The 144,179-nt window shown below is 44.1% G+C and overlaps 3 protein-coding genes across 4 annotated transcripts in view; all 3 read left to right on the top strand.

Annotated features, from left to right (window-relative positions):
* Window positions 1-12,330, top strand: part of gbe1a (glucan (1,4-alpha-), branching enzyme 1a) — a 308,612-nt gene extending 296,282 nt beyond the window's left edge. Inside the window, exon 16 of the mRNA XM_083635195.1 lies at window positions 12,121-12,330. Within this exon, the coding sequence (XP_083491321.1) occupies window positions 12,121-12,189 (69 nt within the window). The 3' untranslated portion in view covers window positions 12,190-12,330. The remainder of the gene's footprint in view (window positions 1-12,120) is intronic.
* Window positions 12,331-19,418: 7,088 nt separating this feature from the next.
* paxbp1 (PAX3 and PAX7 binding protein 1) lies at window positions 19,419-59,875 on the top strand. 2 transcript variants are annotated; one of them, XM_083641019.1, is made up of 18 exons: window positions 19,419-19,809; window positions 20,522-20,647; window positions 21,040-21,240; window positions 26,848-27,072; window positions 27,189-27,289; window positions 33,204-33,430; window positions 34,852-35,041; window positions 42,509-42,632; window positions 43,340-43,442; window positions 45,784-45,899; window positions 46,561-46,760; window positions 48,172-48,319; window positions 48,432-48,553; window positions 49,242-49,318; window positions 49,966-50,032; window positions 50,547-50,693; window positions 53,671-53,825; window positions 59,061-59,875. In XM_083641019.1, exons 1-18 carry the CDS (start codon window positions 19,506-19,508, stop codon window positions 59,176-59,178), a joined length of 2,751 nt encoding a protein of 916 aa, XP_083497145.1. In that variant the 5' UTR covers window positions 19,419-19,505; the 3' UTR covers window positions 59,179-59,875. The 2 variants fall into 2 exon arrangements, with proteins under 2 accessions (XP_083497145.1, XP_083497144.1); XM_083641018.1 differs by having other exon boundaries at window positions 20,519-20,647.
* A 22,190-nt stretch (window positions 59,876-82,065) lies between these two features.
* Window positions 82,066-140,499, top strand: slc7a1a (solute carrier family 7 member 1a; the record flags this gene model as incomplete). The annotated part of the gene is made up of 12 exons (XM_083657242.1): window positions 82,066-82,252; window positions 88,244-88,426; window positions 90,636-90,794; window positions 105,146-105,320; window positions 106,503-106,636; window positions 111,438-111,660; window positions 116,772-116,908; window positions 121,472-121,574; window positions 129,625-129,818; window positions 137,618-137,769; window positions 137,870-137,978; window positions 140,309-140,499. 12 exons carry the CDS (start codon window positions 82,066-82,068, stop codon window positions 140,497-140,499), a joined length of 1,947 nt encoding a protein of 648 aa, XP_083513368.1.
* Window positions 140,500-144,179: the final 3,680 nt, after the last annotated feature.

Below are 144,179 nucleotides of genomic sequence, written 5' to 3'. Positions count from 1 at the left end.
GTGTGTATATACCGTATTTCCCCAAATAGTAGCCCGGGCGTTTAATACGCAAAATCGATTTGGACCCCAGGCGTTTAAAAGAACCAGGCGGGTATTTGCTGCAGGCGTTTATTTATTTTTGCACCGACCTGCACCAGGCCATTATTCGGTGACAGTTCCTGTCCAACATGTTTTTTAGTGCAAAGGTCCTCACTCTCATCAACTGCCACCGTCAGCCCACACACCTTGGAGGATACCAAAAATCAGCAATCAGCCGTGGCTACCTACCGTGTAGCCCACACACACACACACACAAACACACACACACACACACACACACACACACACACACACGTCGTCTTCTACTTCTCTCGCACCCGAATAATAGATGCCATGGTTACACTAAATGGGGCATTTGGCACTTCAACAATGCACTTGCAAATACTGTAAGATGACGTTGACCGACGCAATTCTATCAACACCAGCAAATAGGCTACGACCAGTCTGAACATAGCCACATCCCAAACACAACACTACAACAACTTGCAAAAACACTACACACACCACGGCGGGTGCTGATTAAACATAGTCACACACAATCATTAGGCACGTAATCGGTATAAATATAACACAATCTCAGTCTTACCATTGACGAGTCTATTTCCAATAGCGCCTATCTCTTGAACTCATCTGGGACTTCAGTTCAAGTGAAGACCACGGTAGCCGTTGTCAACAGAACTCTTTACATAATCCAAACATCGTGGAAATGCTTCCATGCCATCGATTTCCCTGCATTGCTTTTGGTAGCGTAAGTTGAGCTCCCTCGATTTGCGTTTTCTTTTCACGTGTTTCTTCCTGCTGTTTCATGTATTGCGCGACACTGGTGTTGCCTTCAAGTGCTGTCAGCAACGTAGTAATTTTGGGGTTACCTTAAGAAAATGCAAATAATGGCCCCGGCGTTTACTCGGACCGGCGTTTAATACGCAAAATGGGGTCAGACCCCCGGCGGCTATTAGGGGCCTGGCGCGTATTTGCTGCCGGGCTATTATTTGGGGAAATACGGTATATAAGATGGCTTTCCACAGCAACGGTCAATAGTGGGATTGCGATGGGCGGCCCTTAGCGGCAGTGCCCTTGGAAAATAGTTTCCAACAATCCAACTTGCTGTTTTCAGCGTGTAGCAACAAGCTAGCGTGTAGGTTTCTGACGTTAGCTTGCTAGCTATTTAGCGTTGTTGTTTTCACTGAGGCAGCAGGGCACTATTTACAGCGACACATGGGGAGGAGGGAGCGGAAGCCGCTCTGATTGACATGGTCGGAGCCAATGACAGAGTTTGTAGCCGGAAGCGGACATCCGGCTGCCACCGAAACAGTCGCTCCAATGGGAGAGCAGCTGTAGAGCAGGGGAGGGCTTATCCCAGTTATGGAGACCTGCGGCGCCAGACTCCTCGGACGGAAGGGAGAGGAGGCTGGCCAGCGAGACTACTGTGCATATGAAAATATTCCATACTTCATGCGAATGTCCAGATGATCATTTTACTCTACACACATGTTGTGTGGGAGCTAGAGCTTGGTCATCTTGTGTGGGAGCTAGACCTTGGTCAAATAGTATTTTACACATATTTTTTCTTCTTCTTTTTGGGTTGTTCTCCCATTTTCTTCCAATTGTACTTGGCCAATTACCCCTGCTGTCCCAGTCGTTGCTCCACCCCCTCTGCCGATCTGGGGAGAGTTGTAGACTAGCACCATGCTTCCTCTGATACATGTGCAGTCGCCAGCCGCTTCTTTTCACCTGACGGCAAGAAGTTTCACCGGCAGGACATAGCACGTCGTGCTACGTTTACCTCTACACTACCCAGACACCCCAGATAATGGATTATTTTAATTTGAAGATGTATGTAGTACTAAATCAATCTGATTGCCTGCATACGAATGTCAGATAAGTCTTTACTTTTCTGTAACTGTCCGAACTTCATCATTTGTATTGCATTTTGTTCTATTTAGCCCTCTCTGAATTAGCTCCCCTGTCGTCATCTTTTAAACATCCCCATTGAAAATTCTCTTTTTTCAGTGTTCTCCACAGTAATTCTCCCAAACACACCGTCTCCTCAGCCTTCCCTCTCTGCCAAACGAGGAGTTTAGTGAACACATCCGACACTAACCTCAGCACCATGATGATCATGGAAGGGATGAGAGCATAGCAAAGGGAGGAGATGAGAAGCAGGGAAGGCTTGTCTCTTCCTCCCTGCTCGGCTGTCCGCTGATGTGTGGCTTTGGAGAGTGTTTGCATTGATCATTAGGAGATCCTCGACTCTCCTCCTCCTCAGACGTTTGTTAGCATCGTCTCTCCGCATCGTGAGCCCGGCACACGCAACACCTTTCCCATTCACTGTGCGTCTTTCACACACACACACACACACACACACACACAGACACACACGCACACACGTACACACAGACACACACACGCACACACGTACACACACGTACGTGCGAATATGACAGGAAATGAATATTTCAGTAGTGAGCCGCAGGTGTACGAGCAGCAGCAGCCATCTCTTCTTCTCCAGACTTCTTCTTGAGCACATCATTTATTTAGTGGTTCCAGGCTTCAAAGTGGGTTTAAACATGGTCGTTTTTCTCCCTGTGTTCTTCTTAATCAGCCACATTGTCTCCTCCACCTCCGTTCTCAGCCTTCGTTTCCATCTCCGTCGCTCGCAGGTGGCTTTGGGGAAGCTCTCGTCGAGAGGGGGGGGGGGGGGGGGGGGTGTGTGAAAGTGTGTTTCATCTCTTGACGGGGTTATGGATCAGGATCAGGGCATATTCGTTTTTTTTCTAAATCCTTAATATGAGTCCAATACCCTAAGAGCAGTGTTGGGCAAGTTACTTATAAAATGTAATATACGTACATATTACTAGTTACTTTCATTTGAAAGTAATAAGTTACTTTACAATATGACTGTCTGTGTAGAGTAACTTGTTACTTATTACACTACTTTTGCATTACTTTCACCAAAACAACAGCAGCAGCAGAATGACATCGCTGCCCCGGAACCATCCCAAAAAATAATTTCAACCGCCTTCAAGTCACAGTGTAAACAATCCAAAAATCTAAATGTTATCCTTTTCCTTTGTTATTGTCATCTATAGTGGTTATTTGCATAAAAACACACAGTTTGATTAGGAAATGATTGTATCTTTTTTAAATATGTGCTTTGATTTAATAAAATGTAACTCAATTTGTAACTTGAGTTACTTGACAAAGTAACTGGTATAATATTACTGAAATCCTATAAGTAATAAGTTATATTACTGAGTTACTACTAAAAGTAAGATATTACATGTAATATGTTACTTTTGTAACAAGTTACCCCCAACACTGCCCAAGAGGGAGTTCAGTACACACACACACACATTTTAATACCTTTATTTGTGTTCACATTTAGACAAAAAATCCTTGAACACAAACAATAATAGATGCACAATCAATGGGAAATCTTATAGTGACAGATGTATCTAGTCTGAATCTATGGATAAAGGAAACAGCGCCTCCTCCAAATGTGGCGACCGCCAATTATTGCAGAAATAGAGGAGAATTTGGCCAGAGCCTTGGCTCTCAGGCCACTTACGACCAGCCTATGGACATTACCAAGGCTTCCACACACACACACACACACACACACACACACACACACACACACACACACACACACACACACAGACAATGGAAGAGAGAAAGTGTCAGAAGAGGGACAGTCTGTGAGATGCATGCATGCAAAGAGTGTGTGTGTGTGTGTGTGCGTGTGCGTGTGCGTGTGTGCGTGTGTGTGCGTGCGCGCGTATGTGTGTGTGTGTGCGCGTGTGTGCATGCGTGTGTGCGTTGCGTGCGTGTGTGTGGGTGTTGGCAGTCCTTATAGAGTCTCCTTGCCTGGGCAGGTTGTCTAACTATGGTGAAGTCTCCCAGTGATTAGGCTTTGATGCCACCTTGAGTGATAGATGAGAGAGGAGGAGGAGGAGGATGGTTAGAGGAGAGGAAAGTTGATGTTGCTGACACAGTAGTTGGGAGAGAACTTTCTACCTCTTACTTAAATAGAAAAAAATTCTTTGCCACTTTTCCATCTGCTGCACTCCTAAAACTCTGCACACAAAAACCAGAAGAGAGGGAGAGTGTAGAAGACGAGAAGGGGCACAAGCCGCAGGGAAGCAGTTGAGTCTGTGGAACGACGGGTAATGGCAAATTTTATTCTAATGCGTGAAGGAGGCAGTTGGAGGTCAGTGCCAGTTTAGTATTCACCAACAAGAGATGAGGGGAGTTGGCAACACACACAGAGACACACACACACACACACACACACACACACACACAGAGACACACACACAATATTCAACCCTCAGATCATGGCTGGATGAGCACTGCCATGTGACACAAGCAGAGAAGAGATGCACAGATACTCTCTCATTCACACACACACACACACACACACACACACACACACACACACACACACACACACACACACACACACACACACACACAGGCACACACACACACACACACACACACACACACACACACACACACACACAGGCACACACACACACACACACACACACACACACACACAGCACATTAATTAGAAATGCAGCAAGAGAAAGTAATACGTTTACAGCACTGTGGCTCCTGCCTTACATTGCTGGCTTGCTGGGGAAGCTAAGCAGCCGCTGTGATCAGTTCTTGGACGGGAGACCATTGGTGCTGGAAGTGGTGCTGGAGGGCCAGTAGGAGGTGCTGCTCCTCCCTCTGGTCTTCTTGAATAATATCCCCATCCCCCAAAGCCAGGGCAGAGACAGGGACTCTCTGCCCTGTCAGTGAGTGAGTGTAACGGTGTTGTTGATAGTCGTTGCAGCAGCCCATGTTAAGGGCTTAATGCCCGGGGGTGGATTTGAGCCGCCGACCTCCTGCTTCCAAAGCGCACGCACACACTAACCACTACAACAAGAGAGCTAGCTCCCTTGGCGGAGCTGATTAGCCGGCCTTTATACTGGGAGTAGGGCTGGGTTAAAAAAATCGATTCTCCGATTTTTTATCGATTTTTATTTTAATCCTTTGATATCGATTCATATGTCCAGAGATCGATTATTTTTTATTAAAAAACAAAAACAAAAAAAACATAGGCTATACTATTATAGGCTGTGTGTGGTAGTTGAAACAGTTTAAAGTTGACGTTTATGTTTGTAGTTGAAACAAAAACATAAATACTGTAGGCTACATAAATGGAAATGTTTGATCATTAATATCTACTTTTAGAAATTATATAGGCTGAAATCAAATCACTGTGCATAATTGTGAAAGTGTCTTTATTGACAGATGAAAAGGCTGTTATTTACCCTTTGTCACCACCTGTAGCCTGTACTACGAATGTTGGATAAGAAGATCCAGGATCTGTCCCTTGATCTGGTTTGTCTAAACCAGATCAGCCAATTGTAGTTAACTCGTACTACGAACGTCGATTGGCACTCGTTAACGCGAACCAGGTTTTTCTAATCTAGCTGACAGCTCGTGCACATGAAAATGCCCGTGCACTGGAGCTCGTGCCCGCAAAAGAGGCGTGGTTTTTAACAACTGCCAATCAGAGTGCAATATGGACTGCTCCAACTCCTACAGCGCCAGACACGCCTATTTCCTCATTGAATGAAACCGCAAATGCAAATCTGCGTTGGATATTATTACTGTTCCCGAATGACTGTCTAAAGTGACCACTTTTATCCACACCAGTCATTTCTTTGAAGAGCGGTTTCGTAGGCTATCTACAGCTCTCTATCTACAGTCTTTTGTGGAAGCAATGTGTAATCTATCTCAGTCCAAAATCCGTATGTAGCTATGGACCATTTAGGCTCAATGAATAATAATGATCCGTGTCTGTACTTTGTTCAGTATATTGTATTTCAATTTGTAACCGTCAAATAAAATAAAATAAAATAAAATAAAATAAAATCAATGTGTTTAGTCGCAGTGATTGAATAATTCCTATAGGCTAATCAATAAAAAAAAGAATGATAATAAAATAAAATAAATGCTTCTGAACTGAATCGACACGGTACGTGCGGGCATAGATTTCATTTATAAAAAATAGCCTATTTTGTGGTCACATATTGTCAGCAGAGTCGCATATCTCCATATTTCATATAATGATGCTGGAAATATGAAGTTCAATCGCATCATACAGGCCAAAAGCAACAGGAGTAGCCTAGATATGAATCATCTTAATATGGGATCGCCTGTGTGCAGGTGATCCCATATTAAATTGCTTAGATGTAGTAGGCTATTCCAGCATGTAGGCTATGACCATTTCAATTCCAACCCAACGTCAGTCTCAGCTCCGTTGCGCACACGGCACCGTGCGCTTTGGAGACGCTTATGTAACCTTTTTATGCCGGTTTAGTGATATTTCTCCACTCACTATTCAGCTGCAATCGATCAGCGGGATCAAACAACGTATCTAGGCTACTTGAGAGCACAAAAATGAATATATAAAAACATATTCCAAAGTGGTAAGTAGGGCTTAATTAAAATAGCCAACAAGTGCAAGGCTTTAGTCCTTGATTAACATTAACATTGATTAACATTACTCATTCAACATTACAATTCGTGCTCCTTAGATGGGAAACTCGTCCAGAAAGGGGTTGGCCATTTTTCCAAACTGCTGATTTGATTGGTTCGTGGGTGGTGTATTTAAGGTCTAATCTTATCCTTGCAACTTAACCTGCTGCGGACCAGGTTAAGTGTGAAGCATAAGTTGCTATGGAAATATATGTCGGTAAGAAGTTAACTTGCTTTGTAGTACGGCCAAACCAGGTTTAAACCTGAAGTTACCTCGCTAAACCACTAATCTTGCTTTGTAGTACAGGCCCCTGGTGAGTAAATATATGTGTAACTAAAACCTTGGCGCAAAAAAGGTTGGGAACCCCTGTGTTAGATAACTGGACAGTCATGTAATTCAGGTTACAGCTAAAAAAAACATGTTTTGGTATCACTAACCAAATCGATATTGAAATTAATCGAATCGGAATCGAATCGAATCGGGATTAATCGATTCCGAACCTTGTGAATCGGAATCTAATCGATTCTTGAAATTTGAACCGATACCCAGCCCTAACTGGGAGTTAGTTTAACCAACCTACTCGCTACCACTCGGAACTCACAATCTTTCCGTTACATGAGCACCGTCCTTCGGATGAGACATTAAACCAAGGTCCTGACTCTCTGTGGTCATTAAAGATCCCATCGGCACTCTTCACAAGAGTAGGGGTGTAACCCCGGTGCCCTGGAGGGTGTAACCCCGGTGCCCTGGAGGGTGTAACCCCGGTGCCCTGGAGGGTGTAACCCCGGTGCCCTGAGGGGGTGTAACCCCGGTGCCCTGGCTAATTCACACACAGACCTTCCTTCGATCATGATCACATAATCATCCCCCGATATCTAATTGACACTTTCAGTCTTCAACTCTCCATGTAGCTGATGTGTGGTGAGCATTAACTCTCCATGTAGCTGATGTGTGGTGAGCATTAGGTGCAAACTGGCTGCCGTGCATCACCCAGGTTTGTCCTACACATCGGTGATGGATGAGTAGATCTGCCCCGTGGTTTGGTTTTGGTCCCCTCAGACGTGAAGGGAGCGAGACTGGGGATACGTCAGCAGCACAGGAGAGGTGTGTGGATAGTTAGGAGAGACAGGTGAAACTTTCTGACAGCTCCTCACAGCAAAGTCTGTTCACCTCATTCTTTTGTTTATTTATTACAGGCATTAACGGCAGCATACAAACAACAACTGTGGGGTTTTTATTGGTGTCATTACCATCGCTATTTTGTAATGGAACAGAAAACGACAATAAGGCTGTTACTAGTTGTCAGCTGCAGCGCTGTGTGCGCGCAGGACGGTATGTCAACAATATGGTGCCGTCCAGGGTTAGCGAATAAGGTCTATAGTGTGGCATATGCACGTTCTACCCCTCTCTTCTATCCCTCCTGTGCCCGCGCTGTGTGTCGTCTGGCTGCTACAAAGTGCACAGAGAGTCCAAGTAGGAATTAGACCACGCTGAATCCTGATCCGCTATTAGAGATAACTGTAATTAGATCCGCAGCACTGCTCATTTCAGCCTTGTGCACATGCGGCTCTATCACAGCACTCATCTCCATGTGTTCAAAAGACACAATTACCTGCGAGCAGAGAGGGACACATGAAGACTTCATTTTCAAAAATGAGATCTGTCATTTGAGAAAATTGACTCCCACTATTACAAAATGATTGCGGTCATGAAAGGAAAAAGCACATAAGTTACTATTCATGATTCATCTACAGTCATGCTTTTGAGGGTGGGATCATGTGTATTTTTAACTATTGACTAGTAAATTTGAGCTATTCATTTGATTGACCTCCTTAGACTAAGACTAGACTAAGGCCATGTTCACATTACAGGCAAATCCGATTTGCTGATAAAGTCATTAATCATCATTATCTTGATTGGTTTCCCAAATCTGATTTGGGAGTGTGTCCGCACTGCCACAAATCTGATTCTCAAGTCGGATCTCTGTGTCCAGACCTAAACAGCCTATCTGCATGGGTTGCTATGATAACGACGTAGTAAATACATACGTTGGTGACGTGGTTTTCCTGCGCAGAAGCATTTGATGAGTTGCGAGTGACGTTCAAATCAGATTTGGTGGATCTGCGCGTCCGCACTGAAGTCACATCAGTCAAAAGCACATTTGAAGCAGATTGGAAACTACCTCCATATGTGGTTTGGGACAAGTGACACAAATCAGACTTGGGGCGTCCAGACTCATAAAACCAATCTGGATAAAGTCATTAATAGGTCACTAAAGTTCACAAATCGGATTTGTCTCTCCTAGTCTGAACATGGCCTTAGAGACTAAGACTAAAGGTGCGTTCACACCGACCTATTAAAGTTTTTCGCTGGCGTCGAGTTTACATACAAAGTCAATGCAAACGAGCGATTGAGCGTATATTCGCCTGGGAGAAAAATCGCTGGGCTTCCGAGCGACAGAGACAGAGCGATAGGGAGAAAATTCGCTCGTCGCCCGAGATGAAATATCCCAACTCGAGCGAAAATACGCTGGCATCAGTCGCTCGCTGCTCAACGCTGATTGGCTGCCGTGTGAGAGCGAGTCAAGGATCACACTGGCTTGGAACAAACCGCTGGTTTATTGTGTGGCAACAAACCGCATTGACAGCTGATTGACAGGCTGACAGCTGACATGAAGTGAAGTCTGTACCGGTATGGAGCTCGCATTAGAAGCACGCTGATAGGCTTTAGCTTGTAAACAATGACGGTGGCTCGTAGTGGACAAATATCATGACATTGCGTAACGTTATAGCCCCCACATGTCCGTCAAATCATGTGCCTGTTGATGAGTGATTTAAACAGAGTGACAGAGCGATTCCAAAGGGTTGAATCAAGCGACAGAGCGAAAAATAAATATCTTGGTGTGAACACAGCTTAAGAGGCCAGAGTTGTACAGTAGGTCCTCTTGCAATTGAGACTGGCACTGATATGCAGTCAGTGTCTATTTATAGAAAGACACACTCTGCTCTCCTTCAGCCCCTCCCCCGTGCACACACACACACACACACACACACACACACACACACACACACACACACACAACCTCTTGAATGCATATATCACTGTGAATAAACCAATGGAAATGACTGAGGTCTCACAAATATTAAGTTTGTTTCCTCCTTAAATCATCACTTGGAAATGGCCACTTAAACACATCCTCTTCTCAATGCTGGAAGTAATGATTTGATGATCCTTATAACCGTTGGAATAGCAGCATGCATGTCATCTATGTTGGCTACAAACACTGGATCAAGAAAGCCCATTGCATTTTGTTAGCATTTATAAATGGAGGGAACTGTAAGCATACCTCAGCCTTTTACAGAGGTCTACAGTGACCCCAAGTGGCTTTTAACTGAATTTCAGCAACACAATTGAATACAGTATCCAATGTGTGTGTGTGTGTTCTGGGTGGGGTGAGGTCGGAGGGGGTCTGCCTCAAAATGCGATGTTATTCCCTGCTGAACCAAAACTAGGTCCCTAGTGGTTTGGTCCCAGTTTCACCTGGATTAAATCTAACCTACTGTATACTGAGCATCCAGCACTTTCTACACTATGAAGTCACCAGAGCAAACATACAACCTCAGTGTTACAAACAATGCTTGACACAAATACAAAATGAAAATGGTGCAGTAAAAACGATGTTAAGATGTTACATTTGGAGCACAAATTTAAGCTTTTGACAGCTTTTCTATTGCATGAGGTAGATAATGTTTTAATGACCGCTTCCTTTTTAAAGCTATAAAACAGGATTTCGTTTTTAACACCTTACATTTATGAATATAAAACTTGGCCAACAATATGATGAGATTACACAGGGAAAAAAACATTTTCTAATTCTTATAATTTGTAAATCCAAACAATACATCCTTCAAGCAAAGTACAAAAGCATCATACAGTAGGCTACAAATTGATATAACTTTTAACCATTTCGAGTAACACTGTTTCCATACGGATCACCAGCGTTAGTTTGTTGTTTATAACGTGGCTATATTATAACGTTTTCTATCTCGGATGCGTTATTTCGAATCCCACATAGGTTACGCTGGCGCAAAACGTGTGGGTTTCAGGACGAAACAGTCTTGAGCCACTAACGTCATCTTTAGAGCACAATATTCCTGGAATGCAAGTTTAACTAAACAGTTACATGTCCTCTGAAATCTACATAAAATTAAGATATTACGGGTTGTTTTATTTTGTATGTTACATACTTATTGGCCAAGATATGTTAGTTTATGGGGGAGTAATTCTGCCAGTTTAGGAGGGGAGTGTGGGCGGCCATCTTGCCTGCGGGGTTTTTAGCAAGTCTAAAACGGAAATACTATTATGAAATGACGTAATGCGGAAGAGTCCATGTGTGGGCAAAGAATAAGGTGAATAGAGGGTATGCATGTGATGTCACAGAGGCAGAAGTCACTGTGGGGTCACGCCCCACTGAGTCACAGCAAGACTGAGCTTGAATGCTGTAATCAGCATAGATAACTGACACCTGCTGCTCAGGGAGGAACTTGACACTCATTTTGACACTCATTCCCGATTGAGGGGGCGTGTTCCAGTGGGTGTGCATACCCTCTATTGCTCCACAGAAAGCCATAATTAAAATGTTGGCTCTCATTCTCCTCCTTCTCGCTATCATCTGCTTCCGTATTCGCTCCCTTCCACTGCACAATAACTTATAAGCACAATAACTTATCAATTAAACCGTAAACAGCAACACCGTCAGCTACCGCCATGTTTACTGCTGTCTTCTTCCGGGTTTACATAGAACAGCAGTGTGCTGCGTGTGACGTTATTGTTCTTCTGCGCATGCCGGGTCACTTCAGAGCCGTGGCCTGTTCTGTTCACAATGGAATCTGATATTGGCCACTTTTAAAAGGTCTGTGTGAACAGCCACACAAAAAAATCTGGTCTGAATCAGAATTGAGCACTAAGGTTTGCGTAGATTGAGTCCAGTATAAAACGACAGATAACTTGCCATAGGTTACTCCAAGCGTGATCACAACACCAAAACAAATGGAAGACAGTCTCTGGGTGCAGGTTACAAAATAAAAAGTGGTGGTTTTGTTTTCCATCAGCTATCAAGGCAAAAAGCCCTGCTTTGACATCACTGATTGGGCAGAACTGAGATGCCAATTTAAGCCTGGAGATCTACATGACCTTCCCTCTGTACAGGTTGCACAGTAACAGCATATTTTAGAGAAGCCTAAACCTCGCAATCCAGAGCAAACTGTACCATTCTGTCTCCCTATCAGTGTTACAGCTGCATTTGCATGTGTTTTTATGCCATGGCCTTTTCATTGACAGTGATAAGTGTTGCTGGCAAACTGTTTTCAATAGTACAGAATCTCCTCAAGATCATGTTGCTGCATGAAAATGTTATTCTAGGTCCACCATTCAGACCACAATAGATCTGTCAGCATCCATGACGTGTAATAGCTTTTCTTGCAGTATTATGGAATACTGCAACTCTTTACTTTCGCTCTGACTCTACTTTTTCTTTGTAGGTCTATATTCCTTGCCGGACAGCGTTGGTTCTGGCCAATGAGGAGATGCACCACGGAGTAGAGACATGAAGATGACTTTCTCAATCAACCAACAGCAGGAAACTGGCATGTACTGTATGTGATGTTGATGTTACTACAGAAGACCCCACATAGCCTATGATTTGAAAATAATGTTATACCTGCATCTTGCATCACAGTACAAAAATAAAGTGTTCAGACAATAAAATGTTCCATCTGCAATCCCTACTCTTCAAGCATCAATGTATATGGGGGGGGGGGGGGGGGTTGGGTTAAAACTAAAGTACTGTCATTAACAGGGTGATATTTATCTTCAATTATAATTTTAATAGCAAATGTCATTCTAAATGTTAATTAATCACAGCAACTTCATCTGTGGTGACAGTTTAATTTCAGCAGTTATCACCACTACTGCACAGACTTCACTGTGTCAAGCAATGGCCCTGTAATTACCCTTACTAAATGCAGCTCACATCTCTGAGCTATTATCAAAGTACACAATACACATTATCCATCTTTATCAATCTTGTCTCTACTTTTTCTATTAACTCATTGAGTGCCAGCCACTTTTGGAGAACGGACGCTCCCAGTGCCAGAGTTTCAGAGCGTTTTCAGTGATTTCTCGAGGCCCACAGAATATTGTGTGATATTACTATGTAAACACCGAACACGCCCAAAGAACGATGAGACTCTCTTCTATCATCAGCAAAAAAAAGTTTATTGATATCATTTTCCGTTCTTTAGTTATGAGCCAGAGAAGATAGGTTGATTTCACCAAAAAGAGACGTTTCAAATTAGAAGCTGAGATAATTAGCCTTTTGTGAAATGAAGCATTTCAAGCACATGACTGACTCTGAAGCTAATATTTTCTGATGTGACACCTCAAAAATAATTTCCTTCAATAAAACAGTGAAAACAAAGGAATTTTGTTTGGCAAAATAATATTTTTTAGCTGCAACCAGCAGCGCTGGCCCCTGCGTGCGCTGCTGGTTGCAGCTTCTTGCTGGTCTTGATTTACTGCTGGTGGGCATCAGATATTCTAGCTTGTTTGCCAATCCTGTCCTGCTGTCTGGGTCTGTCTGGGTCGGTGTTGTATGGTGCCCTGCGTGCCCCACCCCCACCCCCTCAACTGCAAACCTCTCCTCCGTGGGTATGTCTCTGGTGGCTCTGGTGGCTCTCTGCTGAGTTTGCTCTGCACTGAAAAGTGCGCTACATCCAGCTTTTTCACAGCGTTCCGCGTGTATTTTTCACCGGCTCCCATCGCTTCCAGTTGAGAATAATAACAACTCCACAACTAATCATGCGGATGGGCTATCGCAGCGGACACGGAGGGGCTCAATTGTGGCAGCAGATTGGCTGCTGCAGGCACAGGTAACGTTATGCTTCATGCATATCGATGACTACCGAAGCGATTTCCGTTTCCCCATGACTTCTTCTCTCTTTTTTCCTCGCCTTTCTCTAATCTGGAGAGCACTGTCGCCACCTAATGGGTCCGTAAAATAGCTTTTACCCATTCAACATCCACCATACTTTCACAGGAGATGGATCTGGCTTTGATCCACGTCCCACCGTCAAAAAACGCAATTGACGACAATCGTCGTCATTGGCACTCTACGTTAGTATTTGAATTGACGACAATCGTCGTCATTGGCACTCAATGAGTTAAGAGAGACATGTACTTTTCTTAACTAGACCTATGTCATGGTTAATACTGTATTAGCATATAGCATATATACATGCTGTAACATTATGTTGCAATTTAAGAAATTGTATTTGGAGCTTTCATCTTCTCCCCACAAAGCTGTGATCACATATAGTAGGCAAGTGAAGGAAACGGAGAGAATGAGGGACAAATTAAAAGAGACAATTGTTTAAAGGGCATGGTGCAGGTTGGAGACCACATTGCATTAATATGTGGAAGGGGTATATAGCAATGGGATTTGGGGGGAAAAACATTTTTTCAATCACACATAGCTGCGTTTAGACTAGTTTTTGTAACCAGCAAGGGGCACTGGTCCATTTCATGGAACTACCTTTTGTGATGTCACAGGGATGCAAAATAGTCACCTTTAGATGACAGTCACATTTTTCAGCCCAAAATATGAGGATTTCTGAGTGGTTTTATGTCTGCCTTGGTATCTGTCACCTTTTTTCACTCTCCATGACTTTGCATCCCTGTGTCAGCCCCAGCGGAATATTCTCCTCTTGTGATGTCACTCCTGTTGTTATGTCACACGCCCATTTATAAAATGCCACCTTTTCCTCCATATTTATACCCTGGGGGCCTGCTTGGGGGGGGGGGGATCTTTGTCTTTTTGGAGTGTTTTTTCACTGTAATCATGAGCCCAAAATGTCAATTCAGATTTTTTTTAACCTGCACCATTTTTTAAGGGAAATAAAAGAGCATGGGAAGGAGGTTGGTCATTTGGTTGAGATAGCCAATACCATAAGCCTTCGTAGTTTTTGAAGGGATCATACGATCAGGAGGAGAGAGCTGTGCTAGAGCTGTGCTATGTGGAGTCCCATCTACATACCGACGATACCCAAATTTATATACCAATTAGACCAGACGATCGCTCTAAACTCGCTAATCTTGAATCCTGCTTAATCGCTGTTACAGATTGGATGTCAAATAATTTCTTACGACTAAACGCCAACAAAACTGAACTACTAGTTGTTGGCCCAAAAACCCAACTTCCATTTCTCACTGATCTTAGTCTGAACATTGAGAACTGCGTAATTACTCCAAACTCAAAGGTGAAAAACCTAGGTGTTACCTTTGATCCTACTCTGTCATTCGATGCTCACATTAAGGACATCACTAAAATAGCTTTCTTTCATCTTCGCAATATCTCAAAGATCCGTCCCTTGCTAAATGCAACGGATGCCGAAACCTTAATACACGCCTTTGTTTCATCTAGACTCGATTACTGTAATGTCCTATTCTCTGGCCTTCCACTTTGTAGCACAAATAAATTACAACTCGTGCAAAACGCCGCTGCTAGAATTCTAACTAGAACTAAGAAGTTTGATCATATAACTCCGGTCTTAATCTCCCTCCACTGGCTCCCAATTCAGGCCAGATCAGACTTTAAGGTGCTTCTGTTAACCTATAAATCTTTGCACGGGCTCGCACCTCCATACTTATCTGAGCTAATCATTCCTTATGTTCCCACGCGTACTCTCCGCTCACAGGACGGTAATTATCTTACCGTCCCTAAAATTAAGAAAAAATCAGCAGGTAGCAGAGCATTTTCTTACCGTGCTCCACATCTCTGGAACCAGCTTCCTCTGTCAGTTAGGGAAGCTGGCTCCATTGAAATCTTCAAAACTAGACTCAAAACCCATTTATTCTCCCAATCATTTGGTTGTGCTTGATGGTTATGTTTGATGATGTCATTCTCTAGAAATATTTATTAGCTCTTGAGTACATACAATCCTGAATTGCTGAGCGGGCTGTCTCAAGCCAGCAATATCAGTATAAACTTAGACTTGACCTAATTTAAATAATATGGCATCAGTCGACCCAGTAGCCTAGATAGAAAATCAAATAGTTGGTGAATAAACTTAGTCCTGAACTGCTGAGCGGGCTATCTCAAGCCAGCAGTATCAGTATAAATTTAGACTGGACCTAATTTAATAATATGGCATCAGCCGATCCAGTAGCTCAGATATAAAATCAAATAGCTGGTGAATAAACTTAGTCCTGAACTGCTGAGCGGGCTATCTCAAGCCAGCAGTATCAGTATAAACTTAGACTTGACCTAATTTAATTTAATAATATGGCATCAGCCGATCCAATAGCTCAGATATAAATTCAAATAGCTGGTGAATAAACTTAGTCCTGAACTGCTGAGCGGGCTATCACAAGCCAGCAGTATCAATATAAACTTAGACTTGACCTAATTTAATAATATGGCATCAGCCGATCCAGTAGCTCGGATATAATATCAAATAGCTGATGAATAAACTTAGTCCTGAACTGCTGAGCGGGCTATCTCAAGCCAGCAGTATCAGTATAAACTTAGACTTGACCTAATTTAATAATATGGCATCAGCCGACCCAGTAGCTCAGATATAAAATCAAATAGCTGGTGAATAAACTTAGTCCTGAACTGCTGAGCGGGCTATCTCAAGCCAGCAGTATCAGTATAAACTTAGACCTAGACTACCTAGACCTGAATTAGCAGTATAATATTAGTCATCCTAAATAATCCTAATAAATTTTGATTTGACCTAATTTTATTGTTGTCTATAGAGTTAGTTCCACCTCTGCGCAGATTCCCCCGCTCTCTTCTCTCTCTCCCCCTCAGGTGTCCTTCATTGGCCTGACGTACACCCCACCGCTGCAGCCCTAGGTCCGGCCGTCATCGCCCTAGCCACCTGTCGTCACTCTAGGCCATCTACCCACTACTCCTTCTACTGTCTGACACCCCGGGCTCATCACCATCACCGACCCCTATCCTCATCATCCTGGTCACCTGCTTGCCTAAGGGAAGGGGGGGGCGCCCCCCCAGCCCCCCCCCCCCGCCGCCTCATCATCACCTCCAACTCCTATCCTCCCCTCCTCTTAATCATCACCTCCGACTCCTATCCTCCCCTCCCCTCCTCTTAATCCATGTCACCAACGCGGACTCATGGATTCCTCAGATCATCCTCATGGAACTCCCAATCTTGTTACCCCTTTTTGTCACCTAGCTAATTAACTAGTATTCTCTAAACCTACGAACACTTAAAGACTGCATTTTCTATTTCTTTTTGGACTCTACTTTTTAGATTTTCAACTCCCTTCCCTGATCTTAGGATAATTTAAAAATTACATTTTTATATCCCTTCTGTTGGACTCTTTTTACATTTTCAATTTTCTGTTCTCTTGTACATTTTATTTCCATAATAAACCATTCACAGAGTTTCATTATCGGAAACTCTGTGCATGGTTTAGCCCGGCATCTCTCGGCCTGTCTCGGAGGGGAGTCCCCAGATGGGGGTCCGCTGCTGTGGCCTGGGTGGGCCCGTCCCCCGCGTGGCCTGCTCTCACGCTCTCAGTCACTATGCTGGTGGCTGGGGGCTGGGGGGGCGGGTCGCGTGGGGGCTGGGTCCGCCCGGGCCGCAGCAATTGGCCCCTAGCACAACGACCTCACAAGGTTCCTCCTCAGCCAAGTCACTGGGGCAATCCATGCGGCGATCCATATGGTGGAAAGGTTTTCTTGCGTTCACTGGGGGTGAGGGGGTGCCGCTGTGTCCCGGCCTGGCCTTCCCTCCCACGCCTTATGTGGGCGGGGGCCGGGTCGGGGGGCATCGGTGCTCTTCATCACTGGTCGAGGGCTGCCGGTTGGTTTAGAACAGCATAGGTAGGCGATAGATTAGCTACAGCCTAAGGCTGACCTGTTAGTGTTCAGGCTAAAATCAGACTAGAGCAGGGTAGGATAGGCCAGATTAGGCTGTAGATTAGCTAGATACTATGTCCCAGTTAGCTCTGGTTAATGCTTAGAGTAGTCAGTTGTCTGATCTTCTCCCCCCCCCCTCTCTTTCCCCCTTCCCCCGCTTCTTCCCTTCTTCCCCCTTCTTGTTCTCCTCTCTTTCCATGCTCTTTCCTCCCCCACATCCCACCGCCCCCCCCTCCCTTCTCCTGCTCTCTCCTCATTCTCCCCCCCCTGCTCCTTCTCCTCTTCTCCCCTATTTTCCTGAATCCCTGCCACTTCCTGCTCTCCCTTCTCTCACATTCCCCCTGCTCTCCTTCCCCTGCACCCTCCCACCTCTCCTTCTCTGCCTCTCTGTCCTCCCCCCTCTCTCACATTCCCCCTGCTCTCCTTCCCCTGCACCCTCCCACCTCTCCTTCTCTGTTCTCTCCTCCTCCACATTTCCCATTTTCCCCCCACCCTCGCCCTAATCCGGGCCCGTATCCTACTCCCTCCCTCCACCCTAGACCCTACCTCTACTCTCTGTCCTCCCCCCTCTCTCACATTCCCCCTGCTCTCCTTCCCCTGCACCCTCCCACCTCTCCTTCTCTGTTCTCTCCTCCTCCACATTTCCCATTTTCTCCCCACCCTCGCCCTAATCCGGGCCCGTATCCTACTCCCTCCCTCCACCCTAGACCCTACCTCTACTCTACCTCCCCTGTACCCTTCCACCTCTCCTTCTCTGTTCTCTCCTCCTCTCTGTCCTCTCCCCTCTCTCACATTCCCACTGCTCTCCTTCCCCTGCGCCCTCCCACCTCTCCTTCTCTGTTCTCTCCTCCTCTCTGCCCTCTCCTCCCTCTCACATTCCCCCTGCTCTCCCTCCCCTGCACCCTCTCCTTCTCTGTTCTCTCCTCCTCCACATTTCCCATTTCTCCCCACCCTCGCCCTAATCCGGGCCCGTATCCTACTCCCTCCCCTCCCCCAACCCTAGACCCTACCCCTACCCTGGCTCTCCCTCCCTTGCACCCTCATCTCTCCTCCTCTGTTCTCTCCTCCTCCACATTTCCTATTTTCTCCCCCCCTCCCCTCCCTCCTCCCTCTCCCTCCCTCCTCCACTCTCCTGCTTTCTTCAAATGTTCAAATGTTATCTTTATTCTGTATATTCTTGTTACTGTGTGTTAGCTAGAATCAGCTAGACATACTTTCTGTGAAGCCCTCTGAGACATGCTTGTGAATTAGGGCTATATAAATAAACTTGACTTGACTTGACTTGACTACATCTTTCCACTCCTGTATATCTCTGTCTCTGTGCCTGTCTGTTTATCACTATCATTATTATTTGAACATTCAAACCCTGGGGTTGATGAGTCACTTCGGTCACTTCCTGTAAAACAGATGATTCCAAATAGTCCAAATTAGTTGAATCAACTAAAAAGTACATGTCAGGGTACTAGCAAGGGTACAGAAATTGAGATCATTGAAGGTCGGTCATTTCATGTGATGGATGGATGGACATGAGTAATAATGAAAATGGGTGGATGGGCAGGGATCCTCAGGAAATGCTGAGACAGGAGTTTCTATATTGTCTCAGAGTCAAAGATCTTGATGCTATAGGTGTAATTGATTGAGTATGAACGGAGGAGGCACTGAGTCTGTAGGCTAGACCTCAATGTATTTGAAAGCTTTGCTCGGTCCAAACAAGAACTGAAATAAGGATTTTTTTTTTATTGTTATTTTTCCACTAAACTGGTTTGTGTCAGTGTCACAATATGGACTCTAGAGGGCAGTAATGCGTAATCCCCGCGTCTTCTCTGCGGAAAATGTTACACAAAGGAAGAAGAAGAAGCAGCAATTGACAGAAAATGGCTGACCGTGAATGCGGCGACGATTCTTTCTTGCAGCTCCAAATATACTTTTGACGTGTCCTCCATTGGTAAAGGCATCGTTACATTTAGCAGATAATTAACAATGTTTAAAAAGGCGAAACGAGTTAACCTCCGACGGAGAAATGAGTCCGACGAAGACGAGCCGGTGGACAACCAGCAGCAGCAGCCACTGCCGCCGCCAATGTGCGGGCCTGTGGGTGAGGAGATCCCGTTCATGGAGACCTCCTCCACAGGCGCGCTGCACCACCACGGCAACGGCCTCCTCCAGGCCCAGGCGAGCATCATGTTAAGAGCCATCAAGAAAGAAAAGAAACCCAAAGAACCAGCCATGGCGCCAGTAACTGTTGCCCCGAAAGCCAATTTACTGAGTTTCCACGATGAAGAAGGTACCTTGCTTTTAGCTGAGTAGCTAGCTAACGTTTAGCTTACTAGCGTTAGATTAACGGAATAACACGCATGCTTTATTGCAGGTGCATTTAACACTTATTTGACTCACAGGCATAGAGATAGATAAGATCAAACTGTAGGCTTTATAAGGGTACATTATTAGCGGTTAGCTAGTAAGGTCATGCTTAATAAGCTTTGGCTAACGTTAACCCCTAATTAACCTGACAGTCTTGACCGCTTGCTCTAACATTAACAACCTCTGTGACTTTGTGCCTCAACCCAACCACAATAACGTTAGCGTTAGTTAACGTGATCACCATCCACGTTACAATTATTAAATGATTGCTAGACACATTAGTTAACTCTTAGTTACCGTGTGTGTGTGTGTGTGTGTGTGTGTGTGTGTGTGTGTGTGTGTGTGTGTGAGTAAGTAAGTATAATGTTTATATACCTTTGTAAATGTACACTGTATAACGTTACGTGTGTGTGTCACTCTTTTATTTAGGCCTAGTTTTTATTCTAAACTTTCTATGCACATTGTAACTACGGTTTTGGAAAAGTGCTAATACCGGTAGTGACATACAGATTCACTTGCTTACTTACCCTTATTGTAAAGTGTTACTGAGAAATCTTAAATGGGGAGGAATCATTCGTATTGAACATGATTGAGCTGATGGTGGTAATGTTCTTCCTTGATCTGTCTGTCAGCAGCAGAGGCATCAGAGGTCTTCAGAGTGAAGAAACCCAATCACAGCAAGAAGATTGTCAAAATGCTGAAGAAGGAATACAAGGAGGAAGTGGAGAAGACTGTCTATGTCAAACGTGAAGTCAACACAGGTGGGATGGCCTCTTCTCACATGAGAACATGTAGTTAAGATGGACTGAACTTGTCAGTGCATCCCATCTTCACAAATAAGCAAAACAAATGTGTGTAAAATATACTATAATTTTGCCACAAGAGGGAGGCAGATGTTTGAGAAAAGGATGATTTTCTTATATTTTACGAGTTGACATTTCGTTTAAATTCAGCAGAAGTAATCCTCATGTTGGGTCAGGTCAATGTGACTGAGAATTTTTCTGAAGCTCAGGTCACAGGATCATCCCCATCAAAATCATCCGTACAATAGGACATACTTATGCTAAATGACTAAAGTACAAATGGAACTATGTAAATTAAATGATTAATTTAACCTCTTGACTCATCTTTGACTGCACCTTATTCCCATTAGATGCTCCACCCCAGCCTACGGTCACCATCAAAGAGGAAGCCAGTAGCAGAGCGGGCAGCGAGCAGGGGGAGGAAGAGATGGAGGTGGACAGTGCCGATGACCAGGAGGAGGAGCAGAAGAGTCAGACTGGTCAAGTCTCCAAGAGCAACAGCACTGCTGGAAACTTCAACACTCTCTCCTCCCTCAGCAGCCTCAAACCTGGTATCCCAAATAAACATCAATTTACTTATATGTTTAATGTAGTAGCAATTGACCATCATTTGATTATTTGATGGGCACAAATCCAGGTTCATTATAGGTTATATTTCGGTAATACGGCGGCGCCTGTCATTTGTTAATATCTATTTCGGATTGTTAGTACACCAATCAGTCTTTACAACAGCTCTGGAAGTGCTTTTATCTCTTTACGATACATCATATTTTGAACATTGTAGCTCCAAAAAAATTAAGAAGACAAATCTATCATGAACAGAGTCCCTACGGAGTCCTAAAAGTATTAAATTGGAAATTCTCAAAATTAGGCCTTAAAAGTATTGAATTTAGTTTACAAGGTAGTGAATTTCATCTAAAGGTCTTAATTTCTTTCTTCGACTAAATAAATACCGTAACATCGTAAATAACTGTCAAATGTATACAATGTTTTTATGGTGCGACTAGGCTCCTCAGCTGTCCTCACGGTCCACTCAGTCAGCCCCTCCCCACTGCTGTTTAACGTTAGCTGGCTGCCTCACAATACGCACTCATGGCTGCATCCGACTCGAGACAACTTTCAGACGCCCCCCGGAGACAATCTTTCTCAAAAGAAACTAACATTAGCGACAAATCTGGAGACTTTTTCTCACATGGGATGGGATTAACCTTACCAGCAAGCAGCAGTAAGCAGGCAATGATGATAGCTGGGTAAGTTAGCATTGACTTTTAGCTGTGGTAAAAAAAAAAAAAGCACATTTCCAGAGATGGCCCGCAGTGACAACAGAATGCACACGCAGGCTTAGCTAAGGGTCTTACCTACATGTGTATGAGGGGGGGGCATAATTTGTGTTCGTTACATGTATAACAAACATTATTTGCTGGTCTAACCAGAGATGATGAACAGTGGAGCCACACTGCAGCCCAGAGGTAGCGCTTGTAATTTACCCCGGCGCACGCTGAAAACTGGCATGTGTGGACAATAGAAGTTGTTGAAGAAAAGGCACTGTGAGGCTATGGAGAGGGCTGGGATTCTTTTAATACAGTGAAGAAATGAATAAAAAGCTTGCACACTGCACGGGCTCCAGTGATTTATTTTTTGGGTGCTAAAATAAATCACTGGAAACTGGAGCTCATGCAGTGCAAGCTTTTTATTCATTTTTTCACTGTTGGTTCACCTTTCGGCACCTGCCCACTTTTGGACTTGGATGTGCATGTTTTTTTTCTCCTTGACATTGTCCTCTTAACCCATTGATACCTAATGCAGCATTTGTGTGTGTATCCCTTTAAGACCGCGAACCGCGGTCTTAAAGGGATACACACACAAATGCTGCATCAGCTATCAATGGGTTAATACAACAAATAACACACACACACACCCCACAAATATATTATTTATTAGGTATGTATTAAGTATGAATGTCGGTATTATAATAAAATGTTTTATTAAATTCAAGTTACATAATTAAATAATTATTTTCTAGTGCTTACTTACATACTGATTTTCCATTATATCTGTCATACTTTTGACTAGGGATGCACCGATTGCCATTTTCTTGGCCGTTTCCGATTTCCGATTTTTGAATAGTCTGACTTGCCGATACCGATTTTTGCCGATTCCGATTTTTTTTTCTAAAAACAACAATTGACAGCTTACACAAACGTTTTTGTAACTTTGTTTGAAAATTAAGATTCATAGAACAATCCTTACATCTAATGGGGATCCAAATAAACAAATAAACAATTCTTATCATTTGCATGAAGTAGGACCATCTCACTCAAACACATCTCAAAATAAAAGTCTTCCAGGTTAGGCTACTGGACAGAGCTTTTTTGTGCAAATACAATGAATACAAAAATTAAATTAAATCCAATAGCCTATATCCCACAGCTATCATGCATTTACTTTTCCAAAAGAAAACAGGTGCAACACAACATCAAAATGATCCATGGACAAGGAGTTTATAGACTGGCTCCAGACTAGTCCTCTTGAGTAGAGGGGAAATGAGTTTATGAGTTACAGTAACGATCTTCAGTCTGAATATCAGGCGGAGTTTACACACAGTCTGAAGTTTGGTATGCGTATTTTTATCTGCCATCCGAAAAAATATCGTCACGCACAGAAAATGTTGCACACTTGTGAGTCCGATGCATTTTTATTATTATGTCCGTCGTTCTCATGTCGTTCTATTTGCAATACGAAACAAATACCGTAATTTCCGCACTATAAGGCGCACCTGAGTATAAGCCGCAGCAGCAAAATTGCCTGTTTGTTACATATATAAGCCGCACCGGACTATAAGCCGCGGGTGTTTTGATGTTTAATTACCATATGTAAGGGTTCGTGCACAGAGGGGATTGTCGGGAAAGAGATGGCTGTTTGGGGAAGCTCCCATTTATTAACATTTCAACAAAACAAAACAAAAGTCAGGTCACTAATCCCCAGACAAAATCACACATTGTGAGACGCTTAAAAATCACCATCGGCGGGAGCTTTACTCCAGATGCTGTGCAGCCAAGAACACAAGTGAAATTCGTTCTCTCGTGACCTGTGGTTCTCAACGTGATGGACGATTCACCTTTCTTGTTAACAGTCCTAGTGAGAGGCAGGTCGAACGTCAAAGGCACTTCATCCATATTTATGATCTGCTCCGGTCCGATGGAATATTCCTTGATCTTTCTTTGTGTGAATTCGCCGAAGTTTGTAATTTTCTCCTGGTAGTCGGGAGGGAGTTGCTGACACACAGTCGTCCGCGCCCTGACGGACAGTCCCTTTCGCCTCGGGTTTGTGCATGATCCTTTGCTGCTGCTGCTGTTGTTGTTGTTCCTGTCTCGCTACTGTCTCAGACATGGCTTTCAGGCTCAATCGCCGCCATCGTCGTAACACAGCCAGTTCTCCATCTTTTGAAGCATGATGTTAGATTACAACGAGCTAGTTGTGTGGCTTAGCCTTCCAAAATGTTGCCATTAGTTTTTTAGAATGTAATACATAGAATTGGGAATGTTACATTCAATTTCATTCAGACTGTCTTTCAGGCTCAATCGCTGCCATTTTCCCCCCGGAGCGAGGGAGGAGGGAGGGTGTTTTACTGTAGTGGCTGAGAGAGCGTAGTGGCACAGTGCTCCAATCAGGTCGCGAGGCACATTTTTTGCAACATCATCCAATCAGGGTCTCGCTCTCGTAATGTCTGTCTTGCTCTCGTTCTGCCTCATACCAACATCCATAGATTTTGGAGGTCCCCGAGCGGCCGTTAGCTGATAAAATCCATAGATAAGCCGCACCGTTATATAAGCCGCAGGGCCAAAAAACGGGGAAAAAGCCGCGGCTTATAGTCCGAAATTTACGGTAGTCTCTCCTAGGGATGCAGCGGTTTCCGGTTTGAAGGTATACCGGGGTTTGAAAAAGCCACGGTATCAAAACCACTAAATTTTGCCGTCATACCTTCTCCACGGTATCAGCTGTTTCCCTGAGAGAAAGTGCCCAGGTCCCTTGCAGAGACAGAGTGCAGTTACGCGGCCCCTCCCCCCTGCTGCATGTGTGTGTAGAGAGCAATCAGTAGCTGGCAGACCGCAGCTATCATCATCAAGGAGTCATCATTGTTTTGAGTGGCGTGCCGCGTGACAATGGCTGCCAGAGAGGTGAAGAACCCCCCGAACTTTTTCCCCAGTCAAAAAAGGACAAAATCGGTAGTGTGGGACTATTTTGGTTATCAGAAAAACGGATGGCCAGGGCTTACAGGAGGAAGGACAGCCAACATGCAAGACATGCAGGCGAAGAGTGGCTGCACTAGGAGGCAATAGCCTACCTCAAACATGATAGCCCATCAACACCAGCCGTCCTCATTTGCAAAATTCAAGGTACTTAACGTTGTCTTGCTTCATCATACATCACATCGGACATAACGCTAAACCATTTCCACCGGCAGGTTTGAGGAGTAGCTAACATTAACGTAAGATAAACACTCATGACTCATCATAGGCTATCGTTAACATGGCTAATTAGCATCAGCTGACTAACGTTAACGTAACGTTACTTCTTGACTGAGTGATCACGTCTTGTGTAGGCCAGGCTGGCCAGCGCCTCGTTATCAAAAACATATTGAACTGAAGAGAAGTAACGTTCAATAATGTAGAAACTAAGACTCCTCCAACCTGCCAGTGAATTGAGGCACAAACAGTGTGTGTGTGTGTGTGTGTGTGTGTGTGAGAGAGAGAGAAGGGGAAAAGAAGACAAGCGCTCAGCACAGGGGCAGAGGCTAATGTGTGAGAGGGGTGTGTGTGAGTGGGGGTGTGCGCCATCAACGTGAAACAATCATTTGTGTCCAGTGCAGTCAGTGTCCATCCGATTTTTACAAAAGATTAGCATCTATTTGATATTATGTGTTTTAGTTTTACATAAAATTAGATTAAATAAATCGTCATTTATGATAAGTAAGAATAGTACTGTTATATATCCAAGCACACACACATTCGCAACAGTTAACTGTCATTACAGATGTAGGTTACATTAACATGTATTTTTTCTTTTTTTAGGCTAGCAGTAGTACTGGCAACAGCGGAGGGGTATCCACATCAACAGCTGCAGAGACCAGCCAACAATTCAACATGCATTTGCCTATGCACCCAAATCCAAACATGCCAAATAATTAAATTATGCTGTGGCATACTTCATTGCCAAATATATTTTTGTCATCATGGTCCCCATTCAACTATCATTTTGTTCATGGTAAAAAAAAAAATGTTTTTTTTGTGCCATATTTGACAAGAATACATAAAGGTCCGCGATACCGTGATACCGTGAAACCGTGGTAATTTTCTCCAAGGTTATCATACCGTCAAAAAATCATACCGCTGCATCTCTAGTCTCTCCTGTATAAACGTTGCAACATGAGTGACAGGCTGAGGCAGCAGCGCTGATGTGGAATGGAGAATGCAGGTGGTTATACTGGACACAATGCTCACGTTCACCTCGCCAAGCCGGCTGTGCGCGGTGGCAGGTTGCTGGAGCACCGCTTCCCGGGGAGAGAGAGGGGCCAGTGAGGTGAAGCGAGCCGCTCAGACTGGACTCCAGCCGAGCGGGACTCGGCCGCATCTCTGTCTCCACGGCTTATTTTCGACTTGCATGTGTGACAAACTGCGAGCTTTGTCTACTTCACTGACCGTGAAAAAAATCCACAACGAGGAAGGTATGCTGGCATGTGTGGTGTGGTGGCTGGGTGCCTGTCTCGGTGCTTTGGGGTGCGCGCACGTCATGTGAAAAACGGCTCACAGAATCGGCTATCTAGAGTGACCGGCGCAGATCACCGATCGAGGCCGATCACGTGAAAATCGGCCATTTCCGGTCACGTGCCGATCGGTGCATCCCTACTTTTGACAGTATGGCATGGAAGTTGGCATTACATTTAATTCTAAGTGGCATTAAAAAGGTCTTAAAAAGTCTTAAATTTAACTTGGATAACCCTGGGGGGTACCCTGATGAACCCTGGGGGGTACCCTGATGAAGCTCTTGATTCAGTGAGGGCTTATTGAAAAACGTCCCTGCGCTATTCCCCACACCTGTCTATAGTTTTGGGATTTGCACACACACAATATCTAGAACTGGCTCTGTTCCTGCTCTAGGTGAGATCCCTGACGCAGCATTCATTCACGCTGCCAGGAAGCGCCGCCAAATGGCCAGGGAGCTGGGGGGCGAGCCGCCCCTGGTGGAGACAGAAGCTCCCAAGAAACGACAGGTGCGAGAGGAAGACCAGGATGCCAGCGACGATGAAGACGAGGATGAGAAGAGGATCAGCTTCAGTGCAGTCAGGAGCAAAACTCAGCGGCAGAAGATCGCTGAAGAAATAGGTAGGGTGCAAAATTATGTCTACAACTGTCCATCATTGTATGCTATAGTCATATCAGTTTTTACCCAGTATGGGCCAATGCGAAACATCCCCTTTGTCTCATCACATGTCCGGCAGGTATCGAGGGCAGTGATGACGAGGCGTTGGACACAGGTCATGATGAGGAGCTGAGCCGCTGGGAGCAGGAACAGATCAGGAAAGGAATTAGCATACCCCAGGTGAGCTATACCAACATCCTGAAGGACTGTTTGATTAGCCTTCAAACATGACTTGTGACTATGGTAGAGCATTGTTGGGGCCGGTGTGCAATGCACAGCAGGGCCCTTACATTCCACTCTGTCGCCCAGACCATTTTAGCACGCACTCAGGCGATGTAATGTCTTTGTGTGGGCGTGCCGACTTTCCCCTCCTGCCTCTCTGCTCGCTCTACGGCCAGTGCAGCACCCGACACACAGGAGGACAGACACAGCGAAAATGGCAGCGGCTTCTAGGGATGGGCATTTTAAGCAATTTAAATAGTCGAGTACTCTCCTTCTATTATGAACGAGTCGCGCGGGGGGGCGCGGGCTGTGTGATTACTATGGTAATGACTGAGCAGGGGTAATCTGCTGTGTATGGGGCTGTTCACACATAACGTTTGCATTTTTGCATGGAAAAAGCGCTACCTGGAGCATTTTTTTGTCAGGAGAGGGACTGACTGTGATTATATTAGGTGACGCTAAGCTAACATCATTCTAAAGCCTACCTTTAGACAGTATCCGGTTGGAGTAGCGCTTTGGAGCAGACAAGTTGTGAAACAAGCGAAGGCATTTCATTTCCAATACATGTCCATTGTTGCTGAATAGTGATCACCATGATGCGATTGTCTCCCAAAAAGTGATTCTTTCTCCACATTTCTTGTGATTAACGTTATGGGAAACGACAGTGTAGTCAGTAAACTAGTGCAACGTTTTGAATGAGTTTTATCGGGCGTGCGCTATGAAGAAGCGTGCTTCTCATTCGGGAGAATAGGCTCGTCGAGAGCAGGGGTAATCTGCTGTGTATGGGGCTGTTCACACATAACGTTTGCATTTTTGCATGGAAAAAGCGCTACCTGGAGCATTTTTTTGTCAGGAGAGGGACTGACTGTGATGATATTAGGTGACGCTAAGCTAACATCATTCTAAAGCCTACCTTTAGACAGTATCTCCGGTTGGAGTAGCGCTTTGGAGCAGACAAGTTGTGAAACAAGCGAAGGCATTTAATTTCCAATACATGTCCATTGTTGCTGAATAGTGATCACCATGATGCGATTGTCTCCCAAAAAGTGATTCTTTCTCCACATTTCTTGTGACTAACGTTATGGGAAACGACAGTGTAGTCAGTAAACTAGTGCAACGTTTTGAATGAGTTTTATCGGGCGTGCGCTATGAAGAAGCGTGCTTCTCATTCGGGAGAATATCTCCAGGCAGCTTTTTTCGGGAAGAGCTGGAAAACTTCCGGTTAAAACTTTCAAAATAATGTTACTTAAACAAAAGTAAATAGCTTATTGATGCACGTTGGAGGAGAAAAGGTATTTCAATGAATGAAGCAGCAAACCTTGTATCAAAATACTCGTTGTGATGTTATATGGCGTGAAACTGTGGCTGTAACGCATTACTCAAAATAAATAAGGTTACAATAAGCGTTTTATTTTGAAAGCAACAAAGCGGATGACGTACTAGTACATTATGGCTGACTTGACGCCCGGCCGTGCAGTTGCTCCTGAAGTAAAAGGTGCTTCAACGCGACCAAAGCGAAAGGCTCAAACACATCGAACCTGGCTAAACATCTTGCCGACAGGCACCCCGACCTGTTCAAAGAGTTTAAAGACCGACAGGTTAGCGAACGTGAACGATAAACATACATGCCCTCAAATAAGTCCAACGAGTATTGTGTGACAAGCGAACTGGGCCATAGTGTTATATTTGAATTTTGGGCCATAGTCTATGGCCCTCAATTCCAGTGTTATTAAAGCTTTTACATGGTAAGCAGTCATCTGATCTCACCTATCCTAATATTTACAATAATCCCAATTATTAATGATATACGAATTCATTGTAAAAAAAACACCTAGCCTACACGTATGGGGGGGGGGAGGCTGGGAATACACCACATAATAAGCCTACATTTCAATAGCCTACATTTATGTGTGAAAATAATATATATTACTAGATTAACCATAAATCTGGCACTTCATGTTAATGAAGCTTAAACCCAGGATTATTAACCCACATAGGCTACACTACAGCACAGGCACACTACACAAATGACTCAATACAGCTTGGCAGAGTTCTGCACTTTACTGAGCACACCGGCCCTATGCCAGGTTTCGACCTGGCCTTGTTTTGCATGTGTTTACTGTTGGCATTATTTCCAGATCGTTGCTAGTTATAACCCAGTAGGGTTGCACGGTATACCGAAATTTCAATACTTTTTCGATACTTTTTATTAAAAACGGCTCGGTATTGGAAGTTCCCAAAGTTCGGTACCATCACTTTAACTGGTCGTTGTTGTGCTTTTAAGATGAAGTTGCGGGATTCCTCGTCTAATTAACGTTACACGCGACGCAACAAACAAACACATTTCCCAGTGCCTCTGCCATCAACTTTGATGATATTTCATCTGCACTGCACATTGAAGCCGTGGTCTCCCCCCTGCTGTGGTCTCCCCTCTGTGCGTAATTGCCCAGCGCCAGCTCACCTCCAGCCGCTTTGATCTCTGCTAATGCCCCCAATTCGTACGCTACAAGCCGAGAATATGAACTTGTATATTGCTATAATTAACTCATTAACAGTGTGTAACAGAATACATTCAGTGGGCAACAGAATAGTCTACATTCTGACTGTGTGTTATGGAACGCATAACGCTAAATAGGCTTACAGATTGTGGAAATGTATAGACTGAGATTACACTTTTACATTTGTTGCTGCTGCCTGTATCAATGCAGCTGTATCAGACAGAAATCGCTGATCAAAGTAAATCAAATGACTGATGTGAATACAAGCTGCTGCTTTAGACAGCCCTTCAGCAGACTATCCAACGCGGATTTTCATTCTGACATTAAATCGCGGATACATTAAATATCCGCAAAAATCTCTGATCACACTGTGGCTGCGCTGAACGAGGAAATGGGTGTGGAAATGGGTGTGGGCGTGGATCAACTCAGCTGTTCATAATGTGATTGGCTAGCGTAGGGATGGGTACCGAACTCGGTACTTTTACAGGCACCGACCGAATTACGTCGGTACTGCCCCGTACCAGTTCACATAAAAACGAACGGTACCAAATTTCGGTACTTGAACGCATCTGAGTAATAGAAAGAGAGTGGTGAAAATAGAAATTCCGACGGAACCTTAAGGCAACACGCAAGAGCGCGTTACGTCACTACGTCACTCTGGTTCTGAAAGCAAAACAGGACCAGCCGAAAGCTGTGGCTACACTTTACCAAGATAGACTCAGACAACACTGGTTGCAACATGTGTGATGTGAATTGCAAAGCTGGCCAGGGAAACACCTCAAACTTGAGGAAGCATGGTCAAACACAAGATATATTTAGCTAAATGCTGAAGACTGTAACGTCTTAGATAGGCTGAGGGTGAATGAAGCAGATAGCCTACCGCACCGTTGCTAACGTTAGCAGCACCTCCTCAGCTGTAACGTTGAGAGAGGCATCGACTTCTACAACATCAAGTAACGTTATTTAATTAGCTAGCGTTAGCTGTATTAGTTGTTTCACTGCCGTTGTGGTTGTTAGATAACGGGGCTTTTCACTGTCTTCACAACGACTGCAAACGTTACTACGTTAAACGTTAAACGCTAACGTTACTCTTGCTGCAGTAATTGTCAAGGGTTCAACAGAATGTATTTCCTCAGCCTGTATAGTAGCTATCAACATGAAATAAAAAGCATTTGAGAGCTTAAACCCGTGGGTTTTTATTTGGAAGGGTTACATTTGCCATAATCTTTATTAACATTTCTTAAAATGCATTAGAATATTTTTATTTTTAATTTTTGGGGTTAAAGATAATTTTTTTTTTTAATGAACATTAGGGCAAATATAATACGAAAAGCCAAAGGGTTAAGCTCTCAAATGCTTTTTATTTTATGTTTCTATGTGCTACAGAGCCTGAGATATGAAGGCTTTAGTGAATACTGACCGCTCTCTCTGAGAAGTTTGGATTTTTTTTTTTTTTACAACTGTAATTTTTTTTGTTATTAGAGCGTGTAAAGTACCGAAAATGGTACCGTTTTGGGTACCGTACCGAATTCCAGGTACCGGTATCGTACCGGTATCGGTTCAAATGTGAACGGTACCCATCCCTAGGCTAGCGCACCTCTTTCGCGTGGACGCGCGCCTGTGCACGAGCGAAAAACGTGCGCGTGCACAGGCAGATCCCAGCTTCAGTTATCGACTACAAAACCAGCGTCGTAGTATCCTTAAACTAGATAGCTTTGATCCTGTTCAGTCAAACCAGATCAAAGGGACTTATCGCGGATCTGTTAAACTAGCTTCGTAGTACAGGGTCCTGGTGATGTTGTTTAGTTGTGGAATGCGCAGTCAGTGCATGGAGACCTGCACGGCTGCCTTGAGCGAATAGAGGTGAGCATTGCTTCTTTGTGAAGAAGGAATGGAAAATGTGCGCTATCTCAATTTGGCCATTCCAGCGATAATTATAATAATTTTGGGCATATTATCCATCATAATTTAATATTTTATTTCATGGCCAGATGTGGCCTTTCTTATCTCATAGTGCAAGTCGAGCTGTTTATATGCTTTTGTCCCATGCGTGATGCCCTCGCGCTGCCTATATGATTTATATTGACAGTGAACATTTGTTTCACAAGCGAAAATAATTTTGTTCGGGGCCCCGTTAATGAAATGGCCGGGCTGGGCGCAGTGTTTGTTGTGTGGGAGGGGCCTAGGCACAGTGTTTGTTGGGTGGGAGGGGCCTAGGCGCAGTGTTTGTTGTGTGGGAGGGGCCTAGGCACAGTGTTTGTTGTGTGGGAGATTCGAGCTGTCAAGAGGTAAGAGCTGTCAAAAGGGAACAATCCCGGCGTGGTTTTGTCGGAACCATCCATAATAACGCGACTCCTGCACATGACACGTTCAGGAGCCGTCGGTAAAGCACGCGAGTGTGGCCTTTGAGTGACATCTGTAATGTGTCGCAACAAAATAAATAAACTGAGTTACCCTATGTTATCGTGTGTTACAGGACAGACGCACTACTAACTTTTTATTCTGAGCCATCTTACATAGCCTATAGTGTGCTGTGCCAGTGCTGCAGTTCATATTTTTCTATTGTGTTTCTAGGAGTGTAACGATAAATATTGTATTAAGAGATGCATAGAGATAGCCTACATCAGTGGTTTCCAAACGTTTTGTGCCCAGGGCACACCAAAGGGCATGACAAAATCTCAAGGCACACCTATATAGCCTAAGTCTATCGGTGCAAAATAGCCTCTATTACTCTTATCACTCTAAATGTTTTTTCATTTAATAATGTCAAATAAAATTTGACAAAATATATAACTCTAGGAATTGATTTGAAACTTTGCTAAATTACTACATCAAAGCAGCAACACACCCGACCCACCTTTTGTATAGTTTTAGGCTATATTTGCAATTGCAATAATGCAAAAATCCCAAGGCAAACCTGGACTTGTCCTAAGGCACACCAGTGTGCCTAGGCACACCATTTGGGAACCACTGGCCTACATTATGGCGTTGTTCTAACACTGAGAGACATTCAGTTAATATGGCGTTATTCTTCTAACACAGAAACATTCAGTTAGTTATTCTTCTAATACAGAAACATTCAGTTAATATGGTGGTCTTCTAACACCAGAGAGGCCCATTTCAAAAGGTGTCCTTCAATCCCACAGTGACTGTTAAGGGTGTTACTAAACCTTGAATTTGTGAATGTGATCAACCTTGTGGACATACGGTTTCTTATCCAATAGGTATCGAGTATCGTATCTGTATCGAGCATCGTATCAGTATCGAGTATTGTGATACTAAACTTTGTATCGAAGTCAAACTTTTGGTATCGTGACAACCCTATAACCCAGTCAGTGCTTCTTTCTTATTTCGTCATTTTGTCTGTCCACCAGGTCCAGAGCAGCCAGCCGGAGGATAGTGTGGTTTATTACCAGAACAGCTATGAGAGCCAGCCCTACAGCTCAACGTACAGCATGCCTTACACCTACACTGCTGCTGTGGCCCCACAGAGCAGCAAGCTACCTGGCCGAACAGACAATGGCTCAGTCCCCTACAGAGCCCCTAGTGGTGACCTAACCCCAGTCTCCACTGATCTGGTAAAGAAACGCCTGCGGGACAGGTAGGTCCAGTGGAAGACTGCACCACCCCACTCCAATGTCAGTCCTCAGCTCCGCTGCAGCTGTCTCTATGTGCTGTGGTCCTCCCGGAGACCCAACACAGCCACCTGCAAATCCACTCTATAATCTGTGCGCCAGAGAAGGGATGTGTGGGTTGCTTTAGTCCTGTGATTATCCTATCACCCTGTCCCTGCAGTTCAATTACATATGTTGTCTCCAGTCTGTATGAATGTTATATTGTTGCCATGTTAATAAGGAGGAGTCATGCTAATTGACATGTTGTCTATTCTGTCAGTAACTAAAATGAGACTACGGGTGTATTCACACCTCTAGGTCGTTTGCTGGGGCTTAATTGATACAATCCTTGCATTTGTGCCTTGTTTCGATTGTGTTCACACAGCCACAAATCAAACGGTCCAAATAGTATTGCCAATCCTCCTGGATTGGCCAGGAGACACTCCGGTAGGCTAATAGCCTCTCGGGATGGAAAAAATAATTCCCAGAGATTTTCCTATATGATTATAAGAATAGGTTTTGTTAGACCTACATTATAGGCTACGGCGGGCGTGCACCGTGCGAGGAGAGAGAAGGTATTTATTTATTTATTTATGTAGGCCTATGTATTTATTTATGTAGCCTATTTATTTAGGCTATCAGGAATTTGGAGATAGAAGATCAAAGACCCTTCTGCTAACTTCTGCTATTACGATCACAGAGACTTCAGAGGATTACGCATATGAACACCTCTCCTATCAGGAATAAAATATTAATAAATCATTTAATAATAGCCTACGGACATTTCGAGGAAGACATGCAAATCAGTCTGATTCTCTGATTGAACCAGACAATCTTATCACAAAGAAGGATGGCTCTGATTAACACGACTTGTTTTCATTTATTTAAAGGAGACCAGATAAGTTGATCCAGTTCAAACTGCTTATGTCATGATGCAAACATCCCCCAAAGTTTATCCATGCAAACGCTAGTTTCACAAGTCGCCAAAACAGGATCTGAATGAAGATGTTTTTAAAGGATAAAAATGCTCGTTCTTCAGGCCATTATGCACAGCGCAGCTGATTACGGCAGCTGGTTTATCCAAAAATGCGCACTGTTTCCTGCAGTTGTGTCAGATCAAGGTCGGTTCACCTTCTCACTACAAACGAAGTAACTGCACCAGAGTTTGTTTAAAGCGGACCGAGACCACCCTATCTTGGCGAGCTCGGTCTGCTTGTTTTGTCCCGAATCAGAGTGCGATTGCTGTGTTCACACTCCCCCAAACGAACCGCACCAAGGGGGAAAACGCTCTCTGTTTCGTAACAACTGCTCCAAATGAGATAGGTGTGAATACACCCTAATTCTCGTCTCAGTCCTCACCCCTACCCAACTCATTCCCAGTTTCTTTCCCTGTATGTCGTGTCTGTAGGCTCAGCCAAATGCATGCAGGCCATGAAGCAAACACCAAGCGTTACCAACAGATCCAAGACGAGCTAGCCACCTCTGAGAGCAGCATACAGCGGCTGGAGGGCTCATCCAATGACAATGCAGATCAATATAAATTCTTGCAAGAGATGCGAGGGTATGTTGGAGACTTGCTTGAGTGTTTCGGCGAAAAGGTAAGGGAGAAATTATCTGCTGTCTGACTTGCCATTTTCTGTTTTGTGTCTATGTGATTTCTGACCACAAACTGGATTTTAAGAAAGCCCATGTAATTAATTAATCATGAACTCAAAAGTATTTAAAGCTTATTTCCAGTGTTTTATTATTGTTGTTATTATTTATTTTACCACTTATTAAAGTTTGTTAGCAGTGCTGGCAGAAGCCAATGTGGATGTGCTGTGTAAAGGGGGCGGGGATCTGGAAGTTCACTTGCAGCGCATTGCATATAATTTCCCAACTGTTTCATGACATAATAGATTGTATGTAGATTTGTATGAATAGGATTTTACCAACAACCACATTTTGCCAGCTTTGCTTTCATTTGTATAAGAAATGCCAGTAACTACTACAGCTATCATCTCAACAACAAAAGCACTGTTGCAAAATTGCTATTTTATTTGGAAAGAACGGGCTCTCTTCATGAGGAATCGGATAGGTCAGGTTTTCAGAGGTCCATTATTGTCATCTATTTGTTACAGTTACCACTTATTCTAGTTTTCACACTTAAAAAAGTGAATTTATGACAATGTCATATTAAGATAAGGTGGAGTTGCAAGACAACCCAGTGTAGTGGCAAGTCTAAGTGTCATTTTGTTATGTATCTTGTAGGAAAGAGTAGTGCTGCACGATTAATCTAATCGCAATCGCGATGTCAGCTCAGCACGTGCGATTACATAACCGCAAAAGTGTGCGATTTCTTTTTCACGTCTTTTTGAGTGTGTGTGTGTGCCTCCTCTAAACTAATGTTACACGCGACGCAGCAAACACACGTTTCTCTGCCATCACACTGGGCATCAACACTAGCGGGAGACTTCTCCCATGCACTCCCGCAAATATGTAATGTTATGCGCAGCACGGTTACATAATATCTTACCGAGAGGCAGAGAACGAACATCCATGATCTATGCTAATAACTTATTACGTTATGCTAATAACTAGCTAGCCGTTCAGAAACGCATGTAAACAGTCGTGTGATTAGTGAGAACTAGGGGTGGGGGAAAAAATCGATTCACCTAAGTATCGCGATTTTTAATGTCACGATTTTTTGAATCTATCTTTTATTCCAGAATCGATAATCGCAAAAAAAAAAAAAAAAAAAATTTTTTTTTGGGTGCCCGCAGTCAGGCCACTCACTGAACAGCAGGCCAGGCGCCGCCTACTGGTTTACTAGTGGTTTTATTACTTTATTAGTTAGTCTGAAGTAATAATTACACTTCAGGGTTAAAGTGGGTGCATCTCATTGTAAAATTGGACTTCAAACGGCCCAAATCTGGCTTCAAACGGCCCAAATTGGGCTTCAAACGGCCCAAATTTCGCGCGCATCGGCCCATATCGGCCTGGCCTTCTTGGTATCTAATGCCCGGCCTGAATTATGATCCCAGTCCGCCCCTGTTTTTAACACATTCACTGCCAGCCGTTTTTTTTTTACTGTAGGTAGGTTCTGCCAGAGGGTTTTTTTGAGGATTCTGGCTCATCTTTCAAGACCCGAGGATTCTTTTCTGCTAAGATTTTGTGAACACACAATATCTCAAAAGAACTAATAGAATGTGTGCTTTCTCTGTCTAAAAGAGTTAGTTTGTAGAGTTAGTAGTTATGTAAGCATTAGCAGTTGAATACAGCATGGTTTCAGCGTCTGAAAAATTATTTTGAGATAAACGGCTTTTTGTGAAATTCGATAGAACAGTCACTTTAACCATTCATTTTTGGCATCAGTAAGACGTCAGACATCTAAACAATAGTTTTGAACAGTAATTTCCTCCATAACAGCAGGAAACACCCCTCTCATTCAAACTCCTCCCTCCGTGTGTGTTCTTCTTGGCTGCAGCGGGCATGTCACAAGCTCGTTTCTGTTGCTGCTGTAACCTCGCGTCACCAGGCTCACTGCTTCTGCTGCTGCTGCCTGTCTGCTGGCGGCCGCTGTGCAAGTCTGGATCGGCTCGCTCGTTTCTTGTGGTTTGTGTTGAGAGCTTTGATGAAGCTTTTGCGATTCTGGTCTTATTTACCGTAAATTCCGGACTATAAGCCGCGGCTTTTTTCCCGTTTTTTGGCCCCTGCGGCTTATATAACGGTGCGTCTTATCTATGGATTTTTTCAGAAAAAAAATTTCAAATACAAATAAAATCTCTCTTTTTTAGCACTCTTTCTACCTATAAATCCACTTCTGTTTTAATTTCCTCTGTTGCCCTCTTTTCACCACACCGCGGACACTGTGTGCACTGTCGAAATAAACAAAGGTGTTGTGTTATGTTGTTTTGTTGAAATGTTACGGTAATACGGTAAATGGGAGCTTCCTCAAACAGCCAACAATCCCCTCTGTGCGTGAACCCTTACATATGGTAATTACGGTAAGCAAAGTTCATCAGCCCGGAATCACAACAAGACGAGCAGTCTGTCTCTCACTTACCATGGGGAAGGTACGCAGAAATTCACACGACGCAGCATTCAAGCTGAAAGCAGTCGAACTCGCACTAAAAGAGGGAAATAGAGCAGCCGCGCGTACTCTGGGCATAAATGAATCGATGGTGAGACGTTGGAAAAAGCAGCAGGAGGAACTGTCTCAGTGTAAGAAAACAAAAAAGTCCTTCAGAGGCCACAAAAGCAGATGGCCGGAGCTTGAAGATTCCCTTGAGGACTGGGTGTTGACCCAGCGAGCAGACGGCCGAGGCGTTTCCACGGTGCAGATCCGACTGAAGGCAAAAACAGTAGCCACCGAGATGAAAATTGAACATTTCAGAGGTGGGCCATCTTGGTGCTTTCGTTTCATGAGACGAAAGGGACTGTCTGTCCGGGCGCGGACGACTGTGTGCCAACAACTCCCTCCCGACTACCAGGAGAAAATCGCAAACTTCGGCGAATACACACAAAGGAAGATCAAGGATCATTCCATCGAACCGGAGCAGATCATAAACATGGATGAAGTGCCCTTGACGTTCGACCTGCCACTCACTCGCACTGTGAACAAGAAAGGTGAATCGTCGATCACGTTAAGAACCACAGGTCACGAGAGAACCAACTTCACTTGTGTTCTAGGCTGCACAGCATCTGGAGCGAAGCTGCCGCCAATGGTGATTTTCAAGCGGATTACGATGCCGAAAGAGAAAATGCCCAGTGGTATCTGCGTCAGAGTCAACAAGAAAGGGTGGATGATGGAAAGTGTCATGAAGGAGTGGTTGTCTCAGTGCTACGTCCAGCGCCCTGGAGGATTCTTTCACCAAAAGAAAGCGTTGCTCGTCCTGGACAGCATGAGGGCTCATATCACCGATTCGGTCAAAGCAGCCATCAAGAAAACAAACAGCATTCCAGCTGTGATACCTGGGGGCACGACCAAGCATCTCCAGCCACTCGACATCAGTGTCAATCGCGCATTTAAAGTGGCGCTGCGCATCGAGTGGGAGACGTGGATGACGAGCGGGGACAAGTCATTCACAAAAACAGGGCGAATGAGGAAGGCAACTTTCGCACAAGTTTGCCAGTGGGTCCTGACTAGGGATGGGTACCGTTCACATTTGAACCGATACCGGTACGATACCGGTACCTGGAATTCGGTACGGTACCCAAAACGGTACCATTTTCGGTACTTTACACGCTCTAATAACAAAAAAAATTACAGTTGTAAAAAAAAAAAAAATCCAAACTTCTCAGAGAGAGCGGTCAGTATTCACTAAAGCCTTCATATCTCAGGCTCTGTAGCACATAGAAACATAAAATAAAAAGCATTTGAGAGCTTAACCCTTTGGCTTTTCGTATTATATTTGCCCTAATGTTCATTAAAAAAAATTTTTATCTTTAACCCCAAAAATTAAAAATAAAAATATTCTAATGCATTTTAAGAAATGTTAATAAAGATTATGGCAAATGTAACCCTTCCAAATAAAAACCCACGGGTTTAAGCTCTCAAATGCTTTTTATTTCATGTTGATAGCTACTATACAGGCTGAGGAAATACATTCTGTTGAACCCTTACTGCAGCAAGAGTAACGTTAGCGTTTAACGTTTAACGTAGTAACGTTTGCAGTCGTTGTGAAGACAGTGAAAAGCCCCGTTATCTAACAACCACAACGGCAGTGAAACAACTAATACAGCTAACGCTAGCTAATTAAATAACGTTACTTGATGTTGTAGAAGTCGATGCCTCTCTCAACGTTACAGCTGAGGAGGTGCTGCTAACGTTAGCAACGGTGCGGTAGGCTATCTGCTTCATTCACCCTCAGCCTATCTAAGAAGTTACAGTCTTCAGCATTTAGCTAAATATATCTTGTGTTTGACCATGCTTCCTCAAGTTTGAGGTGTTTCCCTGGCCAGCTTTGCAATTCACATCACACATGTTGCAACCAGTGTTGTCTGAGTCTATCTTGGTAAAGTGTAGCCACAGCTTTCGGCTGGTCCTGTTTTGCTTTCAGAACCAGAGTGACGTAGTGACGTAACGCGCTCTTGCGTGTTGCCTTAAGGTTCCGTCGGAATTTCTATTTTCACCACTCTCTTTCTATTACTCAGATGCGTTCAAGTACCGAAATTTGGTACCGTTCGTTTTTATGTGAACTGGTACGGGGCAGTACCGACGTAATTCGGTCGGTGCCTGTAAAAGTACCGAGTTCGGTACCCATCCCTAGTCCTGACAGCGTGGAGGAGTGTTAAGACATCCACGATCACCAACGGGTTCCGAAAGGCTGGACTGCTGCGTGACGAAGAGGAGGACGCCGCCACAGCTGAGGGCCTTCAGAGGCTGTTCGATTCGGACAGTGACGAAGAGGAGTTCGTTGGTTTTGAGAGCGACAACGAAGGAGAGAGAGGAGTGGTTGACGAAGCCACCCTGAACCTGTTCGTTTCCGACACTGAAGTTGAGGACTTTGCTGGTTTCAGTACGGAGGAAGAAGAGGAAGACGAGGATTAGTGACTTTACTTTGACTCTGTTTACAGCCGTTTGCTGCACCTTCATCTAAAAGATGAAGAGAAGGATTACGGTACCTGGTTTTGTTGGCAGCACCTTATCCTTTTGAGGATTGTTTTTTGTTTTCCAGTTATTTACTGCACCTTAACCTTTTGAGAATTGTTTTATTGTTTTTACAGCACTTTATCCTTTTGAGGATTGTTTTATTATTATTATTATTGTTTTATTTTTTATAGCTACGGTATTTATTTTGTTGAAATGTTAATAAATGGGAGCTTCTTATAGCCTATAGCCTACCCTACCGTAATGCTTGTTTTGTTGAAAATAAATGGGAGCTTCCCCAAACAGCGATCTCTTTCCCGACATTCCTCTCTGTGCAGAACCCTTTCATATGGTAATTAAACATCAAAACACCCGCGGCTTATAGTCCGGTGCGGCTTATAGAAGAAAAAAATAGTCAATTTTGGTGCTGCGGCTTATAGACCGGTGCGTCTTATAGTCCGGAATTTACGGTATGCTGCGTGTTTCAAAGTGTGTTCCACCCGTAATCTATTATGCAAATTTGCAATCCCGCACCGCCAGCAATCAGCGCGAAAACGAAAGCGTTTATCGCCAAACCATTTTCATGAGAATGGCTTCCTCACACATGCTTTTTGCTTGCCTTCCTCTAGTCTGGGAGAGCACTGTCGCCACTTAGTGGGTCGGTGGAATGGGTTGTACATGTTCGGTGGCTCCAATAATTATATAAGAGATGTAAAAGGGTTAGATGCACATCCCACGGTCAAATTTTTTTTTTTTTTTTTTTTTTGACGTAAAAACACGTCATTGGCAGTCAACCGTTGGATTTAGTTTGACGTAAAAACACGTCATTGGCAGTGAACGTGTTAATAACTATATCGCCCATCCCTACTCATGATATAATATACAGTCTCTAGTGTATGATTCAACTTTTCCCATGTTCTAATCTAGTGTAAAAAAGCAAACAAACTGAAAAAATAAAAGAAAAAAATAAACAAAAATCGCAATAAATCGTAATATCGAATCGCAATAATCGTAGAATCGCAATACTTAAGATGAGAGCTGCAGGTGCTTATGCAGAACTAGTGCACGATTAAGTGCACAGTGGGTAATGACCTGGTGTGATGAAGAATATAGCGAAAGATTAACAAGGTTGATAGCAGCAAAACACTGTCGCAGCTGCCAACAGCAGCACCTCCAGGCTTCAACTAGCCTGTCACATGACGCCTTCATGGTCCCTCGATAAAGTCTCCAGATGCACGTTACCTCTCAAGAAGCGTCACGTGAGTGTGGCGTTTAAGGCCATCTGTCGCTACAAAAGAAATACCAAACGGCGTGTATCACTGTATTATTGGACAGACATGTAACTAACTTTGCAGTCATGTGCAGTTTCAATTTTTCTGGTGTTTCTTTTTTACATGTTTGGGAGAGGCAAATGTTCTCAAAAGTCTCAAAATGTTTTATTTTTGTGCAAAGATAATTTTATTTCAAATTGTTTTATTTGTTTAGTTTTAATATATTTTAAATTGTAACATATTTCATGTATTTTAGTCTGTGATACGTGAAACCGTGGTGTTTTTGTCCAAGGTTATCATACCGTCAAAAACTCATGCCGGCACATCCCTATACCATTTGTTTATTAATATCACAATCGCAAATCGCAATATTGTCCACCATAATCGCTAATCGCACCTTTCCCCCAAATCGTGCAGCACTAGGAAAGAGGCTACGTACAACATTTGTATTAATATACATAATGAAATTATATATCTTGCACTCAAACTATTTAAGGTATATTTGTCCACCCATAGATGAATTCCTAATGCATGTAAACTTTATATATGCTTTTTATGAGAGACTCTCAGGAGTGTTGCTCTAACAGCCCATTCGAGTCTTGGTCCTCCAGCGGCCGAGTAGCAGCTACATGGAAAAAAGAGAGGAGCTTCCTGCTAGTTGCCAACATGTGTTGCCTCAACCTCACTAATGTCCATTCTAATCCTATTAGGAGGACAAAGAGGAACCGTGCATTCTAGTCAGTGGACTCTCTTTGGTGTTCAGGTCACAGAGCATTGTGATGGAAAACAAAGTATTACTTAGAGCGTTATTTAACATGGGAGTCTGAGTAAGGTGAAGAAACAATAAGCCTTAACTTGAGTGAGTGAAAACCTATTTTTTTTTTTTCATATTTTAACCTTGATTGAACGGGTTTCATGCTCCTCTATGGGCTGAGGAAATTCTATGACCCCATGGTTTATGAAAACGTTTCAAACCCCCCATTGGATAAACTGAAAAGTGCACGGTTGGCACAGAGCTGAAATCAGGGCTGTTTTTTCTCAAGTTCCTGAACAGTTCACATATTATGTTTTCCCCCCAAGAACCGTGACAATGTATTGGTTCCAGTATTATGGTGTTCTCCATCATGCCACTCTTGTCCCTCTCCACCAATCAGACGTCCCTGTGACTCCCGAGTTCCAACTTTGTCGGGGTCAGAATTCACAAAAGGCGTCATATCTTTCAGGTGCCTGCCGTCCTGGAGCTGGAGGCTGCCATGCACCTGTTACTAAGGCAACGGGCCTCACGACTCGTCCAAAGAAGACAGGATGATATTAAAGATGAATCATCGGAGTTTGCAAGCCTTTCAAGTCAGTCCATCTTGAAGGTTTTTATTATTTATTTGAACGGCCTCGTTGGTTCTCTGTATGCTCGTGTGGGTGTGCGAGGTGATCACATTCTTGTTTCCCCCACTATTCCCCCACTTATGTTTCCCTCATGAGTGTGATGTAAGCTTGGTCGAGGCGTGGCTTTGAGCATGTGAGCGTGAACATAGAGACATACATGCAAGAGGTGTAGTGGAGGAGCTGTTTCAGCTACTCCCTCCTCCCTTGCGGCTGTGTCTCTCACTCAGCTGGGCCGTCGTAGCTCAGCTCAGTCGGTGGCGATCAGTCACTAAAGTAAAGATGGCAAAAGAATGATGTGTGTGACTTGTCATCACTGTCACATTAACTGTAACGTGTAAGCGAGCTGCAGCCAGGTAAGTGACTTGAAAACAAACGATGCCTTCAAATATCACAATTATTTGTAACAGACTTCATGACTCATTGCTGGGGGATATTTGCTAGATTATTAATTTTCGGGTTTAGATATGGGCAATATTTTAACATGTGTGTGACAGGTTGAAAACAATTAGCCTATCTCTAGCGAATCAAAATCAATACATTTTTGGTTGATTCTAAATTGAAATATTTGTGCACCAATTTTGTGAGATGATGTGTGCTCAGGAATAGGAATTAGGTGGTGGGCTGTCTCAGCTTTTTATTACCCATTCTAACATTGCACCTGTCTCTTCCAGATAAGGCTGTTATGGCTCCTAATCTGGACTCGTTTGGTCGAGACCGCACAGCCTACCAGGAGAACAATCGCCAGAGGAGGATAGCAGAGCGAGAGGCACGACGGTACGAAGCTCAAACTCATGCTCATTTGCAGCTTTTGTCTTTGTAGGCTGTGTTTCTCACTAACCCAACGTTAGTACCTTGTTAGTACCTTGTTAGTACCTAGAACCTTGGGGTGATCCTCGACAACCAGCTGTCTTGCTCTGCCAACATAGCTGCGACAGCACGCTCCTGTAGGTTCTCCCTCTACAACATCCGCAAAATCCGTCCCTTCCTCACAAGAGAAGTGACTCAACTCCTGGTCCAGTCACTTATCGTCTCTCGCCTGGACTACTGCAACGTGCTCCTGGCTGGCCTACCTGCCACCGACATCCGACCGCTTCAGCTCATTCAGAACGCTGCAGCCCGTCTGGTATTCAACCAACCCAAATTCTCTCATGTCACTCCCCTCTTCCGGGACCTCCACTGGCTTCCCATCTCAGCTCGCATCAAATTCAAGACACTGGTACTGGCCTACAGGGCAGTACACCAGTCAGCTCCCCTGTACCTGCAATCTATGGTCAGGTTCCAAACCTCTCACCGCTCCCTTCGCTCCTCTACCAGTGCAGGGCGCCTCGCTCCTCCTTCGCTACGGGCGCTCAAAAGTCGCTCATCCCGATCTCGACTCTTCTCCTCCCTGGCACCCCAATGGTGGAACGAGCTGCCACCTTCGGTCAGGACTGCTGAATCACTGCCGATCTTTCGGAAAAGACTAAAGACTCACCTTTTCAGGCTCCACCTGGGCCCTTCTTGATCACCTTTTCAGGCTCCACCTGGGCCCTTCTTGATCTAACTTCTTTCTCTCTCTTCTTTCTCTCTCTTTATTTAATATTATTAAAAAAAAAAAAAAAAAAAAACCTAAACTAAAACTCGTACCACTGTTCCTTCAGGATTTGTAGTTGTCATAGACTGTGCTCCATAGTTGATTGCTCTATTGCTGACAAAAAGTGTGTTACTGTAAGTCGCTTTGGATAAAAGCGTCTGCCAAATGACGTAATGTAATGTAATGTAGTAGTGTCTTTGTAGGCTGTGTTTCTCACTAACCCAACATTAGTAGTGTCTTTGTAGGCTGTGTTTCTCACTAAGCCAACATTAGTAGTAGGCTTGCCAAGGTATTCGGTGTTACCGGTGGTGAGACATACACCAATTACATAACGTGCCCACCGGTAACACCTTTTGTTTTTATGGAGGAAGAATTGGAAGGAAAACTCTGCAGTTTCAGCGTGCGCCGGTGTAAATTACAAGCGCTCCCTCTGGCCTGTAGTGTGGCCCCGCTGTTATGGTTAGACCACCAACTAACGTTAGTTAACGCTATACATCTTATGAACACAAATGATGCCCTCCTCATACACATGTGGGTAAGACCCTTAGCTAAGCCTGCGTGTGCATACCGTTGTCACTGCGGGCCATCTCTGGAAATGTGTTTGTTAGGGTTATTTGTTGTTATAAAACGGCTCTCTCAAATCAAGCAATCTGATTGGTTCACAGCCATTGTATAAATCCAATAACCCATGGCCATGGGTTATTGGTTGCCATGGCAACTCTCTTACTAAAAGCCTTTGGTTACCTCAAATGACAATGTAAAAAAAAACAAATGGCGGAGACAGCTGTCAGATCCTTGTGAATCGATCTTCGCTTATAACTTTACTAATACTTTGCAGAAAATTATGTTTTGTACAAGAATAGACGCGGGCTAATGTCTTCTTTGCAAAAAAAGGCTGTTAACCCCGCATTTAACCCCGTAACGTTAGTTGGTGTCGGGCTTTGCAGAAAGCACTCAGCTTCTCAGCAAGCGCTGAGAATGCAGCGCTGCGCTCGAGCTGCCTGTCGGGCTTTCCAGAAAGCTCTCAGCTTCTCAGCAAGCGCCAGGATTGGCCAATGTCAACTTCAGTCTCCAGAACGATCCAATCAAATCACCCGCACGTTCTTGCGGTCCCGCCTTACAGTAGTGTTTCAACTGACTATCAGAATACCATGCCAGTCGGACTTATAGTATTATTATTATATTATCATACTTGGAAACCGTTTTATAAAAGCAATATAGCACTCGAGCTGCGTGGTGTTGTGGCATATATCCCGCTGATCAGCAGTTATCCCACTCGGCCTGCGGCCTCGTGGGATAACAGCTGATCAGCGGGATATATTCGCCACAACACACTGGCTCTCATGCTATATTGCTTAAGTATTTGTTGGGTTAGTGAGAAGCACAGCCTACAAAGACATTAGTCAGACAACATTAGTCGTGACGTGTATATTAGAGTAATTGTTCATGTGAGATTGGCATAGTAGTTTTACTTTACTAGTTTTTCCTCAAATAGTTTTAAACAACATTTTAACTGGCTGCCTTGTTTGCGGATGGGAACAGAACTCGGCGGCGTCAAGCCAGAGAGCAGAATGGAAAGAGGGCTGAGCATAGAGAAGGCCTGTCATCCGATGAGGAGGAGACCTCCACTGACCTCACCAGCTTCAACATGGAGAGAGGTACGTGGCATCACTGAACTGCTGCAAGATAGATGGGGTGTTACATTTGTTGATCAAACATTTTTGACACAGATCTGCCACACTTGAAGCAGAAGCGCACACACACCAGTGTTTCCCCTAGACAAATTCTCAGGCCTAGAGGGATTTCGAAACGTACCCCGACCGCAACGGTGGGGGCCCTCGCTGGCGATGCTAAACTTTTAGCTAACCTGTTCGCATCTATGTTGGTAATGGAATCCCAAGTATCATCATACTATTATCATGTGATGCGAACAGTTGTATTATGGGATGTGCGTTTCCCAGCCAACGACACAGGTTGACACGTTTTCGAACAGCGCTGCACGCTGGCACGATGCCCCTAAAACCAAAATGCTGATTGTTTTGAATAATTTGGCATCTTCTATTACTGTCAACACCAGTATTGTTGTATTGTAATAATATGCCATAAGGGTTCATTGAAATTTTGGGGAGAGCAGGGGAAAAAAAATATATATATTTTTTTAATTATTATTATTAATTTCTTTTGCCATTCTTTTTCGGACCTGGCGGGGGCGCTGTTGGCTTGGCGGGCCCGCCGGGCCTGTAGAATGGTAGGGGAAACACTGCACACACACGCTGTCTTATTGCACAGTCAATAATTAAAGCCTGTTTTCCCATCCAGATCGTGTCATCAGGGAATGTAAGAAGGTATTTGAGGATGTGGTGGAGGACTTCCATTCTCTTGACTGCATCAAATCTCATTTTGAGGTGTGGAGGAGAGACTACGCCGACTGTTACAGAGATGCTTACATAGGCTTGTGCCTGCCCAAACTCTTTAATCCCCTGGTCCGTCTGCAGCTCATCACATGGAATCCTATGGAGGTAGGACATGTGTATTTGTGTGTGTGTTTTCAGTGTATTTGTGTGTGTGTGTGTTTTCAGTGTATTTTTTTTGTTATTTGTTTTCAGTAGGAGATTTGTATTTGTGTGTGTGTTTTCAGTCGGTTATGTGTGTATTTGTGTGTGTGTTTTCAGTATTATACCAGGGTTCCCGCCCTTTCTTAAAGTCTTAAAATGTCTTAAATCAAAATCATGTAAATTAAGGTCTTAAATTGTCTTAAATTTGCCGCAAATATGCTGTAAGCATTACATTTGCTCAGTGGTGTCCCGTAAAACATCTACATAGCATTTATTTGTTGTATTAGACGATGAGAGAATCTGCCTTAATAGAGGTATTACGGTAACGTCACGGACAGACGTTCAGTTTGGTTGCACAGCACACATCACCGCTGCTGCTGCAGCTTTCTAAGATCAATCTATTTAATTAGCCAATCTTAATAACAAATACAATGCGGGCAGGAGGCACCAGAGGCCGGGGAGAGCGGCTGGGGAAGAGAAACATTGCGGTCCATCGTGGACTGTAACGTTATGCCGTAGTTGCGAGGCTCAGCAGCTAACAGACATGCCAACGTTAGCTGTTTGGAGGCTAACATTGGCTGTGTACAGAGACGGTACGGTTAAATAACGTGTAACGTTGATGATCGGTAGGAGGTTTAGCTTTCCCCCAGCCCTGGTGAGAGGCTCAGAGAGACCGTGGCAGGCAGAGGTGACGATGCAGGAACCGTGCTGCCCAGGCTGTTAAATAAGAGTATGATTGAATTTGTGCTCATTCAAAGATAGTGTGATGAAGGGCTCAAAAGACTTTAAAACTGGTCAGTTATTTGTTTATAATGAATATTTATTTGTTTCCCTCTCAAAAAAGGCATAAAAAACCCATTTCGGAAGATATCGGCTATCGGCCAAATTGTTATTTTGCAGTCGTTGCATCCCTAATTAATACTCACTCATTTTGCAAACCAATGGCCTCTCTTTCTCTTATCAGTCCCTAGTGAAATTGCACACTGAAAAATTGCGAATTGTGTAGACTCGCCCAATCATTTTAACAAAAAATCAATTTTCTATCACTTTTGAGCCATCGGCCCTCCCGCCCTCTTTATTCTAATCTGGACACTTACCTTTATGATTTGTATGAACCAGATTGGGAAGTCACATGTACTGTATATCAGCCTTGACAGCCTATACACAATTTCAGTCACTGCATTTGTGCAGTCTGGAGCAGCAGTCATTAAGCTTTGACATTTTTTGGATCTTAAATTCTATTTGAGGTCTTAAAAAGTCTTAAAAAGCATCATTGCATTTGACTTTAAAAGAACCCTGTATACAACACTTCTCTTTTTTTCAATGGATGGGGGGGCAAACACTAAAACCTGCATTGCCTTTTGTCCCTGACCAGCCGGAGTGTGCCAACTTTGAGTACATGCTGTGGTTTGAGTCACTGCTGTTCTACGGCTGTGAGGAGCGCAGCAAGCTGAAGAAAGGAGATGTGGATATCAACTTGCTGCCTGCGATCGTGGAGAAGGTCATCCTCTCTAAACTGGCAGGTAAAGAAAGCCACACAGCCACACCTGCTACACGTATGTCAGTCAGTAAGAAAAGATTTGCTTGGCATATGAATGTAGGCAAAGCATTAAGATTGTGTTTTGTATGTGTCAGTGTTGGCAGAGCAGGTGTGGGACCCGCTGTCCAGCAGCCAAACAGCCAGGCTGGTGGGCTTCATCCACAGGCTAATGAAGGGTTACCCCACCGTGCTGCACGGGGAAAACCGATACACACAGGTACTGTCTGCTCTCTTCCTCACTACATGCACATAATGCACACAGGTACTGTCTGCTCTCTTGCTCGCTACATGCACATAATGCACACAGGTACTGTCTGCTCTCTTCCTCACTACATGCACATAATGCACACAGGTACTGTCTGCTCTCTTCCTCGCTACCGTACATGCACATAATGCACTATCACACAGGTACTGTCTGCTCTCTTCCTCACTACCGTACATGCACATAATGCACTATCACACAGGTAATGTCTGCTCTCTTCCTCACTACATGCACATAATGCACTATCACACAGGTACTGTCTGCTCTCTTCCTCACTACATGCACATAATGCACTATCACACAGGTACTGTCTGCTCTCTTCCTCACTACATGCACATAATGCACTATCACACAGGTACTGTCTGCTCTCTTCCTCGCTACATGCACATAATGCACACAGGTACTGTCTGCTCTCTTCCTCGCTACATGCACATAATGCACTATCACACAGGTACTGTCTGCTCTCTTCCTCCCTACATGCACATAATGCACTTTCGCCGCAGAATAACACAGCTCAATGTCCAGAGTAGATCGGCTCTTCGTGGCTTTTGCACCAAAATCAGCTTCTCAATGACAAGAGATGGTAGAATTATTCTCATCTTTATTTACCTTGTTTGTTTTTTGTTTTTGTTGTTCCGTCCAGGAGCTATTGAAAGCAATTGTCTTGCGGACCAGGAGGACGTTGGATGAAGATGTGTTCCTACCACTCTACCCAAAAAGGTGAGTTATCCAGTGAAAATGGGAAGTAGTTAAATTATAATGTTGTGAGTCTGTACCATTGGCATTTACCGACTGATTATTAAGAGTGCTTATGTTCATGGGGTAGTGCCAGTGTACTTCAATGACTACTTCAACCGTGTCAGGGACACCCATACTTATTCTACTAGACGTAGCTCAACTGACTTTGTGCCAGTCAGATTCAGGAGTTGTATGGGGAAGGAGTCATTTTTATATTCTGCAGCTGTCTTTTGGAACAGTCTGCCCAGTGACCTGAAAATAGTGAACAGTGCTGATAGATTCAAGTCCAGCCTAAAGACATGGCTCAAAAGGGACTATAATTAGCCTAGATATTCAGTTAAAGGCACTTTTACATGTTTTTATGTGTCTATGTTATGTCTGTGATGTGTTGTGATCTTTACGATGTCTGTACGATACATGTTTGAACACTTCGTTCCCCCACCCCCCTACAAGGACCACAATGGAAATAAGCTCTGAGCTTTTTTGTGTCTATCCTTGGCAGTATCCCAGACTGTGCTTCTGTCACATGTTATTTATATATTGTCAAATAAAGTCATTCATTCATTCATTCATGTTCACAGTGTGACTGTTTACTGATTATTAACAGTGTTTATGTTCTTGTTTCACAGTGTGTTGGGGAACAAGAACAGTGGTCCCTACTTATTCTACCAGAGGCAATTCTGGTCCTGTGTCAAGGTATAGATGTGTTTTTTTTTGTTTGTTTTAGAGTTCATAGTAACCGATGGACATAATACTCACATATTTGGCAAATAGGAGCAATAAATGAATAGCTACTTGGATATTGAACAGTGTGACTTAGGGGTGTCACGATACACTCAGTTCACGATACACGATATTGGGTTCACGATTACGATACGATATTTTAACAATATTTTTTTGCGATCGATTTGTAAGTTGAGGGGGCATCCTCCATGCTAATTTGAGTAATTTCACCATTTTCATCCTCCGTGTCTGTAACGTCCCTCGTCTGTTCAAACAAAGCAATGAAAAGGAGAGCGAGCATGCAATCAGATGCAGATCAGTGCCACCATGTTCAGCTTCTTTTTCTCACGATATGAGATTTCATCTCAATGATACATATTGTCATGTTTTGATATCGCGATATATTGTGGGACGATATTGTGTGACATCCCTAGTGTGACTTTGTCTGCTGCAATAGTGTGAGACTCTCTTCTCTCTCTGTGCACAGCTGTTGGCCAACGTCCTGCAGTGGGAAGGGATCCTGTCCGCCTCCTGTCTGAGGGAGCTGGCTCTGGACAGCACTCTGAACAGATACATCCTCTCTGCGCTGCAGACCACAGACAACGAGGAGGACAATGTTCAGATGTGCCAGCAGGTTAGGAGACGCATACCAAATAACCCCATGCTGTGCAAGCAGTGTTTTTACATGGCCAATTGTACCTGCCTAAACAGAAAGGCACTGCCAGTCAACATTTTGTAATTTTGGGTCACACATCACCTGATATGTGAAATGACATGGACAGTTCCACAATGATGTAAACACACCCGCATCCAGGATTGGCTGAAGAAAGAGAAACCACCAGTCCTAGTGATTGTCAACAGCGTGCATTCATACAGCTCTCCTGTGTCTCCTTCCACACACAAAGAATGAGCTAAGTCCAGTGGTAGGGTTGTGCGATGTCACCAAAATACCCATCGTGATCGTTTTACAGTGAAACATCGTTTTGGGCGATGGCATCGTCATTGGGGTGGGGTTGGAGGAATGATTAATTATTTATTAAGTCGCTGCGTTGCTGTAATGCCATGTGGCTAGCCGCTGCAATGCGTTCACGTTAACAACAGGACAGCTGAGCTTGAGCTCTACATGATACCAGCAGGCTTGAATAGGCTATTAGCCTCTGCTCTGTGCTACAGCACAGAGCCAGGCGACTGAAGTGGGCAGTGGCTGTCACTACCAGCAATTTGAACGGCGCAAAACAAATAACGTTAACGTTACAGATCCTCACCAACAACGTGTGTGTGTTGAATTTAACTTGCTGGCAGAAAACCGACTGAATTACTGGCTGATATAACGTTAGATTCGCATGGGCTTTTGAACCTAATGTAATGAGAGAGAGTTTAGGAGGAATGGCTAGAGAAACGCAGCTGCTGTATCTATATGGAGCGACTCCAACTTTCACTTTGGAAACAGGCGAGTTAAATTCACGGTTGAAGACTTGTACTCACTTTGGGTTGAAAACAGGAAAGAACGTGAAGTTTCTTCTTTGTCTTAAAAAGTTTTCACAACAACACAGCCGACACGCGCGGGGGACGCCCCGGCTACATTAAACAAGCGCCCCCTGTTCAGAGAAGCAGTGGAGCGGAGGAGGGGGAGGGGAGGCTTCTCTGAGTCTGAACTGGGTGCGCTCGTTTAATGCCGCCGGCGCGTCCCCCGCGCGTCACGGTAAGTGGACTTGGCCTCTTTTATTAATAAAATGGCACAATTTTAATTCGAACAGATAATGAATTACGATGATCCGATGTAGAAGGCTCAGAGGTCGATGGGGGGTCGGCCCATCACGATGGTCGATGCCATCGTCCATCGTGCCAACCCTATCCAGTGGATCACTATTATTTCCTGGCTCTTTTAGAGACGATGGCCTTTACTGGACAAACTAACAAACACCCTTTACTGGACAAACTAACAAACACCCTTTACTGGGATAACTAGTAGGGATGGGACCGATCCAATATTGGTATCGGGTGGCGATACTGAAGTAATTCATGGATCTGATTTTGCCGATCCACGTGCCATGTGCTGCCGATCCAGTTTTTACATGGCTCGGGCTTGTGCTGAATAAGCCCAAGTAACATGAGGCACGCCTCCGTTCCAGTCTCCAGAAATTCTATTCCACAGTTTGCAGATCGCTAGCCTGTAGCTAGTAGCAGCCAGGCCGGCCGCAGTGCTGTGGCTGGCTGTACACAGAGCTCAGCTGAGCCCACTGGGCTAACGTAATATGCCCGTGGCGTGGAGATATGAAATGGTAGATACACGGACAACTTCTCACTAATCCATTTAGCCTTCGTGTTGACTGCTGGAAGTTTACTCTGCATGGGGGTACGGTGGTGCAGTGGTAAGCGCTGTCGCCTCACAGCTCGAAGGTCCTGGGTTCGATTCCCACCTGGGGCGCTGGAGTTGTGACCCCCCTATATCTTCAGTGCCTACTGCCCAGGTGGGCTATCTCGTCGAAAGGGCCTTTCTGTGTGGAGTTTGCATGTTCTCCCCGTACCCCCCAGGGGGTTCCTCCGTACATAACCCCCCACTAAAAACATGCAGAAGATCGTCATCCGACCAGTGACGACAACATCTGAAGTTGGTCCAATAAAGGTCCCCGGGCGCTGGAAAGAAATAGCGACCACTGCTCCTGGCCTGCCCCCTGGAGGAAAGGACAAGCCTGGATGGGTCAAATGCAGAGGACATATTTCACTGGCCACCGTCAGCATGAGTGTGTGTAGTGGCCGCATGCATGTGTTGTAGTGTTCGTGTGACAATAAAGACGGGCTGCCGTCTGAAAATCGTGTTGTTTTTTTTTCTTCTTGGAGTTACTCGAGTGTCTCCTTTCGGCTTGTGTTGTCTGTCTCTTTGGCTGCTGGCTTTCAGACAACGCAACGGAGCGTCCACCCCTCTGAACGACAGCTTTGCAAACATTATACGTTGCTGTCTTGCTTTTTGGTGTTTGGAGAGTACATTCCAGAAGCAGAATCAACTTCTAGCAGACAACATGAAGGCTAAAGAGATTACCGTGAAGTTGTCTGTGTTGTGGCTGTTTGCGTTTGCTCTCTCTCTCGCCCTCTCTGATGTCAGCATCAGGTCATAGCAGTATTGTAACGTTAATGCCGGTAGCCTCACATACATAGTGACACAGTTGTGGTTGTAAACATTTCAGTAAAAATAAAGACACACAAGACATATCTTGGCAAATAAATGTATATTTGACACAATTGTTGTTGTGGGAAAGAATTGATTACAAAACACTAAGTAATAATGTATCTTAGTAGGAGCCAGCTACAGGCAGAGGGCCCTTATTTAACGCAACAATGCCCAAATAGTGCTGATTTGATTGATAAGTATCCTCATTTGCCTTGTATATTTTTTGTATTTTTCTTTCATTTTTTCTTCAATTGGCCAAATTTTTGTCTGTACTGTATATCGATATCGGCAGATGTCCAAATTCAGATATCTGGATCGGAAGTGGAAAAAAAGTGGATCGGTGCATCCCCTACCAACTAGCACATACACATACTTTCTGACATTTTGTTTGAACAAAGAGACTCTATGCTAGTTAACTCTTTGCTGTCTTGTTCCTTCTCAGGTGGTCGACTGTTTCCCATTGCAGTGGTTCTCGGGGCTGAAGGGCCAGCAGACGTTGCCTCAGCTGGAGCCGTTCTGTCGCTACCTCACCCACCTGGCCAACTCATTGTACCGCAGCAGCATGGCCGGGTCTGATGTTGAACGCCGCACCAGCAAGTCAGTGCTTCTTATAGACTAGCTCTAGAGACATTAAAAAAAAATTTACAAGAGGAATTTTGGTTCCTTTCTAGCGCTCTATACCGGGATATAGGGATGGCAAAAATGATATTTTTTCCTGACAGACAACCGACACTCATTAACCAAAATAACCGACAAGATTAAATGTAATTTTTATAGCCTAATCACCCTAATGCATTCCCCTGGGTGACGAAGTTGGCACAACACTTATTCACGTTTCCCTGTGCGGTGCGGAGCGCGTGTTTCAGCGGATGACAGTGTCAGGCAGCAGGGTGCACTGACTACGTAGGCTGTGTATGCCTGCTGCACATGAGGGTGACAGAGTGAGCAGGCAGCAGGGTGCACTGACTACATAGGCTTTACGCTACGTTCACACAGGGCACCTACGCCTTGCCTTGCCTCAACCCACGCCTACAGACCTTGAGCTGTGCGTCGACCTATCACACGCTTTTGCGATCACACTGCACGCCTATTCCACGCTGAACCTGAACCGAGTTACAAACGCCTCTCCTCTCTCCCGAGTGTTTTTTTTGGTCATGCGTGGTCCCGAATTATCATGGGTAGGTAAAATAAATCAGATATATTTAATGTGCTATTGATGCTGGATATGTACTAGGGATGGGCATCGAATTTCGAATTTTCGAATAATCGTTGTTATTATCAAGGTCGACTTTTATTATTGAAATTCGAAAAAAAAGAAAAATTAGTGAAATGTTGCATTGTCTCCCCTGATTCTAAGTACCGGTATAGTCAAATCGCTTGGTTTGAGCAAGTAAAACAATTTTTATAAGCATTTTAAGCAAGGTTTATGGAAAAATGAATGGTGGATGAAATCCCATGAAGAGGGAGAGGGGGTGACTAATTTTTTTTACATTTTTATTTTTATTTTCGAATTTCGAATTAAATTCGAATTTGGCCAGCGAATTTCGAATAGTGTTTTTGCTAGAAATGCCCATCCCTAATATGTACAACCAGGTCTCCTTCTTGGGTGACTGCTGTCATAGAGAACTGGATGCTGTTGTACTAAGTGGATTAACTTTTCATTGTCCATCTTGCTTCTTCGGTTGCTATTCTCTCTCCTGAAGATTTATTTACCGACGGGGAGAAAGCCCCACGTTATAGCCACCCGTCAATCACTCTCTGTCTCTCTCTCTCTCTGCTCAACATTGTTGTAGTAACACCATTTTATTTTGAAATTCAGTTGACTTTGCCATTTCCCACGGATATTGTCGCATTTTTCCTTCATGGCTTGACAGAAGAAGTCTGCCTTCACGCGCCTAGTCGGCTTGAAAATAGAACTCACGCCTAAACGATAAAATCGGCAAGGCACAGGCGAGGCATGGGTACACGCAAGGTTCACGCTCAGGCACCCGGTGTACACAGCCTCATTGACTAAAATTGACGCCTATTTAAAAGCGTGGGTAAAGGCAAGGCGTAGGCAAGGCTTGGGTGCCCTGTGTGAACGTAGCCTTATGTTCTCAGTGTCTGCCTGCTGCACATGAGGGGAAGAAGCACAGCGAGACCCTGCCGGTCCAAGCGGCAGGCGAGATGTCTCCCCTTGTCTGTAAAGACCTTAGTCCAGTGGTTCCCAACCTTAGGGTCGCGACCCTAAGTGGGGTCATGTTTCAGCAGGTAGCCTTCATCAGCGCTGATGAAGGCTACCTGCTGAAATATGTACGTTGTTGCTGCTGTGTACTAAACCTTATTAAATGCTCAAAGCAAAGGACATTCGTGAGTGCTTGCCTTTTCTTGTTTTTGAAGGCAACTTGCATTTTTTACATTTGACCAAATGATCACTCATGGAGAGTCCTTCACAAGATGGAATTAGCGTTGCATTAAGCCCGGGACATACTCCATGTAGGCAGTGAGAGGCGGAGCTCCGGGACATACTCCATGTGGGCAGTGAGAGGCGGAGCTCCGGGACATACTCCATGTGGGCAGCGAGAGGCGGAGCTCCGCAGACTGCATGCGCACCTGGGACAGAGGGGGTCATACTCGAGTGCTGCTCAGAGCTCCGCTGTTTACATAGTACAGTGAATGGCCCATGATAATGTCAATGAAACGCAATTAAAAGTCAATGGAATGCCATTATGTTCAGTAGACTGCGGTTTCACTCTCAAATGTTTGTATCAGCACATGAATAGAATCACCAATCCTGTTTTTATTGAATGAAAATAGGCCTAGATCTGTCTCATTACTTGAAATGACTAAAAACTAACAGTTAGAAATCAAAGTTAACCACATGGGTGAAGAAATGTGGTCAAAACATGGCTCAGTGTAGCCTGCTACTTCATTTCATTCATCTTCCTGTCTCTCCCATGGATCTATTGTCTCCCTGCAAAGCGGAGCAGATCGGTGCGGCGCGCTGCTAGAAAAATCTGGCGACGCGCGGTTACGGCTGCGGTGGCCTCGCCCCCACCTCAATTACTTCATATTGGCCGCACGGCCCTTGTGGTTGGAAGCGCGCATGGAGTATGTCCTGCCCTTTAGGCTTGGGAGTCGATCCCAGAATGCAATGCAAATCAATCCCAGAATGCAATGCAATGCACGCTTGCGTCTTGCATTCTGGGATTGTTTTCCACCATATTGGTTGGCTACATGAGGACGCTTACCTGTGTTCAAGCTCCACCCCGAGATCCATTATTGCAGCCTTTCACATAACTCTGCCGCCCCACCCGCCAATAAAAGGAAGCGAACGCAAAGAAATTACTTGAACGCAAAACCCCCCCAAAAAACAGAGCAGACACTGCGTGGCAGTGGGTGGGTCTCAGAAACTTGACGTCACATTCCTAAGCCAAATTATGTGACATTACTAATGTCACAATATACTGCAAAGGCTTCCATCAATTGACCATAGCCTCAATCAACATTGTGTCACTCTTAATTTTATATTTTAAAATTTAGATGAAAATCTTTGAGATTATACCTTTAAATCAGGATTCTGAGAATAATGTCCGAATTCTGAGATTAAAGTCAGAATTCCGAGTTGCTGTCAGAATTTTGAGAAAAGTTAGTTTTGAGATTAAAGTCAGAATTCTCAGGGGGCATGCTATGTGACATCACAGAGGGTGGCTGTGGCTCAGGAGGTAGAGCAGGTTGTCCACTAATCAGAAGGTTGGTGGTTCGATCCCCGGCTCCTCCAGTCCGCATGTCCAAGTGTCCTTGGGCAAGACACTGAACCCCAAATTGCTCCCGATGGCTGCCTGCGTGGCAGCTGCCGCCTCCGGTGTGTGAATGGGTGAATGTAGGCACATTGTAAAGCGCTTTGGATAAAAGTGCTATATAAATGCAGTCCATTTACCATGTCACTGATGATATTATCGATGGTGTACTGGAATTTGAATGTCTTGGGTGGATCCCTAGATTTTTCGACGTCAAATTAGGATCACGAGCCAAAAAAGGTTGGGAACCCCTGCCTTAAGGTCCTTACACATCAAGAGCGATGAGAATATACGGCACGAAATTGCGATGTGAGTTTTGACCCACCTGTCAATCACAGCCACAGATGTGTACACATCGGAAGCGAATTTCTGAAAAATTGACCGTGGTTTGAAGAAATAAACGCCACAATAACGCTCAGTTAATATTTAAACGGTTGGTTATCGGTTAAACAGTTATCGGTTGACATACCTACCGGGATAGTATGGAAGGATGAAATAGAAAGTTGCAGTGACAGGGTTTCTTTTTGTTTAGTTTATGTATTTATTTACAATAACCGAGTATAAATCATGTGTAGTAAGTTAGGGCTGGGCATTGGCAAGGACCTCACGATACGATACGTATCACGATACATGGGTCACACGATACGATTGTATCACGATACATTGCGATACAATACATATTGCGATATATTGCAATACTCTGCATAATTTACGGAAAATTTAATTTGCTGTGTACCACCCAGGTAGTGTAATAATATGTACCGTAAATTCCGGACTATAAGCCGCGGCTTTTTTCCCGTTTTTTGGCCTTTTTTGGCCCCTGCGGCTTATATAACGGTGCGTCTTATCTATGGATTTTTTCCAAAAAAAAAAAAAAATCTCTCTTTTTTAGCACTCTTTCTAACTATAAATCCACTTCTGTTTTAATTTCCTCTCTTGCCCTCTTTTCACCACACCGCGGACACTGTGTGCCCAGCGGCGGAACAAGAGCTCAAAGTGAAACTGCCGAATATCTTTTGAGTTGGACTGGTCAATAGTACTGTGAGTAACTAAAATAAAAAAATAAAAAACGGAATTCTCTCTTCTTTAGCACTCTTTCTAACTATAAATCCACTTCTGTTTTAATTTCCTCTCTTGCCCTCTTTTCACCACACCGCGGACACTGTGTGCACTGTAAAAAAAACAAAAAATACCATTAAAACACCCGCGGCTTATAGACCGGTGCGGCTTATAGAAGAAAAAAATAGTCAACTTTGAAGGTGCGGCTTATAGACCGGTGCGCCTTATAGTCCGGAATTTACGGTACATCACTTTATATTGATAACTTAGTGGACAAATTGAGTCAAAACTACAGAGTGTTGAGTGTGTTACTGAACGCACTGAAATAAAAAGTATTCTTATTGTGTCACTGAACGCACGGCTGTGCAAAAAATCGATATGGCGATATATCACGATACTTTTCTGAAATATCGATACAGTATTGCGGAAAAAAATATTGCGATATATTGCCGTATCGATTTTATTGCACAGCCCTCTATAGTAAGTTGACTTGCTTGCCTTAAAGGAACACTCTGCCCATTTTCAACCAGCTTTGTATCATTAGAACATCAGTAGTATATCAGAAAACTAAACTGTTTTGAAGTCTGTCATTTAATTTGACAGTTATTGAGTGTTAAAGTGTGGACCAGTGACATCAATGGTCCACACTAACTCAAATGAATAACTCATTAACTCAAATCAACTCTCAATAACTGTCAAAATAGATGACGGTTTTGAAGTCATTCATCTAGTTTGACAGTTATTGAGAGTTGATTTGAGTTAATGAGTTATTCATTTGAGTTAGTGTGGACCAGTGATGTCACTGGTCCACACTTTAACACTCAATAACTGTCAAATTAAATGACAGACTTCAAAACAGTTTACAGTTTTCTGATATACTACTGATGTTCTAATGATACAAAGCTGGTTGAGTGTTCCTTTAACGCTAGCCTGTGACACGTTTAGATTTGAGTCTGTCCTGCTCCTAATGTCTCTATATCATGTGTGTCAATAGGGAGCAGATCAAAGAGGTTGTGAAGCTGTTGGGACACATGAAGGCGCTGGACCACATCGTCACCGTGGCAGCAGAGCACGGCATTAAAGACATCACACCGCTCTTGGAGGCGAAGTGACGGGACAAGACAACAACTCGCCATTCATCGGACTTTGAGCGCAGCACATTTGACCACGTGGGAATGCTGAATTTGGTTCCCCGGAAAAAGTGTGCATTAAAACTCAAAAGGAACAATTATTACAGTGACTGAAAGTCAACTGTAACGGTAAACACACCTCTGTGTAAATATTGTGAATAATGTACATTGTATGAAGGTGTGTGTTTGTGCACCTGTTGAAAGACTAAAAGAAAAGTCTTCAAATGTCATGTCAAGGACTACTGGGTTGTGTGCTGTCAATATAGGAAATGGACACAATGTACAGCAGGAATTGGGAATGTTTGGCATGTTGACTCGACTGGGAGTACACATTTGTTGACGTGGATTTACTGGCGTCTGTCATGAAAACTTTGGACCTGTAAAATTATGCTATACTGACCTAACTTGGCTAGCAGTAAAACAGTAATAACCTTTATTTCTCACTGACTCACTTGCGTTTCTGTGTGTGCCAAAAGAGCTTTCCAGTTAGCAAACGGGTTCAAGTTGTGCATCAACAAAGACTGAAGACCAGCTTGAAGGAAGCATATCGTTATGGTTACTGGATCCATCATCCTACAGTACTCATCATCCTTCACCCATCAACTGTCTTCATGACCCCTTGAAGAACTTTGTATTCAAAAAATTTTAGACTTTTGTTGAAATATTTTATTTGCCTGTGAATAAAATGTGGTTCTTGAAGATGGCTTAAACGTTTTGGATTTTGCATTCTTGACTGAATCCTACTACATTTTTCACCAAATGCCCGAGGGTATCTGTGTTAACATTGAAGTAGCTACTGCAGTGTTTCCCATACATAAAGGAATTTGTGGCGGGCCGCCACAAAAGGATTTGGACCGCCACAAAAAGATGTTGACCAAAAAAAATAATATATATATATATATATATATATATATTTTTTTTTACAGTGCACCTGAACGCAACATGCAAGATATCTGCTGAATAAGTGTCCAATAAATGTTCAAGTCATTCTGGCCAATACTTCTGTCATAGCATTTCAGTCTGGAATATGGAATATCTTTCAATAATCTATGATTTAGCTGCTAAATTGTCAAATACCGCCATCTGCTTGCTACCCAGGCACTTATGTATGTACTTAACCTAACTAACTTAACCTAAATAACTATCCGGTGTGCACAACACTGTCAGCCTAAACTCCGGCTGACACCCCAAAAACCTACAATCCGCTACAGAAAAATGTATATCGTTTGTTTATTAACACATTCACTGCCAGCCGTTTTTCAATACTGTAGTTAGCTTCTGCCAGAGGGTTTTTTTGTGGATTCTGGCTCATTTTACAAGAGCCGAGGATTCTTTTCTGCTTGGACTTTGTGAACACAAAGTTCACAAAAGTACTAATAGAATGTGTGCTTTCTCTGTCTAAAAGAGTTAGTTTGTAGAGTTAGTAGTTATGTAGATATTAGCCGTTGAGTACAGCATGGTTTCAGAGTTTTGAGATAAATGGATTTTTAGAACCACCTCACGTGCCTGTGATTATGGGTGCCCTTGGGCAAGTCTGTATACTGTATTGTGTGTGTGTGTGTCTCCAAACTCCTCCCTCCTTAGGTGTGTCTCTGGTGGCTTTGCAGTGTTTTGTCACAGGCGAGTTTCTGTTGCCTCACAGATCCCAAAAAAAGAGGGGAATCGCAGGAGCGGGGAAGAGGAGAGGAGAGGCGAGGGGGGGGGTTAGACACGGGAGAGAAATTCCTTTGCGATCCCCTTCTTCCAATCTTGAGGCGTACTCCGCTCTGCTGCTGCTGTTGCTGCTCGTCTGTGCTGCTGCTGCTGGCGGCGCGGCCGCTCTCGGGCGAGTCTGGATTACTGTAAAACGGGCTCGTTCGTTTCTTGGGGTGTCGGTTGAGAGCTTTGATGAAGCTTTTGCGATTCTGGTCTTATTTATGCTCAAAGGTACTCGAGTGTGTGTGTGTGTGTGTGTGTGTGTGTGTGAAATCGAAAGCGTTTTCGCCAAGCCATTTCCTTGAGAATGGCTTCCTCCCGCGGCTGTTTTTGGTTGGCTTTCTCTCTGTCGGGAGAGCACTGTCGCCACTTAGTTGGTCGGTAAAATAGATTATACACATTCAATACCTCCAATATTTTTATAGGAGACGTGGGGGGCATTGATCCACGTAGCACCGTCAAAAAAAAAATATATTTTTTTTTTGACGTCTCAACTCGTCATTGGCAGTGAACCGTTGGATTGTGTTTGACGAGTCAACTCGCCATTGGCAGTGAACGTGTTAACTGGCCCCTCGCCTTCTATCATTTCACGAAAGTGGCAAAGCAAGTTGAGTATCCCTGACCTATAGGGAGAAATTTAGTTTGTCATTGTAAACCCACAGCACAGTAATGATGACATGTTCTTCGTAGATCTAGCCTTTTAATTTTGCTCTTAAGCTTTCTCAAAGTACACCACATTCATGCATTTTACTTTAAAATGTTTTAAAAAATCTCGCGGGGGGCATGCCCCCGCACCCCCCTAGGGGGTCTGCGGTCCCCCACCACAAATACTCAAAATCCTGTGGGAAACACTGCTGCTTTCCCATAGACTGAGACAATCAAGACTAAACTGAGACAACAACCAAAATTCGTTATTGAGACTTAAACTGTTAGATTAAAAAGCCAGCCTAAAGTGTATAATTATCAGGAGAGCAGCTCCAAAAAGTGCCACTCACTCGGTGGCATTGCATGTTAAAGTTTTGTATCTTCTAAACAGATTTAAAGATCGACTTTCTTCCACGTGTAATAGTAATGAGCGGGCGGGGCGGGGCTGGAGGCTTTCCTCTGCCTGCCCCCTCCTCCTCCACCAGCAACCCGACCCGAATCCCTAAATTTACCCTCACCACCTGTAAGGAAAGCCGCATAGTCGACCGTCGTGTACTGGCAGTCCGCCTGGAACCAACCAAGGAGCGTTTATTGGCCTTTGTTCGACCTTCCAAGGGAATTATTATCCTGGATCTCCGCTTCAGCTTCATGTGCTCTTTCGGGGTCTGGAAGGTAAAGTCGGCTACAGCTACTGTATTTACTAGGCTACTACCGACTTCTGTGACTATTAGATGTCACGGCTATCTCGTTTATAATGAAGTCTGCTAAATAGAAGTGTACACAATAGATACATTTCAGGCTGTGAATTACGCACCACCGTGCGTGGTGCGTAAAAGGCGCTTTGGAAAGCCGTGTCCAACATTACCTGGCGTAAAGTTCAGTCAGTTAAGCGTGAGCAGCACCCATGCTGCAGTCAGACCACCAAAGCACATGCTCGTTTCCTAAAGACCCCATTTTAGCTGTTTCCCATCTCCCAGTCTGTCTGCCGCTGCCCCAGTACTGAAACACTATACTAGGCTATGTGTTTGAGGCTTTGTGTGTGTGTGTGGGGGGGTATAGTAGCTCTGCATGTTCTCTCTCATCATGCAACCTGAGGGGGTGTGCGATGGTGGGAGGACACGTTGGTTCTGAATTGGTGTTGCTGTTTGTGTGCATAAACTGTGTGTTGTCTATAAGGTGAATGTAAGCCACAAGGGGAAGTGTGTGTGATAGTGAGGGAGCAGACGGTGGAGTGTGTTGGTGGTATATGGTGTCAACCAAGGAGGAGGAGAGAAATGCATCTCCGGAAGGAGCTCACTGTGAGTTTGTATTGTGAATCCTGACTGAAACCAGGAGTTACACCCCATTTACACCCGTTTTTTAAATGTGAGCCGTATCTGGATAAGTTATCTGGATGTCATCTGGATAAGGAAAAACACATGTTAATGCAAGGTGTAAACACCATGTGTGATCAGGATGTGATCAGATCTTCCTGACCACATCTGGAGGTAGTCTGACTCACATTGTGTTCAGATCTTTTTCACCCCATTTACACATGGTTTTTCAATGCTACCATTATCCAGATTACTTATCCGGATACAGGTCGCATTTAAAAACCAGGGGTGTTAAGGTCTTTTTAAAGGCTGGCTCAGCTCTGGTTTTTGGTGGGATACCATAGGGTCGAGGCTGGGCTTTTTGAGGACACAGAAACAGCAGACCGTTACGCACGAGCAGACACCGATGGATCCACATGCAGTATTTTTATTTATTTTTTATTTGACCTTTATTTAACCAGGTGAATTGTTTGAGAACCAGTTCTCATTTGCAAACATGACCTGGCCAAGAGGGCCCAGTAGGAATAGATACATTGTCAAAGTCTAGTAACAAAAGACAAAAAATATATAAACATATAGACAAGTAACAGCATATGTACAAATATAGACAGTGTACAAATAAACATATACACATATAGACAAGTAACAGCATACAAATATAGACAGAGTGTACAAATAAACATATAAACATATAGACAAGTAACAGCATATGAACAAACATAGACAGAATATACAGATATACACAGAATTGAAGTGCTACACTACTACTAAACTGAAATGTGTGTGTGTGTGTGTGTGTGTGTGTGTGTGTGTGTGTGTGTGTGTGTGTGTGTGTGTGTGTGTGTGTGTGAGAGTGAGACTGTGTAAGTGTGTATGTGTATGTGTGTGTGTGTGAGAGAGATCTGGAGCTAATCAACAGCAGGTACAGCGGTCAACAAAGAGTTGATTGAGTTTATGTTTGAAGATGGAAAGTGATGTCAGGGTTGTGAGTTTGAGGGTGCTTTGGAGTGCGTTCCAATTGTTTGCGGCTGCAAAGCGGAAGGAGGTGCGGCCGAAATATGGAGGAGAGAGGTGAGGTAGTGTGGTGTCTTGCCTACTATTGTCTTGTATATAAAGTGATGCCAGTGGAAGGATCGCCGGGTTTTGAGGGAGGGCCAGTCTACCAGATCATAAAGTTTACAGTGGTGAGTGTGGAAGGGTGCGTTGGTGGCAAAGCGGATGGCCACATGATGGAGAGTGTCCAGTTTCTTGAGGGCCGTTTCTGAAGCTGTTCTATAGATGACATCGCCATAGTCAAGAATTGGGAGTTCTGTCATTTTGACAAGGGTGTGTTTGGCAGCGTGAGTGAAAGAGGAAGGCTATTCTGGCTTTGATTTTGGTCTGAAGGTTGTTGATGTGTGTGTTGAAAGAAAGAGATGCGTCCAGCCAGATGCCCAAGTATTTGTAGGAGTTTACAAATTCCAAGGCCATGCCATCGGCGCAGCTGAGTAAATGTAATAACAAGACTGTTGCTGCCAAATTCGTTTCTTTTTGATGAGAGATGGGAAGTTGGAACAAGATTAGGTGCAGAGTGGAACAGGAGAAACAGATAACAGTATTGAATCTTGATTATCAAAAATTGGCATGATCTGGCTGATAGGATAAGCCAAGGTCAGTGGCACAGGTCGGTGCCTTTGCGGGGTGTGAGTGAGGAGCTGATGAGCACATGCTTGTAAGTTGTCAATTGAATCCAATTTTGATTTGGAAAAGCGACAGGAAGGAATGCAATATTGGCTGCCCCTGGAACAGAGAGATTTGGAGTCAGTGTGCAGAAAATATCAAAGACATACAAATAACAATAAATTGAAGGACTGGTGGTGCAAGAAACGAGGCATCTCCAAATAGATAATTCACAAAATAATATGAATAAATGACATACACTTTTAAGAAATGTATGCTTACTTTATTATTACTTTGTAATACTGACCTGGCTCTGTGAATACAGCCTTCTAATACTGACCTGGCTCTGTGAATACAGCCTTCTATACTGACCTGGCTCTGTGAATACAGCCTTCTATACTGACCTGGCTCTGTGAATACAGCCTTCTATACTGACCTGGCTCTGTGAATACAGCCTTCTAATACTGACCTGGCTCTGTGAATACAGCCTTCTATACTGACCTGGCTCTGTGAATACAGGCTTCTATACTGACCTGGCTCTATGAATACAGCCTTCTAATACTGACCTGGCTCTGTGAATACAGCCTTCTATACTGACCTGGCTCTGTGAATACAGCCTTCTAATACTGACCTGGCTCTTGGCTCTGTGTCCTGCATAGCGTTGTCAAAAGTATTGATAGTATCGATAAAAGTCAATACTCAAAATTTTAAACGGATACAATACTCATGTACAACAGGTATCGAAACGGATACAATACTCATTTGCAACTGTATCAATATCAGCAATGCTTTCTCTTAATGAAAAATCAAACATACCACCACTTTACAATCAGTAGGTACATTCACCCATTCATACACCGATGGTGGCAGGCTACCACGCAGAGTGCTGGCACACCATCGGGAGCAATTTGGGGTCTCCAAGACCAAGGAGATCATTGTGGACTACAGGAGGGGGGGGGGGGGCGCACACCCCCCAATCACCATCAACGGCACAGTGGTGGAAACGGTGGACAGCTTCAAGTACCTGGGAGTCAACATCCACCAGGACCTGACCTGGGCCGGTCACACCGCCACTGTTGTCAAAAAGGCCCAACAGCGAATACACGGACTCAAGCGCCTGAAGAAATTTGGGCTAAGGAAAGAAATCCTTAGGGACTTCTACAGAGGCACCATTGAAAGCCTGCTGACTGGCTGCTTCACCACCTGGTACGGGAACTGTACCACCATGGACCGCAGGGCGCTACGGAGGGTGAGGCGCGCGGCCCAGCACGTAACAGGATGTGAGTTGCCAGAACTGCATGAACTGTATAACCAGCGGTGCCTCAGGAGGTCCCTGAAGATCATCAAAGACACAAACCATCCCCACAACAGCCTGTTCTCCCTGCTACCCTCAGGGAGGAGATACAGGGTTCCAAAAGTACGCACAAATCGCTTGAGGAACAGCTTCTTCCCGCAGGCCACGAGACTCCTTAACATGCACAAATAGCGTAGTAGCCGACTAGCCGTGCCGTACCGCACTGCAGCTGCTGCCATTACGGATGTCTAATGTTTAATTGTATGTCTAATAAGGTGCATACTATTTGCACCTGTATGATAAGGTACATGCTATTTGCACCTGTGTGACAAATACGTCGAATTTGAAATGTTTGGGCGCGTCTAATGTATGCACATGACATGTGCACCTAGGTGCAGTGAATAGGCCACTGTCTCGGACTTGTCTTATCACTATACTGCCCTATTGCTATTGTTACTTATTGCTATTGCTTATTGCCTATTGCCCTATTGCTTGTTGTTTTTGCACTCATATGCCTTGCTATATTTGTACTATGTCGTAAACGGAGTCCACAGCACAAGAATTTCACACGTGATACTTGTACCATGGAGTGACAATAAAAATCTTGAATCTTGAATCTTGAATCTTCAGTATCTTGCCCAAGGACACTTCGACATGCAGACTGGAGGAGGCGGGAATCGAACCACCGACCTCTTTTATCCAAAGCGATTAGTGGACGACCCGCTCTACCTCCTGAGCTACAGCCGATTATGGAGAAGCATGCATCTGTCCATCCATCTGTCTTTGTTTATTTTTTATGCCTCTTGATGTGTTGTCATCCCACCGTGTGGTATCAAAAATGGTATCGAGTATCGATATTTTCCTGGGTATCGGTATTGTAGTAGAAATTCTAGTATCGTGACATCCCTAGTCCTGCAACAAAAGGGTCCTCATGTTGGCCCCTGGCTGAGCTGTAAAGCTCTGAGTCTGCACTGAAGGGGCTGAAGAGCATGGCGTTCTGGACTCTTTCCCACCTGTGACATGTGTGGGACACACTAGCAGAACACAAAACCAGAGAAGAATCAGTCAGGAAGCAGTGTAGGAAATTAAAAAAAAATATTTTGAGGGCAACTTTTGCCCCACTGTCTAAAAATGGGGGGCATTTACAAAATCTTGGGGGCACTTGAAACTTGAAAGTGCTTGGATTTAAGAAAAATAATCAGGGACTTGAAGATGCTTGGATTTATAAAGAGGTCCTAAAGTCGTTGGATTTAGCCTACCAGAATCTCTAAGTTTGAGCCTCGTGCGCTCCGTCATCTCAAAATTCACCTATGATCAAATGTTTATAGGTATGTCATCAGTAGTGCTACTGGGCTAAGTACTTTCTCCATATCTACAGTATCGATTTGCTGATCATTGAGCTGTCATTGGCTGTTGTGCTCTCTCTCATAGGTGTTCTTAGCTCAAATATGCGGCTGGTCACCTGGGTAACCTGCTGGTCACCTGGGTAACCTGCGGTGGAGACATTTTTGTTTTCATCTCTTTTTTCCCAGGCTTTATTGCTTGAAAACTGCTTGAAAAGTCCTGTGTATGTATCATTACAAAACAGTGGCAGCCCTGAAGTTGCTAAAGTGTAGTGTGAAGTTGAACAATAGCGCTGTTTGTGTGTGTGTGTGTGTGTGTGTGTGTGTGTGTGTGTGTGTGTGTGTGTGTGTGTGTGTGAGTTCTTCATCTTCTTCTGGCAAACAGCTTGCAGGTGCCAAGTGTGCGCTAGAGATGGAAATGGAAATTAAATGAATTGAATGTAAATAAAATGATCACGGTTTTTAAGGGCATTCTGAGATTTCTTGGGGCAATTTTGCCCTGCCTTGCCCCTGGCTAATTTCCTACACTGTCAGGAAGTTTAAGGAGAGAGCAATTGTCTGTGGACACCACATGCAAAAACATTCCCTTTTGGGGGTTGTCTTACTTTGACCTCGCCATTGCACCTGTTCTCACTTTAATTTGCACCAAAGCAGCATTTCCTAAATGGACAGATTGACATCAGTGAACTTTGACTGACTTGGTGTTATACTGTGACGATTAAGTGTTCCCTTAATTTGTTTGAGCAATGTAGATGCCAAAGGTCAAAATAGAGAACCCAAGAAATGGCATCTTCTCCCATGAGCCAGGGGTTATAGCTTCCATGAAAGACATGCCAAACTAAAAAAAGGTCATTTTGGTGCTCAATGACGCTTTGATTAAAGCATTGGCTTTGATGCTGAATTAAATGTTGGAAATCTATGTCGAATCTATTCACTGTCTACTGATTTATCTTTGTCTTATTTTATTCTATTCTACATGTATTTAGTCTACTACTAAATGCACCATGCACCGTGCGTGCACCACCCAGTGGGCGCTTCCCACCACACTGCACTCCGTCAGGTCCGCCTAAGCACACTCCCCCGAAGGACAGACATACAGAAGTCGATCAGACGGACAGTCCTGGAGATACGTGAAAGCTTTGATCTTATTGATTGAATTGCACAAAGTTTACCACTGGAATTTCTCGGGTTCCCAGCAACACACCCGCCAAGTTTGAAGTCGATCGGAATGGTTCTCGAGATAAATCGCTTTTTGTTACCAGTAGGTGGCACTATGATTATGCAAGTCATAGTGCAAGTCCAAATTGCATGAAATGCGGCACCGCACTCCAGCAAGCGCACTCCGCAAGTTTGAAGTCAATCGGACGAATGTTTCTCAAGATAAACTGCTTTTTGTGTTGCCAGTAGGTGGCGCTATGTCAAATTGCATGAAATTCAGCACTGCACTACGTCGAGTTTCCAGCAGCACACTCCCCAAGTTTGAAGTCAATCGGATGAACAGTTCTCCAGATAAACCGCTTTTTGTGTTGCCAGTAGGTGGCACTGTGCTGAATTGCACAAAATTCGGCACTGCTCTATGTCGGGTTCCCAGCAGCGTACTCCCTGAGTTTGAAGACGATCGGATGAACGGTTCTCAAGATAAACAACTTTTTGTGTTGCCAGTAGGTGGCGCTGTGCTGAATTGCACGAAATGCGGCACTGCACCGTGTCGAGTTCCCATCAGCGCACTCCCCAAATTTGAAGTCGATCGGACGAACGGTTCTTGAGCTACGCGAAGGACAGAGAGACAGAGACAGACACTTGCTGGCATTATAGTGTAGATGTACAGTATTATTTTTATAAGAAGCACTTTGTCATTTCTGTTGATGGATTAGTGCCATAATATATATACAGTTCATTAGTATTCAGTAGGGATGGGCGCGAGTACTCGGGTACTCGAGCACTCGTTCATAACGTCAGTATTCGAGTAACGTTTCTGCTGTTCGGGTACTCGCCCCACCCCTTTAAAAATGGTATAGAGGGAATGCACGTGACGTCACGGACGCGACAGTCAGTGCGGGTCAGTGAGTGTCAAAACGTCTAAACAAGCCAGGTGGCGCCGCCGGGTCACGGTGTTTAGCGTTCAGCTTCCGCGAGAAAACAACGAAAATGGGAAAGTGCTGTTGTGCCATTGACTGTAAAAATAGATTCAACAAGGCGTCGGAGGTATCTTTTTACAGCCTGCCGAAAGCTAATGAAACGGTCCCGGTCTTCTCTGCAGCTATCCAGGGTTTCAATGAGGGCTCATTCATTCTCTGGCTGTGTTTTATCTGCACAGATATAACGTTACATGAGTGACAGTGTTAACTATGAACAAAGCTAGCATGTGTTAGTGACAGCGTATGCTATATTTTTCTTAATAAAAGTTGTAATAAAATAAATATGTACCTCTCCACATACAACCAGAATATCCATTGCTGTCCTCGTTGTCGCCAACAAATCCAGCCTTGAAGTACGACCACGCGTCCAGGCTCTTGTATGCTTTCATGCTTTGGTTTGTGTATTTCCCCGGCGTCGATATTAAGTACATATAAATGTCAGGAAACCCTATTCCTGGCCACATGTCTACGTCCATGGACCACTGGTTCTTTGGCAAGCTGTAAGGGTCACATTCGAGTCCAACTGCCTTTATTTTAAGCAGATAATCGTTTATATTAGCCGTGGTTTCGCTACTACCCCTGGCGGAAGCCACGTTTGTTTTGCACGGCCGGGCGTCATGTCAGCCAGAATGTACAAGTACGTCATCCGCTTTGTTGCTTTCAAAATAAAACGCTTATTGTAACCTTATTTATTTTGAGTAATGCGTTACAGCCACAGTTTCACGCCATATAACATCACAACGAGTATTTTGATACAAGGTTTGCTGCTTCATTCATTGAAATACTTTTTCTCCTCCAACGTGCATCAATAAGCTATTTACTTTTGTTTAAGTAACATTATTTTGAAAGTTTTAACCGGAAGTTTTCCAGCTCATCCTGAAAATGGTGGCTGGAGATATGCTCCCACACGCTTCTTCACAGCGCACGCCCGATAAAACTCATTCAAAACATTGCACTAGTTTAGCGTTACTGACTACACTGTCGTTTCCCATAACGTTAGTCACAAGAAATGTGGAGAAAGAATCACTTTTTGGGAGACAATCGCTTCATGGTGATCACTATTCAGCTGCAGCTGTAACGTTAATCACACTGGTCAGTTTTCACTTTTTGGCAGAACACCGGACCTTGTAATCCGTGGATTTACGTTAATGTAACAGTGATCATAAAGTAAAATGGATGATACTGGACAATAACCTGACATTGCTGGACAAGACATGGAAATGCCTTTGCTTGTTTCACAACGTGTCTGTTCCAAAGCGCTATGCCATCCATCCAACCATCGGAGATAGACTACTGTCTGAGGTAGGCTTAGCTTAGCGTCACCCAATATCAGTCAGTTCCTCTCCTGACAAAAAATGCTCCAGGTAGCGCTTTTTCCATGCAAAAATGCAAACGTAATGTGTGAACAGCCCCCCACACAGCAGATTACCCCTGCTCAGTCATTACCATAGTAATGACACAGACCCCCCCCTGCGCGAGTGCTCGAGCACTCGTCCGTAATAGAAGGAGAGTACTCGACTATTTAAATTGCTTAAAATGCCCATCCCTAGTATTCAGATCAGTATTGAAAAAGACTAAATCATCATCCATCATCCATTAGTTAAACTGGCCTTCCTCAGTGTCAGCTTGAATCGAATGTACAAACTGTCTCACACTCCTCTGCTGTGATTGGTACATGGGGCTCACACACCCCCTGTCTGACTTTGCTGCAGGGGCTGCCGCTGCTCTCTTCACACCTCTGCCTTTCTAGCTTTTTTTACGATTTTGTAGAGCTGACCCAAATGCTTCGAAGCTTCAATCAATGCCATGGGTAATCGATTTATCTTTATTTGAATGCCTCGTTTTTCTTCTTACATTTAATTTTTTAAATAGCAATCCGACATTATTCATTTTTTCTTCAACATTAGTTATTAGTACATTTAATCTTAGTGATAGTTTTGTGCCTCTCATCTAACATTACTACTTACCAGCACTGAAACTGTGACAGTTTGACCAGGCAGCCACCTACTGTACATAATGAGCAAATTTGTTTTTATGGGCTATGGCTGTCATTTATTTGATATGCTTATTGCACATTTTGTGTCCATTTTCCTTTCAATAAAAAGGAAAATCAGATGTATTCCTTGCCTCTGATTGTTACTACGTGACACAGCCCCCACCCCCGCCCCCCCACCCCACCCCCCGTCGAAGTGTGTGTGTGTGTGTGTGTGTGTGTGTGTGTGTGTGTGTGTGTGTGTGTAACAAAGTGCAGGTTTATTTGGTGCGTCAGGTTGAGTCAGTTTGTTTCCATGTGGGCAGGTGCACAACTAGTGATTGTAGATTGGAGGCATCCCAAGTACAGACATTTCCACTGTCAACCACACATTTTGAGAGTGTATTTGTGTGTGTGCACGGGTGCGTGCATGTGGCTGTGTGTGTGTGTGCATGTGGCTGTGTGTATGTGTAAGCAGCACTGAGCATCCAGTAGCAGAGAGAAGCTGCTCAGAATAGCCAGGCCATGTGATTCCTCTAGATAGTATTTCAGAAGGCCGTGGTCAAACGGGATGCACTTCACACAGCAGGCGGAAGAATAGTTACAAATGCGTCTCTTAATCCCCCCCATCTTCTTTCAAACTCTCCACTCTGTGTTGTGCGCAGCAGGCAGAGCTCATCTGTGGCTGCTTCTGTTCTGAGTAAGTATGGATTTGCATATTCCTCAATGAGAGAACAGGTTATTGTCCGGATTTTGTAGATTCCTCTGCAGTGAGACAATGTATGAGACACTAGTAATAATAACGTGTATTTAATATAACGTGTTTTTAATATATAACATGTATTTAATATGCAGTGTATTTAATATACATGTACTAGGCATCTCGCTGATGACATCACTGATGACATCAAATCATTAGGCTAATTAGCCTAATTAAAAAATCCGGCTCCACAGGTCACCTGCACGGGTGCCCTTTACATATCCTGAAGGTTTCAGCCCGATCGCATGTAAAACGGCATAGCTGTGTGGCCGAACACAGAACCTGAAACAAACATCGCCCACATACTACTTTTTATATATACAGTAGATAATGTGTATTTAATATGCAGCTAGTGGCTGATTTGTATTGTCAAATTCCTTCATTTTAACATGTCACCATCATCTGGTCCACTAACCACTATAGGTGATAGAATGCAAAAGTCTCAGGGCATGTCAGTGTCATGGGGTCATGTGGTTCATATACGTGTGTGTGTGTGTGTGTGTGTGTGTGTGTGTGTGTGTGTGTGTGTGTGTGTGTGTGTTAAGATCTTTATGATTACCCCTGGATATTTGAACAGTATTTTCACTCTAAGCTGTTTTTAATGAACTTCCCAGGCAATACAATAAGGTGCCACATGAGCCAATGTAATTAATCAGCTACTCATTTGACGGGGCATAATTATACAATATGGTAACTAAGCATGAGCTCAACTCTCTTAGGCTACGTTCACACAGCCATCCTTAGTGCTTGAATCTGATTTGTTGCTCACATCTGATTTTTTTGTGTGGCTGTTCACACAGACTTTTTAAAAGTGGCCCATATCAGACTCCGGTGTGAACAGATTGTGGACCTGAAGTGACCCACATGCGCAGAAGAACAACAATAACGTCACACACAGCACACTGCTGTTCTACGTAAACCCAGAAGAAGACAGCAGTAAACATGGTGGTAGCTGACGGTGTTGTTTCATCTGTTGTTTACGGTTTAATTTACAAGTTATTGTGCAGTGGAAGCCAGTGAATACAGGAGCAGATGATAGCGAGGAGGAGGAGAAAGAGAGCCAACATTTTAATGATGGCTTTATGTGGAGCAATAGCTGCTACTTCTTGCTAATAACTAAGGTGAGAAGGTCTAAAATCTCACTGTCCCTCCACTGATTAGCTCCCTCACAGCTGTCATCCATGTTTGTAATCACAATCTGCCCACTTGGTCCTCTCTCCTCCCACCAGTGCAGAATAGTGATCAATCAAAGTCGCTCTGGAATGACGTAAAAGTCACATTGAAGCATTAAGTTAGATATGGGCTAGCTGGGTCATTGTGGCAGTAGCCAAGGCCAATAGGCCATTGGTTACACCCAAACTTGCTACGAAACAGAATTATGAAAAAACACCCCTAGAGTCTGCGAGAGCGGGGGCGGAAGATGACTCACCTATGGTTGACACGGTTATTGACTCTGGAACGGACTTGACTATGAGTAGGGAAAACATGTCAGTGGAAGCCACTAGTTCAGATGTAGATGGAAAGAAGCGTCAGGTTTGCTTGTGTGGCTGGCAGAAGGTAACAACTTTGAGGGGCCTTAGAATCCATCAAGGCAGGAAGAGGTGCTTGGTAGAGGGAACACAGGGACCCCGCATTGATAATTATTTCTTAAGAAGTTTATCAAGTCAGTCGGGTGAAGTCCAGCGACAGGAAGTAACCCACAGCTCGCAGGACATCAGCACCCCTGATGTTGAGGCAGGTCCTAGCACCGAGGAAAGCAGAGAGGCCAGCCAGCCAAAAAGGGAGAAGATTAGCGGTCAGAAGCCTAGAGTTAAGTGGCCAGGTGCAGCGGAAAGTAGGAAGTGGGAAGATATCAATAGTGATTTGGTTAGGATGTTAGAGAAGCTTAAAGGAACTGCTGAGAGTAAGTTGGAGAAAATGGGAGATTGTATTTATGATTATGGTAAGGAAAGGTTTGGCGTCTTTGAGAAAAGGAAGAAACTAGAGGGTGAGGTAGTTAAATCTAGGCGCCAACAAGAGATAGATAGACTTATCCAGGAGAGAAGACAGCTTAAGAGGCAGTGGAGGAAAGCTACAGAGGTTGAGAAGGAAGGCATTGATTGCTTGCAGTCAGATGTGAGGGATCGGTTGGCAGTTTTAAGAAGAGCAGAGAGCATTAGGAAAAATAGGAAAAAGAAAGAGAGAGCTAGAATAGCATTCTATAAGGATCCATTTAGATTTGTGAAGTCATTGTTTAGTAAGGAAAAGAATGGTAGCCTTATGGTACCTAAGCAGAAGCTTGAGGAATATTTGGAGGAGGTTCACAAAGATAGGGAAAGGTTTAGAGAGATGACAGTCCCAGCTGATATTCCACCTATTGGTGAAATAGAGAGCCAGTGTGATGATAGCCCACCAAGGTGGAAAGAAGTTCAAGAAGTAGTGAGACGTGCAAGGGCCTCTTCAGCCCCGGGTCCTAATGGAGTCCCCTACCGGCTGTATAAGAGTGCTCCAGATGTGTTGCAGTTTCTATGGAAGCTGATGAAGGTAGTCTGGAAGAAGCAGGTTATTCCTAAGGCATGGCGTAGAGCAGGGGGAATCTTCATTCCTAAAGAAAGGGACTCGTTAGAGATAAGTCAGTTTAGACCTATCAGTCTACTTAATGTTGAAGGGAAGGTTTTCTTTAGTGTTGTGGCACAGAGGCTGTCTAGTTATCTAGAAAAGAATAGGCTAATAGATACTTCGGTGCAAAAGGCTGGAATTCCCGGCTTCTCCGGGTGCTTAGAGCACACCAGCATGATCTGGCACCAAATCCAGTCAGCTAGGCGTGAGAAGAGAGACCTGCATGTAGTATTCTTGGACCTGGCTAATGCTTTCGGGTCAGTGCCGCATAGTCTGTTATGGGAGGCCTTTGATTTCTTTAGAGTGCCAGGTAGTATAAAGAGCTTAGTTAAAGCCTACTTCTTAGATATTCAACTCTGCTTTACCACAGCAGAGTACACTACAGCTTGGCAGCAGCTGGAGATAGGCATTATGGCAGGGTGTACAATTTCCCCATTAGCTTTTACCATGGCAATGGAGATCATTATTAGGGCTTCAAAATGGGTAGTGGGTGGTGAAAGGCTGCAGGGAGGGCTGCGGCTCCCTCCAATTAGGGCATACATGGATGACATGACGACTATGACGTCAACCGCTCCATGTACTAGCAGATTGTTGGATAAGTTAAATAGTAATCTGCAGTGGGCTAGAATGAAAGTGAAGCCAAGTAAGTCCAGGAGTATTTCAATCATTAAAGGGAGGGTAGTAGGTAAGAAGTTTGTTATAAATGATGAGGTGGTGCCTACAGTGTTAGAGAAACCAGTCAAGAGTTTGGGAAGATGGTATGATGCAAGTCTCAGTGATAAGGGTCAGTTTGAGGAGGTGAGGCAGGAAATGATTCAAGGTATTTCAAGTATAGACAAGTCAGGGCTCCCAGGAAAGTTAAAGTTGTGGTGTTTGCAGTTTGGATTGTTGCCTCGGTTGATGTGGCCACTGACAGTGTATGAGGTTCCCCTTTCAAAAGTAGAAAAGCTAGAAAGGATGATTAACTCATTCATTAGAAAATGGCTCGGAGTCCCACGCTGCCTAAGCAGTGTAGCCTTATATGGGAAAGGCATATTGGAATTGCCATTATCTAGCCTGACAGAGGAGTTCAAGTGTGCTAAGGTTAGACTGGAAATGACTCTGACTCAGTCAAAGGATCCAGTGGTTAGGAGTGTAGCGCCCACAGTTAAAACAGGGAGGAAGTGGAACCCAAAGGAGGCAGTACAGCAAGCACAGTCAGCTCTTAGACATAGGGATATCATAGGTCAGGTGCAGCATGGGCGTGGATGCTTAGGGTTGTGCATAGGGAAACCTGTGTGGAACAAGGCATCAGTAATAGAAAAGAGGAAGATGGTAGTTGAAGAAGTACATAGGCAAGAGGAGGCAGTAAGATGTACTAAGGCAGTGTCGCAGGCAAAGCAAGGACAGTGGGTGAACTGGGAGAGTGTAGAGAAGAGAAAGTTGAAGTGGAGAGAGTTGTGGAGCATGGAGGCCAGCAGAATTAGATTTATTCTAGGGGCTACTTATGATGTGCTGCCATCTCCCCAGAACTTAAATCAGTGGTTGGGCGAGGATGGTGCCTGCCCGTTGTGTTCTAGTGTATGTACATTGAGGCATATACTGTCAGGGTGTAAGGTCAGTCTCTCCCAGGGGCGATACACCTGGCGTCACAACCAGGTGTTGAAATGTTTGGCAGCTGCAGTTGAGGAAAAGCGGCTAGAAGTAAATTCTCTAGTTGCTAGCAAAGAGAATAGACAGATCAAATTTGTACGTGAGGGAGAAAAGATTAGACCAATTAAGGTCAGGCACAAGTTAGGGCAGCTAAGTGTAGGTGGAGCCTGGGAAATGAGGGTTGACTTGAATGAACAGCTAGTCATCCCAGCATATATAGTTAGCACCCGGCTACGTCCGGACTTGTTACTGTGGTCTGAGGTAGAGAAGAGAGTTTATTTTATCGAACTCACAGTCCCGTGGGAAGATCGAGTTGAGGAGGCTTATGAGCGCAAGAAAGCTAGGTATGCTGAAATGGCAGCAGAGGCAGAGCAGCGAGGTTGGAGGGCTCGAGTGCGGCCTGTAGAGGTGGGCTGCCGTGGTTTTGTGGCAAAGTCCGTTATTGCCTTACTAACTGAGTTGGGCATTCGGGGACGGAGCCTGAAACTTGCGGTTAGCAACATGTCTCAGGCAGCAGAACGAGCAAGTGAATGGCTGTGGATAAGGAGGAAACATGCTAGCTGGGGAGCTCGCTAAGGTCAGATTGATTGTTTGTTGTTGGTCATGATTAACGGTCCGCATCAACAGGGCTGAATCATTGACAGTGGTGGTGTAGTTAGGGATTGTTTGTTGTTGGTCATGATTAACGGTCCGCATCAACAGGGTTGAATCATTGACGGTGGTGGTGTAGTTAGGGATTGTTTGTTGGTCATGATTAACGGTCCGCATCAACAGGGCTGAATCATTGACAGTGGTGGTGTAGTTAGGGATTGTTTGTTGTTGGTCATGATTAACGGTCCGCATCAACAGGGCTGAATCATTGACAGTGGTGGTGTAGTCAGGAATGTCATACCGAATCGACCTGGATAGCTAGGCTTAGATAGTGAGGTAATATGCAGTTGTGCGGTGGTAGCATGGAGGGGGGTGTTTCCAGGACGCTGGATTACACCGTTAAGCCTTCTTGAGGTGTCGTGGGCCTAACTTAACGAAACGTCGGTGAAGGAAGGTGCCCACTTGAAAACCCCAATGACATGTTTCATACTGCTGTTGGCTAGGGTATGTAACTGGTGATTTGTGTCTTGTTTATTAGTTTGTTAGCCTGTTAGCTTGTTTTATTCTGGATTGGGCTTCTAAATGTGTTTTTCCTCGGATTTTGGCACAAGGGATAGTAACATCTTGTCCTGTGTATTAATTAATAATGGGCCAGATGTCTGTTCACACCGATGTCACATTCCAAAACATCAGATTCGAATCTGATGTTTTTCCACATTTGAAAGTAGCCCAGGTCATCTTTAAAAAAGTCACTTTCAATGTGACTTGTACTGTTCACACAGTCATGAAAAAGACTGATCTGAGTCACTTAGGGGGGAAAAGATTCAAGCACTAAGGATGGCTGTGTGAATGTAGCCTTACTGCCATTGGTTTAGTTCAGTAATTCAACGGATTATTATTTGTGTCATGGTGTCTTAATTCACAGGAATTGTCCACAAATACATGCTAGATGCACATAGTTGTTGTTGTTGTTGGGTTTTGCAGCAGAGCATGTGCTGTGTGTACTTTCCATTCATAACATTGACATACAAACATGTGGGTGTGGCCATGCTCAGCCAGGCCTCAGCTGGAGTCATTGGGAGTTAAAGTGATGTTGATCCTTGTGGCTATGATAAAACTCCAAACGGGCAATTGTGTTATCTGTTGCTCCGGTAGAGGCGACAAGGCAATTGCATTTAACCCCCTCTCTCCATTTACCGCCATGTGGTGAAAAACAGGTCTCAAAATCACATTTCTAGCACAGGGTCCGGCTTACTAACTGTCCCTAGGATCAAATCAAATCATGGGAAGGCCGCATTTCACCCACTATGCTTCTGCTAGCTGGAACAAACTGCCTGAAGACCTCAGATCTGCCCCAACTGGACTTACTTTTAAAAATAGACTAAAGACTTTTACCGTCGCTTTTAACTGCTGACAGCTGTTTTTTAGGAGATATGTGTGGCCTGTTCGAGTCCAACTGTTATAAAGGTATGGACATTTTTCCAATCATGTGTGTGTAGTCATGTTTCTTATATAGTCATGATGTCGGGGGATTCAATATAGAAAAATTGATTTATTCTATTATGCAAACCCAATGAGTCCTCTATAAGTTTTTAGCTCTTTTTGTAACTGCTGCGCCTGTTGCTTAATGCACTTCTTATGCTCTTTCTTAAAGTTTTGTTGTGATGCTTTTAAATGTCCATTTTATTCTCTTCTTTTATTCTTTTATTTTCTTGTCAACCATTTTATGTGAAGCACTTTGAATTGCCTCTGTGTATGAAATGTGCTATACAAATAAACTGACATAGTTGACTTGACATAGGCTCAGTTTTAACTTGATAACATGAACATTCTGATTTGCCCCCAGCTTACTTCCTGTTGCAGTGTTTGCTAATACAATAGCTGACAGGAAATAAGATAGGTTTCACACTGTTCCCATAGCAACACAATTCCGTGAAAACCATCTATATAAAAGGAAGAAAAAAAATCCGCTGGGGCAAAATCAGGTCAAGAATTTCAGTCACAACCCCATGATGTTTCTAACTTTTATTGTGGTGGTCTGATAGCTCCAGTAGGCTAACCAAGTTCTTCTGTGGAACTTTCCGTGAGGTCACAGTTGTGGAGAACTGGCATGAGCATGTTGTCCTGTTCAAATGTGGGTTCATGTCCTCATTGGTGGCAGTAGGTTATGGAGAAGTCCCATAGCCAGAAATGGGTCATGCTAATTGTATGTCACTCTCTCCCATGGCACATACCACTGGCCCTCTGCCCGGCAACTTTAGGCATGTTGCTGCAGTACATTGTTTACCCCCCCCCCCCCCCCACACACATTTCTTTTCCTTTCCGCTATCCATCTCTCCGCCCCTCCTCTTGTCTCCTTGTCCAAATCTCAAGTGTTGCCCCTGACTGTGAGCTCATGACTGGGGAATGTTGGTCAGGGCGACCAACAGAATGCTCTGAACACTGAGAGATGTCTTACAGCTGCCTTTCTAGGCTGCTCTATACATCCTCTCTTTTTTGTATTTATCATGAGCACAGTCTGTCTCATTTTGATTTGTGTGTGTGTGTGTGTGTGTGTGTGTGTGTGTGTGTGTGTGTGTGTGTGTGTGTGTGTGTGTGTGTGTGTGTGTGTGCGTGTGTGTGCGTGTGTGTGTGTCATGGGGGTCTTTGCACTGCTTCCAAAGCAGTCTTGCTTTTGTTGTCGTTTTAGTTCAGATGAAACCGTATGAACATTTCAGATCACAATTATAGTGACAAATTATGATCACGTTTATCAGTATTACCGCTTTATTATCGTTTTAAAGTGTGCTGAAAATGTTCAAAAGGTATTGATACACTCACTGAAATCATTTCACCAAGTTTTATATTGACAACTCAGACCCAAAAAGTACACTCACTGAAATCAAGGCCTGTTGCTAACTTTGGTTGATGATCAACAGTATTTACCATGTTTTTCAAAGTGCTGTAATCACGATAATACGGTTTTGAGGATAATTACATTTTTAAACAGTATCAGTAACGGTAATAGCTTTTGCACACCAAGTCCGTATTTTCATCCGAAATTGACGCACGAAAAAAAGAAAGAATACGACCTCGTTTGTGTCAATCATCATTGACACACCGAGTCCGACAATTACGTCTGTCATTTAAGTTTTCGGACGAGGTTCGATTTTCTGCGTTTTTCGCATCAGTCAATAGATTTTTGCGAGCTGGGACCCGTCTGTGTTTACAGATGACGGATTAAAAAACACGCATATGAAAACAATCGGACTGTATGTGCAAAGACCATAAAGGTCTGGAATTTTATCGCGGTTTATCAGTAAACCCGTAATGTTTCATCCCTAATCCCAGCCATACTAGGCAACCTCTTTCCTTTCAATACTAACGTTCGCTGTCTTACCCAGGTCGTAAGCTGTTTTACCCAGGTCGTAAGCTGTCTTACCCAGGTCGTAAGCGTTACCTCTACAACTACGAATAACACAACATGATGAATTCCTTTGCATATTTCCAGAAAGTGTTTTTGTGTCTTGATTTATGATTCCTGCCTCTTTTGTCGTGTGGAAGAGTCTGCCGGAGGCCTTTACCTCCTCTGCTGTGAGTTGTGTTGTGTTATGTAACATATGTCTGCAGCGTATCCAGCAGTAAGATGGATTGTCCCTATGGGCCCCTGGTTCTTCTGGCCAGCCGTCACACATTGTGAATTTGGGTTGTGTTATGTAACTCAGGAAACCGTGTCCTTCTTAACAAGTTTGAGGTTGTCGAACGAACCCCTTCCTCAGTCTCTAACACTTAAACTCTGTGACCCACGTTTACAGATGTGCTTGTAAATGTGACGATCCATAATATGTGCACTTAACACGTGGTCATTCCTAAGATGCAGTGTTTCCCACAGGATTTTGAGAATTTGTGGTGGGGGACCGCAGACCCCCTAGGGGGATGCGGGGGCATGCCCCCCCGTGAGATTTTTTTAAACATTTTAAAGTAAAATGCGTGAATTTGGTGTACTTTGAGAAAGCTTAAGAGCAAAATTAAAAGGCTATATCTATGAAGAACATGTCATCATTACTGTGCTGTGGGTTTACAATGACAAACTAAATTTCTCCCTATAGGTCAGGGATACTCAACTTGCTTTGCCACTTTCGTGAAATGATAGAAGGCGAGGGGCCAGTTAATAAACAAACATTATACATTTTTCTGTAGCGGATTGTAGGTTTTTGGGGTGTCAGCCGGAGTTTAGGCTGACAGTGTTGTGCACACCGGATAGTTACCGTAGTTAGGTTAAGTTAGTTAGGTTAAGTACATACATAAGTGCCTGGGTAGCGAGCAGATGGCGGTATTTGACAATTTAGCAGCTAAATCATAGATTATTGAAAGATATTCCATATTCCAGACTGAAATGCTATAACAGAAGTATTGGCCAGAATGACATGAACATTTATTGGACACTTATTCAGCGGATATCTTGCATGTTGCGTTCAGGTGCACTGTAAAAAAAAAATATATATATATATATTTTTGGTCAACATCTTATTGTGGCGGTCAAAATGTTATTGTGGCGGCCCGCCACAAATTCCTTTATGTATGGGAAACACTGAGATGCTATGACTTATATATATATATATATATATATATATATATATATATATATATAGATATATATATAGATATATATATAATTGTACCGTGTCCAAACTAAAGATCAGCTTCAGTGTGAAATATATATATATATACAGTATATATATATATATATATATACAGTATATATATATATATACCACAGACAACTGTTGGTGTATGTTTGTTCTAGTAGTAATATTGTAAGTAATTGTTCCTCACTGAAATCTTATTCCTCTGGTGCCATGTTCTCTGTTCCAGTCTGTGTGACTTGGTTACTTGCAGTTCTCCTGTTTGAGACCATCAGTTACTTAAAATATTTTAATTTAAGTAAGCACCAATATGATATTTTGGAGAAAATATCTGTATAAATCTCTATAACAAAGAGGTTGTAATAGTGCAACATATCGTGATGATGACTAGCAGCAAAATGAAAAAAGTAACTGTGCCGATGCTAAAGCTCACCAGTCAAGACACAGCAACAGGCTTTGTCCAAGTCAGTATAATGACCATAACTGCCGTCTTCCCTCTCCCCTCTCTCTGTACCTGGCCAGGTGTGTGTGTGTGACCTCCCCCCCTCTCCCCTGTGGCCTCTGTTCCCCCGATTGACCCCCCTCGGAGGCCTGTGTGTGCTCCATGGCGCTGGAGAAGCTGCTGGGTTTGGGGAAGCAGCTGCTGAGGGTGAAGGTGGTGAACTGTAACTCCGAGGAGTCCCGTCTGTCCAGATGCCTCAACACCTTCGACCTGGTGGCGCTGGGCGTGGGCAGCACGCTGGGCGCCGGCGTCTACGTGCTGGCCGGCGCTGTCGCACGAGAGAATGCAGGTAAAGCTGCCAGCAAGCCAGGGTGTATGTTTGATTTGGAAAGTGGTGACTGACGATACAAATTTGGCAGGGGGTCTAGTCGTGCATTCCTTTATAACTGGGAACTGGTAATCTTACGATTTCAAAGGTCATGAGCTGGGACGGTGACGTCACCAGAACTGGTAGTTCCCATTCCAAACTCGTAGGAGCCTCAGCAGCCCTGACCTAAAAAAATCCAAGATGGCTGCAACAGTAGTTATAATCGTAGTAATGTTGTTTAGCACTTCTGTTTTGTTTGTGTCTCATTAAATCAGCTGTACACACAGCACTGACTAACATCTATCTGTGTGGACTGCAGTGTTTGTATGCGCAAAATGCCACGAAATGCCATGTTATCAACTGTTATTGCTAACAATGGCTAGCCTGGCTAGCGACTGGATCTGACCAGTGAACAGTGAACTTCCCAGCTCAAGTTTTCTGCAAATGGAACGCTAACAAAACGGATGTGACGTCATTTTTAGCCTCCACATCCCAGTTATTTTGCCATAGGGTCCCGTCCTCCCCCAGAAAATGTTGGCATTTTTCATTGGTGAGAAACTATCTGTCACTCTCTCTCTCTGTCTGCCTGTAAAGGAGGCGGGGACAAGGTGAACAGACACCAATAGAAACTATTTCTCATCCACTGGGAACGTGACGGAGTTCATCCTTTGTAGAGCCAATTTGATGTAAAGACATAAACCAGGGGTGCCCAAATTCTTTCCCATGAAGGGCCAAAACTCAATCTGGGTGGAGGGCCGAGGGCCAAAAATAAACGTTGTGGAATTACATTAAAATGTATTGTGTTTTATAGAAAATTAACATTCTAAATCTAAAATAACATTTCAATATAATAATCTACTTTTCATCTGTTTGGTAATTGTAATAATTTGCAATTGGTTATATATATTTAAAAAAAAACATCTGCATTTGTGGGGAGCTTAAACATTTAATCAGTAAACACCCCGTTAAAAACAGTTGTATTTTCCACCTTTGTAATCAAGAGAGAAATTTGACTTAATTCACAACTTGACAAATCCTCAAGGTACTTTGAAAATCAGCTTTATTGTCCATCTTTTGTAAACAATTTGCCATGACAATTTGCCAAAAACATGCAATATCCTGGTTGCTAATGTGGTTCATCCTCTGGTCGTTGAGGCCGCCTGTTCAGAGGGAGGGGAACTGGTTGGAATAGCGTGATCCTCCCACGTGCTATGTCCTACCGGTGAAGCTTCCTCTGTCAGGTGAAAAGAAGCGGCTGGCTAACTGCCCATGTCTCGGAGGAAGCATGGAGCCAGTTTCGGCTCTCCCCAGATCGGCAGAGGGTGGAGTAGCAACCAGGATAAATAAATTAAGTTAGCACTAATGGGGGATAAAAAAGGGGATAAAAATTTGGGGGGGGGGGCCAAAACAAACAGTTTGGCCCGCGGGCCCCAAATTGGTCAGCACTGACATAAACAATTCACCTTTTCCACTCCTCCCTACCAGACATCAATTGTCTTTTTTAGGGGCCACAGGCGGGATCTTTAGGGTGAGATAGCAGGTCAGCAGTATTATGCCACATAGAAGTGGTACACATCATCTGAACGCCGGGACCCTCAAGAGTCATTTGAGATGTAGCTCAGCAGTTGTTCTACTCGTAACTATGGAATAAGCATTGTGTTTTATTAGACATCTATTCACATGTTGAAAGTTTAGAGTGTATTGGGCTGAGAACATTATGATTATTTTATTTTATTTAACCTTTATTTAAACAGGGAGGGCCATTGAGAGCAAGTTCTATTTTTTGAGACACCCCGATTACAGCACATAATAACAATTAGATTGCATTATATAAAGCAATGAAAATGACATGAAAATCATAGCACACAAACAGGCCAAGGACATCAAAACAAGGGACAGCTTCAAAAGTATGATGGCCATAGGGGTGCAACAGATCACAAAACTAACGGTTCGGATCATATAACACAGTTTTTGAGTCACGGATCGGATACCGGTACTTTTTTCGGATCAGCAATAACGATCATCTCATCATCATTTAAAAAAAGCTACTTTGGTCTTTTTTTGTTTTTTTTTGGGGGGGGGGGGGAAACATTAGCCACTTTCAGACATGAACTCCGGATCAGGTGAGGGTTGCTTCCCACTGAGCCTGCCCCGGATGATACGTGAAGTGTACGCTTTCAGACATGAGGCATGTTACTTTCACACATGAGTAGCACCTCCGCAGAGTTTGTAAAGTAGAGAGGGGGCGGGGGCGGGGGAAATTTGGGCATGACCACACAATGGGGAGTTGTGAAAACTGACCACACAGCTGTACTTCACTGTCTGAGCATAGCCTTAAGTGAATCGCATTGACATTCAACAAACTATCACGACATGCAGTCTGAAAACAAGTTGCTAAAAATACATAATGGGCGATAACTGCCTAACGTTCACGGCATATAATCGTTTGCGCATAACATTAGTAATTAATTAAACAACCCTACAACTCACGCCCAGATGCATCGATTTCCTCGAGTCTCAAGCACTACAAATAAAACAGGTCTTTGCTATGTTCAGTCCCAAAATGCATCAAACCTACTAGAATTATACAGAATACAGGAAGCTAGACATTTTTACCTTCAAAATAAAATAAATGTATTACCGTACTTAGTAACAAAAAATCAGAACGGTCGACTCACTACGGGTTAAAATTGACTTTTCGAAGGGAGCAGATATTCTTCCAGTTTATCTCTGTTCTGTATCTTTCAAAACGCACACAAAAAAACATTTACTTTTGCTTTTATTTAATTGCCATTATTGCGAAGGAAGGTTATACCCGGAAGTTTTCGTTTTATACTGCCTGACTTGACGCTTATTGGAATTGAATCTTCACAAACGCTGTGTAAACGTTAAATCATAGGCATGAATGCAACCACATCCAGATGGCAGATACCCTACCTAGCGATGTCCAATACTGGGAAGCAGGAGACCCTCGCGTCCAAAAATGCTCATTAAATGTGTGTGCTGTGCGAAGCTATGCAGAAATGAAATAAGATCAGAGCCATGAGCCTTTCAATCCAGCAACATGTAGCCTGTTGGCCGACACACACGGAGCAGGTTCGAGCTTCATTTGGAAAAACTGAAACAGCATGATGTTTTTTTTGCTTGCTCATTCACATGGACTATTTATATAATAATAATAATCTGTCACGCTGGCTTTCTGTCTCTGTCCTCATGCACTCACTGAGCTGGCTACTTCACGGAGCTCTGGGGGGGGGGGGGGGGGGGCAATCCGCTCCTGCCACTAGGGCTCGAGGTACACTTACCTGCAGATAGGAGGATTGCGGGAGCGCGCATAGCTCACCAAAACGTGTTCGCACATACACCACCATCCGGATGCCCTCTAGATGACTCCCGAATTCCAAGGCATGTCTGAAAGCGGCTATTCAAATATAAATATAAATATAATATTATTATACAAACGAAGAAACAAGATTATGAATTTAAATAAACAAGGCATCTTGCGCGGCATCTCGATTCCTAGGCTTGCCCGCTGCGCTACACGAGCTCGATTCCTAGGCTTGCCCGCTGCGCTACACGAGCTCGATTCCTAGGCTCGTGGCCTTGCCCACCCTGCAGCTCGCATACGCAGCTCGGCAGCTGTGCGGCCTCCCACGTATCTCGGCTGTTGCGCGGCCTCGCCTGCCCTATTGGCACACGCACAATGTCTCCCTCAGTCCCCCTCTCTCTCTCCCTCAGTCTCTCTCCCCCCTCTCTGTCTCCTCCCTCTCCCTTGCCTCTCTCTCCTTCAGTCTCTCTCCCTCAGTCTCTCTCCCCCCCTCTCTCTCCCTCTCCTCTCCTCTCTCACTCTCCCTCAGTCGCTCTCGTCTCCCTCTTTCTCTCTCTCCTCTCTCTCTCTCTCACCTCTCTCCCTCTCCCTCAAGGTGCGTTCACACCGACCTATTAAAGTTTTTCGCTGGCGTCGAGTTTACATACAAAGTCAATGCAAACGAGCGATTGAGCGTATATTCGCCTGGGAGAAAAATCGCTGGGCGTCCGAGCGGCAGAGACAGAGCGATAGGGAGAAAATACGCTCGTCGCCCCAGATGAAATATCGAGCGAAAATACGCCGGCATCAGTCGCTCGCTGTTCAACGCTGATTGGCTGCCGTGTGAGAGTGAGTCAAGGATCACACTGGCTTGGAACAAACCGCTGGTTTATTGTGTGGCAACAAACCGCATTGACAGGCTGACAGCTGACATGAAGTGAAGTCTGTACTACCGGAATGGAGCACGCATTAGGAGCACGCTGATAGGCTTTAGCTTGTAAACAATGACGGTGGCTCGTAGTGGACAAACAGCATGACATTGCGTAACGTTATATCCCCCACATGTCCGTCATTTCGTGTGCCTGTTGATGAGCGATTTAAACAGAGCGACAGAGCGATTCCAAAGGGTTGAATCAAGCGACAGAGCGAAAAATAAATATCTCGGTGTGAACACAGCTTCAGTCTCTCTCCCCATCTCCTCTCCCACAGTCGCTCTCGTGTGTTTGTGTGTGTGTCACTGATGACATCATAAGTGATGTCACAATTATAAATTATAAATGTGTTTTTGTAAAAACGCGATTTTCAGAAAACCTTTCAAAAGTCATAGAGTGGTCCTCATTTGTGAAGATTATCCTGCTGAACACAAATCACCACTCCCATAAACTTTTGTTAACCATAGACCTTATTTCATGCATCTAACCGGAATCTCCATACCAAAATCCCATAGCCTTTTCCCCCTAAGAAACAACATGGCGATTTCTGGTTAAGCCTACAAAAATACACCATCCCTGTGGTATTTTTGAGCAGAGCTTCGGCAAGGCCACAGACAAAAAGAGAGACTAGAGCTGCATCACAATCTTGTGATCTATTTCAATGACAGTTTCCCAGTTACACCACTGAAAATGGCCGAAGTCACAGCCTGCAGGATTTCACTCTAGGAGGCGAAAGCGCCTTTTAAAGTGGCTTTTATCAATTGCTCGCCCTTCTGTAATGCAGTCATACAGAACTCAGAGACAAACGGAGTGAATGTTGAGAAGACATTGGTGTCAATGGCTAAATTCCCCTTTTGCCCCTTGTTTCTTAGTTTGACATGACAAGGGCAACAGGATCATTAGTGTGACACGGTGATAATTAGGGGCACTTTACACGAGGACGGTTTCCTATGGTGACGGGGAATTATTTTATCGTTAGTGCCTCCCTTTTAGACGGTGACGGCGAATTTGCGCTTAGGAAACGACACATTTTGAAACCACCCTACAGGGTGGAATTCTTGGTAACGCTCCCCGCTGAGCGTTCCATGTAATCGCTTTGACACGGCTCATTTCAGGAACTCTGACGTGCCTGCACACACGACACACGCGATTACGCCATAGCCGTGCGTGAGTTACTTCATGCTCTTTGGTGGTCTTGTAGGCCAGACTTGTGCGTAGCAGCAACTCGACCTCTTCCTCCGTCCAAACAAAGTAGTGTCCAAACAAGTGCTTTTTGCTTTCGCCATGACTGTAATTCTGTTCAAAGTTTACCGCTGCTGTGAGAGAAGTGTTTTAAAAGGAAGTCGCGGAAGTATTTATAGGCTGACCCGGCACTCTCCAAGTTGTGGAGCGACGAGCAACGTGAGTTGACCATCACACTGCCACCTAGTGACCTGGCATGTACATTACGGCGTTTTAAAAATTCAACAGCGCTCATGTAAACGGGGAGAAGGTGTGAAGGAAAAGGTGTGAAGGAAACGCTATTGTGTCGTTTCTTCCAGAAACTGTCCTCGTGTAAAGGGCCCCAGAGTGTGACGCGGTGATAATTAGTGTGATGCGCGGTGATGTTGATTGAAGGGATTTATTCTGTAAGGATTCAGGTCATGTTATTTCCAATTATTATGAGATGTATTAAAGCCTAGCAGAAATAGCACAAGTGTCTTATCTTATGATGTGATCTCCATTTTCCTCCAGGTCCTGCCATTGTGCTCTGTTTCCTGATAGCAGCCTTGGCCTCAGTGTTGGCAGGTCTGTGCTATGCTGAGTTTGGAGCGCGTGTTCCTAAGACGGGCTCGGCCTATCTGTACTCCTACGTCACTGTGGGGGAACTGTGGGCCTTCATCACCGGATGGAACCTCATCCTCTCCTACATCATCGGTAAAGATGAAGCCACACACAAGGATAGGAAGGTGGTAGAGAGTGGGGATTCGAGGGGGCGGGGGGGTATGGATTAGTGGCTAGGGGGATATCGGTGGTGTTTGGGGGGGAGGAGGGAAAATGGGCCTTAGGAAGTGGTGCCGTGCGTTTAAAGCACGGGTGGGCAACTGCAATTTTTTTTTTTTTTTTTTTTTTTACAGTGCACCTGAACGCAACATGCAATATACTAAATAAGATACTGAATAAGTATCCAAATGTTCATGTCATTCTGGCCAATTACTCCACTTCTGTTATAACATTTCAGTCTGGAATGTGGAATATCTTTCAATAATCTGTATGACTAAAAGGCTAAAAGAAATCTCATGTGTAAGAAATTACTGTTCTACATTGAAGTAAAAATTTAAATAAGTAACTTGTTGGTTTTGGATTTATTTAGCTTCAAGAGTGCATTTCTGTTCAAGGTTCAAGGTTCAAGGATATTTATTGTCATTCCAAAACATGAAACATGAGAGGGAACGAAATATGAACTCAAGGTCCTGGTGGATAGATCAACTAGATTAACTAGGATACCATAAATCATAAAATATCATAAAAACAACAGAGTACTAAGAAAGAAAAACAATATAAAAACATAAATTAGAGACATCATAAAAACAACATAATACCTGGTGTAAGAGCAAAGAAAACAGTTTAAAGTGCATGTTTCGCTCAACACGGAGCCACTTAAAGTTCATTTTGTTTCGCTCACAGCTGGCGGCATTAAAGTGCGAGGAGTGTGGCAGCATTCATTACAGGAGCAGCACATTTTAAATATATACATATATAGATATAATACATACTATCAAAGGGATCAAATATTGGTGTTTAAGACTGAATAATGACATCACAACTGTTCATTTAAAATGAGTTATTCCTCTAAACCTGACTTCAAATGCCCCAAATTTGTCGTGCCGGCGCCGTTCGACCCCCAGCCCGCAGCAAAATCTGGCCCTCTGGTCAAAGTTGCCCATCCCTGGTTTAAAGGTTTGCGCTTGTTGTATTTCATCCCTGTGTTTGCATTATATATCTGTTTCTACTGTACCATTGTATTTTTTTATTATGCCTCCGCTGGCAATAGCCAGGCCGGAGGCATTATGGATTCGGATTGTCCGTCCGTCCGTCCGTCCGTACGTACGTACGTCTGATGCCCGTTAATGCAATATCTGAGGAACGCCATGACGGAATTTTGTCAAATTTGCCTCAAACGTCGACTTGGACTCAAGGATGAACTGATTACATTTTGGTGGTCAAAAGTCAAAGTTCAAGGTCACTGTGACCTCACGAACGCCATTCCCAAGTTCGTTAACGCGATATCTCAAGAACAGCTTGGCGGAAGTTCTTCCAATTTGGCTCAAACGTCGAATTGGAAGCAAGGATGAACTACTTAGATAAGATTTTGGTGGTCAAAGGAGAAAGGTTAAGGTCACTGTGACCTCTCCAACGCCATTTTCAAGCTTTTTAACGCCATATCTCAGGAATGCCTTGACAGAATTTCTTCCAATTTGGCACAAACGTCGACTTGGACTCAAGGATGAACTACTTAGATAAGATTTTGGTGGTCAAAGGAGAAAGGTTAAGGTCACTGTGACCTCATGAACGCCATTTTCAAGCTTGTTAACGCGATATCTCAGGAACACCTTGACGGAATTTCTTCCAATTTGCCTGAAAAAGGCCGCTTGGTCTCAAGGATTAATTGCTTAGATTTTGGTGGTCAAAGTTCAACGTTACTGTGACATCACGACTGCTCGTTTCATGCTCGTTAATGTGATCTCAGGAACGCCTTGACGGAATTTCATCTAATTTGCCTCAAACGTCCACTTGGACTCGAGGATAAACTGATTACATTTTGGTGGTCAAAGGTCAAGGTCACTGTGACATCACGAACGCCATTTTCAAGCTCGGTAACGCCATATCTCAGTAACAGCTTGACAACATTTCTTCACATTTGGCTCAAATGTCAAAGTCTGGACAGACATGCATGTCGATTGCTCACTTGTTGGTGGAGGCATATATCTGCAGTGCGGTTGTTCTAGTTTTATTTATGTTTTTATTCTGGGAAGCACTTCATGCTGTACGTTTGAAAGGGGCTGTACAAATAAATGTATTATTATTATTATTATTATTTCATCCCCTCTCTCTTTCTCTTTCTCTCCCTCTCCCTCCCTCTCAGGTACTGCCAGTGTGGCCCGGGCATGGAGTGCTACGTTTGATGAGTTGATAGGGAAGCACATAGGGCATTTCTGCAGACAGTATATGTCTATGAACCTACCGGGTATATTGGCTGAATACCCCGACATGTTTGCTGTTCTCATCATATTCACCCTCACGGGTAGGAAATATCTCTGTCTCTGTCTCTCTCTCTCTTTCTCTCTTTCTCTCTCTGTCTCTTTCTCTGTGTGTCTCTCTGTGTGTCTCTCTCTGTGTCTCTCTGTCTCTCCCCCCCTGTCTCTCTCACTCACACACTAGGGCATTCACAGACTAGTCGACTAGTCGACTAGTAAAACCACTAGTCAACACTGTGCTTAGTAGTCGACTAGTCGTTTTAAATTTTTTATTTTTATTTTTTATTTTTTTAATCTTTAAGAAAGAACATGAGGTATTTACACGACATACATGGACTATCATATCCCATATCCCCCACAAAGAACATCAACAACAAAACAAAACCTGAAAACTGCATAAGATACACAATAATCCAAGAACAAACAAGACTATTGGACAAACAACCAAACAAAAACAATGCATTCAAAGTAAATACATAGATCTTGCCCTGTTGGCAGCTAGGAAATGCATAGCTTTAAATTGGAAAGCATCCAATCCCCCAGCTGTAGTTCACTGGTGGAATGAACTCTCAAGCTACCATATGTTGGATAACATTTACTACAAGAGCAAAGGCAGATTCTTAGACATCCCCAAAATATGGCAACCACATACAGAGTTTGACTTTAAGAACTTTTTACCCCAGTGTCATTAGGCTTATCAGGATAGGAGCTGAATGCATTGTTTTTGTTTGGTTGTTTGTCCAATAGTCTTGTTTGTTCTTGGATTATTGTGTATCTTATTACGTTTTGTTTTGTTTTGTTGTGTTTTGATGTTCTTTGTGGGGGATATGGGATATGATAGTCCATGTATGTTGTGTAAATACCTCATGTTCTTTCTTAAAGATAAAAAAAAAAAAAAAACTAGTCGACTACCTTTAGGGACGACTAGTCGACTAGTCAAATTCACTAGTCGTGAATGCCCTATCACACACACACACACACACACACACATACACACACACACAATCAAAATTATTTGACCGCTGGAAATGTCGCTGTGACAAAAAGCCCATATAAGCACATACCGTAAATTCCGGACTATAAGCCGCGGCTTTTTTCCCGTTTTTTGGCCCCTGCGGCTTATATAACGGTGCGTCTTATCTATGGATTTTTTCAGAATTTTTTTTTCAAATACAAATAAAATCTCTCTTTTTTAGCACTCTTTCTACCTATAAATCCACTTCTGTTTTAATTTCCTCTGTTGCCCTCTTTTCACCACACCGCGGACACTGTGTGCACTGTCGAAATAAACAAAGGTGTTGTGTTATGTTGTTTTGTTGAAATGTTACGGTAATACGGTAAATGGGAGCTTCCTCAAACAGCCAACAATCCCCTCTGTGCGTGAACCCTTACATATGGTAATTACGGTAAGCAAAGTTCATCAGCCCGGAATCACAACAAGACGAGCAGTCTCTCTCTCACTTACCATGGGGAAGGTACGCAGAAAGTCACACGACGCAGCTTTCAAGCTGAAAGCAGTCGAACTCGCACTAAAAGAAACAAACAGAGCAGCAGCGCGTACCCTGGGCATCGATGAGTCAATGGTGAGACGTTGGAAGCAGCAGCAGGAGGAACTGTCTCAGTGTAATAAGACAAAAAAGTCCTTCAGAGGCCACAAAAGCAGATGGCCGGAACTTGAAGATTCCCTTGAGGACTGGGTGTTGACCCAGAGAGGAGACGGCCGAGGCGTTTCCACGGTGCAGATCCGACTGAAGGCCAAAACAATCGCCACCGAGATGAAAATTGAACATTTCAGAGGTGGGCCATCTTGGTGCTACCGATTCATGAGACGAAAGGGACTGTCCGTCCGGGGGAGAACTACTGAACAACTCCCTCCCGACTACCAGGAGAAAATCACAAACTTCGGCGAATTCACACAAAGGAAGATCACGGAATATTATAGGAGTGTGAAAACATCCACAATCACCAACGGGTTCCAAAACGCTGGACTGCTGCGGGATGAAAAGGATGACGCCGCCACAGCTGGCGCTGAGGGCCGTCAGAGGCTTCAGAGGCTGTTCGATGCCGACAGTGATGAAGAGGAGTTCGTTGGTTTTGAGTGACAATGAAGGAGAGAGGAGAGTGGTTGACGAAGCCACCCTGAACCTGTTTGTTTCCGACACTGAAGATGAGGACTTTGGTGGTTTCAGTACGCAGGAAGAAGAGGAAGACGAGGATTAGTGACTTGACTTCTCTGGTTACAGGTTTGCTGCACATATACGGTAGCCTATTGTTGTGTGATTTTGTCTGGGGATTAGTGACCTGACTTTTGTTTTGTTTTGTTGAAATGTTAATAAATGGGAGCTTCCCCAAACAGCGATCTCTTTCCCGACATTCCTCTCTGTGCACGAACCCTTTCATATGGTAATTAAACATCAAAACACCCGCGGCTTATAGTCCGGTGCGGCTTATAGAAGAAAAAAATAGTCAATTTTGGTGCTGCGGCTTATAGACCGGTGCGTCTTATAGTCCGGAATTTACGGTACTCTGGCACACAAAAATGCATTATCACTGTTGCATCACAGTTCTGTCTGGATGACAAACTGCACATGGAACACACCATCCCCCTCCGCCTGAAACACACGTACACTCACACATGGAACACACCACCCCCCTCCGCCTGAAACACACGTACACTCACACATGGAACACACCACCCCCCTCCGCCTGAAACACACGTACACTCACAACAGTTGAGATTGCTGCAGGGGTGCATATCCAGTCCTGATAGTTACTGTATAAGTTATACCTTTTTTACATCAAAAGTCCCACTAGTACACGTGTTTTTGTTACCCAGGGAAGCAGCAGGGGGCAGCAGCAGCATCGCCTTTTAAACTTTTATATCACACTCTCAACCCGCGTTTCTCCACCGCTGCAGGCTGTCTCTTCCCCCTCCCTTTTCCCTTCTTCATAAAAAAAAAGAAAAATGTAAACAAGACCCTGATAATAAAAATAAAGCAATCGGTCATTCAGTGTTCATTCTGGGCCTGCCTCCTATTGCACGTTGCCACGAATTGCACTAAGGAAGAGCAGCTAAAAAGAAAGGGGGGGGGGGGGGGGGGGTTTGGTCAAAACGCTTCAAAAAAAAAAACCTCGTTGTAGACATTTTGAGTCATGCTTTACAGCCATTTTATGTAATCTTAACATCACAAGTATTTTGATACAATATTTGCTGCTTCGTTTGTTGAAATACCTTTTCTCTGCATCAGTCAGGCTTTTTACTTGTTTAAATGACATTAGTTTGAAATTTTTACCCGGAAGTTTCCATTTTGTTTTGGGTGGCCTGACACAGCGCCGTGAGAGATGTCTGTCCTTGTTGTCCTTGTCTCTGTCTATTGACTGTTTTTATATTCCCTTTTTAACCTTTTACAAGAGGATGCACTTCAATTTCGTTGTGAAAATGACAATGACAATAAAGGATCTTGAATCTTGAATCTTGAAAGCGCTAAAGCAGATGACCTACTTACATTCTGGCTGACTTGACGCTGTCTGCGCCTGGGCTGTGTGGTGCACTCGTGCATGAGAGATGCTTTTTTTTTCTCAGCATATTACGTCAATGTACAATAATTAGTCCGGGAGCCATGGGGTTGAACCTCGCTTCGTCGGATAAAGTTTTTTTCTCTGCTGATTCTTGTAGTTTGGGGGTACCTATTCAAAATACAGGAGGGTGCCCGGTGAGTACCCTTGAGCATTTTCAGATATTAACCCCTTAAGTGCCAAAATCGCAGAAAAATAAGGATTTATGAGATTTCACGCAAAATTCTCAAATCAAATGCATCACATTTGTTTTCTCCAATGTCTATTCATAAAGGAGGTCATGTACAATGTATTTCATTCCAAATTACATAATATTAACCCTTTTAGGCCGTGCCAGCAAAACAAACTTTTTATGACAATATGGGTCGTGCTGGATGAGAACATCCATTGAGCCTTTGCTCATCTCAAGTAGAGATTCAGAGTAGATGATACACATTGTGAGGTGTGAAGTGAACGGCACATTTTGCTGATGGTCTTCACGGTAGTTAAGCCTATTTGGATCTTGAGCATCCTACTCTAAAACATGCACAGAACATTGTGCATGGCAAACCATGCACTTCACACAGTTGCACTTATTGGAGTTAGAAGGGTTTTCACCTTCAAAATGTGTCTGGGACAAGTTTGCAATCTTCCGGTAGAGTGGTTGGGCTCAGTGACCTGTTGCATGTGTCTTTTTTTGCATCCAAATTCCTTAGTATTCAATGCTGGTGGCAGATTTACATTGAGATTTCACCACAAGATTGCATGAAAGTGGGCCCTTCTTAACATTCTCAATGAATGCTTCATTCGATGGTGGTAGAGCAGCTAAGTTTGGAACAGGCTGAGATGAAGGCAGTGACTTGGTCGAGGACCTGCTGGAACAGTGCAACCACATTGTCAATGGCCGATAGTTTGTACAGTTTTGAGGACTTTGATGACAGAGCCTTTTCCACAGTAAGACGCTACAGTGTCGCATCCCAATATGGCATGGGCTGGTAAAAGGTTCTTCACAACTTGTGAATGCTTGGCCAGTGTTGACTTGATGTCCACTATTGCCCTTTCCTTGTGGGGCGATTCCATGATGTGTGGGACATCCAGTCCTTCCTGATGGTAATGGTGAAGGAGTAGGATGAACACATCTACTTTAGCTCAGGAGGTAGAGCGGGTCGGCCAATGACGCAAGGGTTGGCGGTTCGATCCCCGCTCCCTCCCAGCTGCTGTCGTTGTGTCCTTGGGCAAGACACTTAACCCTCCTTGCTCCCGATGGTGTGTAGGCACCCTGCGTGGTAGTCTGCCGCCATTGGTGTATGAATGGGTGAATGTAGACTATCTACTGATTGTAAAGCGCTTTGGATAAAAGCGCTATATAAATGCAGGCCATTTACCATTTACCATTTACATCTGTGTCATCAGAAACCACTGAGATTTGATGTGCTTCTCCAGCACACCGGACCTTTTGGACAATGATGGTCTCAGCTTCCTCCTGCTGAGTTTGTAGATCATATCGGCTCCTTCTTTCTTCCAACCTGATCTCAATGGGGCATGGCTCCTCCCCTGTCACATGGCTCCTCCCCTGTCACCACCAACTTGTAGATGGAAAAGCAGATCTTGGGTCAGCTCACATAAGAGCTAAGGGATGGTGTTTCTAGCTGAGCTCTGTCTCTGTGACATCTCAGGTGATGGACTTGATACTGTAATCATAGAACATGTCTAAGATGAGGTAGACGTCACTGTCTGATAGATAAAAAGTCAGCCGTGTCATAACATTTTTGATGAAATCAGCTATGGTGCCATCAGCTGGCCAGTGGATGGTCCAAAGAAGGGCTGATCCATCAATGACAGTGACATCTGCAACACTGGCATTCCTCCTGGAGATTTTGACTTGGAGTGACTTCTTCAGTGTAGACTTGGATTTACAAATTCACATTCCGTCCTCGGTAAACATGGCAGTTGGGACTGGTGCCAGCTCATAGGCGAGGACATCCTTCATGTCAACTTCATGGTCACTAGACAACAGTGTGATTACCCTTGAATCGATGGCATTTAGGTCATAAATTGTGGAGATGCCAACTTGGATTGATTTGGTTGTTGTCATTGTCTTCACTTTGTTTGAGATGGTGAGACTTTGTTTGAGATGGTGTTGTAAGATCCCTCTGACCAGGTCTTCTCAACAGCTTCTAACATTGCCTCCTCAATCTTTATGGCACTGTCTACAATAGACAGTTGGTAGGGTGATCTTGATGTTCATGATGCTTTCCCCTGGGTGTTCATTGGGATCCGATGGATGGAGGCAGGTTTCCAGTTTCTGACAAAGTCCTTGACTTTGGCATGTGCTTAACCCATGGCTTTAGCCTCCACCTTGTGATAGAGATGAACCTATCTGTCTTATCCTCTTCTATCTCCTTCATGTCTGACACAATCTTGCAGCATATGTGGTGGCTCAGGGCCCATATCTTCAGTGCCTATGGCTTCACGGTAATCCAATGATCCCTCCATCACTGTGGCCGTACCTCATGAAAGTGGACTCTATGAACTGGTTGCTCCACAGGCCATTCCATATTCCACTAATGTGTCGCATCACATGCTGCTCCTGGAGAAAATTGCTTTGTGGAGAAAGCTTCTCCATGGAATGAAGATACTGTAGTATGGCCATACCTGATATGGTTGACATGGCCAGCATCTTCTGGAATGTGGTCAGATGGAGAAGCCAGTCACCCTCACGTTCAGCCCAGATGTATGACATCATCAGCATCATTGGTTTCACCAAGACCTAAACCCAAAGTCTGGCTGTTCTGGTCTGACTCATAATCTGATCCAAGGCTGCTTTCTGGAAATTTCTTACCGGAACTCCAGAGAGCCCACTATCAGCCATCAGTGAACATATAGCCCCAACAAAACTCATCAATGTGTGCATACCCCCAAGTAGGGATGTAACGATAACCGGTTTAATGATAACCGTGATACAATTCCTTACAATAACTGTACCGTTTAAAATGTTCATTATCATTAAAACTGTGGTACCGTGATTACAGTGCTTTGAAAAACATGGTAAATACTGTCCATCATCAACCAAAGTTGGCAACAGTCTCCCAGATGCAAACGTGCAGCCTTTGAGAAATGATTTCAGTGAGTGTATCAATCCTTTTTGGATCTGAGTTTTCAGTATAAAATGTTGTAAAATGATTTCAGTGAGTCTCTCAGTACTTTTTGAACATTTTCAGCATTTTCTTTATGAATACAGTGATAATACAATAATCGTGATAATTTTAGTCACGATAATCATGATGTGAAATTTTCATACCGTTATATCTCTCCCCCCAAGACGTTTTAAGCGGCACAGCCGCATCTATAAGTGACGTGTGTCTGTTTGAGGCGAGATGTGTGTGAGGCGAGATGCAGTGTCCCAGTCATCTTGACTTGGGTGGCCCAAGTGGGGCACAGACTCAAGAAAGGGTAGCACTGATTGTGGCATTTAGGAAGGATGTAGAAAGTTTTCCCTCACCAAAATTTAGCCTAACTTCACTCTAGCTTAAAAATAAGCCCACTACAGCCTCTGAAAGACAGTATTGTTGGCCACAGATGCCAGCATCCTCAGGAGTTTGGGGTGGCCAATTAGATTTCAGGGGTGGCCAGTGCCACCCCTGGCCACTCCCTAGAAACTCCCCTGCCGAGATGTGCACACAGGATTTGAGCAGTGCACCTAGACCCCTCCCCCCGGCTGTACAAGGAATTGAGAGTGGAGACAGAAAGTGTCGCAGCTCAAAGCCAGTGAAACATGCACACACCCACACAGTCGCGCACATACACACACACACACACACACACACACACACAGACACACACACACACACACACACACACACACACACACACACACACACACACACACACACACAGTGCCAGAGAGAGGGGAGTGGGGGAGAAGGGTCTGACTTGTGCAAACATGCACCACTTCAACACCTGGGAGTGATTTATCAGACTAAAAGTCATCTGCTTATTTCATGTTTTTATTGGGGGTGGGGGGGGCACATGGCGCGGGAATCAAATAGGCTACATTATACATGACATCCTAGCTCCTTTATGAATAAACATTGGAGAAAGCAAATTTGAGGCATTTGATTTTGCATGAAATCTCATAAATGCCGATTTTTATGGGATTTTGGAACTTAAGGGGTTAATATCTAAAAATGCTCAAGGGTGCTCACCGGGCACCCTCCTGTATTTTGAATAGGTACCCCCAAGGTACAAGAATCAGCAGAGAAAAAAACTTTATCAGACGAAACAAGGTTAATCAAAAAACAGCCTTTGGCTCCCGGACTAAATTAACCGTTAAGAAAGTCGAATTTCAGGCTGTGGGAATCACTGAATCTCACTTACTCATGCTGGAAAAGGGGCGGCAACTCAGGCGGAGGGAGAAGCAGGGTCGGAAAATCATGGGTTGGACCACTGCCAAGATTTGTAACGCCAGCCGGAGCAGAGCCGCCGCGTAAAAACCCACTTCACTTGCAGGGTCGCTCTATCGGCTAAACGGCCCGAGTGGGAAACTTTTTTTTTTTTTTTTCAATATTTTATTTTAGCAGCCTTTTTTTTTTTTTACAACACACAAACAAGGCAAACAGACAGGCTCATACACATGAGGACGAAAGAAAAGAAAACAAAAAAAACAAATACATATATATATATATTTTTTTATGTATTTTATTTATAGCATTTTTGAGTTTAACACAACAAAATCAGACAGAAGACAAGACAAGGAAAACAAAAAAAACAAACAACAACAAGACAACTGCCATATCAAAAAAGTGCTCATATGCATATCAGTCCATAGAGTAGTGCAAAGTCCAGTTTGTCCACAGATTTGTTGAAGACCAGAGAATGAGTCCACAGAACCAAAAATCCGTGCAGAGTCGAGGAAAGTCCAGAGACCGGGTAGGAAAGTTCAGGTTAGATTAAATCCCAGCAGTTCAACTTTCAGTACAAAACAGAGCAAAATTAAGCCACAGGTTGACTCCTCCTCTCATTTTTAACATGTTCAATAAATGGTCCCCATATTCTGATAAACTTATGGTGAGTGTTGGACAGAGTATACCGAATTTCTTCAAGATATAGACAGGACACCATGTCATTTAACCACTTCTTGAAACAAGGAGGGGAAACTGATTTCCACTCTCTCAGAATAACCCTTTTTGCTATGACCATACCAAACATGAGGGCTTGTTGTAAGGCTTGAGGAAGAGTCAAAGAGTGTTCAGAGCAACCCAGTATCACATCAAGACCGTCTGGAATGAAATCTGTACTATATATTTCACTGTACAACTGAAAAATACGCTCCCAGAAATGTTTGAGTTTAGGGCAAAACCAGAATAGATGACCCAGGGTCCCATCCCCTGATTTACATTTGTCACAGAGAACAGAGACAGAAGGAAAGATTCTGTTCAGTTTGGTCTTAGAAAAGTGCAGCCGGTGTATGACTTTAAACTGAATGAGTTGAAGTCTAGCATTAATAGAGCATGATTTTATTCTTTCCAGACCCTCCGGAAAAAGTGACTAGAAGGGAGACCAAATTTCACCTGAAGTTCAGCGAAGGATGCAAATTGCTCGTTAATGTATAAGTCCCTTACTCTGGACAAGCCCTTATCTGACCACTGTGAAAAAACAACATCCATCAGACCTGGCTTAAAACAGGGATTATTACAAATAGGGGCATAAATGGAGAGTTCTGGAAGGTTCAGCACTTTCTTGATTTGCCTCAAAATCTTGAAAGAATTCCACAGAATAAAGTCGTCCTTCAATTGCCTGATAGGAACATTCGGTTTGGAAAATAAAATGGCTGCTAAAGAGGACCCAATCAGTGACACTGCTTTGCAAGATTCAATCTCAGGCCATCTGGGGTGAATTTCACTCGACTGACCATTCACAGCTGGAGAATAATTCCAGAAAACCCATGCTCTAGCATTACATGCCCAGTAATAATGTCGAAAGACAGGGAGACCCAGGCCACCCTCCACTGTAGGCTTCTGTAGATGCGCCTTGGAGATACGGGGGGGCTTGTAGGCCCAGATAAAGGGCATAATGATGGAATCTAGCGTCTTAAAGAAGGAAGCGGTGAGAAAGAGTGGCACATTCTGAAAAATATAAATAAATTTAGGGAGCACTACCATCTTAATAATATTGACACGCCCTATTAAAGAAAGGGGGAGGAGTTTCCATTTCTCTATCATAGTTTTGAGCTTATCAATCAGATCCAAATAGTTAAGTTTAAAAAGAAGCTTTGGGTTTCTGGGGATATTAATCCCCAGGTACGTAAAGTGATTAGTGGTCATTTTAAAGGGTAGCTTATCAAGGAAGACAGAGTCAAGGCCATCTGACAAAGGCATGAATACACTTTTTTCCCAGTTAATAGTAAACCCGGAGAGCTGTCCGAAATTGCTAATCAGATCAAGAAGGGGAGAGAGGGATGTCCTAACGTCTGACAGGGTCAGGATCACATCATCTGCGTACAATCCAATGGTGCTATCAGATGTTCCGCAGCTTATTCCAGTAATTAGGGGGCTTGCCCTAATAGCAATGGCCAGAGGTTCGAGAGCGAGCGCAAAGAGCATCGGCGAAAAGCAACAGCCCTGTCGAGCGATGCAGCGAAAACGGGGGTGATCTATCGTGATTAGTCAGAACACAAGATTTGGGGCAAGCATAAAGCATTTTTATCAAAGTTATAAATTTCTCGCCAAAACCAAACTTTTCAAGTGTAGCAAACATGTACCTCCACTCAATCTGGTCAAAAGCCTGCTGCGCATCCAACGAGATAACAGCAGAGTGGGGTAGTTTAGTGGAGTACATTGTATTCAACAAGCGTCGGGTGTTAGAGAAGGGGCATCTCTCCGGGATGAACCCGGTTTGATCAGAGTGGATTAAAGTACCAATGTGTTTGTTTAAACGGTTTGTTAAAACTTTCGCGATAATCTTTTGATCACTATTTAATAAGCTTAAAGGACGATAGGACGTCACATTAGTGTCATCGCAGCCTTTTTTCAATAATAGACAGATGTGAGCATCATATAAAGTACTAGGAAAAATACCATCTTTCACAGAGCAATTTACCATCCGGAGTACAAGGGGGGCGATTGTGTCTATATGTGCTTTGTAAAATTCTATTCCAAACCCATCCGGGCCGCAGGCCTTGCAATTAGGAAAGGAGCGAATGGCAGTTCTGATTTCGTCCAGCGTAAAATCAGAGTCCATATCCTGAATTGCATCTTCACTAAGAACTGGAATGTCGAGCTCATTTAGAAAATCAGCTACATCCGCATCAGTGGCTTTAGATTTAGAAGAATATAACTGACTATAAAAAGTAAAAAAAGTGTCATTGATTGACTTAGGATCAGTTATCAGCTGTCCAGTGGGAGAAGAAATTTTATGTATCGCCCGATCAGCTTGTACACCTTTCAACTGTCTGGCGAGCATTCTATCGGCTTTATCACCCAACTCAAAATGCTTCTGTTTAAGCTTACGGATATAGATTCCAACCTGTTCCCCAAGAATATGGTTGTACTCATATTTAATTTTTAAGATGGCATTAAGGGTGTCCTCGGAGTTTGTGTTGCGGTAAGTATCTTCCAACGCGGACAACTCAGCCTCGATGTCAGAAAGACGCCTCAGCCTGGACCTTTTACTAGAGGATTGGTACGAGATGATGTGACCCCTCATCACTGCCTTAAACGTCTCCCAAAGGATTGAATCTGAGACTGCGCTATTGTCATTTATGAGCAGAAAATCTGAGATTTTGGCTACTATGTAATCACGGAAAGACTCATCTGATTGGAGAGAAGGGTTATATTTCCAATTATAGTGAGGTGCTTGGAGGTTGAAATCTATTTTCACTGCAAGAGGGGCGTGGTCGGAAACTAAGATACTATGATAAGTTGAATTGATTACATTTGAAATGAGGTTAGAGTTAACTAGAAAATAGTCTATTCTGGTAAAGGTGCCGTGTACAGGAGAGAAAAAAGAATAATGCTTCTCTGAGGGGTGCTGCACCCTCCATACTATGTCAACTAGGTCCATTGATTTTGCAAGTTCGTTAAGAACTGGGACAGATTTTAATGTTGAAGGCACTTTGGTTGAGGATCGGTCTAATTTAGAATCAAAATAGCAGTTAAAGTCCCCGCCAGTGATTATATTATGATTGTTGTATTCGGCAACAAGATTGAACACTTTACAGAAAAAATCAGGGCTGTCAAAGTTAGGGGCGTAAATGTTTAAGAGAGCTAAAGGAAAGTTGTTAATTGTACCTGTAACAAGAATATATCTCCCACCTGGGTCAGTGACCATGGACTTGAATACAAACGGTATATTTTTGCGGATGAGAATAGCAACCCCTCTTGCCTTAGAAGAAAAGGTGGATTGGTACACTTGTGACACCCATATAGATCTCAAACGTCTCTGTTCTGTTGGTTGGATGTGGGTTTCCTGTAAAAAAAATAATATCAGAAGACAGGGACTTTAAGTGCGTGAATACTTTCCCTCTCTTAAGGGCCCCACCAAGACCTCTACAGTTCCAGGAAATAAAAGTGATGGGACTCATTCCTGGTCTAAATGTATGATTATCCAACATTTAAAGGACAAAACAGAAGGGACTGAAGTTTGACATGTAACATATACAGTACTGGCAGTGTAGTGGACAACATAAACATATACCCCAAAACAAACCGAAACCGCAGCAAAAAGTAGGCTGCGCATCCCTCTATCTATAGGGAAAGCTGCTGGGTAACCGAGCAAGTGCACTATAGCTGTGCACGCACACACAAACCAAACTAACAACACCGTGAGCTCCTCCAATACGTAAAATAGAAAACAATTAACTGCACCTTAAAAAAATAATAAAAAAATACAGTGAAAGCAGTATAAAGACTTGGTCATGACCTGAAGATATGGGAGTGTCATACCTGATGTAAACAGTATATATCAAAAAAAATAATAAGAAAAAAAATTTTTTTACCCACACCGGACAAAATCCTTATCACTGAGTAATGTAATTACAAAATTAGAAATCCCGGTGAATAGTGTTATACTGTATCAAAATAAATGTTAAGTGCGTGACCGTCTCCCAAACCTACTGTTATTCATTATAACGTTATATGAATTAAGCGGCCAAGTGCTAAATCAAAACAGTCTAATATAGCTGCATCTTAAGGCAAACGCCATATGAATTTAGATGTCACATATCGTCAGTCATTGGCCTGTTATGGAGTTGGCAAACCGTTCAGCATCCGCTGGTGTCTCAAAGACGTTGACTGCGTTGTTGTGGGCAACATGGAGTTTGGCTGGAAAGCGCAGAGAACACTTAGCACCGGCATCAACGAGCCTCTTCTTCACGCTGTTGAAGGACTGCCGCAGGGTCATCACTTCGGCCGTGTAGTCAGGGAACATCGATACTCTTCCTCCGTGGTACGTCAGTGGTGCACTCTCACGGCTGAGCCGAAATATGTTGATCACGTCGTTGTTATGGACTTTGGCGATGATAACTCGTGGCCGATCGTTAGCGAGTGGTTTGGGCCTCAGGCTACGATGGGCACGGTCTATTTTGACAGAGTTATTGAAGTTCTCTTGGCCAAGCAACTCCGGGATCAGCCGCGAGACGAACTCCGTAGGGCGTCCACCTTCTTCCCCTTCTTTTATGCCGACAATTCTAATGTTGAGCCTGCGAGAGCGACCCTCCAGATCATTCACTTTAGCTTTGAGGAGGCCGTTAGCTACCTGTAGCTCCTTGCAAGTTGACTCCAGTGCTGTGATACGGTTGTCCGAGGCTGTGAGAGTCCCGTCCATGTCGTCCACCCTTTCTGGAGAGTGGACAAACATGCTTCAATTGCGTCGAAGCGTCCTTCCATTGACTTCTTCAAATCGTCCACGAGTTTCGGAACTTTGGCTAGCTCGTTTGGTAATGGCGGCTAATATAGCTTCGTTGCTAGCTGCAGCAGCCATGTTGCTACCAGGAGACGACTGCTTCGGCTGCTGGAGAGATTCCTTAGCGTCCCTTCGTGTTGGCATGATGTAAAACTAGCTCCGACCGGTTAAGAAACAGCTCAGACAGCAGACTGGCGAAAAATAATGTTCAGGTGCAGAATGTTTATAATGAAATGGAGGAGACAACACGGAGCTCCGACAAAGCACGTCTTACTCCATTACTGCTCACGAGCGCCCCCACAAATACATATATTCTTAACACTCAGTATTGTATCATACTACCAGTTGCACAACGTACTGTATCTATCTACATGCTTGCAGGACATATCGTAGGCAAGTCACCCGTCGCCCCCAGCCTCACTGAGGTAGGCTAAAAATGGGTCCCAAATAACCAATAATTTATTAAGTGAGTTGGTCCTCAAGAACCTAAGTCTCTCCATCCATATAACAGAGGTCATATCCGTCAGCCACAATTGAAAAGAGGGTGAAGAGGGGGATTTCCATTCCTTCAGGAAAAGTTTCTTGGCAACAGTTGTCCCCTGTGTCAGAGACTGTTGCACCGCCGTAGGGAAATTCAGAGAAGAGTCCGAGCAGCCGAAGATGGCGAGCTCTGCCTCTGGCTGAAGGGTTATTTTGTAGGCTTTAGAATACCAGTCAAATATTTTGGCCCAGAATCCTGTTAGTGAAGGGCAGAACCAAAAGGCATGAGATAGTGTGCTCTCCGACAACCGGCTTGGAAACTTTTAGACTGAAGAAAATGCCACTAGTTTGAGGATATTAGTGGGATTTTTGGCCAGTCTAAAATGGGCTTTAGAGTGTGCAGAGCTGGTGTAACAAGTCAAATGTATTCACCAGTCTTCCCTGACTTCTCTCCTCCCGTCAGGTCTGCTGGCATTCGGAGTGAAAGAGTCAGCAATGGTGAACAAGGTGTTCACATGCATCAACATCCTGGTCTTGTTGTTCATGGTGGTCTCTGGACTGGTTAAAGGCACCCTGAAGAACTGGCAGCTAGACCCTGACGAGATTCTACATGCCAGTAACTCCAGCAACTCCAGCAAGTAAGCCCTGGATCATCATACCTATTACTCAACTTGTTTCACCTGCCTACTCAGCAGACGGAAGTTGAGCTACATTGTGCTCAGTCCTGAGCACAATGTAGCTGTTCTATAAGACATTTGTTATTTGGCCCTTCATTATCTACTCACCCACATGCCGATGGAAGGGCGAGTGAAGTTTTTTAGTCCACAAAACATTTGTGGAGTTTCACAGCAAAACACTGTTGCAGAATTCTTCTAGATGCCATTGTAAGGAAGTTTGTTGAGTTTCGCTGGATCCTAGGTAAGAGCTCGCAACGAGTGATTGGTTAGAACCACAGAGATGTCTTTCAGGCTTTTATTTGGGATATCAGGCAGAAGTATCAGGCAGATCGCAACATACAGAGTAGTAGAGATAGATAGCTAGCAGATAGCCGAGAGAGATAGGTAGCTAGCAGGTAGCAGAGAGATAGCATAGCATAGTAGAACATCGCTTTTATACCCCCACACATCGAGGTATGACATCATTGATGATGTCACAAGGTCACATGAGGTATGACATCATTGATGACCTCACAAGGTCACATCTGACATCACACAGTCAAGAGAGAGCCTAGACCGTCTGACATCGCCGATGACCTCACCGGGGAAACTCTGACATCACCGATGACCTCACAGGGTGAACTCTGACATCATCGTTGGGTCGCGGGCATGGCTGCGGTTCGTGAGCGTTACCCCACGAACAGGCCTGATGGTGGGGCCTTTTGGAGCCTTTTCTACAGTCATGTACACCCTGTTTTAGCTGAAATCTGCACTGTAACTGGACTACACCTTCTTGGAGCGCGTGGCTAGCTACAGTAACGATTTCGGCTAAAAACAGGGCTAATTATTATGTCTTTTCAAGTCCACATGGCTCCGTTTGTTTTCTTCCTTCTGTTTTTTTCTTTTTTTTTTTTTTTTTTTTTTTTTTTTATGTTTGAAAGTTGGACCCCATCCACTTCAATTGTTAGGAGAATTCTGCAAGGGTGTTTTGCTGCGAAACTCCACAAATATTTTCGGCACTAAAAAACTTCACCCGCCCTTCCATCGGCATGGGGGTGAGTAGATAGATAATGACTGAATTTTCATTTTTGGGCAAACTGTTCCTTTAAAATAAATAATGACTTTGTGTCAATGTATGTTTTTTTTTCACCCTTGTTGTCTCAGTATAACAGAGTTGCTGCCAACCAGGGAGAGTTTGGGAGTAGGCGGGTTTATGCCGTTTGGTGTCTCAGGTGTCCTATCGGGCGCTGCCACCTGTTTCTACGCCTTCGTGGGCTTCGACTGCATTGCCACCACAGGTCAGTGCTGTATCGCCACCAGAGGTCAGTGCTGTATCGCTACCACAGGTCAGTGCTGTATCGCTACCACAGGTCAGTGCTGTATCGCCACCACAGGTCAGTGCTGCATCGCCACCACAGGTCAGTGCTGCATCGCCACCACAGGTCAGTGCTGTATCGCCACCACAGGTCAGTGCTGTATCGCTACCACAGGTCAGTGCTGTATCGCCACCACAGGTCAGTGCTGCATCGCCACCACAGGTCAGTGCTGTATCGCTACCACAGGTCAGTGCTGTATCGCCACCACAGCACAGTGCTGTATCGCCACCACAGGTCAGTGCTGTATCGCCACCACAGCACAGTGCTGTATCGCTACCACAGGTCAGTGCTGTATCGCTACCACAGGTCAGTGCTGTATCGCCACCACAGGTCAGTGCTGTATCGCTACCACAGGTCAGTGCTGTATCGCTACCAGAGGTCAGTGCTGTATCGCTACCACAGGTCAGTGCTGCATCGCCACCACAGGTCAGTGCTGTATCGCCACCACAGCACAGTGCTGTATCGCTACCACAGGTCAGTGCTGTATCGCTACCACAGGTCAGTGCTGTATCGCCACCACAGGTCAGTGCTGCATCGCCACCACAGGTCAGTGCTGTATCGCTACCAGAGGTCAGTGCTGTATCGCTACCACAGGTCAGTGCTGTATCGCCACCACAGCACAGTGCTGTATCGCTACCACAGGTCAGTGCTGTATCGCTACCACAGGTCAGTGCTGTATCGCCACCAGAGGTCAGTGCTGTATCGCTACCACAGGTCAGTGCTGTATCGCTACCACAGGTCAGTGCTGTATCGCCACCACAGGTCAGTGCTGTATCGCCACCACAGGTCAGTGCTGTATCGCTACCACAGGTCAGTGCTGTATCGCTACCACAGGTCAGTGCTGTATCGCCACCACAGGTCAGTGCTGTATCGCCACCACAGGTCAGTGCTGTATCGCTACCACAGGTCAGTGCTGGATCGCTACCACAGGTCAGTGCAGGACAAAGCCAGAAAACACCTTCATTGGCCCTATTCCAATCCTGCTCCGTATCTCGTACCCCCTCCATTGGCTCATGGTTCAGTTTGGGGGGTAGTGTAATTAGATCTGGGGGGGGGGGGTCATTTCTATCCCCAGCTTGTCTAAACATCCAGGAGTATTGCATACGAGGGCAGGGTATAGAGGGCAGGGTATAGAGGGCAGGGTATATAGAGGGCAGGGTATAGAGGGCAGGGTATAGAGGGCAGGGTATAGAGGCAGGGTATAGAGGGCAGGGTATAGAGGCAGGGTATAGAGGCAGGGTATAGAGGGCAGGGTATATAGAGGGCAGGGTATATAGAGGGCAGGGTATATAGAGGGCAGGGTATAGAGGGCAGGGTATATAGAGGGCAGGGTATATAGAGGGCAGGGTATATAGAGTATAGAGGGCAGGGTATAGAGGGCAGGATATAGAGGGCAGGGTATAGAGGGCAGGGTATATAGAGGGCAGGGTATAGAGGGCAGGGTATAGAGGGCAGGGTATAGAGGGCAGGGTATAGAGGCAGGGTATAGAGGGCAGGGTATAGAGGGCAGGGTATAGAGGGCAGGGTATAGAGGCAGGGTATAGAGGGCAGGGTATAGAGGGCAGGGTATATAGAGGGCAGGGTATAGAGGGCAGGGTATAGAGGGCAGGGTATAGAGGCAGGGTATAGAGGGCAGGGTATAGAGGGCAGGGTATAGTGAGAAAGAAATGCAGTTTGCTGTGTTTGGCCCAGATCGCCTCCTGGCACAGCGTCAAGCTCTTGTGACGCAAGTCAGAGCCGCGGGGTAAATAATGATGTGGGGCTGAGAGGTAAGTTGTTCCCCATGTTTTTCTACACTGATCTGAACTCACCGTGTGTGTGTGTATGTGTGTGTGTGTGTGTGTGTGTCTGTCTGTCTGTGTGTGTTTCCGTGTGTGTGTGTGTGTGTGTGTGTGTGTCCGTGTGTGTTTCTGTGTGTGTGTGTGTGTGTGTGTGTGTGTGTGTGTGTGTCTGTCTGTCTGTCTGTCTTGATCTAACTTTGTTCTCTCTCTTTCTAAAAAAAAAAAAAAAAAAATTACTAACCTAAACTTGTACCACTGTGTGTGTGCGTATGGGTTGATCAGAGGTTTCCTGTAGTCTCTGATCTGTTCACTCTGCTCGAGGCCTTTGGGTTGCAATAGAGGGGAACGTTTACAAAAGCATCTGAGCATAGCGTTCCTCCTCTCAGGTCCCCATGCCTTTTCCCACCCCTCCATTTCCTGACTTGTGATTGGCTGGAGTCATATTTACCCTGGGCCTGTGTATGTTTCATACACACTCAGGAAGCCCAAAGCCACTACGTATGTCATTGGTATGTGTTTATTCTGGATTACAGTTGTAGTTGACGTTACGCCATTATTCGCCCCCCTTACACCGCACATCTTGATCTGACATATTCATCGATAAAAACCTCTGCCAATACAGTGGCAGAACCCCCCACCACCACCACACACACACACATGCACACACACACACACACACACACACACACACACAGTCGCACGCGCGCACACACACACACACACACACACAAACACACACACCTCACGCCTTTTATATTTGTGACCCCTGGCCTTCTAATCAGCGTGTCGCTGTACGGGACAGGATCCAGACAGCTTTATATACACCCCATCATCACGATGTGATTTCACTGCAGAACAAGACCGGAGTGTTCTCTCTAAAGGAGAGCTGTTGCATAATCGCCTGCAGCTGAATAGTTGGCTGTTTCAGTCTTCTGGGAGTGCAGGAAAAATAAGCTCCTTGTTGAATTTGTTGCAAAATATCACACCAAATATTGCTTAATACATCTATTTGCACAGCTTTCCACATTTGCTGCTTGGCACCATAAAATAGGAACAATGTGTATAACACGTCATCACCAGGAAGTCAGACGACAGCTCTGAAGAAGGCTGTAGTTACAGCCGAAACCGTCAGCAGGTAAAACAACACCATACTCTAATTTGTCTGAAAATAAGAAAACGAAAACATAATTTAAAAAGAAGACAAAATGAACCAAATTAATTGAATGTGTATCATTTGGAATGTGCTCAAGCCTTGTGTTAAAAATGTATATTCATCACCAAACAGAGCTGCATAGCAACTGTTCACAAATTAGTCACAAAAAACGACTAATCACAAAAAGCTTTTTTCAGGAAGAACGCTATGGAAATCATGTCGAGAGCGCTTCCATTGTGCACAAAACACAGCACACGGAGCGTTTTTTTGCGCTTCGTTTTGTTTTCCCCTGCAGTCGCGCGCAGTACAGATCAGGACACAACGACCAAACGGATGGTAGCCAGCTAGTTTGATGTTGTTGACTGTCAACATGAAAGCCAGATTATTGCCAATTCTGGCAGCAGCAGAGGTTGAGGATCCCTCAACCCCACTCCTCAAAAGGTAGGAGGAGTGGAAAAGACGGAGCAGCACGCTTTTCCTCCAAATGTTCGACTTTTTCAGCTTAAAAACGCCCAGAGCGCTCCCCCAAAAACAAAAGATGCCACCAGCGCTAAATGCCAACTGCGTTCCTTGAAAGAGGAGCACGTTTAGCGTCGTCCTTACATAGAGAATGAATTGCAGAACGGTGCTGGCAGCTCCAAAAACCCTTTTGGTGTGAATGTCCCCTTAAGGTGTGTTCTGAGGCGAGATTTAAAAACGGGCAGCGTAGGAGCCAGCCTAACATGCCAGAGGCAGCTCGTTCCACAGTTTGGGGGCTGCAACTGCAAAAGCGCAATCTCCCCTGAGCTTCAGCCTTGCCTTTGGGGACGGCCAGAAGTGAGTGACTGGGCAGCGGACCTGAGTGACCTCGATGGTACATAAGGTTGTAAAAAGCTCAGATAGATAATAGGGATGGGCATTTCTAGCAAAAACACTATTAGAAATTCGCTGGCCAAAGTCGGCTTTTAATCGAAATTCGAAAAAAAAATGGAGACAATGCAACATTTCACTCACAATTTTTTTTTTTTCCGAATTTGTCAATAATAAAAGTCGACCTTGATAATAACAACGATTATTCGAAAATTCGAAATTCGATGCCCATCCCTAATAGATAAGTTGAAGCTAACCCATTTAGCGATTTAAAGGCAAACAATAAAATGTTCAAATGAATCCTAAATAGGGATGTTCGATATTGGCTTTTTTACCGATATCCGATATCCGATAATGTCCAACTCTTAATTTCCGATACCGATATCAACCGATATCAACCGATACCGATATAAGCAGGCTTTTCTTTCGTCGGTTCAATCCCCGGGACCGGCAGGATAAATCTGGGTGGGGAAAGTGAAAAGGCAGCGCTTGGCCCTCCCTCATTACCACCACTGAGGTGCCCTTGAGCAAGGCCCTTAACCCCAACCGCTCCAGTGGAGCTGCTCAGTGGCCAACAGATCAGACTGTGGTTGTACTGGTCAGCTTCCAGGTATGAATGTGTGCGTGAATGTGAACAGGGCACTCCTGAAAAAGAGAGCATTGCTCTCAGTGAGACTCCCCCTGTATTAAAAATAAATAAAAATAAAAATATCTGCATGAAAACCGATACCGATATTTTCCGATATTAATTTTTTATGCTAATATCGGCCGATAATATCGGTAGGCCGATAATATCGGACATCCCTAATCCTAAAACATACAGGCAGCCAGTGGAGGGAGGCCAGTACAGGGGTAATGTGTCCATGCATGCGTGGTGTTCCTGTTAAAAGGTGAGCTTGACAACTTTAACACCACTGTCCATCTCCTCTGCCCCCCGCAGGTGAAGAGGTGAAGAACCCCCAGAGAGCCATCCCTATTGGCATCGTCTCCTCTCTACTCATCTGCTTTGTGGCCTACTTTGGCGTTTCTGCGGCCCTGACCCTCATGATGCCGTACTACCTGCTGGACAGCAACAGCCCTCTGCCTGTAGCTTTCAAACATGTGGGCTGGGGAGGAGCCAAATATGCTGTGGCTGTAGGCTCACTCTGCGCTCTGTCCACTAGGTAAACACACTCACATGCACTATGTGCAGCCATTCATCCTTAGTCTCCTTACCTGCATGCTCATACATACACACAACATGCACATGTGCTCATTTGCTCATATGTCTTCACAGTCCGTGTGGGTGGGTGGGGAGGGTGTGTGTGTGTGTGTGTGTGCGCGTGCGTCCGCGCACGCTTGTGTATGAGTCTATATTTAACTCAGGAGGGCATTTGATCCTCTGCTTAAAATATGAGCAGACATTTCTAAGAATACATTGCACCATGAATCTAGGCCATTCTTATGTAACCGTAGTTGGGTTTCCATCCAAAGTGATCGCAAATTAAAATTTTCAGAAAGTCGTCAAAAGAAAATGTGAAATAATGCGCGTTTCCATCCGCTGCTATTATGCGAATTATAGAGCTGTCAATCACCTCGTATTTGAGGCTGTCTGCCTCTGCTGCTCTGCTGCTAGACCCAATACATGCAGGCAGGCAGTGACCCAACTCTATTAAACACATCTACCGTAAATTCCGGACTATAAGCCGCGGCTTTTTTCCCGTTTTTTGGCCTTTTTTGGCCCCTGCGGCTTATATAACGGTGCGGCTTATCTATGGATTTTTAAAAAAAAAAAAAAAAAAAAAAATCTCTCTTTTTTAGCACTCTTTCTAACTATAAATCCACTTCTGATTTAATTTCCTCTCTTGCCCTCTTTTCACCACACCGCGGACACTGTGTGCACTGTAAAAAACAACACAGGTGGTGTTGTGTTATGTTGTTTTGTTGAAATGTTAATAAATGGGAGCTTCCTCAAACAGCCATCTCTTTCCCGACAATCCCCTCTGTGCATGAACCCTTACATATGGTAATTAAACATTAAAACACAAAAAAAAAAAAAAAAAACCATTAAAACACCCGCGGCTTATAGTCCGGTGCGCCTTATAGTCCGGAATTTACGGTATGTTATTAATTTAAAGTTTCTTGATGATCTACAAAGGTACATAGACCATAAAATGCCATTTCTGGATTACCAGGCGCTACTCTTCAACTGCAAGCATAACATTATAATCCACGGAACAATTCCAGAAGTGAGTCGCATTAATCCCAGTCTTCTGTTTAAACACACCACGTATTTACCTTTATTTACCTTACAAGTGTAGCTCTATTTAGTGTCGGCTACGCTGACATGTCAACATGAAACTGTGTGGGTTTTGAATGGAGAGACGACGGAAGATTCACTTCATCTGTTTCCACTGCATTTATCGCATTACCATTTATCGATACGGCCAACTTGTCCACATCCCCCAAGTGTGAAAAAGTTTTTGCGATATTTGGATTTTTTCCCCCTGCATTTTGCAGCGTTTCCACTCAGTTTTTCTATGCGCAAATTGAAATTTTGCATAAAGACAGGTGGATGGAAACCCGACTACTAACTCATGCTATCAGATTTTTATTTTATTTTATTTTTTTATCTGATAAGGCTGGGCAATATCGATATACAGTATCAATATTGTGCTATGAGACTATATCAACTTAGATTTTGCATAGAATATTGTGATATGGCTTAAGTGTTTCCTGGTTTTAAAGGCTGCATTACAGTGTAAAGTGATGCATTTTCTGAATTTACCAGACTGCTCTAAGCTGTTCTATTATTTGCCTTTAACCACTTATTCATTATATCCACATTACTGATATGGCCTGCATTTATATAAATGGCCTGCATTTATATAGCGCTTTTATCCAAAGCGCTTTACAATCAGTAGATAGTCTACATTCACCCATTCATACACCAATGGCGGCAGGCTACCACGCAGGGTGCCTACACACCATCGGGAGAAAGGAGTGTTAAGTGTCTTGCCCAAGGACACAAGACAGCAGCTGGGAGGGAGCGGGGATTCATACTGATGATTATGAATCAAAAATCCCATTGTGAAAATATTTTGTGTAGATTCAGATTCATTTATTAAGGACTGCACAACAAGTCGACAGAATTTGCTTTCGGTACAGCAATTGTTAAGCACATTAATATTGTGTCAGCATGAGACATTACAGTACATAGACAGACATATGGCAACATAAATACAGAACATTCAACATACATTGCTGGAGAGGTGTGCAGTGAGATTTCAGAGGTGAGTGGAGTTCAGAAACCTGATGGCAGTGGCGAAAAAACTGTTTTTGAATCGTGTTGTTTTGGTGGAAATTGATCTGTAGCGCCGTCCACAGGGCAACAGTTGGAACAGGTGATTGGCTGGGTGAGATGGGTCAGAAACAATTTTTTGTGCTCGTGTGATTGTCCGTTTATGGTGGAGAGTGTCTAGTGATGGGAGTGGGATACCTATAATTTTTGAAGCTTTTTTTATTATTCGTTGGAGTTTGTTGCGTGACTACTAGTTACTGTCCAGGTTGCCGTACCAGATGGTTATGGATGAGGTGAGGATGCTTTCTAGCATGGCTGTATAGAACTGGAGGAGCAGATTGGGGACCGGTGTTATTGTCCCATTTGAGTGTGTTGCTGATGTGGGTGCCCAGGAATTTGTATGTGTCTGTGGTGGTTATGGGTTGTCCGGAGATGTGGAGGGGTGTCTTGGGGGGTGGATTCCGTCGGAAGTCTGTGATGAGTTCTTTGGTTTTGGAGGTGTTGAGTTGTAGGTTGTTGTCCTGGCACCAAGTGACCGCTTGGGCCACTTGGTTCCGGTAGTGATCTTCATTATTGTTGGTGATGAGTCCAGTTATGGTGGTGTCGTCTGCATATTTGAAAAATGAAACTGAGCTGTGGTGTAGTCAGGGAAGGAAACCCTGTTTTTGCAGTATTTGCTGTCTTTTTATTTTGATTACAGTCTTGCTTTAATAAAAGTGCCTGTCACATCTCACATGTGCCTTTGACTTACAACTGAACATTTAGCCCACTTCACAGAAAATACACAGATATATATTGTGTATTCAGCCTAAAAAGTACAGAGATATAATTTTTGGTCCATATCGCCCAGCCCTATCATCTGACACCATGTTTTTAATGCTTCTGGATTATTATAAACATCATATATTTAGTGCTCAGTTGTTGTAATGCAGATATGAATACATATTGCCATTCCGGTTGACGTGCTATTTTGAACTTGATCCTGCATGGCATAATAATTCTTATTTTGTGTGTATGCTACTACTGTATATGCTCAATGTATGTTAGCTGTGATCTGGTGTCTGTTTTCACATGTTTGTGTTCACTGTATATCCTGGTGGGTGTGAGTGTATGCTGGTGTTCATGTTGAAGTGTTTGTGCCTGCGTACTACATATCCTGGTCTTCCCCCTGGTAGCCTGCTGGGTGCTATGTTCCCCATGCCCTGTGGTGATCTGGGCTATGGCCGATGATGGGCTGCTATTCAAGTTCATGGCGGAGATCAGCCCCCGCACACCAAAACCCCCCGCTAACCGCAACCCTCACCTCTGGCATAGTGGCAGGTGAGACACTAACATGCAACCCTCACCTCTGGCATAGTGGCAGGTGAGACACTAACATGCAACCAGTGGCGCTGGAAGTACTTTTAGGTAGGGGGTGCTGTAAGGAAGACAATTTGACATTTTTTGGACTTTCATCCATATTTAGAAGAATATTTAATTTTAAATTAACATTAGGATTATACTGTTGTGATGTCATTATTCAGTATCTTCTCCTTTTCTCACTCACTTTCATGTAAGCACCTGCTCTCCCTTTAGTCGTTTTACACTACAACAGACAGCAACACAGGCATAAACACTGAACTTATTATTATTATTATGGAAAACCAGAATATGATGAAAATCAAACACTTTTGAAGAGAGCGCGTATGAAATAAAATTAGAGCTGAGAAGCACAAACTGTTTTTTAATGCATTTTGTTGGTGGTATAAACACAAGACAGCCAAATCCAACAATTTCAAAAATCCCATCTCTTGCCACCAGGGGGTGCTGCAGCACCCTCAGCACCCACCTTCCAGCTCCCTTGCATGCAACCCTCCCCTCTGGCATAGTGGCAGGTGAGACACTAACCACGCATGTTAAAAAGCAACACCCCTCATCCTTCTTTCATGCTGGTGTGCCAGGTTGAGATGCTCTCACCTGCCAAACTGTGTTTGAAAGAACCTGCAAGTCAACTCAGCACATGAGTGTGAAAAGGGCATCACTAAATGGTCATAATGTCAGAGTGGACTGAAGCAATGGGTATCGGTGGTGAAATATAAGACTTTGATCTTCTCTTACATGGCCAGTGCACGTTTCAGTTGGTTAAGTTCTGGCAGTCCAGATTAAAACTAGAGTATGTCATCCTCATCATCCTAACCTGGGTCAGTGGCTTAACATTCTTCTTTAATAGACTTGAAGAGACGTCAGTTCAGGGCATGGTGGTTTAGAGCAGGGTTTCTCAACCTTTTTTGTGCCGCAGACCGGTAGATTGATGGAAAAAAAAGTCCCGGACCGGTTGTCAATTTTAATTTTTTCTTTTCTTTTTTCTTTTTTTAAATAAACATAGGCTATAATATTATAGGCTGTGTGGTAGTTGAAACATAGTTTCAAGTTGACGTTTATTTATGTTTGTAGTTTGTAAAAAATAAAAAGTTTGTAAAAAATAAAAAATATATTTTTTTGACCGCGCTCACGGCCCGGTACCAAATGCGTTGCGGCCCGGTACCGGTCCGCGGCCCGGTGGTTGGGAACCACTGGTTTAGAGTTATCAAAACCAAACTAAACTGCATGGTCCAGAGTCAGTCAACGTTGTGCTCTCTGCAGAGCTGAAGTCATGTGTTCCACCCTGCATTGGAACAGAGATGAACAGCATGTGGAGCACCATCTAGATGAACAGCATGTGGAGCACAGATGAACAGCATGTGGAGCACCATCTTTGCCATTGAAGGGGGAGAGTCGCCTGGGTTTAGCACAATGTCCATGCTGCTCTACAGTACAAGCAGTCTGATATCCCCATTCACTTCTTTAAGCCCAACTCTGAAAGCCCTATCTTACTAATCATACTCGTAACCCTTCTCTAATGTTCTCCTGTTCTTCCCTACTGGCCCCTTTCTGTTCATCTTCTCCCCTTGCACTTTACCCTGCACCTACCAATTACCCCAACTTGATGTTCCACCTCCCCCATGCCACCCCCAGTCTGCTGGGCTCCATGTTCCCCCTCCCCCGTATCATCTTTGCCATGGCGCGGGATGGCCTGCTCTTCTCCTTCCTATCCCGTGTCAGCGAGAGGAAGGCCCCCATAACCTCCACTATGGCCGCCGGGGTTATGTCTGGTAAGAGGCACACGCGCATGAAAAATGGGGATGGGGAGGGAGATGGAAAAAGACGAGAGAGGGGAGAGACAGGAATGGGAAAGAGGGATGGAGAAGTGGAAAAGGAGAGAAGATATGCATGAGATGATGTGCATGTGGTATTTTCCCAACATTCTTTATCACAGTGGTATACTGATGAGGTCAACTGTAACCTGCTCCTCTCAGCTGACTGAGTGACACAACACAACATCAAAGACTGTTGAGGTCAGCTGTAACCTGCTCCTCTCAGCTGACTGAGTGACACAACACAACATCAAAGACTGTTGAGGTCAGCTATAACCTGCTCCTCTCAGCTGACTGAGTGACACAACACAACATCAATGACTGTTGAGGTCAGCTGTAACCTGCTCCTCTCAGCTGACTGAGTGACACAACACAACATCAAAGACTGTTGAGGTCAGCTGTAACCTGCTCCTCTCAGCTGACTGACTGACACAACACAACATCAAAGACTGTTGAGGTCAGCTATAACCTGCTCCTCTCAGCTGACTGAGTGACACAACACAACATCAAAGACTGTTGAGGTCAGCTGTAACCTGCTCCTCTCAGCTGACTGACTGACACAACACAACATCAAAGACTGTTGAGGTCAGCTATAACCTGCTCCTCTCAGCTGACTGAGTGACACAACACAACATCAATGACTGTTGAGGTCAGCTGTAACCTGCTCCTCTCAGCTGACTGAGTGACACAACACAACATCAATGACTGTTGAGGTCAGCTGTAACCTGCTCCTCTCAGCTGACTGACTGACACAACACAACATCAAAGACTGTTGAGGTCAGCTATAACCTGCTCCTCTCAGCTGACTGAGTGACACAACACAACATCAAAGACTGTTGAGGTCAGCTGTAACCTGCTCCTCTCAGCTGACTGACTGAGTGACACAACACAACATCAATGACTGTTGAGGTCAGCTGTAACCTGCTCCTCTCAGCTGACTGACTGAGTGACACAACACAACATCAATGACTGTTGAGGTCAGCTATAACCTGCTCCTCTCAGCTGACTGAGTGACACAACACAACATCAATAGTCGTGTTTCCATTACCCTCAGAAATGCGCAAAATCTAAATATCGCAATAGAAATTGGGTAATGGAAACACGTAAATTTCGAAAAACCTCCCAAATATCGCAAAACGTTTTTGCGCTCTCATGAGGTGGTTTTTCAGACGTGTCGATATAGCAGTTTATCGCAAAAGTGTAATGGAAACAGTTTTTTCGCATTAGCACGTCATGTGACCCATTCTGCTTTGGAAAAGCAGCGAAAAATGAGGAAGAAACGGTTCGATAAGCCGTGGCAAAACCTCCGCAGCAATGGAAAACTTTGAAGCAACACTAGCAGAAAGACGAGTGTTATGCAAATATATAAAATAGATAATGTTTAATGGCAGAAATCGGTCCATGGTGACAGGCTGCCTGTGTGCGCGCATTTGGCACAGCGCGAGATAAGGGGATGAAAAGCAAGCACACACCGGTGCGGTGCGTGCTCCTGACTGAAGTGAATACAGTGACTGTGAGTAATACATTACACACGTTTCAGGTGCAGTGTTATAATTATAATAGCTACACAACATTGTGATTATTGACCAAATCAGCCTTTTCCCCCCTCCATCTCTAAATCGGACCAGTTGTAGGCTATTAGGCTATTAGGCTTTTTTCCTCTGCCTGTCGCGCTCACTGCATTCACCGCAGCCAGCAACATTTTGCGACTCATTTTATTTTGAATTGATAATCAGGCTCGTTTATATGCGTTGTAACTTCATGTTGTGATTTGCATTGACCATTGGTTGGATTTGAGCATGCAGGGGACGGGATATGGGGCAGATCCACTGTGGCAGGCAGCTGCTGGTAGGCTAATGGGAATTGCGTTCAGGTGTGCGCTCCGTCAGACCAAAACTCAACTTCAATGGAAACGCCTACAAGTCGCAATTGTACATTGTCGAAGTTGTAGAAATATCGCAATTATTTTGCGAAAAACTGTAATGGAAACACAGCTAATGACTGTTGAGGTCAGCTATAACCTGCTCCTCTCAGCTGACTGACTGACAAAACACAATATCAAAGGATGCTAATTGGAGGAAAAAACATCTACAACAGCAATGACAGAATAGCTGTCACAACCAAGACCTGTTTACCTGACGCTGCCAGAGGGGAGCGGTCTGGCAGCGTCAGGTAAACAGGTCCTGGTTAAGGAGGTGAGGTTAAGGACCTGTGACCACAACTCAACTCTTCATATGACTTCCTTCCCCTTGAAAAGGGTTGTTTTTGTAGCAGACACAGTTGTGATGACTACCAAAACACATCTCTTTATGTGTTTGTTGGGAAGGACTGTATGTTTCTTATGTGTTATTATTGCATGTTGATATTTGTGTCATATCCATGACGAGAATATAAAAACATATTGGTGGGCTTCATCCAGGGATAGCGGAACGCATCTGAACTTGGGGGGGCCGGGGGGCGTGTCGGGGGGGCGTGTCCCCCCCCCCCCCCACACACACACGTCTGTGAACCACCATCATTGATTATTATTATTATCATCATATAAAGATTTTGGTCGTTTGAAGCCAGATTCATATAGGAATATCTCATTTTAAATTAACATTAGGATTAGACGGTTGTGATGTCAGTATTCAGTCTTAACAATCATATATTTGCTCCTTTTCTCACTCCTATGTCACCACCTGCTCTCACTGCAGGGTTTGAGATTCAACTTTTTTTTTTATCACCAGCCAATATGGCTGCTAGATTTTAAAGTTACGAGCCAATTAATTTCAACTAGCCAAAATGTTTTTCTTTAAATAAACCAGAATATGAGGGCGACTGGGTTTTACAGCAGGGCTATTCAACTAAATTGTTCAGGGGGCCACATTGTCAGAAACCTAAGGGACCGGGGGCCGGACCGTTCCCCGAGCCAGTACACTTGACACAATGCGCCACCATATTTTTGCAGCCGCGCTGGAACTATTATTAAGTAGAGGGTGCTGTAAGGAATGGAATCTCGGCAGCGCCGAAGAAAATTTTATGTTTTTTGGACTTTTATCCATATTTAGAAGAATATTTAATTTTAAATTAACATTAGGATTATACTGTTGTGATGTCATTATTCAGTATCTTCTCCTTTTCTATTATTAGTATTAATATTAAATACTGAGTATCTCATGAAAAACTATTAATATTGCATCTTTTGTGTTTAGCTCCGTCTCACAGCAGGCCCGGCTACAGGACCAAATTACAGAGGGGGCCTGCCCCTAGCTTGGGGGGGCCAAGGGGGGTCCGGGGGGATTCTCCCCCAGAAGAAGATTTTGTACATTTTAAAGTAAAATTCGTCAAACTGGTGCATTTGAGAGCAAAAGGAAGAGGCTAAATCTATGAGGAACTACACACATCTCTAATGTGTTGTGACTTTACAAATAGGCCTAAACAATTAATATTAAATGTATTTACACATTGTGCACAAATTGCATTCATTGTGACAAATTTACAATAGTTAATTAATATCCAGCCAGAATCATTGCAAATGGAGGTTCAAAGTAACAGTTAGCAATAGCATTCAGTTAATCAATGCCTAATGACAGCCAGATTCCGTTTTAAACTTTAAAACAGAAAAACGGAAAAACGTTTTTAGCACACACAAAAAAAAAAAAAAAAAAATTGAATGGGGGGGCCAGTTTAGGGAATGGGGGGGCCCGGCCCGGTCAGGCCCCCCTCCAACACCGGGCCTGTCTCACAGCATTGTAACATTGTAGTGCAGCAAGAAAGGAAAACTACTGTAAACATTTGAACCACATTTCTTGTTTAGAACCTATAGCTAGCAACATCGCCATCTCCTGAAAAACATTAATATTGCACCTTTCTTGTGGCTACATCACAGCATCTACTGAAAAACATTTATAGTGGATCTGACTGGTTTAGTTCACTTTAGATTCACATCACATCTGAAAAACAACCAGTCGAGTGTAATAAGTAAATTAGGTTTAATTGTAAAAAAAAAAAAATCTAAAAAAAAAAAAAAAATCTAAAAAAAAAAAAAAAATTTTTTTTTTTTTTTTTGGGAACTGAAAAGTACCCGGGCCGCGGCCCGGGTGGCCCGGGCGGTTCCGCGATCCCTGGCTTCATCAACTCAGACATTTGTGCTATTTGAAAGACTACCGGTACTTTATTACCTAAACACTTCAAACTAATTTTTGGAGGACACAAAAACAGCTAACACACACTAGACCTAGATTCCACAAAAGTGTATTTAAAATGAGAGGGAAGTCTTAAAAACACATTGATACTTTTCTACTAAGTTTATAATCAAGGTTCTTTGAGTTTCAAGGTCAACAAATACTCTCATCTCTCACTTTGTCTTTCTTTCCCTCTCCACTTCTGAAGCTATCATGGCCTTTCTGTTTGACCTGAAGTTCTCTCTCCCCTTCTGAAGCTATCATGGCCTTTCTGTTTGACCTGAAGTTCTCTCTCCTCTTCTGAAGCTATCATGGCCTTTCTGTTTGACCTGAAGTTCTCTCTCCTCTTCTGAAGCTATCATGGCCTTTCTGTTTGACCTGAAGGACCTGGTGGACCTGATGTCAATTGGGACTCTGCTGGCCTACACTTTAGTGGCTTGCTGCGTCCTAGTGCTCAGGTCAGTGAGGAGACACACAGAAGCATAGGAACTGACATAATGTCCTGCTCCTACACCTAGAGACTAGGGGGCACTTTACACGAGGACGGTTTCCTATGGAAACGGGGAATTATTTTATCGTTAGTGCCTCCCTTTTAGACGGCGACGGCAAATTCGCACTTAGGAAACGACACATTTTGGAACCACCCTCCAGAGTGAAACTTGTTTGAGACGCTTCCCGCTGAGCGGGGCTGAGCGCTCCATGTAATCGCTTTGGAACGGCACATTTCAGAAACTCTGACGTGCCTGCACACGCGACACACGCGATTACGCCATAGCCGTGCGCGAGTTGGCAACCAAATAAAACGTCAGTATGAATGAAGTTTGGCAACATTCAGAATTAAGCTACACTGCGGCCAACTTCAGTTACATGTTCATAACGTTACTGCTGCGAGGAGCCGATGGCTGTACCCGGTCGGCATTTAATGTTCGTTACAAAAGCACGTCGACAGTGTTTTCTCACTGCCAGTAGCCTACAGTAGGGTTTGACAGATCACAGTCAGCGCTCCCGGTCATGGCTGCTCGTTAAAGATTTCCAATAGGCGTTATTCTGATAAACTGGTCACATATATGTTACATTCTCACCCGACAAATATTAAAACTTTAAAACAGTTTGGTTTTTTTTTTAGCTTGAAAAAAGCTTTTTGGCATGTCTAAATGACTGCGGAAGGCGGACTCTACTTCCGTGTTTAAAAACCGGAAAGATGATTACGAAATTACGTCATGCAGCAGCGTCCTTGTATGGGCAAAGAATAAGGTGATCACACTGCCACCTAGCGACCTGGCATGTACATTACGCCGTTTTAAAAATTCAACAGCGCTCATGTAAACAGGGAGAAGGTGTGAAGGAAAAGGTGTGAAGGAAACGCTATTGTGTTGTTTCTTTCAGAAACTGTCCTCGTGTAAAGGGCCCCTAGGCCATCAAACAGGCAGCATTGTAACGTGGTTGTTAGCAGTGTGACCGCAGTGTAAGGGATACGGGTGAAAACAGCTTGCTCTGTGTGTGTGTGTGTGTGTGTGTGCGTGTGTGTGTGTGTGTGTGTGTCCTCGTCAGGGTAGGGGAATATGGAATACATGTATTTAAAAGACAGTCTAAATATGAGTAACTGTATTCCATTACAATTACAGTTTAAATTGGTGGTATTCTGAATACAGTTGCTGTCTTTAAAAATAGATTACTTTAAGCCTTAAAGTTTAAGGGATTACTTGTTTAATTGTTTTGTTTTATTTGCTCTAAAATTCACGTGAGGCATGCATTTCCCATAAACAGATTGTTAGGATGATGTCATCATTCCTACTGTGATGTCATCATTCCTACTGTGATGTCATAGTTCACTCACTGATGATGTCATGATTCATAAGTGTCTCAATCATGCCTTTCGGATTGTCTCGCTGGTGATGTCATAACACAAGGTGATGTCATATTCGGGATCTATAAAGGTTTGGTTCTGCAGGTCCTCTGCAGTTGTTCATAAACGAATCTCGCGACAACACTCTGCAACCGTTCCCAACTTCGAACCTTGCAGACCCAGCTATCAAGTTCCACAACTTCCCTACTTCTCGAGACTTCAGTTACCAAGTTTGCCTTGGCCATCAACTATCCGCGAATAGATCCACATGTCTTCCCACACCAAGCCTGACAGTATGAACAACTCAGAAATGGATTTAGCGGGTACCCCAATCAAGGAGGAAGCTCCCGAGAGGCCAGTTACCCGGCCGGCCGCTTCAGCTGACCCACCAGGCGGTCAGCTGGATACCTCCACTCATCCTGATATCTCCACTCATCCTATCACGTTCGGAGACTTGCAGGCATTTCAGCGAGACCAGTAGTCTATTCTGCGAGACCTCGCACTTGAGACAAGACGCCTGATTACCCACCAGGAAAAAGCAATCCAGGCTCTGGCTTCCAAGGCCGATGATCGGTACGCCCTCCTGGTTGGCCGGCTAGATCGTCTCGACGGGCTAGGCCCCCAGGGTGTCATTCCGCAGTAGAAAAACAGGGTATGAACGCGCACTCTCCGTCTTATGTGCAGTTTTCCGGGTGCAAGGCTCACAGAAGTTCAAAATAGGGAAAAATAGCCAGCACTCCAATGTCCTTTTACTAGGAACTTTTATTAGTCCATATCAGCAACGCACAGTATCACACGGATGCGTTTCGACGTTAAGCCGTCCTCAGCGTGTATCTAGACCTGTGTGTGAAGACAAACATTTTATAAGGGGGCGGGGGACCAGGAAATTTATTCCGGAAATGGTCCATCTAAAACAAGCCCGTAGGCCACATCACAGTATATTCATACAGAGTAAGGTCCCTAACCCCTTTCTGGGTGGACTCTGAAAATATCAAAACATACAAATATATAAAGAAGATTCATAAAAATAAAAAATAAAATAGAATAGAAAAGTTGGTGCATTCCCTTGACTTTCTGCTTTCTGTCATAAACAGGAATGTAAATGGCACAACAATAAAAATACTACACAGTAAGTAATAATTAGACATAGTCAATATTAGACAATTAGTAAATATAATATTAAAACATGCAACCCTGAATACCCAACCTCAGACAAGACTCAAGTCACTTAATAGAAATAATTATAAAAAGCAGCCTAATAGCAATTCCTCGTTTAACCCTTTGGGGTGTTCAGTCTGTAAGTTGTGTATCCAACGGGCCTCTCTTTGCAAGAGAAGCTCGTCTCTATTACCACCTCTTTTTAAAGGTTGTACACACTCTATGCCCTGAAATCTCAAGGAACAAACGTCATGTCCTACTGAGTTAAAGTGTCTCGCTACCGGGGATTTTTCATCCCGGTTTCTAATATTCGATTTGTGTTCACTAGGGGTGTCACGATACACTCAGTTCACGATACGATACGTATCACGATACTGGGTTCACGATAACGATACGATACGATACAATTTTAACAATATTTTTTTAAACTTGAATAATGACAATATATGACTGGAAAAGTAGTATTTTATTTGAAATGCACAAATACAAAACATGCTGTTGTGGGAAATTGTTATTACAATAACAACTAGAAAAAACATGAGATTGGAGATAAGGCTTATCTTGAAATAGAATGAGTTACACCGTCACTTAGATTTACTTTGAACTAAAAGGTTTCTCAGCAGTATAAATTCTCATTATGCATCTTCAGTTTTTCTTCAAACTCAAACAACAAGACTTTTCTTAGTCTATTTTTTATGCATCTTCAGTTTTTCCTGTCAAGTAAACAGTTTTGCCAGAAACTCAATTGAATGGTTTCTCTCCTGTATAACTTCTCATGTGTCTCTTCAGAGACTTGTTCAACTGAACTACTTTCCACACATTGAACTTCAACAAACAAAGACGTTTCTTTGTCTACTTTTGAATTTTTTTTTTTTTTTTTTTTTTTTGTCACGATATGAGATTTCATCTCAACGATACATATCGTGACATTTTACTATCGCGAAATTTCGTGGGACGATATATTGTGACACCCCTAGTGTTCACCGATTCTTGTCTTTAACTCTCTCTTTGTTTTTCCCACATAGCACAGCCCACAAGGGCATTTCAAAAGGTAGACTACGTAATTTGTTTTACAAGTAATTCTACTCTTAATACTGATCTTTTTGCCAGTGTGAGGGTGTAGCACAGTGTTCCCTTTGATCATCGCATTACATTGACGACATCCTAAACAAGGAAAATTTCCTGTAGGAGGGTCGGACATAAAATGTTTAGGAGGTACGTAACAGTCTGCTCGAACCAAAGTGTCTCTTAGATTCTGGGCTCTTTTATGAGCAAAAATCGGGGGCGATTTGAAAACATGGCCTATAGCCTGATCAGTCGAAAGAATATACCAGTATTTTTGGACAATCTTCTTTATGTCATAGCCTATCGGAGAGAAAGTGGTGGACAGCACCATTTTGGACTCTCTAGGCTGAGGAGGTTTGGAGGTCAGTAAACTGGTTCTGCTGACGTTACGTACCTTATACAGACGATCATTTAAAACCTTATTGTTGTACCCTTTGTCAATAAAACATTGATTAAGAACTTTAGCCTGTTGCTCAAAAACAGTGTCTGTGCTACAAATCCGTTTAACCCTCAAAAGCTGGCTGTATGGTAAACCTTTCTTTAAACCTGGTGGGTGGTAACTGGAGAAATGCAGGTAATTATTTCTATCGGTTTTTTTCTTGTACACAGAAGTGGACACCTGTTCATCCATTTTAACTAGTACATCTAAGAAGGATACAGACTCCCTGCTGAACTCTAAGGAGAAATCTATAGAGGGCATTCTAGAGTTCATGTATAACCGGAACTCTTCCAACTGGTCAGTAGTTCCGGAAAAAATAAAGAAAATGTCGTCAATATAACGAAAAAAACACTTCAAATACATAGCAAACGGGTTGTTTTGATACACAAAATCCTCTCCAAATTTTCCCATGAATAAATTGGCATAGTTGGGCGAGCATGGGCTACCAATATACTCACCCCTTTACATTGTAAGTAGAAAGCGTTCTCAAATTTGAAATATTTTTTATTTAGGACTAATTTAGTCATGTTGACCAGAAAATCAGTCGAGGGAGTCTGTACTTCTCTGTGATTTAAAAAATGTGCCATAGCCTCGAGACCTTCTTTATGGGGAACATTAGTATAAAGACTAGCGACATCCATAGTACAAAAAATGTCAGTCATTTGAATGTCAGAAACTGAATTCAATCTGTTCAAAAAATCTCTGGTGTCTTTCAGGAAAGAAGGCAAATTTGACACCAGTGGTTTGATATGTAAATCAATATATTGAGACAAAGGCTCTGTCAGAGATTGTGTACCTGCCACTATAGGGCGTCCTGGAACTGGTTCAATTAAAGTCTTATGCACCTTAGGAAGAGTGTAAAAAATAGGACGCACAGGATGCTCCTGGCGCATAAAACCTAACTCGTTTTTTGATATGAGCTGGTCATGAAAAGCCATTCTGTCATTCCGCAGTCCCAGCTTCTGAGCTGGGACTGCGAGTCTGGGGACTGGGTGTCATTCCCGGCCCCAGCTTCTGAGCGATCAGTCGCCCCAACCCAAACACCGGAGGTTTCCAGTGCAGCCATGCCATGGCTCGCAGGTTTCCTGCGGGCCGAGGGCATGACGGTGGAGGACCCCCGAAGGTCATTCCCTACTGCTCCCGTGCCTCCTACTCCTTCTGCCACTGCATCTGCTTCCGAGCGCACCGTCGTTCCGGAGGTTTCCAGACCTGTTACCCCCCCAGCTCCTAAGCGCATACTCTGGGGGGGAGTTAGTGTCATCCCGAAGCAAAGGCAGCCACATCTGAACACCAGCAGCCATCTGTACCGTGATCAGACCGGCAGGGTTCGCATCACACCAGAGGAGAGGCAGCGCCGTTTGGACACCCGGAGCTGCCGGTACTGTGGTCGAGCCGGGCATCACCTCTCCTCCTGCTCCCGGCATCCAGTAAGTGGGTCCCCCACTCGCCGGCCCGTGAGACTCTCAGCGGGTCAAGGCCCTAAGAGTTCAGCCCTGAAACCCATACGGTTGGGCAGCGTTCACGTGACCCAGGAGTGGCAGTGTGTCTCCAAGAAGGTTAAGGAGTTGGAGAAGACTGTCGATTGTCTCATTGAGAAGTTCAATCACTGCCTGCAGATCAGCTCCGTCCCCCCGCAGGGGGCCTCCGAGTCTGCTGGCCCTGAGGCCCAACCTGTGGACCTTCCCCTCGCCGAGTCCGAACCCGAACCCCAGCAGCAGCCAATTCCAGTTCTTGACCCACACGTAGGTCCCCGTTTGACACTGGGAGGTCCCCGTAGTGTCGTCCGCCTTCGGTCAGGGGCAAAGAAGAAGCGTTGAAAGAAGGAAACTGTGGGTGTCCTATCCAAACTACAGGTCGGGAGAGTAGGCCTCGCCAAGTCAGAGCCCCCCGTGGCTCTGCCTTCGGAGACGGCGGCATTGGTTGGGGCTCAGCCTTTAGATTGTGCGGGGCCCTCTGGTGCTCCGCTCTCTGAGCTTGCGACACCCCCCCCCCTGCAGTTCCTTTGGCTCCTTCTTCCAAGTTTGGGGCCCCACCTTCGGAGCCCGCAGAGTTTGAGGTGTTGCGTCAGGAGAACAGTTCTTGTTGCTCCCCACCGGACCGTGACATTGACCCTTTTGATGGTCTCCAGTCTCCCATGTTTGGATCGTGCCCCGGGGGATGGCCGACTCCGGAGGACCCACCGGAGTCTGCAGAATTTCTGTTCTCCAGATATCATCCTTGGATGATATCCCCCTGCTGAAGAGCACCTCCACTGTCTGACACCCCCTTTGGGGTCTAACCACCTGCTGAAGAGCACCTCCACTGTCTGACCCCCCCCTTTGGGGTCTAACCACCTGCATCTAACCACCTGCTACAGAGCACCTCCACTGTCTGACCCCCCCTTTGGGGTCTAACCAACCACCTGCATCTAACCACCTGCTGAAGAGCACCTCCACTGTCTGACACCCCCTTTGGGGTCTAACCACCTGCATCTAACTAGACTCAGCCCTCAGTCTTAATCCGTTTCACTACTGTAAGACTGAGAATATTACTATTTAAATCTTTGCATAACGTTTGGTGGCGCTGTTGGAAGCCTTGCATCGGAGAACCAATCATGAGTGTTGTGAGCGGGCCTGCTTTCTGGGGGCAGTGACGCTCATGCAGAACCGGTGTCTCGCAAAACATCGCCGTGTTTGCGGAGAAACATATTAATCACTTAGAAACAAACATAACCTGTTAATAGGACCTGTTTCATCCGGCCCCGGCGGCTAGAGGTCTTTTCCCCAGCGATAAGCCCGACTTCCCAGGCTAACGTTACAGAGCCTGCTGATGACTCACAGTAGCAAGCGGACCACTTCCGGGTAGGAAACATTATTGTAAAATAAACAACAGGTATAAACTCTCTTTGCAGCACATCAGTGTCTTTCACTATATTGGAACTATGAAACATTGCATTGCCGCTACCAAATAAAATTCTAATAATAAATGTAGGGGTGTCTGCTGCCGGCCGTTCTCGCCGGGCTCGGACAGACAGTTTCTGACAGTGAAATTCCCAGACGTTTGGTGGCGCAGCTCACCAAACGTCTGGGAGCCGAGACTAGCATCTAACCACCTGCTGAAGAGCACCTCCACTGTCTGACCCCCCCTTTGGGGGTCTAAGCACCTGCATCACCTGCATCGTTCTCCAGATGTCTTCCTTGAGGGTCTCATTGGACGCGTCCGAGAGGGGAGGGTACTGTTAGGATGATGTCATCATTCCTACTGTGATGTCATCATTCCTACTGTGATGTCATAGTTCACTCACTGATGATGTCATGATTCATAAGTGTCTCAATCATGCCTTTCGGATGGTCTCGCTGGTGATGTCATAACACAAGGTGATGTCATATTCGGGATCTATAAAGTTTCGGTTCTGCAGGTCCTCTGCAGTTGTTCATAAACGAATCTCGCGACAACACTCTGCAACCGTTCCCAACTTCGAACCTTGCAGACCCAGCTATCAAGTTCCACAACTTCCCTACTTCTCGAGACTTCAGTTACCAAGTTTGCCTTGGCCATCAACTATCCGCGAATAGATCCACATGTCTTCCCACACCAAGCCTGACACAGATTTTTTAAAATGTGCAACAATTTGTGTGCACGGCACGCAGTGCGCCTGCCACACGCCACAAGGGAATGGCAATGTCGGAGGAGACAGGACACTCCCAGGAATGCATTTTTGACATGGAAATATAACACATTTGACTTATAAACATGTCTTATAAAACTTATAAACAGGTGGCAACACTACATCAGTGCACGTCGTGACCACATTGCCCTCAAGTTTGCGTACATTCAGAATGACCCAGACAAATGGACTCAGCAAGATGATTTTGAAGTATTCCAAACGTAATCCAAAGTATTTAGAATACGTTACTTAATTTGAGTAATAATTGAATACGTTTAGGGCATGCATTCAGTAATCTGTAGTGGAATACGTTTTACAAATAAATCTGACCAAACTGTTCCTTGTTTGTGTCAGGTACCAGCCGGAGCAGCCCAGTATGGTCTATGAGATGGCAAGCACGCAGGAAGAGGTGGAGCCCAGTGACGGCAGTATGGGCATCCTGCCCGGCGTGGAGGAGAGGTTCAGCTTCAAGACCCTCCTGTTCCCCGACAAGCCCGAGCCCTCCGCACTGTCCGGCTTCACTGTCAACATCTGTGCATCTGCCCTGGGTAGGTCATCATGCCTAGCATCTGCCGTGGGTAGGTCATCATGCCTAGCATCTGCCCTGGGTAGTTCATCATGCCTAGCATCTGCCCTGGGTAGTTCATCATGCCTAGCATCTGCCCTGGGTAGTTCATCATGCCTAGCATCTGCCCTGGGTGGGTCATCATGCCTAGCATCTGCCCTGGGTAGTTCATCATGCCTAGCATCTGCCCTGGGTAGTTCATCATGCCTAGCATCTGCCAATAATACGATGATGAAAAATAACAAGATGCAAGCAATAATCTGTGCCAAAAAAAGATAATGCCAAGCTAAGGCATAACTGCATTGGATAACAGAATCCAAATGACAGAAACAAAATACAAGCTGGAAATACGACAAGAGTGAGATCCATTAGATCAGTGTTTTCCAACCGCCATGCTGCGGCACACTAGTATGCTGTGAGAGATCGTCAGGTGTGCCTTGGGAAATTGTCCAGTTTCACTTAATTGGTCCGTAAAGATGAAAAATGAATCTTAAAACCCCATTACAGGTACATGTATGTAGTTTCTCTATTTGGGGAAATGGCGCCCCCACAGTTACAGATGCTTACATTAATAAATGCTACAGTTGCTTATTTGTATGTTCAGACATCAGCCTTATTTTACGGTTTCTGTTTGTACTCTCTACTTTGCTAACCTTTCTGCAGTGTTTATGACTGATTCGCTTAGGGGGGAAATATCTCCAAATATCCCCAAATGTTGTTGTCTCAACTTGTTCTTTTGAAACAAGAAGCTAATTGCGCTGCTAATCAAGCTAGCAAGCGGAACACGTTTCACTTAGTTCACAATAAAAGCATCCTGTTACTTTGTCAGCTGAATTAATTTTTTAATTTGAAGGAGTTGTGCAGGAAATGGAGTTAAAAGTTCCAGGGAAGTTGACACTCCGGGACGCAGCCACCAAAAATACATAGTGCAAGAACAGGCCTTCAGAGGGCGCTGTGGGAATGACAGAGTTATGATAAGGTAAAAAGTTACATAATGCCGCTTTAAGTTGCACCAAACCAAATAATTTATTTCATACAGTTCTCGTTGAGTGGTACCGCCACACACATGCATACTGCAGGTATGGTTGCGCTACTTTTCTACATCTGTGGGCAGTGCTGTAGTGGTAATAAAAAGGTGGGTAAACTATCAATTTCTATGCAGCTTTCTTGCGCATCGCACCGTTATTAAAAAAAAAAAGCATAAACTTCAGTCGCCCATATACGAGACTAGAACAACTGAAACTGAATATATCCATATAATATCATTGTATTATCATCATCATCATCATCATAATTGTTGTTGTTTATTTTGTATACTGGTGTGATCTTTGTCGTTGTTTATTTTGTGTACTGGTGTGGACTACTTATTTGTTGTACTGGTGTGTTCTATGATTTTTTCCACACTTGTCATACTGTATTACCACTTGGTCTCAGGCGGGAAAAACCACCATCAAGCCAATGCACAGTCTATAGAAATACACCCTGAAAGTCCTTGACAAAAAGCCAGCTAGGTATCAATCAATCAATCAATCAATCAAAGTTTATTTAGAGTGCAAAATCACACCGAGGTGTCTCAGTACACTTCACAATAACAACAGAACACTAAAATCAGGTAAAACAATACACAGAGAAATATTACACAGTATAATCATCATCAAATATAGTATCTATCTCAGTAAAGTGACATATCAAGTAACAATAATCATAGCAAATATGACAATAATCATAGCAAATATAACATTCAATAAAGTACTATTGCAAGTCATATGACTGTGCAAATAAATGTGTTTTGAGCCTGGATTTAAAGATTTCGACTGATGTCGCTTGCCTAACACTGGGTGGAAGCTTGTTCCAGAGGTAGGGTGCCCTGTAGGAGAAAGCTCTACTGCCAGCTGACTTTTTTTTGATTAAAGGGACAGTAAGAAGGCCTGTATTTTGGGAACGGAGGGAGCGTGAGGGGATGTACGGGATGATGAGATCTGAGAGATATGAAGGGGCAAGCCCGTGGAGGGATTTGAACGCTAGCAGGAGCACCTTGAAGTCTGACCTGGCCTGGATTGGGAGCCAGTGAAGGGAGATCAGGGCTGGAGTGACATGATCAAATTTCCTAGTTCTAGTTAGGATTCTGGCGGCGGTGTTTTGGACAAGTTGGAGTTTTCTAGTAGCATACTGTGGAAGACCAGAAAAAAGGACATTGCAATAGTCAAGTCTGGATGAGACAAAGGCGTGTACTAGGGTCTCGGCATCAGACATACTCAGCAGGGAACGGATCCTGGAGATATTACGGAGATGGAAAAATCCTACCTTAGTGATTTCCTTAATATGGGCATCAAACGAAAGTGTTGGGTCAAAAATGACGCCAAGGTTTTTTACTGTGGGACACTGGGGAATCACACAGTCAACAACAGTTAGGGTAAGGTCAGTAAAAAGAGGGAGTTTGCTTTTTGGGCCTATTACTAAAAATTCTGTTTTCTTTGCGTTTAGTTGTAGGAAGTTATGCGACATCCAGTTGGTGACGGAGACTAGGCATGATTCGAGGTTTGTGATTTGTGAATGATTATCTGATGTAAGCGGGATGTAAATCTGGGTGTCGTCTGCATAAAGGTGAAATTGAACCCCAAAGCTGCGGAGGATATGACCAAGGGGCAACATATATAAAGAGAAAAGCAGAGTGCCCAGTACGGAACCCTGCGGTACACCAAATTTAACTGTGGAGTAGTCGGACAAAGAATTCTTATGAAAAACGCGATGGGTTCGGTCTGAAAGGTAGGAGGTTAGCCAAGAAAGTGCAGTGTCGCGGATGCCAGCCTCTTTTGATAGGCGGTTTAGGAGGATTGAGTGGTCCACGGTGTCGAAAGCCGCGCTCAAGTCAAGTAAAATCAGAATGGAGGATGAGCCTAAATCTGAGGCAAGAAGTAGGTCGTTTACGACTTTTGTGAGTGCCGTCTCTGTGCTATGTAGAGACCTAAAACCGGATTGGAAAGGTTCAAAAAGACGGTTGGAGGAAAGAAAGTCGGTTAGCTGCCGGAAAACAATTCTTTCAAGTACTTTAGAAATAAAAGGAAGGTTTGAGATGGGTCTATAGTTGTTAAGAACCCCAGGATCGAGGTTTGGTTTTTTGAGGAGAGGTTTTATTACAGCTGATTTGAAGTAGGAAGGGACAGAGCCAGAAAAGAGAGAGGTGTTAATAATGTTCAGTAAGGGTGGGGCTAGAGTTGGCAGAAGTTCCTTCATCAGCTTGGCGGGAAAAGGGTCGAGTAGGCAGGTTGTGGATTTGGAAGAGTGAAGCTGCTTAGAGACCATTGTCATATCATTTCCAAGTTTCCAAATTTCCATTTACAATCTATTGTCCTTGGATAACTTTGTAAATTATGCAAATATTTGTTTGATGTACAGAATTATCCATGATCTTAAGTTCCTCCTCCTCTGAAAGAGTTTGTTCCACTGTGCTCAGACAACATCAAATAAACAAGAGCCGCCACCAGAGGCCACTTTGCAGTTCAACTAAGATGCACTGAATTTGGCCGATCAGCCTTTTCCATCAGAGCTACAAACATCTGGAACTCTACTCCCAGTAGCATCAGACAAAGCCCTAAATTTACTAGTTTTAAAAAACAACTAAAAGCATCAAACAAAGCCCTAACTTTACTAGTTTTAAAAAACAACTAAAAATATAGCCGCAAGCGGCGATGGGCGGGGTTCAAGCCTTGCGCAGATGACAAAGCTTCTGATTCTGACTAGGACATCCTCCTTGATATAGCTGACAAGTTTCGCGATCATTGGACAAACAGGTGTGGAGTTAGCCTTTTTTATGTTTAGCCACGCCCATTTCTGGCGTTTATGGCGCCCCCTTTTGGTCGAATTGCACAAAATTTGACACACATGGTCTAGGAATGGTTGCTTCTTTCCTTCAATACTCTTCGTTACTGTTCGACAACAATACACACATAACGCGATACTAAAACCCACGTTCAACGATAACTAGATGGTCGCACAGTCCCTAAAACAGAAACAAGACATAACGATAGTTAGGGATCATGATTAAACTCACCTAGGACTAGGTGAGGAAAAGCCAGAGGTGTTGCACTTCCTGCATCAGTTTTAATCCACACAGACTGTCCTCATCAGTGTTGTCCTCATCAGTGTTGTCACTTGTAAACAGAGCTTTGCACCCCGCCCCCATGTAACACGCTGAATTCTATTGATGTGGCTCATTGGCCGAAACTTGGAACAGTAGCAGACATTAAGCCAGTGAAACGCTGCATGCAAATGAATGAAAAACCCCCCTCAGCTAGGCGACTCAAGACTAAAATCTTGATTTTTTAAATCGCTAAATATACCTATTTACTGGTTATATAACGACTCAATTTGATGTGGGATGGATAGTCCATACTCTCCTTTGTGTAATTATAAAAAAGAAAAAAAAAAGGCATTTTTTCACATATCAAACTACTAACTCCAATTGCGCGATTTCGACTTGGCGAGATTGTACTCAATTTACCAGAGGGTGACACATATCGCAACGGTGCGTTTTTTTTCAAAAACCACGAAAGTGTTGTGCAGGACACTCATCACATGATGTGTGCTTTGGTTTGGTGAAGATTGGACAAAATTTCAAGGAGGAAGCGCAAAAAAACTGTTTTGGACAAAATTCAAAATGGCGGAAAATCTAGTTGGCGGAAAGGGGCGTGGCCTAGTTGAGTAGATGCGGGAGGACCCAAGGAATCCAGGGAAAAAATAAGTTTGACGATAGACCCCACGGTTCAAAAGTTATGGACCAAAAGGTAAGGAGGGCTGTTATAGCGCCACCATCTTGTCAATTGGTGCAATTTTTCCGTGGATAGTAAAAGACCCCTCTGTGAACCTCCCTAACAAGTTTCGTAGCTGTACCTTGTATGGTTTCTGAGATACAGCTAATTTAATGTGTTATTTTTGTCTACATCATTCTCTCTACCCAAGATGCAACACTCCTGCTCAGAGTTACTGTTAAGCTATATGTATGTGGTCAAATCACACTGGATTCCTGCTTCCAGTACACTTTTTGCATGTGTTTTTTAACAGAGAAGAGTTGGAGCTGCTGAAAACATACAGTATGCAAATTAGAGTGAGAGCATGAGTGATATACCCACTGTGATACAAGTATAGGTGTGTCTGTTGTCTGTACAATAGCGTGCGTGTGACAAGTGTCAAGTGTCATACAAGAAGGAAGGCTGGCCATAATGACAATGAATCTGCACTTCCTGCCGCCCTTCAAAATCAAACAATTTAGAAGGTACAGGTACTGAATGCTGCTATAGCGCCCCCTTTTGGTGGAATTGCACCAAATTTGACACGCATGGTCTGGGATGGTCTCCGAAGACCTCCTGCAAGTTTCGTGAAGATTCCTTAATCGGTCATGAAGTAATGACAATTTAGCTGTGAGGCCACGCCCCTCTCAACTTTAACGATCAATATCTCCGAAACGAAAGGAGATTTCAAAGGTTTCAAAAAGCCAGTTTGTAGAGCTTGCTCCATAGATGCTTCCTGGTGATGGTGGTGCAAATCGGTCCAACGGTCTAGGAGGAGATGTCAAAAAGGTGTTTTCCAAACTTTTCCAAATATCTCAAAAACTTTCCAGGCGGACATTGAGGGTCCTTATGGCAAATTTGTAGAGCAGGTCCACCTGAACATCTGGAAAAAAAAAGTTTGAAAATCGGACCAACGGCGTGGAAGTTAAGGCCTTTAACGTAAAACCTTCGATTATAGCGCCACCTTCAGGCCGATTCGAAAAATCTTTCTTGAGCACCTACCAGCCAACAATATCTGTCATTGGGCCAAATGTGAGGTCTCTACCATTTACCAACTCACGGGAATTTGCATCGGGGCAGATGAACAATAATAACAAGAATAAATATAGCCGCAAGCGGCGATGGGCGGGGTTCAAGCCTTGCGCAGATGACAAAGCTTCTGATTCTGACTAGGACATCCTCCTTGATATATCTGACAAGTTTCGCGATCATTGGACAAACAGGTGTGGACAGCCTTTTTTATGTTAAGCCACGCCCATTTCTGGCTTTTATGGCGCCCCCTTTTGGTCGAATTGCACAAAATTTGACACACATGGTCTAGGATGGTCTCCGAAGACCTCCTGCAAGTTTCGTGAAGATTCCTTAATCGGTCATGAAGTTATGACAATTTAGCTGTGAGGCCACGCCCTCTCACAACTTTAACGATTAATATCTCCGAAACGAAAGGAGATTTCAAAGGTTTCAAAAAGCCAGTTTGTAGAGCTTGCTCCATAGATGCTTCCTGGCGATGGTGGTGCAAATCGGTCCAACGGTCTAGGAGGAGATGTCAAAAATGTGTTTTCCAAACTTTTCCAAATATCTCAAAAACTTTCCAGGCGGACATTGAGGGTCCTTATGGCAAATTTGTAGAGCAGGTCCACCTGAACATCTGGAAAAAAAAAGTTTGAAAATCGGACCAACGGCGTGGAAGTTATGGCCTTTAACGTAAAACCGTCGATTATAGCGCCACCTTCAGGCCGATTCGAAAAATCTTTCTTGAGCACCTACCTGCCACCAATATCTGTCATTTGGCCAAATGTCAGGTCTCTACCATTTACCAACTCACGGGAATTTGCGTCGGGGCAGATGAACAAGAATAATAATAATAATAAACCGGGTGAAAAACAATAGGGTTTCAGCCCCTTCAGGGCTTGAACCCCTAATAATAAACCGGGTGAAAAACAATAGGGTTTCAGCCCCTTCAGGGCTTGAACCCCTAATCATGGCTGAAATCCCAACAATCATGTAATCATTAACAACCAATGCTAAACAGTGCATCTTTTATTATTATTTTTATTTTGTAGGTGTTGTATTTTATGCTTTTTTACTTAAATTAGATTATGTGCATCCATGTGTATCAGATTTCCATTGTAACTGTTTTACTGTGTTTGAAAATTTAGCTTCCTAGCTAAGTCTGGGACAGTTTCTGACTGTCCATTGTCCCTGTCAAATAAAATAATAAAATAAAATAAATAAAATATAGAACCTTTTGAGGGTTTCATATGTTCCAAAGCTATATAACCCGTAAAGGTTCTATATAGAACCACTTCTTCTAAGAGTGTGGGGTACAAATAATTATGCCTAAGTAATATTCAACTCAATATTCAATTCATTTATTGAAAGTTTTGAGTTGAACTATGTTTTGCAGCCTGGTGGAGGCTGTTATATCAGCCCATGGTTTTTACAGGGGTCAGCCAATATTATTTAAAACTCAATGGCTTTACAATGATTTTTCCCCACCACTATTTTTCTTCTCTTTGCACAAAAGCAAGAAACCATTCCCTAATCCTTACTGCATTTCACATCACATGTTCACATGTTTAGTTAGCCTACAGAGAGAGAGAGAGAGAGAGAGAGCTGTGCATATTTTGCTTTATAGGACCTTCAAGTCACACCTTGACTTAACTTGATCAGAGGGAAATCGTTAATGTCTCGTTTATGAAATTACGTAAGTGATTCACTCTTCAGTTACAAAACGCTAGCATCCATTTCCCTCCCACATTTTTATCCAAGCGGTGTTCAGATCACCAAGTGCGATCAGGTCACCAAATGTGCATCGCTGGCACTGCATTCAAACTGGATAATTTCATTTACTTCTGATATTGTACCTCAGACACACGGCTACTCTGCTAGCATTAGAGATGTTATAAATGGCATGGCGCTTGAGCAGAATTACACTTGAGAATAGAAATAGTCAAGCCCTCAGTGAATTGTCCCTCTCTGCCGTCCCCTGCAGGAGTGTTGATCCTGGTGTTCAGTGTGATGGCGGTGCAGGGAGGCTCTGCATGGTGGAACGTCGCGGCTCTCAGCATCATCTTCATGGCGTGTCTGCTACTCACCTTCATCGTCGCGAGGCAGCCTGAGAGCAAGACCAAGCTCTCCTTCAAGGTGGGGTTCCTCTTGTGTGCAGAAAGTCACTCCGAGTGGAATAAAAGTAGCCATTTTTGAGGTTTCCTTTATCTTAACCTTTGCCAATTTGACCCTTTAGGTTCCCCTGCTGCCCTTCATTCCAGTGATCAGCATGTTTGTCAACGTCTACCTGATGATGCAGCTGGACAGAGGCACTTGGACACGGTTTGCTGTCTGGATGGCAATCGGTAAGTTCTCTGTTTCTCTGTGGCATGTGTTGTTTTTCCAGGGTTTAGCCGTGCTTCCACTCCACTCCCATCATGTTTCGCTTTTTATGCCTCTATATATCCGATATCTGAGGAACGCCTGGACGGAATTTCATCAATTTTGCCTCAAATGTCTACCTGGACTCAAGGATGAACTGATTAGATTTTGGTGGTCAAAGGTCAAAGTTCAAGGTCACTGTGACCTCACGACTTCTCGTTTCATGGTCGTTAACACGATATCTCAGGAACGCCTTGAAGGAATTTCTTCAAAATGGGCTCAAACGTCCACTTGGACTCAAGAATTAACTGATTTGATTTTGGTCATCAACGTTCAAGGTCACTGTGACCTCACAAACGCCATTTTCTAACTCATTAATGCAATATCTCAGGAACCCCTTGACGGAATTGATTTGAATTTGCCTCAAACGTCAAAGTCTGGACAGACATGTATGTCCACTGCTCACTTGTTGGCTGAGGCATATACCCGTGGTGCGGTCGTTCTAGTTGAAACTGTACTGATCCTTGAAGGGGAAATACTCTTTTCACAGGGAGTCCAAAACACTGGGTCCACTACACCAGTGATTCTCAACCATTTTCATATAGGGGCCCCTCCCTAATCTAGTCCACATTAGTGCCACGGAACCCCAATTAATGAGATTTTCTGGTTACCCTTCCTTTTACAGTCCCCCAATTACCAAGTATTTACCTGGTAGTTACCAGGTAAATACCTGTTAAATACCAGGTAGTTACCAGGTATTTACTAGATATTTACCCGACAACTACCAGGTAGGCTATTTACCCGGTAATTACCTGGTATTTATCCAGTAATTATAGATTATAGATTAAAAACCTCCACTATTACCTATCAATTCATGTAAATGTGACCGTGTTAGGTTGATAATAACTCGGATATTTACCAGGTAATTACCAGGTATTTACCTGACAATGGCCAGGTATTTACCCGGTATTTACCAGATATTAACCCAATAACTACCACGTATTTACCCGGTAATTACCTGGTATTTACCCAGTAATTATAAACTTGTACCATGTACATTCCAAAACGTTATCAAGTAAAACCTCACAAGTTATCCAGTAAGTAAGCTTAAACTGTACTGTAAAAGGAAGCCTTGTTTGTTTCCATGGTATTACCATGTTCTTACTGTACCATACCATTTGGAATAGAATATCCTGTTGTCCCTGCTATCAACACAAACGTGTACCATGTACCATGTAGATTTTGGTGGTCACACAGGTCAAAGTTAATTTTCTAGCTCGTTAACGCGATATCTCAGGAATGCCTTGACAAAATTTCTTTGAATTTGCCTCAAGCATCCACTTTGACTCGAGGATGTACAGATTCGATTTTGGTGGTCAAAGGTCAAATTTCAAGGTCACTGTGACCTCACCAATGCCAATTTCTAGCTCGTTAACCTGATATCTCAGGAATGCCTTGATGGAATTTCAGCACATTTGGCACAAACGTCCACTTGTTTAATTGTTGTTATTGAGTTGATTTCTGCAATAACTGCACTTTATGGCTGTTTAAACTCGACAAACATTGATGTTACTGCTCGAGGCAGACACCCACAGAGGGGCCGGTTATGATGTCAACTATGAGGCGGGTCGCTGATTGGCTAGAGCACTTTGTAATTTCAGAAACCCCTAACTTTAAACTGTACGTAAGCTGTCCTACCAAAGGGGGAAAGAATTGACTTGCTGTATGCTAACCAGTGGGCAAGCCCACCCTCTTCCTCTCAGGATGCGGAAGTGAATTGAAAAGCTGTAGTTCCTCAAATGGCCACTAGGCGTCGGGGGCAGTAGGCATTCCCCCCATGTTAAAATGCCCGACTTTGTAACAGGATTAAACATCTTTCCAGTGAGGGGCGAAACACGGTTTTGGTCTATATAGCTAATTTCACCTTTTCATAACAACTGTAGGGGGGTCAATTCTTATATAACTTGCCCGTTTGGAGTAAAATAGATGATAGAAAAGGAGGTGATTGACAGATCACCTGTCCAGTGATCACGCAGCTTGCCGATCATGGACCAATAGCAGGTGGAGCTTCGGCTCCTGGAAACTCCCATCTCACGTGAGGTGCGGAAGGACTCAACCCATTCCCTCCCACTCTGAACATATATACATAATAAATGCATAGGTTGTATATCTTCTCTGACTCTTATAACCCGAGTTCAAGTCATAGCTTCACTCCTCCTTAGTACTTTAACAATAGTGATTTTGATTATTTTTTTTACAATGACAGCAGAGCAGTACACACATGATTATGTTCTCTCTGTTACTCTGTTTTCAGGTTTGGTGATCTACTTCTGCTATGGTATCCACCACAGCACTGAGGCAGCTCTGGCCCGCTCCTCACCTGACACAGAGATGAACGGCTTCAAGCCCTCCCACAACAACCACCACGGAGGAGAGGCCATGTCCCCAGAAAAGGAGGCCTTCCTCCTCAATGGCCTGGAGACCAGGGAAGATGACGACTTTTAGAAAGCCGTTAGAAACATGCTGCACACTTTTCATCCCCACCCGACCCGCCCCCAGCTCTCTATATCACATCATGTTTGACAGGACCACTCCTAGGCCCTCACTTACATGACTCCTTTTTGGGATATAATAAGTCGGACCTGAAATTCACAAATTCTTGGATGTTTTTTTCTCCACCTTCAGATCATCTTCAGATGCTGGGTAAAAACACGGACAATCGGTGGTAATACCCATACAATGATATGAGTTGCGAAACCATAATTGACATCTTTGAATATTTTATTATTTTTCAATGAGCTGCTTACTTGCCCTGTGTGCTTGGCCTTGAGCACCTAAACCCCTCTTTATCACTTGGCTGTACCAGAGGGGAGGGGTCACATTGGAGACATGACAGAGCTCAGAGATGCTGCAGGTTCATGATAAGAGTGTTTTCTCTCTTCCTGTTTGGTCCTAGCTGCCAATTTGGAGAGGGGCTGGGTTGCAAGTAGTGCAAGTTCATCAACAATAATGCAATGACATTTTTTTCCTTTTATTGACAAACCTCAACACCACTTTTCACTGTTTTTACCCCCCGTTACATTTTCAGATAAATTAGTCAATTTACAAGTACACTTTCCCATTCGGCATGATGCTTTTATCCAAAGCAAACGTACCCATGAGATTTTAATACAGCACACGCAAGGATCTATTCAAGAGAATACAATGAGATGAAGTTCCATAAAGCTAAGTTCTGCTCCGAGAGGACATAGGTGATACGAGGTCATGCATAGAGGCAGATAACAATTTTTTCCCTTTTTCTATTTTACACAGTCCATCAGGTGAGAAGGTGTTCACTAAAGAGCCTTTTCCTAAATAGTAGGAACCACAGAAGAAGAGAAGAGGCTGTCTACAGATTTAGGGCCTTGGTGTGGGGGCAGCACCAGGCACCGTTCCTTGGCAGAGTGTAGTGGGGGGGGGGAGCGTAGACCTGAATGAGGGAGTTTAGGTACGTAGGAGCTGTTTTGGTTGCTGCTTTGCAGGTAGGTGAGCATCAAAAAAAGACTTGAACTTGATATGAGCAGTAACTGGGAGCCAGTGGAGGGATATAAACAGGGACATTCTGGGCTGGTCTGTCTTTTGGGCTGGTTGAATACCAGGCGCGCCACCACCGCCTTCTGGATCCCACTCACAGCATAATTCTACAAATCAGGTAACCCAGTCAGTATCAATGTTATTTGGTACCAATAGCTACAAGTACGTCTCTTTATGCCGAGTGTGTGAATACTCCTGCACACAGTTATGGAAGTGAGCCTGAAATTCTGCACTATGTCAGCGGGGAGTTTGCGCAACAGACTGCAACACTCAACACTCCTGTCTGTAATAATATAATTGCTGCCAGTCACCAACACAAGGGGGCGCCAGGTTCACTGGCTGCAGATGCAAGTGTGGACTGACAGGGAGCAGCAGCTTACAGAGTTGTCCATGTGTCTGATGGTCAGCCCGAGGAATGCATTCAAAAGGGAAAGCTTCGTGACTCATTGAAGGTCAGGAAAATGGGTGGATATATTGGCAGGAAGCAGTACAGGCCATGGGGTTGACGGAATGTTGCAGAAACCTCTGCAACAAGACATACTGTTGAAGAACTCCATACACTTAGCAGGATGCCCTGGTGAACAGTTCCAAACATGCAGGAAAACAATGTATGTGAAACACACTGTAGAGTTATCGATAAATTAATGGACCCAAAAGCATCCCAGCAGAGACATCCTGTGAGTTAAGCTGTTGCTTAACAGATATTGGATAAGACTCCTCCATCACAGAATTGTCTATATCAGGGGTTTTCACCTGGTGGTCTGCAGTGGTCTGCAGTGGTCCGTGAAGGCGTTGCAGGTGGTCGCTGACCTTGCATTCAGTAATGTAGTTTCCATGTAATCTCAACCCCCTTTCCTCATTCCAGTGGTCCCCGGGTTGCTTCTTTTAGTCAGCGGCTGGCAACTGCACATGTATCGGAGGAAGGATGTGCTAGTCTACAACTCTCCCCAGATCAGCAGAGGGGGTGGAGCAATGACTGACAGCAGGGGGAATTGGCCAAGTACAATTGCGGACAAATTGGGAGACAAATCTGAACAAAACTTGTTGCTTCTTCTTAGACAGAATGATGGTCCCTGGGTCACAACCAGTTGAAAACCCCTGGCCTATATGAATACATGTTTTTTTACTTAGTCATTGGAACATGGTGGAATAATATGAATAGTTTATACTAAATACCTTGTTTGGGGATATTTAATACTGCAGGTAAACATTAGAAATCTGATTTGTGAATCATATGTTGAACACGTCAGGTGAAGACTCTTCTGACAGTGCTGAATGTCACTTAATGCCATAACAGTGATGATGCTCAGTGGATGGTCACAGTGCTGGCTGCTGTGTTTTACTGCTTTTTATTTTTTCTCTAAAACAGATAGTACAGGTTTATTTTCTCTTTTTGATGAATATTGAATTAATCTCGGTCATGTTTGTGCATTTTGAGCTTTTTATGTTTATTTGTTGTCAGCATTATCTTTAAGCCTTTCTATTAAACACTTTTATATTTTTTCGGATTCTGATTCTGAATCAGAATCACACACAAAAATCTATTGTCAAGAATTTGCTCTGGTGGAATTGTGCCACACATACAGTACTTTTTTTCCATATACACATGTGCTGGCCTGGCTTGGAGTCAGCTCAGGATTTCATTTCCATTACGACAGAGCTACCCACTTGAGTTGTGGCTTTAACTGATGACGCGCTTGTCGAAAACTATAGCGGGCTCTATACCATGATGGCTGTGACTGACTAGTGGGCAAACACCCTATACTGAGAGCATAGTCTCACTTGCTCTCTCTGTTTCACGCTGTACCAGTGCAGGAGAGAGTCTGGCTCCTCTTCTTCTCACTCTGGTATAGCGGGAAAAAAATACTTACTCTTTACAACCATCCACCGAAAGTACTAACAGGCCTTCGTCAAAACTTGCAATTTCCCTTCGCTCTGACTGAAATGGTCGGAGCCAATGGCAGGGCTTATCCCCACAGCCTCCTTCCAGTGAGTCAGACTACTGAGAGCCGAACACACGGGCTTTTGAAACCATCTTTCTCTGGTCTGCAACATAGACATGAGTTGAGTCCGCTGGCAACACATGCTTGTTTGAGGGGGAGAAGGCAGAAGCGGCTGTGGTCACGGGTTGGCCACGGTAGGCGGCACGTCACCGCAGTCCAGTGCGTTTAAACTGGCCCCACTCTGGAGAAGGTCCATGTCAGCTCAGCACAGCTCAGTGTGTTTAAACTGGCCTCACTCTGGAGAAGGTCCATGTCAGCTCGACACAGCTCAGTGCGTTTAAACTGGCCTCACTCTGGAGAAGGTCCATGTCAGCTCAGCACAGCTCAGTGCGTTTAAACTGGCCTCACTCTGGAGAAGGTCCATGTCAGCTCGACACAGCTCAGTGCGTTTAAACTGGCCTCACTCTGGAGAAGGTCCATGTCAGCTCGGCACAGCTCAGTGCGTTTAAACTGGCCTCACTCTGGAGAAGGTCCATGTCAGCTCGGCTCAGCTCGGCACAGCTCAGTGCGTTTAAACTGGCCTCACTCTGGAGAAGGTCCATGTCAGCTCGACACAGCTCAGTGCGTTTAAACTGGCCTCACTCTGGAGAAGGTCCATGTCAGCTCGGC

This window comes from Poromitra crassiceps (genome assembly GCF_964638095.1).
Source record: "Poromitra crassiceps genome assembly, chromosome: 1".
Lineage (NCBI taxonomy): Eukaryota > Metazoa > Chordata > Actinopteri > Beryciformes > Melamphaidae > Poromitra > Poromitra crassiceps.
This window is presented reverse-complemented; position numbering and strand designations above follow the sequence as displayed.

Bases quoted from the DNA above. Each gene is read 5' to 3' on its own strand.
- paxbp1 (XM_083641018.1), top strand. From the start codon at position 19,506: ATGTTTAAAAAGGCGAAACGAGTTAACCTCCGACGGAGAAATGAGTCC. The intron at 19,810-20,518 runs GTACCTTGCTTT...TCTGTCTGTCAG, and splicing joins GAGTTTCCACGATGAAGAAG to CAGCAGAGGCATCAGAGGTC. The intron at 46,761-48,171 runs GTAGGACATGTG...GTCCCTGACCAG, and splicing joins TCACATGGAATCCTATGGAG to CCGGAGTGTGCCAACTTTGA.